Source organism: Panthera pardus, unplaced genomic scaffold (genome assembly GCF_024362965.1).
Source record: "Panthera pardus isolate Hobbes unplaced genomic scaffold, ASM2436296v1 HiC_scaffold_10, whole genome shotgun sequence".
Lineage (NCBI taxonomy): Eukaryota > Metazoa > Chordata > Mammalia > Carnivora > Felidae > Panthera > Panthera pardus.
In genome coordinates, this window is record NW_026526655.1 from 102,315,015 (window position 1) to 102,440,696 (window position 125,682).

The 125,682-nt window shown below is 49.5% G+C and overlaps 2 protein-coding genes across 3 annotated transcripts; one reads left to right on the forward strand and one right to left on the reverse strand.

Annotated features, from left to right (window-relative positions):
- Positions 1-29,947: 29,947 nt before the first annotated feature.
- TMEM37 (transmembrane protein 37) lies at positions 29,948-37,924 on the forward strand. Its single transcript, XM_019469350.2, has 2 exons — positions 29,948-30,293; positions 36,582-37,924. The coding sequence occupies exons 1-2, from the start codon at positions 30,273-30,275 to the stop codon at positions 37,152-37,154; spliced, it is 594 nt and encodes a 197-aa protein (XP_019324895.2). The 5' UTR covers positions 29,948-30,272; the 3' UTR covers positions 37,155-37,924.
- A 1,609-nt stretch (positions 37,925-39,533) lies between these two features.
- SCTR (secretin receptor) lies at positions 39,534-117,682 on the reverse strand. 2 transcript variants are annotated; one of them, XR_002085822.2, is made up of 14 exons: positions 117,384-117,682; positions 94,536-94,656; positions 77,212-77,319; positions 70,628-70,731; positions 63,428-63,525; positions 62,163-62,295; positions 59,839-59,992; positions 51,959-52,019; positions 51,573-51,642; positions 47,536-47,627; positions 45,990-46,116; positions 44,475-44,540; positions 41,073-41,114; positions 39,936-40,004 (listed from the first exon to the last, which is right to left on the reverse strand). XR_002085822.2 is itself a non-coding variant. In XM_019469352.2 (13 exons), exons 1-13 carry the CDS (start codon positions 117,441-117,443, stop codon positions 39,834-39,836), a joined length of 1,341 nt encoding a protein of 446 aa, XP_019324897.1. In that variant the 5' UTR covers positions 117,444-117,679; the 3' UTR covers positions 39,534-39,833. The 2 variants fall into 2 exon arrangements, 1 of the variants encoding a protein (XP_019324897.1); XM_019469352.2 differs by lacking the exon at positions 44,475-44,540 and having other exon boundaries at positions 39,534-40,004; positions 117,384-117,679.
- Positions 117,683-125,682: the final 8,000 nt, after the last annotated feature.

Below are 125,682 nucleotides of genomic sequence, written 5' to 3' on the forward strand. Positions count from 1 at the left end.
TCATGGTTTGTGTGTTCAAGCCCTGCGTTGGTCAGCTTGGAGCCTGCTTCAGATTCTGTGCCGCCCTCTCTGTCTGCCCCTCCCCTGCTCATGCTGTCTCTCTCTCAAAAAAAAAATAATAATAATAAACAAATAAATAAATATCAGTACCACAGGATCATCTTCTAATCATCACCCTTACACTTCTTCGTTTACCTTTATAGAAGAATTATGGTGGTGATTATTTTGACAGCTTCTAGGAATACAGCAAGAGGCCTTGAAAAATGAGGGGGAAGAGAGGGAAAAGGTAAGAAAAAGAGAAGAGGGGAAGGGAGGAGGGGGGAAAGCACCCTTGCTTTCTGAGGACTCATTTTAATTGAGCAGGATGACTAGAGGTTTCATCTCCCAGAACTCAAGGACTAACATGGAGGCAGCTAGTCTCTCCTTCTGGAGACTTATCTCATCCTTCATCTTGCAACACAGTCTCAGGTTCCTTTCTACTTTGTGACTTTGCATGACCCCCAACGCCACCCATCCTGGTCGCCTCTCACCTGCTCACGCTTCCTGTACTCACCCATCCCCACTTGCAAACATAGAGAACACATTGGACATCGTTTTATAAACAGAGACTTAAGAAATAAGAGATCCATACATCACACTCTCCCTACCACTGAAATACATTTAAAACACTGTCTTTTTGTATATACTTCATATACACTTTCCCACATATCACTATAGCCTCAGGTCTTTTTAGACGAGACTTGCTCTTATCAACTACAATTATTATTCAGCTTGACCCGCAAATTGTGATAAGTGGCCAATGGTTGCACACAGACCCTTTGTTCTGTTAGCACTTCCCGCTCCTCTGGCCCACCCCATATCCCTGTAACCTTCTGATGTTGGAGGCCAACGGCAGGGTAGGTCAGGCCCATCCCTGTCTTCTCCTCCCTGGACATGGAATCCATTACCTCCTCTCTTTCTTTTTTTTTTAATGTTTACTTATTTTTGAGAGAGAGACAGAGTGCCAGCGGGGGAGGGGCAGAGAGAGGGAGGGAGACACAATGTGAAGCAGGCTCCAGGCTCTGAGCTGTCAGCACACAGCCAGACACGGGACTCGAACTCATGAGCCGTGAGATCATGACCTGAGCCTAAGTTGAATGCTCAACGGACTGAGCCACCCAGGCGCCCCTGGAATCCGTTAACCTTCTAATGGAGTCCTGATTGCCTTTAGTGCAGAATTATATTAAAGTACAAAAGCTGGGTACATAGAAATGAAGCAAAATAATAATAATCTTCTGCTGTCATTTTTGAAGTTATAGACCTAGAAAAGAAGGGTCTTTCGAATGTGTGATTGCTCACATTCCAAATTAATGGGTTTTTGTGTGTGTGTGTGTGTTTTTAATCCTAAAAAGACAGCAATCTTGAAAACCTGACTTGATGGAGAGAAAAAAGGTTCTGATTTCCAAAAGCCTCCCTCCCATTACTTATCAACAGCAGAGTTTGGAGGGTGGAGAGTGGATCATTCATATAAACTACAGTGTAAAGAGAATGCAGATCTGGCCTAAGGAAGGGGTGATTTCACTCCCTGGGACAAAAAGGAGCCTCTAGGTAGGTCTAGGAGGGAGGGAGAAGGCAGCTGGCAAAAGAGAGCGAGAGGGCAGGAGGTGAGTCCTAAGGGAGTCTTCCTCTCTCCCTCCTGTGGCTGAATATGGAGAAGGGAGATCAAGTCCCCTAAGCGCAAAATACTGTGGTATTTGAGGGTGGGGGTGCTTCAAACAGGAGCCCCCCCCCCCCCGCCCCACTTCCAAGCACTCGGGCAGATCTTGGGAAGGCTTGAAGGCCTCTGCCAGGGAAAACAGTGTGCCCATGTTGAGGGCTGGGATGGGACAGCTCCAGGACCCAGAGGTGCTCGTGGTCCCAGAAGGATAACCCAGGCGCTGACTCCCTCTGCAAGGTGCAAAGGGAATCTGAGGAAGAGGCACATAGGCAGGACTTATAAGCCAGGCAACCAGGCCTCGAGGATAGCAGTGCCAGCAACCACGAGGTGAGGGCAAGTGAGCACAGGGCCACGGGAGTGCTGGGCTTGGGGCCGAAGACATCAGCAGGTCCTGAGTTCCTGGAGCCATCCATACACCAGTAAGGAATCCAGGCGTGCCCCAGACACAGCCCCAGGCCAGAGACCACCCTCAGCCTCTGGTCTCCCAGGAAGGAAGGATGGGAGGGAAGACTCCTTCAGAGAAGAGGCCTGATGAGAGTCTTAAATCTGAAAACTAAATATTTGCAAAAGCCTCTTTTAAACGAGGAGAAACCCAGTGCCTTTAATCTGCACGTTACCACCCCCAATGCTCAGTTCCCACCCTCAGTGGACTGGGGGCATGGCAGGGTAAGCCAGGACGAACATCTGCCTGGGCCAGTGCCTCGTCCCCCAGCGCCTTGTCTTCTGTGTAAGTCTTGCCTCCCTGCTGGACGGGCCGCGTAGGCTGCCGCGCTCCGCGAGCTGAGCTCCACGGGCCCCGCAGAGCCGGGGGGGGGGGGGGGCCGCAGGGCGCTTTGACCGTGGCTCGCGCTGTACTTTGGGCACCTGGCCTCTAGAGGGCGCGCCGACACCTCCACTGGCCAAGCCAGCCTCGCAGTTTTTCCAGCCTCATTGAAACCTGTGTTCCGGGTCCTCATTCTTACCAGCTTATCACAGCTTCACTGATACTTTGCGTCGGGCTCTACTTCTGCAGGCGGTGCTGCAGTTCGGAAGGGCTTTTTTCCTCTCTCAAACTTAAGTTATAATATGACGTGGTCACTAAATACTCGTGTTCCATCCCACCCTGGAGATTTTCGTAACCCTACACACCCACGCGCGCACACACACAAGCCTTTAAGAATGATTCTGGAAGGCCTGTGTGCCCACGCGGCCGTTCTCCAGGATGTCCTGGGACAACCTGGGACAGCCCCATTCATTTCTGAGCTCAGTCTGCCCCGACCCTCTCACCTGGTGAGTTACTGCCCCCGAGGATGGGAAGGGGAGCTGCCTTTATAGACACTCCCTGTCAAGTCTCCATTTTCTGCATTTTTTTCCCCCTCCCTCCCAACTCCAGAAATTACTTGGGATTTAATGCCGTCCAGGAGTATTTGCTTTTCAAAAGGAGAAATGGGGGAACAAAGCAATGCTTAACTCCAAGAGATGACTCACTCCTCGTGCAAGCACCAGAGAGCCGGGGAACCTGTGTCTGGGTGATGCCACCTCCCCGCGGCCCCTCCCAACCCAGGCCGCTGCCTTTCCCACCCGCACTGTCTGAGCGGTTCACCTGGGTGTTCAGGCAGATGGAAGAGCTGATCTCGAGAAGGTCCGCTAAACTTGGCAGCGTTTATCAGCTGTGTCCTGGGAAGGCTATTCTAAGCCCTTACACGGAGTAGATGCAATTATCCCCAGCTGACAGATTAAGCAAGCGGGATCCAGAAGGTTAAGTGAGTTAAGCGGCAGAGTGGCTGTGACCCAGGTGTCTGGCCCCAGATCCCTCCTCCGAATACGCCACCTCGCCTCCTCCAGGGCAAGAGATAGAAACGGGGACCCTCCAGTGCCTCCTGTCCCCACCTCAGTCTGTCCTGGGGGGCAGGGAGAGTCTGGGGAAGAGCCGCCCTGGAGCGGACTCCCCCACCACTGTGACTGGGAAGAGGGATTCGGGTGCCCCTGGCCAGGGATGGGCACGAGAGCCTAGGGAGGCCAGGTTTGTACCTTGTGAGGGACAGCTGCTGAGGCTCCTGGTCTCTTGGACGCGAAGGTTTCCAGAGGTCCTGCCACACGTGGGTAAATTAGACTCGTGCGTTTTTAAGAGTTCTCTGTCGCCAGAGAGCAGCACACGAGGACCCACTGCTCCACCTCTGTCTTTTCTTGCAAGTAATCTCACCTCAATCTGATCAAGGCTCCGGATCTAACTCTCTGCTGACGAGAAGCATGGGAGGTAGAGGAAGAACATGTAAAAGGACTCCAGAGGGTTGAAACCAGCAAAATCCAGATGTACAAGTTGCCATAGGGCAAAAACCCAGCTTTGTCCAAATAAACGCATGGTAGGGGAACATAGAGAGGCGGGGGGAATCCCTACAAGACAAATCAACCAAGTGCAATGCGCCCACTGTGTTTGGATCCTAATTTGAACAAAATCACTCTCTCTCTCTCTTTTAATGCTTATTTATTTTTGAGGGAGGGAGACAAAGCATAAGGTGGGGGGGGGGGGCGCGTAGAAAGACAGGGAGACACGGAATCCGAAGCAGGCTCCAGGCTATCAGCGCAGAGCCCAATGCGGGGTTCGAACTCACAAACTGTGAGATCATGATGGGAGCCGAAGTCAGACGCCTAACCGACTGAGCCACCCATGCGCCCCTTAATGTTTATTTTTGAGAGAGAGAGAGAAAGAGAGAGGGAGGGTGGGAGTAGAGGAGAGGCAGAGAGAGAGGGAGAGAGAATCCCAAGCAGGCTCTGCATAGTCAACACAGAGCCCAATGCAGGGCTTGAACTCAGGAACCGCGAGAGCACGACCTGAGCCAAAATCAAGAATCAGATGTTCAACTGACTGAGCTACCCGGGCACCCTAGGTTATGTTTTTCTTTCTTTCTTTTTTTTTTTTTTAAGAACTCTTAAATTTACATTTAATGATACACACAGAAGTATTTATATATGAAATATGATGTATTTGCTTAAAAAACGTTGGGGAAGGAGAGTAGGTAGTAACAGAGATAAAACAAGAGTGGCCATGAGTTACTAATTGTTGAAAGTAGGGGATAGGTACATGGGGTTTTATCTCTGCTTTTATGTAGACATTTTAAAAACTAGGCACATGAAGAATCAATTACCCGATTTGCAGCCCAGCCCCCGGGCTTGAATCTCCCCGTACGGAACCAGGCCTCTCCCACCATCAGGAGCCGTGTTTTCCCCAAATTTCTGCCGCTCTCAGGAAAGCCAGGGTGCTTCTACATCTCCTAAAGCCCTGGGCTGGCTCCCTGACTCCCTGAGAAGCCAGATTTCTAGAAGTAACCCAGCCATTCTTAACTACCCCGAACAGTGAGGATGCCTGAGCCCCGTGGAGGCCAAACCCGCACTGCGACCAGCTTCTAACAGTAAGCACCTGCTGAGTATCCCCTCACTCCTGACTCTGTGCTCATTTAACACAGCGGTTCAGCAGGTGAGCACATCGGGCTTGGAGGACAGAAATAGCTTGCATAGGGCACCCATGCATCCAGTTTTCTCAGGACTGCCCAGGTATTAGCACTGAAAGTCCTGTGTCCTAAAAATACAAAAACAAAAACAAAAACAAAAAACCTCCTCAGCCCCAGGCAAACCTGAACGGTTGGTCACCCTGAGTTTGCTCTTAAGGGGCCCAAGGTCTTTCCACCGCGAAACAAGGCTTTCCCAAGTTAATGAGTAGAATGTTCTCAACGTTAACTGCTTTCCCATACACATTTTTTTTTTTTTTTTTTTTTTTTTTTTTTTAGTGGCAACCGATTAAAACATAAATGTAGAAGGGGCGCCTGGCTGGCTCAGTCGGAAGAGTGTGCGACCCTTGATGTCGGGGTTGGGGGTTCGAGTCCCACACTGGGTGCAGAGATTACTTAAAAATAAAGTCTTCAAAACTAAACTAAGTGAACAAGTTAATATTAATGGAAAACTGAGCAAATAATGATGAATGTTAATTTGGCAGCCTATTTTTCTGTGTGAGCCTCATAGACTTGAGGCTCCTCCATTTTATATATATATATATATATATATATATATATATATATATATAGGGTACCAGATTTTCTACAGTTTGAGAACCGCTGCTGTACATTCTTCTGCCTCTTCCTGACCTGTCCTGAACCACCACCCAGGAGGAAGGAACAAATCAAACCAGCTTGGAGCTATAACCCCCCCGCGGCGGCAAGAGGCAAAGAGAGCAGGAGTGATAAGGTAGTGCTTTCCTAAGCACTGAAGGTTGCAAGAGTCTGGAGACACCCACAGTGCAGGGCAAAGGTCCCTCGTTCCTGACGCCTCCGGCTACACACGCCAATCCATACAGGGCCTCAAGGGAATTTCTGCTCGGCTTTTGAAATACAGACCCAAACCGAAGCACGGCCTGCAGGCTTTTGGAAGGAGTGTTTCTTCTCCACCCAGGTATATTATTCAGTTCTCTGTTCATTCACTCAACTCTGGGAGCATTTGCTGACTGCCACTGTGAGCCGCCCCCTGAGCCCAGATAGATCAGCTGCTTTTAGTACCCAGGCAGTAAGTGGAAGCTTCCTCCCTTCCCTTAGTGGTCCCCCCGCCCCTGCCCCCACAGCCTCCCTCCCAAAAGGTCCTCAACATCCAGTGACCAAGGGTAAAGACGAACCCAGTAAGGAACCTCTAGGGCCCTGCTCCACGATGCCCGCTCCGGGCAGCTGTCTCAGTTCTTGGACACAAGGTGCCAGGGGAGACGCAGGCATAGACCTCATGGTGCAGGACAGGGCTAGCCCATGACGGAGGCCACCCAGCCCAGACCCTGAGAGTCTAAGAGTCCCCCTGAATGCTCTGGGTCCGGCAGCCATCTGGGCTCTACGTGCACACGGGCAAGGTGAACTAACACTTATCAAAAAGGCTTATAGGGCAAGGCACGTGGGTGGCTCAGTGGGTTAAGCATCTGACTCTTGATTTTAGCTCAGGTCATGATCTCACAGTTTGTGACTTCGAGCTCTGGGGGAGCCTACTTGGGATTCTCTCTCTGCCCCTCCCCTGATCATGAGCTCTCTCTCTCTCTTAAAAAAAAAAATTGTTTATGGGGCGCCTGGGTGGCTCAGTTGGTTGGGCAGCTGACTTCGGCTCAGGTCATGATCTTGCGGTTTGTGAGTTCGAGCCCCACGTCGGGCTCTGTGCTGACAGCTCAGAGCCTGGAGCCTGTTTCAGATTCTGTGTCTCCCTCTCTCTGACCCTCCCCCATTCATGCTCTGTCTCTCCCTGTCTCAAAAATAAATAAACGTTTAAAAAAAAAATTGTTTAAAGGCTTATAGGGTGTGATCACCCCTTCCATGCCTCACAGAGTCCCTGCATCAGCTATGAGTGTTATTCCCATTTTTCCCATGAGGACACAGGAACACCAAGAATCTTGTCCAAGATTCCACAGCTAGGAATTGGTTTCTGTGAGGAGCAAGTGAGAGGACTCATTTTCAGAAATACCAAATAAAAGCTGTGCTGTCTAGTCAACAATAGGTTTACAACCTATTGGAAATATGTACAAACCCCTTCCCCCGACAATGGAGTCCCAAACCCTTAAGACACTTCACTTCTTGGTTCTTCTTCCCCTCTCCATTTCGCAGGCTTATTTTTCACAGGCTTTGCAATGAGCATGTGCCGAAGAACTGAGGTCTCTGCGTCGCCTCAAGGAAATGTACATTTGTTCCAACCAGACTACTTTTTGCCTTACATGGGCATAGGCGACTTCCTGGCAAGGCTGTGACCTGCGGAGTATCAGCCAATGAGGAATCAGGGGAGGGATTTCATGCTGGGAGATAAATTGTCTGCTGTAACCGCCCCAAGTGTTCCTGTCCATCAGACACCTGCTCTTGTAAGAACGTTGATTGAAGCCTTGCTTCACTGTGCTCCGAGTCTCTGAGTCCCTTTGATTGGGTCAGTGGGCTCATTTGGCAAATTCCAGTCCATCTGACACCACTACCCGGATGCCCCGTGGCTCTGGGCTGCAGCTGCAGGAAGCAGACACTGAGCCTTTGCCTCCGGGATATTCCTGGGAGCTGCTTCAACGTTGAGGAGTCTGGTGTAGAGGTGGAGAGCCTCCCTTTGGAGCCTAACCAAACTCCCTCAGGTCTCTTGCCCCTGGAATTTCTGTTTCCCCCTCTGCAAAATGAAGGGGTAGGAAAGATTTGGATTCCCCACCTGTCCAGTCCTGGCTCTGGCCCTGCTCTGCCCTTGTATCTGCTCCTACGCAAGCAGGACCGGGTGCAGAAGCTGCGAGCCCAGAGCCAATGGAAATGCAGAGCCCCTTGTACAAACACTGCTAAGAATTTCAAGATGGTGGCAGCCGAAAGTTGAATCAAGCAAGCAAGGGCCCTCCTGAGCATGGGGCCCTTCGTGACTGCAGGGGCCAGCTCTGGTCCAATGGAATCTGACAGAAGCTGGCTGCCTTGGTGAAGAGCAAGGTGTCACTTACTGAGTGCTCCCTATGCAGAGGCTCCTGTACCTCATGCTGTACGGGGCGCCCGGAAGACAGAAAGCTCTGCCTGTGGAGACAGGAGACACGGAGAATAGCCAAGTCAAGAGCCGTTCCTTACTCCGTGCTTGCTGGCGAGGAATCACAGTTGGCCTACACCAAACATGGGACTCTTTGTGGCCCTGTGTCCTCCTGGGGTTCATGGGAGAGCTTTTTCCTTCTCTGATTCTTACAATCCCTCTTTAAGCTGCTGTGGGTTTCTCTGGTGCCTTCCACTTTGTTCCACTTGTCAGCCCAAGGTGGCCTTTCCCTTCTCCAGACTGAGCCTGGACTTGAATGGACAACAGACCTTATGATCTAAAAGCGTTTGTGATATAGAATAGAGCAGGCTTGAAATCGGTGTTAGCGAAAATGCCACGCATTCCATAGCATCGTAGGGGGAACTTACTATGTGGATTACCTCATCTTCCTTCAGGGGATGGAGAGGGCCCCAAGTGACAGATGGTGCTTATCAGAAAACTCCTGACTGTCAGGTTAAGGTTTACATTTTTGGGAGAGGTTAAAACGGCATTTAGGTTAGGTATTGGCCAGATGTGGTGATGGCCTAAGTGATACCATTTGGACCTGTGGTTTTCTTCTTATCACTGGCCGTCTTTCCACTGCAGTTGAAAGATTCCAGTCCCCCAAAGGCACCATGTGACCTGGGGTGGGGTTGAGGGACCAGGAGTGACCCTTGACTAAGACAGCTAGGTCTCCACCACTCCAGTAGCCCCGGGGATGGGGGCCCACCTTTGCCTGGAAGGTGATACATGGCCATGGGAACACGGCAGATCTGGTTCCTGAACCTCAAGGATAAGACAAGGCTGGTCCTAGAAGGAGAAAAGAGTGGCCCTAAGATTTTGAAGATTAGGGGTCTTCAAGGGCCAGCAGACTAGTCAGCCACTGCAGAATCCCCTTCCCCACTTTCCCTAATCTCTCACCCTTTCCTGACAACCACCCTCTGATTCTCTTCGTTAATTGCACTTCCCTGATAGAGAAATGAACACTGTCTATGCAACACTTGTTTAGAAGTTGGAACCCAAGCCCTTAACCTGGGCTTAACTAGACCTAGAACCTCTCTCCCCAAAAGAACACACTAAAATGGACAACCAGTGCACATGGGTCTTTTTTTTTTTTTTAAGTTTATTTATTTTTGACACAGAGAGAGAGCGTGAGAGTGTGAGCTAGGGAGGGGCAGAGAGGGAGAGGGAGACACAGAATCCAAAGCAGCCTCCAGGCTCTGAGCTGTCAGCACAAAGCCCGACGTGGGGCTGGAACTCACGTACCATGAGATCATGATCTGGGCCGAAGTCGGACGCTTAACCACCTGAGCCACCCAGGCACCCCAAGGGTCTTGATCTGGCTAGAGGTCTTCACCTTTCAATGTGTGGAAGGTCGGGGAGCTTCCCATCCAAAGTAATTCTCTTACACCTCCTGGGTGTCCTACAATTCAACTCAATTCTGATGCTATCTACCCAGAGACAGCATCGGATTCCACAGCTTAAGGGCTCAGTCCCACAACACTGCCCTCCTCCCCTTTAGATGTCAGTTACAGCCAGGCTGTCACCTGGGCTTCTGACCGCTGGCTATAAATCAGAGATTCCCACCACCTCTTTCTTGGGTTCAATTCATTTGCTAGAGCCACTCACAGACCTCAGAGAGGCCGCTCACAGAACTCAGAGAGGCATTTTAGGTACCAGATTACCGCTTTATCATCAAAGGATGTAAGTCAGGAACAGATAGATGGAAGAGATATATGGGGTGAGGGGTGTAAAAAGGTGGGGGGTTCCATGGTCTCTCCAGCTGCACCACTGTCCCAGCACCAACCCAGAAGCTCTCTGATCCTGTTTTTGGGTTTTTATGAAGGCTTCATTACACAGGCACAATTGATTAAATTATTGGCCATTGGCCACTGGTTCAACCTCCAGCTCCTCTCCCCGCCTGGGATGCTGGGGTGGGGGCACTGAAAGTTCCAACCCTCCAGTCACAAGGTTGGTTCTCATGACATCCAGCCCCCATCCTTAGGTGCATTCACTCATTTATACAACAAGACACCTTTATCACCTCTCCCCACTTAGGAATTTCCAAGGGTTTCAGGACTCTGTGTCAGAATGGGGACAAAGATCAAATATACATTTCTTATTATAAATCATAATATTATAACAGGTTTCTTGTGATTTTTTTCAGAGGCTCTGATTTGCAAAAGAGGTAAAGAATGGATGCTCTGGAGTGACTCAGATCTTCCCACTCTTTAAAACCTCCCAAACTCTTGAGGAATGCCTGGGTGGCTCAGTCAGTTAAGCATCTGACTTCGGTGCAGGTCATGATCTCACGGTTCGTGAGTTCGAGCCCCACATCGGGCTCTATGCTGACAGCTTGTGAGCCTGGAGCCTGCTTTGGATTCTCCCCCTCTCTCTGCCCCTCCCCTGCTGTTGCTTTGTCTTTCTCTCTCTCTCAAAAATAAGCATTAAAAAAATTAAAAAAAAAAAAAAAAGAAATCTATCAGGGTGACTGGGTGAGTCGGTTAAGTGTCTGACTTTAGCTCAGGTCATGACCTCATGGTTTGTGAGTTCAAGCCCTGCGTCGAGCTCTGTGCTAACAGCTCATGAGCCTGGACCCTGCTTCGGATTCTGTGTCTCCCTCTCTCTCTGCCCCTCTCCCACTTGTGCTTTGTCTCTCTCTCTCTCTCAAAAATAAATAAACATTAAAAAAATTTTAAAAACAAAACAACAACAAAACTCCCAAACCCTTGCAAACTTTTTTCCTAGGCTGGAGGTTCTTTCAACGTATTTCTGGATTTTGAAGGAATGTTCAGGAAGCCATTTCAGGCCAGATGCTATAACCACCACAGCCTCACAGAAGACTTCTTGAAGATGGCTATAGAGAGCAAGATGGAGTCACTCACGTCAAGCAGTGACTCACGTCAAGCAGCTGCGTAAGCAGCCAAGGGCATTGCGGTTAAGACGAGACGGCAGCAAAATCAACACAGGCTGTTAACACCCACAACTGCCACAGCTGGTAACCAAGAAAGCCAGGAGAGCGTGGAAGAAAGGGATGAACGCTGGTAATCGCTAGAACCAGAGATCTGCAAAGGCCCGACACTGACTGAACTTTAAAAAGGAAGAACTTTTGCGGCCTCCTGTCAGAACCTCCAGACACTGACCCTTCCCCATCGGGCTGCATTTGAAAGGCGACTGCCACCGAAGGCTGTGCCCCGTGAATCTCCAAATGCAACAGCGGCCCACCGCGGCCTGAGGAAAATAAGGAGTGTGTGCGGATTGCTGAGCTATACCGCATCGGACCAGATCTGGGCCTCACCTCCACTGTGTGCTCACAGACTCACTGTGCGCTTGGGTCATTAACTTCTTACTCCTTATCGTACCTTGCTTGTTGTGTGACTTTGTCTTGCGCTTTGCTTTGTGTGACCCGTATGGAGCCAAGTGAAATGTGTGGTGCAATGCCATTGAGTTTGGAATCCTGAAACCTCTCTACAATCACGTTAACCTTGCTGAGTAATACAGCTGACGTTGTGAGTAAATACAGCTGACGTTGTGGACATAACACAACTCGTGTGTGCCCCTTCAGGGCTTGCTTGTGACAGTGGTATAGATTCGGTGTCGTGGGTGACTGAAGATGGAGTGTGCCTGGAAAGACAGACGGACGCCTCCAAGAATCTTAAAGGAAATAATTCATTCACCCCAGAAGAGCTCATACGGACACTGCCAAGTGGCTGGTCCCAAAATGTTCCGGTGACATAATGGGACACCGTAGTTTCAACGTTTTTTATTTATTTTTGGGACAGAGAGAGACAGAGCATGAACGGGGGAGGGGCAGAGAGAGAGGGAGACACAGAATCGGAAACAGGCTCCAGGCTCCGAGCCATCAGCCCAGAGCCTGACGCGGGGCTCGAACTCACGGACCGCGAGATCGTGACCTGGCTGAAGTCGGACGCTTAACCGACTGCGCCACCCAGGCGCCCCGACACCGTAGTTTCGACAAACGTTTGGTACAATGTTTTGACCTGAAAGTTCTTACCAAAGAATGGTGACTAGTTCCTGCCCCAAATCAGAGCACTGACATGGCGTCTGAGAGTTAGTAATCTCTCTGGGAAACGGATCTGTTTCTCTTGGAGTTTCACCCCATCTGGGCAGTTCCGTGGGTGGCTGGGGTGCCACGAATAAAAGCTCAAGAGTGACCCCGGGGCTGGCGTGAACACTGCTGAGATTTCCTCAAATCAGATCAATGGTAGTAAAATATACATCACGTGAAATTTACCATCGTAACCATTTTTAAGTATACAGTTCAATCGTGTTAAGTACATTCCCAGTGATCTACGATCATCACCACCGTCCATCTCTGGAACTTTTTCTTATTTTTATTAATCAAAAAAAATTTTTTTTAATGTTTATTTGTTTATTTTGAGAGAGAGAGAGTGTGAGCAGGAGAGGGCCAGAGGGAGACAGAGAGGGAGAGAGAATCCCAAGCAGACTCCATGCTGTCAGTGCAGAGCCCTATGCAGGGCTCAAGCTCATGAACCGTGAGATGACAACCTGAGCTGAAATCAAGAATCCAGCGCTTAACCGACTGAGTCAACCAGGCGACCCTGGAACTTTTGAATCTTGCAAAACAATACCCGTTAAACACTAACTCCTTATTCCCCCACTCTCCCCCACCAGGCCCTGGCAACCATAATTCTACTCTTTGATTCCATGAATTTTGCTATTTTTATGTTTATTTACTTTTCAGACAGAGCATGAGCAGGGGAGGGGCAGAGAGTGGGAGACACAGAATCCGAAGCAGGCTCCAGGCCCTGAGCTGTCAGCACAGAGCCTGTCGCGGGGCTCAAACTCATGAACAGCAAGATCGTGACCTGAGCCGGAGTCAGACGCTTCACCGACTGAGCCACCCCAGCGCCCCGTGAGTTTTTCTGTTTTAGATACCTCATGTAAGTGAATCATGCAGTATTTGTCTATGACTGACTTATTTCACGTAGCATGAAATCCTCAAGGTTCATCCATGCAGAGGCATGTGTCAGAATGCCCTTCCTTTTATTTAAAAAAAAATTTTTTTAATGTTTATTTATTTTTGAGACAGAGAGAGACAGAGCATGAACGGGGGAGGGTCAGAGAGAGAGGGAGACACAGAATCCGAAACAGGCTCCAGGCTCTGAGCAGTCAGCACAGCCCCGACGCGGGGCTCGAACTCACGGACCGCGAGATCGTGACCTGAGCCAAAGTCGGACGCTTAACCGACTGAGCCACCCAGGCGCCCCTGCCCTTCCTTTTAAAGGCTGAATAACATTCCATTGTGTGTATACACCACATGTTGTTTATCTGTTCATCTATTGACGGACACTTGGGTTGCTTCTACCTTTTCCTTATTGTGAATAAAGCTTCTGAACATGGGTGTGCACATATGTGTTTGAGACCCTGCTTTTTGTTGTTTGGGGTGCAAACCCAGAAGTGGGATTGCTAGATCACACGATAATTCTATTTTCAATTTTTTGAAGAACCACCACGCTGTTGGCCGTAGTGGCTGTGCCGTTTTGCATTCCCAGGAACAGTGCGCGAGGGCTGCAATTTCTCTCACCAACACTTGTTACTTTCTGCGTTTTTGACAGTAGCCATCCTATTGGCTGTGAGCTGCGGGTGGACAGCTTGTACATGTATCTTCCTTGCATGAGATACTCAGATTAATAATGCCATCCAGCCCCCTGCAGAACATCTATCTGTATCTGGGACCTGAACGGAGAATGGAAATAAATGCGAACAGTGAGGAGAGCCACTAAGTAGAGACTCAAAGGGCGACGCGTATCTTGGAACGTTCCAGCATGGACCAAGTGTGATCCCGTGGCAGACACTGCCTCTCACCCACCTAATATCCATCCCTCCTTTCCTTCTTACAAGAGGACATCAGTTTTGTATGGGAAAGTAGTGTGCCGGTCAAAAACTATAAATTCCTGTCTATTCACAGATAGAAATGGCCAGTTCTGGCTAAGGAAAAGCCAAGGTTGTTAGATGATGCATCTGAGAAAATCCTTTTAGAGGGGGCTGAGATGCACCTTTCGCTCTTGACTCTTCTCCTTCTGTATCAACCCTGGATGCCCAAACACCAGCTCTTTTGATATGTCAGAAAAAATTAGGTTTCTGATTGTTAAAAAACAAAAACAAAAAGATACACTATATTTCTACATTCCAGAACTTGCTACTGGGCCCACCAATGGGAGTTCCCATTTTAGTCCTGCCCTAGTGTGTCTGGCCCCAACAATCCTTGTTCCAAACCCTTCAGAGATCATTAGGAGAGAAAGAGAAGGAAGGAAGGAAGGAAGGAAGGAAGGAAGGAAGGAAGGAAGGAAGAAGGGAGGGAGGGAGGGAGGGTGGGAAAGAAGGAAGAGGGGAGGGGAAGGGAAGGGAAGGAGAAAGGAAGGGAGGGAGAGAAGAGGGGAGGAGAAGAGAGGAAGGAAGGATGGGAGGAAGGAAGGAAGGAAGGAAAGAAGGAAGGAAGGAAGGAAGGAAGGAAGGAAGGAAGGAAGGAAGAAGAAGGAAGGAGGAAGGAAGGAAGGAAGGAAGGAAGGAAGGAAGGAAGGAAGAAAATAGGAAATCTTTTGTTTTTGTTTTTTAACAAGGAAGGAAGGAAGGAAAGAAGAAGGAAGGAAGGAAGAAGGAAGGAAGGAAGGAAGAAAATAGGAAATCTTTTCCTGCAGAAGAATTTTGCCACCATCCCTAGAATACAGAAATGATGCAGGCCTTAAAATTTGCTCTCTCCTTTGGCCTTGCTGAATGGGGGACCCCAGCCCTAAGGGCAATGAAAGCCAAGCCTTTGCCCTTTGTGGGAAATCCTGCCCCTGTAGGTTCCCATATCACTGCAGCCAGCAGCTGTGTGAACGTGAGGAAGGAGGAGGTGTGCTCCTGCCATAGGGCCCCCAGCCACATCACTAGGTAAACTAAGGCTGGACTTGAGGCCCTCCCAGTTTAAAAACACAGGACCAGAAAGACTGGAAGGAAGGAAAGCATCTTTCCCAGCTCAGGAGAGAGTGAGAGAATGTGGCATTTTCGTTGAGGGGTGGACAAAAAGACATACATAAGAAGAAGGGTTTGACAAACAGGAATTCAACCAATCTAATGAGTAGTGTGTTCACTGACCCAGGGTACTCCCGGGAACACGTGGCTAGTTAGTTCAGCCATGTCCACAAGGAAGTTTGAAGATGGGAAAGCCTCCAAGGAACTCCCAACTTCCTCCTTTAGGGCCTTTCCCCCCACTTAAGTTTCAAATCCCACACCAAAGCCTGCATTTGATAAAGGCAGTGGTCAGCTCTCTCTGGATCTTAGAACTCATGTGAGGCTCCCGCCCACCCCCAGCGGGTTTCTCTGCACACCGGCCTTGTTCCTTATAGTGGTAGACAAGGCTTCTTATGTGGGAGGAGAGCCGAGCCCACAAAGAACCCAGGCTCCCAGCTGGAGAGAACCAGGAGAATGGGGACTTCCATAGCACACATATAATGCCCCAGGACTGTCCTGTTTGGGTTATGTGTCCACCCCTCAGGCACATCACTGTCACTGCCTTCAGTCACATGCCCACTGCCATGGCCAGGGAGCATGGGATTCTGAGATTGTGGCTCTTTTGGGATTGAGAGACATGGACGGTGGGCAAGAGTCATTCTCTGCCCCCCCACCACCACCACCCTCCGCAGAGAACTGTAACCAGAAGGGGTGTGTGTATGGGAGGCAGTTGGGTGCAAGGCTTTGGTGGGGGAATGAAACACTGATCCTTTGACTGTAATCTCAGGCAGAGGCCAGCAGAGGGAGGCGTTGTAATTTTCTGGGATTTGTGGGGTCCTCTGCCCACAGACTTGGGCAAATTTATGCCCTGCTGGGGCAATTCTGTCGGTGGTGTTAGGGAAGAGACCTTTTCATCTAGCCTTCAAGGTTCTAGTGGTCCAAGAATTAAACTGACATGAAACAGACTAATAGGAGAAAGTCAAATTTAAATGCGTACATGCTGAGACCCCACCTAAAAGCGAGATTCCAAGACGGTAAGGCAGAATGAGGCATGCATGGCTCCCTGAACTAAGGAGAAGTGGGTGGGGGTCTGGGACTTCAAAGAAAAGGAAGACAATTCACAAAATGTCTGGTAAACAAATGTTTGCGGGGCTTCTCTGGAACGAGACAGAGAGGAATTTTAACAAACAGACTTTGCTAAATCCCTCCCTCTCCGTCACCCCTAGTTCCTATCATCCTGTAGTTACCTTTGGTGATAACTGCCTTCCTGGAGCAGGCCCTCTACCTACATACTTTTAGGCAATTAAGGGAAAGGCCAAAATTTCTTCCTGTCTTCTGTGCTTTGATCATTTTCAGCTCAATGTAATTTGTAAGCCAAAATACCACATCCTGGGGCAACTCGTTCTGAACCCTCACAGTAGTGACCTGGGTGAGTGGCAGAAGAACCCAGCCCAGCCCCTCTGCCCAGGGGTGTGGGGTGGGCAGACCAAGAGCCACAGACCCACAATTCTCCTGCCTGCTCCAGTCTCCAATTACATTTTGCCCAGAGAGAGGCATTTCCTGGTTCTCTGCTCACCATCTTGGCAGCTGGGGATTCTGGAAAATCTCTAGAAAATAGCCGTGGTAAACTTAGGAGACTCTTCAAATAAACACGGGCCTTTTCAGGGCACCCAGGATGTGAGTAGTGAGCCCGGGTTGTGAGTCTCATGCTGAGGTTCAGAGCGCTGACCTCGCAGATAGGCCTAGATTTAAACCCCCACAATGCCATTACTGTCTGTGTGTGCCTGGGTCGGTTGCTTAACCTCTCTGTGCTTGTTTTCCATCTCCAAATGGATATAATAGTATTACCTGCCTTAAAAGGGCGATGGGAGAGAGATGGCTCACTCAGTTGAGCCACTGACTCTTGATTTAAGCTCAGGTGATGATCTCACGATTCATGAGATCGAGACCTGTGTTCAGCTGTGTGCTGACAACGCAGAGGATTCTCTCTCCCTCTCTCTCTCTCTGCCCCTCCCCCGCTCACGCATGCTTTCTATCAAAATAAGTAAATAAACTTAAAAAAAAAAAAGGTAATGTGAGGAATAAATCAAACAATATATTCGAGCATGCCTGGTGTGGCACCCGGACATAATAAGCACTCAGCAAATATTACTGATGAAGTTTGGGGGGGCTGGAGCCAAAGACCAAGAAAGAATTCTTGAAGATGCCCGTTGGTGCAAAAAGGTGATTTTGTTAAAGCGCGGGGACAGGGGGGACAGGGCCCAGGGGCAGAAAGAGCTATACTGCAAGTGTGGGGGGTAATAACCATTTTATGGAGTCATGGGAGAGAAGTCAAGAGGGAGTCTCCAAAGAGAGTTTCACATGCAAAGACTTACTGGAGGTCTAGCTGTTGTCAAGCTAAAGTTGTTTTTCCCTCTAGCAAAGTATTAACATTAAGACAGTGGGGAGTTCTTGAACTTTAGGCTATGATGGGGTTGCCTCTTTCTGGCAAACTGGTGGAGACTCTTATCAGTTTCACCATTTGTTTGTTTGTCCTCTCCTGGTTTGGGGGTAGCCGGGAGTGTCCAAGGAATATGGCACCCGTCCCACCTGGGGGTGGGGGGGCGCTAGCTTGTGCTTTGCCCCTCAGCCTGCCCCATTCTCCCTCGTCATTACCAAATTCTTGTGCCCCTAATAACACAAAGCACACATTGACACCTTATTTATCTGCCTGCACATATCATCTGGGAAGCTTTACGGAAGAACACCCATGCCTTGCCCCCCCAAAACACCGAATTGATTGGTCTGGGATGGAGAATGGTCTTGAGTGCCATTTTATTTTATTTTATTTTATTTTATTTTATTTTATTTATTTTATTTTATTTATTTTTTCTTGGGTGATTCTAGCATGCAGTTAGGGTTGACAATCCTAGTTTAGGGTCTCAGCCTAAAACTCTCTCTAGGTGCACTTTTCTACACTGCCACACAGTCTTCGAATTAGGGATCTGTCTCCCTAAACCAGTAGCTTCATGTTAAAAGTTTACTTCCTTGAAGGAAGTAAATTGGCCGTTTACTACTTAATGTTAATTAGTGCCTCACACCCAGTTGAGTTCCAGGTCAATGAGGGAAGGAAGTTGGGGAAAGCGAAGTTGGAGAATGTTGGGGAGGGTACCTGGGCTGGGTGTGCCCCAGCTGCAACTCTAGGATAGTGTTGTTAACTGGCCAGCCCAGACCATTAAATCTGAACTTCCGTCCATTGAGCAGCCAAGGTTGGGGAACCACTGGTGTAGGGGGGAGAAAGTCACCAGGAAGCAGACTCATAATAAGAAAGAAGATGGTCCAATATGGTTGGGGGACAATGACTTTTCCCCTACCCTCTTATGCTCTGTTATGGGGGCCTGTGAATTAAACAGACAGATGACAACTTAGCAAGAGAAAAGACAGGGCTTAATCATGTACAAACAGGAGTTCACACACACACACACACACACACACACACACTCACAAAATATGATTCAAAGAGATAGTTGGAATTTGAAGCTTATATACCACCTAAATAGAGGAGAGAGAGGGGAAGAAGGTACTTGCTGGAAAAAAACAACTGGCTTCTTAATAGGGGAAACAGGAGAGAAACGGCACTTGTGGGAAAACAAATGACTTTTTGGAAAGATAAACAGGCTCTCAGGAGAGCTGATGGGAGACAAGATGGTCTTGTGACAATGTCTGTTTTGGTAGGATATGGATTTTTAGTCTCTAGTGATAAGACTCCTTCCTCCCTGGTTGCTTCTGGGGAGGGGATTCGTGACAATTGAGTCAGAAGGATGGCAGAAGAAGCCACCCCGAAATAGGTCACGGTGGCCTAAGGATGGTTTTGAGCTGAAGGCAACTGAGAAAGAGCAGATACAAGAAAAGCTCTCCGCCCTCCCCCTGTTTCTCTAGAAGCAGAACTTAAGTTCACAAAGGTGTCCCTCCTCCCTTCTCTACAGGGATGAACAAAACTTGATCAACAGTAGACCCTTACCAGCCCAGAGGTGGCGCTGCAGCACAAGCTTACGGCCGAGCCCTGACCTTCCATTAATCTCCCCCTCGTGTACTTGCCACCCTAGAAACTCCGTCTCTTTCCTGTGTCTTGCCATTTTGGTGTCACTTATATGTGGAATCTAAAAAGGAAAAAAAAAAAAAAAAAAGACCAAACACACAAAACCAGACTGAAATACAGAGAACAAAGTGGTGGTTTGTTCACCCTCTGACGTGGAGCTTGAACTCATGAACCGTGAGATCATGACCTGAGCCAAAGTCATCACTTAACCAACTGAGCCACCCAGTGAGATCATGACCTGAGCCAAAGTCATCACTTAACCAACTGAGCCACCCAGGTGCCCCATAGGGTCAACAGTTTAGACCAGTGGTTACCAGGGGAAATGAATGAAATAGGAGATGGGGATTAAGAGGTGCCAACCTCCTCTTGTAAAATAACTAAGTCACGGAGCTCCTGGCTGGCTCAGTTGGTTAAGCCACAGACTTTGGCTCAGGTCATGATCTCGGCGATTTGTGGGTTCGAGCCCCGTGTTGGGCTCTGCTCTGGTCGTGTGGGGCCTGCCTGGGATTCTCTCTCTCTCCCTCTCTCTCTCTCTCTCTCATCCTCTCTCCCTGACCTGCCTCCACTCGTGGTGTCTCTCTCAAAATAAATAAACTTAAAAATAATGATAATATGTAATAATGTTGTGTGGTGACAGCTGGGGACTACACTTACCATGGTTATGACACATATGTGGAACCCCAGAGAATGTCTTCAAGTTGGAGTACCCAGGGTCATGGAAATACAGCTACTCAATATTTCACATTACAGCCCTCTCAGAAAAAAGGTTGAGCACACACCTCCAATGTTTATTGTTATTTATAATATACTACACTTATAAAATACTATGCATATTATAAAGTATATGTTTGTAATAGAAATTTTAAAGTGGATAAGTAAATCTATGATAAAACAAACAAAAACGTATAGCAACGTATAGAATTGTCAAATCTCGGGGCGCCTGGGGGGCTCAGTCGATTAAGCATCCGACTTCAGCTCAGGTCACCATCTCATGGTTTGCAGGTTCGAGCCCTGCATGGGGCTCTGTGCTGACAGCTCGGAGCCTGGAGCCTGCTTGAGATTCTGTGTCTCCTTCTCTCTCTCTGCCCCTCCCCCACTTGTGCTCTGTCTCTCAAAAATAAAGGTAAAAAATAAATAAATAAATAAATAAATAAATAAATAAATAGAATTGTCGAATCTCTAAGTTGTACCTCTGAAACTAATATAACATTGTATGTCAATTATACTTCAATAATAAATAAACATAATAAAATAAAATGAAAATCTATTGTTCTTTTACTAAAATGCTGCATCGCCAAGTTCTAACTTACCCCCCTTTGAGTTACTAATCACTGAGTGCTCCCCAGTGTATGTGGGGAATATTCATGCTTACAAACTTGTTTTCCTCTTGTTAATCTGTCTTTTGTCAGTCCAATGTACAGGGCACCAGACAATGAACCAAAGATGGGTAGAGGGAAAACAAGTTTTTCCTTCCCTTCAAGTTCTTTCGAGAAGCTCTGCATTTAGGTGGACAAAACGGTTCAGGGAAAAAAAACAAACACACAGAACAACCTATCTTGAAATATCTTCCGCTCCAAAAGGTTTTGATGTCCCAGTGGTGAATTCTGGATCCCTTCAAGTCTGAAACTCTTAACCTCTTTGAGACCTGAGCCTGTGTTCAGGGAAAAAGAGAATTTCTTCTTCCCCTCCTGTACCCCAGTCCTCCAAGATGGCAGCCTTGGGGCCATGATACAGCTCTAGTGGGCCAGGCATGTTCACCACATATAACCAACTTCCAGGAGAGGCACGCCCCAGTCAAAGCAAGAAACTTCCAGAGGAAAGCTTGAAAATCACAAGGGGAGAACGTTTGGAACATATTACCTCCATGGTTAGGAAAACCTTTTTATACCTACAAATAAATGTGTAAATGTGTAATATATACCTATCTCATGAATTCTACTCAATTTGGAAGTTGGAGTTGGGGGGCCTTCTGGGCCCCTACTACGTACTTGTCACCCCACCACCCCCACAGAGCACATCAACAGGTCCTCAGACAGATAAAAATTGAGAACAATGGTTCTTTGATAGGGTCAACAGTTAAAAAAATTTTTTTAATGTTTATTTATCTGAGAGAGAGAGACAGAGACAGAGAGACAGTGCAAGCAGAGAAGGGGCAGAGAGAGAGGGAGAAAGAGATTCCAAAGCAGGCTCCAGGCTCTGAGCTGTCAGCACAGAGCCTGACGTGGGGCTTGAACTCATGAGCCGTGAGATCATGACCTGAGCCAAAGTTGGTTGGTCACTTAACTGACTGAGCCACCCAGGCACCCCATAGGGTCAACAGTTTAGACCAGTGGTCACCAGTCATGGGAAGCAGACTGGAGGAGGCTTTTGCAAGGAATCTGGGAATCCACATGCAAACATGTACTTTGCTCAATCAAGAAACTATCATGAAGAACTCTGAACATTTTTTGAAGCTATGAGAGTGCCCTGTTTTATACCCATCAAAAGAGCAATTTTTTTTTTTAAAGAGATAGTTTATTGAATATACAACAAGGGACTGGCAGGCAGGACAGCAGAGGAGAGGCCGTCTGCCAAAACAGCAAATTTTAACAAAGAGGATAAAATCCAATGTTGACAAGGATGTGGGGAGACAGAAAGTCTGATGCAGCTGCTGGTGCTGGTAGGCGCCAAGGACTCCTTCTGAGGAGCGACGGGCACACTTAACAATTTCAAGTACATACGCAGATGCTTCATGCCCCAGTATCTTGGGAACAGGGCATGTGCATTTGCTAAGTTGTTTGAGAACATTCAGTTCTGTCAGAAAAATGGGAAGGATGAAACTCGGAAGGTGTTAAGTACAGACAGATAGGACAGAACAGATGGACCAAAAGATCATACTGCGAATATAGATAGAAAGGGGTTGAAGGAAGAGAAGATGGGAACTATTCCTGATATGTTACATTTTCATGGGGCGCAGTCTATTTATAATACGCTAGATCTACACAAGGCATCCAAGACACCTAACATTCTTGATCTTGATGCGGGCGGGCACCCATTCTGCCCCAGGGTCCCTCTGCCAGATAAAGCCCAGGGCTGTTCATCAGACCTCTGGTGAGTTACAGCTGGGTCAGGCCCACTGTCCCTTTGACTCTAATAGAGCAAGGCTGTGTGTTTGCCCCAGGGCACCTTCTCTCTGCTGGGCCCCTTACTCAAACCTCAATTCTAGCCCATATAATTCACATTCAATGAAAAGGCTAATGTCAGAGAGAGAGATGGAGACATAGGACATGTAAGCATTGGATACTCAGGAGCCAGGTAGCACATGCCCCGCCCCGCACCCTGTCCCAGGTATCCCATCCCATGTCTTATCTTCTCTCTGTGTGCTTTATATTGATTTAATCCTCCCTGTGAGTCAGGTATCCCAACTTGGTCTATGAGCCGTCCAAGATTTTGTAATCTTTGGATCAACGTGCTTGGTAGTGTACCTGGAAGTTTTCATAGCATGAAGGTAATTCTCCACACGACAGAACATGAATCAAGATATTCATCAGTGGTCAGCATGGGGTGGGGGCGCTGAAGTAACCCTACTGCTCATCAAAAAGATAAATACACCGGGGCAGGGGGGCCACCTGGGTGGCTCCGTCGGTTAAGCGTCCGACTTCGGCTCAGGTCATGATCTCACGGTTCGTGGGTTTGAGCCCCGCGTCGGGCTCTGTGCTGACAGCTCAGATCCCGGAGCCTGCTTCAGATCCTGGGTCTCCCTCTCTCTCTGCCCCTCCCCTACTCATGCCCTGTCTCTATCCCTCAGAAATAAATTTTAAAAAAAGATAAGCAAATACAATACAGTGGGGGAATAGAGCACTCTATAGCAGTAAGAAACAATGAGCTAGACCAGGAGCTTTCAGACTTTTCTTACTGGGACCCACAGGAAGAAATACTTCTCACGTTGTAATTCATGACTATCTATCTATCTATTTTTTTTAATAATTTTTTTTAATGTTTATTTATCTTTGAGACAGAGAGAGACAGAGCATGAATGGGGGAGGGTCAGAGAGAGAGAGGGAGACATAGAATCCGAGGCAGGCTCCAGGCTCCTAGCTGTCAGCACAGAGCCCAATGCAGGGCTTGAACTCATGAACCGCGAGATCATGACCTGAGCCAAAGTCAGATGCTTAACCGACTGAGCCACCCAGGCGCCCCTATATCTATTTTTGAACAACAACAAAAAAAAAAACCTCACGAAATAAGATTTACCTAATTATGTTTGAGCCACTCTGATATTTTCTGTTAAGTTCTGTTCATTTCTTATAAATGCTGGTGATGCCTCTGCCAAATCGTTTTCAGTAGCCACTCTTGGAACCTAACCTAGCATCTGGAAAACATTGAATTGGATCTATAGGTACATTAACAGGGATAGTCTTAAATCAGGTGGTTGGGTGGAAAAAAAAAAATAGGACCCTGAATAAGATTTACAGCCCAATGCCACTTAAGAGAGACAAAAGCACACGTGCACACACATGGATCTTCACATGGTTAAGGAAATATAGCAAATATATTAAAGCGGGTGCCAGAGGGGAAATGAAAAAAGAAAGGTAAATGCCAGAAGGATCTTGAATGCAAGGATTATGCCACCGGGCCATGCTTGGAGCAGAATGGTTGATTGTGCCCTAAACCAGGGTCCAAAAAAACAGAGACGGGGTGGAAAGATCCAGAGATATGTAAGAGCCAGAGAATGCCGCATTTAGAATTCTTTAAAAACAAAATTTTTTTTTAATGTTTACTTTTGAGAAAGAGAGAGACAGAGCGCGAGCGGAGGAGGGCAGAGAGAGGGAGACACAGGATTCGAAGCAGGCTCCACGCTGTCTGCACAGAGCTAGACACGGGGCTCGAACTCACAAACCGTGAGATCATGACCTGAGCCGGAGTCGGATGCCCAACCGACTGAGCCACCCAGGCACCCCTGCCATATTTAGAAATCCTGAAATGCATTAATAAAATCAGTTTGCAAGGGTCAGAGACAAAATATGATCCAGGGCACACTTGGAAGAAAGGAAGAAGGGTCCCTTCACCATCGATAAGGAGATGCCAGCTGAAAACAAGGCAGTGGGCTTGGAAGTTTGCAAAGAGATGAATCAGAGGCCTGGCTGGTCGGTATATACCCTGCCTTGCTGCCGTCCCTTTCTTGCCCACCGCATTTGCTGCCCAGGAGACCATATCTTATACCATGTGACCCTGTCCCCAGCCTTTGGTCACAGCTTTTCTGGACTGGGTTGACCCCTAGCCCCAGAGGAACGAGCACTCGGGCTGTCTGATTCCCTCTAAATGTTATTTATTCTTTGAGCCGGGGGAGGGCAGAGAGAGAGAGCACGGGAGAGATGTCTGATTCTCTTTCAACTGAGCAGACTGGCTCTCCTGGAAAAAGGGAATTCTGTGTCCGGGCCCTGAACGAGGGAGGGAGACATCACTGCCATAGGAGTGAGGGTTGTAGCAGGATGGTCATAAGTCTGGGCAGGAGAGACGGGGGTGGGTCTGGGGCAGGCCAGAGTTACAGGGAACAAAAACCAGGGCCAAGACAGAGAAGCCAGGGGTGTTGGGGTGGAAACATGCAGACTCGGAAGGCATGGCTGGGTTACTTTACCAGCACAACACAGAGCTGGGCTTACAAACGGAAACCCTACAAGGGCCAGGCAGGCAACACACAGGCGTGGACAGAGCCTGGAGTAAGATCGAGTGGGGCCCGTCGAGCACGGTCTGTCCGAAGAACATCTATCCACAGTGGCCATCGTTTCCATGTGGAAAAGGGACCCTCAGGGTTCCAAGCTGTCGTATTTCCTAGCAAAGCTAAAAATCAGGAATTTAGTGTCAAGTCTCCGATTTTTGTATTGACTTTTTTTTTTTTTTTTTTTTTTTTTTTTTTTTTTGCTTTTAATTAAAAACACTTTGTGGACAAAACATGTCCAAGGACGGAGGATGTAAGCGGCCAGCACATAGAAGCCACCGCCCTCCTTCTGGGGAGACAATCCTCCCTCATGAATTCCCTAGAGAATTTTGTCTCCTTTATCACTCCTCCCTCCCAGATCCTTTGACCCAGCGTGCCTTTCTTGTAAACATCAAATCTAATAAACTGGGGGAGAGTATTTCCTGGGCTTCCCCAGAGCTCAGGCAAAGCCGTGTCTACACCATTGAATTCCCCTTGTCATCAGTCTGTGCTCACCAACCGATTCCTGCTGCCTAATCTTGATTTGCGGGCACTTTGATGTCAGCGGGGTGCCCTGAATAGGGCAGAACACCACCTTTTTCAGGCAGGGATGGGCTGGCAGTCTGCTCTATGCAACCTCTCTGAGTGTGTTTCGTTAACAGGGGACTGTCCCCAAGAGACTGGGTGCCTCGGTGTGTGCCAACAAGTCCAAAGTCCAAGTCTGAAGAGAAGGTGCTAGAAGTCTCCCCAGCACAGGTATGAGGTCTGCCTGGAAATCTTTGGCTCCTGGTGCCCTGGAGGGCTCCGAGGGCTCCCATCTCAAGGAAGGACTTGCTTTGGAAAGCAGAGACCCCCACCCTCAGATGTCCCTGTACATCACTTCCCACGCCCTTCAAAAAGCATGTGCCTGTGTGTGTGTGTGTGTGTGTGTGTGTGTGTGTTTCCTGCTTCATTCATTCATTGCTTCAACCACAGCTAGTTCTCCCCACCTTCCCCAGCAGAAGCTGGTGCCATGGGGCTTGCTAAGCCTGCCTCAGGCCCTTTCTTCAGATGCAGGGTAAACATTACACCTGAGGCCTGCCTGGAAAGAAGGTGAGACAGAGGCAGACCCCCTGGCCCCCAGCCCCACTAGAATGCGGTAAACAAGGTCTGTGTTGCAATCCTCTGCCTGAGAGGAGGTCATAATGCAGGGCTGGAGTGCAGAGCAGAGGAAGCAAAGGGCAGGAGGACGCCTGGGTGGAGGGAGAGCCAGACTGGCCAGGAGGAGGGGGCTGGGAGAAGAGTAAGACCTGGTGGGTGAAGGCAGGGCAGCGGGAGGTGCAGAGGGGAGAGGGGAGGGGCAGCCCGGTGGTGCGGCTCTCTCTCCAAGGCCAGAAACCAGGCAAGAGTTGGAGAGGTCCGAAGTGCAGGGCACGGGGCAGGCAGGGTTAGTCATCAGCTTTCAAGCCACCCAGCGAACCGCAGAATCCCTGTCATTGCCTCTGGGTCTCCAGAGTGTCTGCCTGCCTTGCCCCTTAGACCTGGAGCCCCTGCCCCCCAACGCCAACCCCTCAGAGGAGAAAACTCCAGGGCAGGGATCTCCCTCTTCAGGCTGACACTCAGGGATTGAGCCCCTTCTCTGATCTGAGGTTCCCTGGGGTCGGGGACACGGGATGGAGGTGACCACAGGTTATCGGGCACTTGGATGCCGAGCGGTCTACAGGGCACTTTGCACACATTGTCTCATGTGACCCTCAGGACACCGAGATGGATACGTTTCCCCTTTGGGCAGCAAAGAGAGGCACACAGAGGGGAAGTGATTGGCCCAGGATGCATCTGAAGCCTGGTCACTCAGTCTGCAAGCTTTACGGACAGTCCCTATCCTTGGAACCAGGCATGCGGCCGTGAGAGACAGTCTCCACTTTCAGGGGGCTTCTGGTATTTTAGAGCGGAAGACAGGAAATCAAGCAGCGAAGAGAGAAGTTGAGCTAACGACTAAGAACATGAAAAGGTGATCTAGAGGGGCAAGCCTGTGGGGGCTGCTGCTCAGGCTGGGGAGTCAAGGGAGGCCCCTGCCCAGCAACCCCAGCTCCCCAGCGGGGGAGGACCTGCCACATGGAGAGAACAGTGAGCACAGAAGCCCTGAGACCAGACGGAGCTTCCTGCCCTGGGCCCACGCGGCAAGCAGGCCAGCCGAGCTGGACCTGAGCACCAAGGGGTGGGCACGGGGCAGATAACTCCAGCCTCGAGCATCGTGGGCTTTGGGAAAGGGGAAAGCCGCATGAAGGGACAGAGGAGGTGAGGGCAGAGGCAGGGAGGCCAGGCAGGAGGCCATTCCACAGGTATCCAGCTCAGAGATGATGAGGCCTATGGGCAGGAGGATGGATTGGACCCAAGGCGCGAGGGAGTATAGAGACAGAATTGAGGAGGCCAGGGAGGGAGCAGAAATGAGAGGGAAGCAGATTTTAACCCTACAACCCAAGCATTTTACCACTGACAGAAACTTTGTCTTTTTCTTCCTTGTCCCTCATTGGCTAGGACAGTGGTGGGTACATAGTAGGTATTCAATTCATTTATGTATTCAGTGAATATTTATTGAGCACCTACTATGTGCCTGGCTCTGTCCTAGGCACCAGGGATATACCAATGAAGATGGAAAAGTCCTTGGCCCCTCGGAGCTTACACTACAGAGGGAGAGGATACGTGTGTGCACGCAAGCGCATGTGTGATTAGTGATAAGAGAAGGAAAAGGGGAATAGAGGGGGCTGTTTTTGATGTGGTGGTCACGGTAGGCTTTCCTGACGAGGTGATCTCTGAGCCCAGACTTCAAAAGAGTGAGGTGGTGAGTCAGATGTGAGTATCTTGAGGAAGTATGTTTCAGACAGAAAGCAACAAGTCCAAAGGCCCAGAGGTGGGGGGGGTGCTTGTTGACTGACTAATAGATCTGTTACTTGCTGATTCATTAATCAGTACCTGTGTCTCCGCCTTGGAAGTCTCCGAGAACAATGCCTGGGTTTTTTCCCACCAAACAAGTGTGGTCAGAGGGGTGGAATGGGAGCCGATTCCTTCCTCTCTTTACGCCGTCCCTCTTTTCCCAGCACAGGCCAGGCCTAGAAGTCGGGAAGAGGGAGGAACAGGTATTGAATCTGTCACACCACCTAGAGGAAAGGCAGAGACAGTCAAGGAATAAGGCAGGTGGTGCTGTGCCAGAGGCCACCCACTCACCCCCATGCTGTTTCTGGTTTTAATTCCTGGGGGTCCCACCCTGTCACCCCACCCCTTGCCTCTGCCCCTGCCATGGCCCCCACGGCATGGGGAAACCCTTGCCCCTCTGGACGGACAGTCATCTGGTGAGTTATTTGCCTCTCTCTCCATCTCCCCAGGGGTAGAGTGGTACACGAAGGGAGTGCTGTGTACCCACTGAGTCCCAAGCCCTGGGCACCAAGGTACCACGGATTTTAGAATGCAAAGGACCAGCACAGACTCCATCCAGACTCCTGGCTGTGTCCAGGCCTTCTTAAGACCGTAAAATGACAGTTACTTCCTCCTTATTATTCCTAAGCCATTTCTGCTTCTCCAGCTGTCTTGCTGACAGGACATGTTGTTCTAAATTCCACTGATTCAAGACTTTCTATTCTTACCAAGAAAGCATAACAGACAATATATCCCCAAACATGCCTGACCACACATGGAATCGTAGAAGGCATTTGGAGGCGCACAATGGGGCTGGATCACCCAACCTAACAGTTCTTCCTGATTTTTATTCCAGGCACTCCCTTCCTGGTCATGTGAAATTCTTCAGGCCCCAGAAACCCAGAAGTTCCCTCCCACAGAGCATCCTAGGGCTCTGTAAAGGGACCCCAACAGGGCCAGGCCCTCCTTTCCTGGGTGAATCCCTCCTCTAGAGCCCAGGGCTGTGGAGGGAGGAGAACCTGGCAGTGAGGGACTCAAAAGGAACATCTAAGTGGGAGATTCAGACCACTGTAACTTTCCCTCTTTCTCACATGACTTTCTGGGTTTTCTTAGCATCTAGAAATTTTCAGGTCCAGGAGAAACGTAGTTATTTCAAATAGCCTTGGGTAAAGTCACCAGGAAGCTGCCTGCCTGCCTAATTGAGCCCAATCATTTCATTTATCCCTGATTCAGTTAAGGAGAAAGAGGATCTCGCTTTGCCTTAAGCAGAAGTCGCCCTCCTCACCAACACACAGCCCCCTAAAACTGCGGAGGGAAAGAAGGGTCTTAGTCTGGAATTTGTTGCCACTCCATTCCGGTGTGGGGACTTTATGGGCTGCCTCCTCTGGAACTCAGGCTCCGTCAAAAGTTGAGGAAGCAAGGGGCACCTGGGTGGCTCAGTTGGTTAAGCGATGGACTTCAGCTCAGATCATGATCTCATGGTTCCTGAGTTTGACAGGTTCCTGAGTTTGTGCTGACAGCTCAGAGCCTGGAGCCTGCTTCGGATTCTGTGTCTCCCTCTCTCTGCCCCTTACCCGCTCACACTCTGTCTCTCTCTCAAAAATTAAACATTAAAATTAAAGTCTCTCTCTCAAAAATAAATAAACATTAAAATTAAAAAAAAAAAAAAGTCGAGGAAGCACAATGCCTTGTTGTATTTGCCTTTTCAATGGTTCCTGAGGCCAGGAGGGAAGCAGGTTTGTATATCCCCCTCCGGGGAGGAGAACAGTGATGCAAGGATGGCTCCAGAAGGTCCCACTCCGTTTACACATACTGAGGGCCTCGCAAGACCCCGATCTTTCACAAATGTTTTACTTATTATCCCTGGCTCAGAGACGTTTAACAAGCAGCCCAAGGCCACACAGCGGGTGGTTGAAAGCAGCAGAGCCCGGGCGCTTGCCTAGTCTCTCTGGACCTTAGCGCCTCCTCCGGACGAGCTGGGGCTGGGGCGGACTCCTCCGGCGCCCGCCTGGCCCTCCCTCGAGGAATCAGAGTCCCAGATGTCGACGCCCCAGGTTCAGGAGCGGGGAAGTAACTCCCGCCCCGAAGTCAGCCGGGTCGGCCCTGCCCCGAGAGCCGGATGCTCCTCCCTCATTCTCAGGGGACCCCTGTCGGCTCGAGCAGGGTTCGCGCCCACAGGGTCCCGAGCCCTCCTCCTCGCCCCTGCCTGGGGGCTCCTCCGGGCCGCCCGCGCTGACTCAGCGTAAGCCGAGTCGCGGAGGGCGGTGGGGTCAGACGCGCCCGCCCCGGGCTCCCTGGCTCCGCTTTGATTGCCCCCTCCCTCTCCCCCGCCCTCCAGCCGCCCCGCTCCGCCCCCCCGGGAGGGGTGCCGGGCCCCGAGCTGGCGGCGCTGCGGAGCGGCCGGAGGGCGCGAGGAGGAGCGCGCGGCGGAGCACGGGCGCAGCATGACTGCCATCGCGGTGCAGGTAACCCCGGGAACCCGGCGGGGCGCTGGGCCGGCTGCCCCCCGACCCTTCCGGAGCGGTCCGGGGGTCTGCCCCACCGGGAGGTGGGAAGGGACTTTGCGCGGAACCCCGGATCCCCGCCTTGCGGGTCTTCTGTTGCAAGCTTGTGGGGTTCGGAGGCAGGTGGGCGGGAAGCAACCTGGGGGCGCTGCCCCCCCCCCCCCCCCCGACGCTGTTCCTGCAGCGCGGTCTCCTCTGGCCTCCGCTCGGCGCCCTGCTAGCACCCGAGGCCCCCAAGCCTCTTGCGGTGGATTTTTCTGCTTCTCTTTGGGGTCACCAGTAACTATGATTAGGCTTTCCAGAGGGGTCCTTTTTAAAAAGGAGAGGCGCGTCTGGGGCGGAGGATGGACACAGTCCACTTGCAGAGTGAGGCTTGTCTTACATAACATGAAGATGCGACTCCGGGGAAGCCAGAACTTTCTCGGGGGTGGGGGGCTAGAAAGACCATCTCTCCGCTTCTCCAAACGCATCTGGGGTGCTGGGGCGGGGACAGACTCACTGGGGCGCGCAGGCACTTAAGAGAGAAGGTTGTAGGGGCGCCTGGGTGGCTTAGTCAGTTAAGTGGGGGACTTCGGCTTAGGTCCAGATCTCGGGGTTAGGGAGTTTGAGCCCCTCACCGGGCTCTGTGCTGACATCTCCGAGCCTAGAGTCTGCTTGGGATTCTGTCTCCCTCTCTCTGCCCCTCCCCTGCTCGCACTCTGTCTCTATCGCAAAACTAAATAAAAACCAGTTTTAAAAATTAAAATAAAAGACAGAGAGAGAGAAGGTTGTGGCGAGGGGAGGGAGAGGGACTCGCATCCCCAAAGGTCTGACTTCTCACACTGGTGCAAGATGTTTTTGTTGGCCCAGAACCTACGCGTTCCTGCCCCCTGCCCTCTGGTGCGTTGCTGTCCAAAGGCAAGTCAGTGGCGCGACCGCTAGCTACCAGGCGAGCAAGCTGCTTCTCCGCGGAGGCATTTCCCCAACTCGCCTCCCCCAGAGTCTTCTGGCTGGAACCTTCTAATGATTAGAGAGGCTCAGTTGATTTTGCCTGCAAATGCCCAGACCGCCCCCCGCCCCCAGCTGTGACTCTGGTAGACGCTGTTCCGCCCAATTTATAGACAAAATAACTGAGGCCCAGAGGTGAAGTAACTTGCTCACGGTAGCCAGCCAAACGACATAGTCGAGATTCAAAACAGGACTTCTTGGCTGCAAATCGTACCTGCCCTTTCCACTTTTGACTAACAGGAGAAATCGTGGCCACCCCCCAAGCCCCCGGACACAGGCGTTTGGAGAAGGACGGCGGGTTGCATCGAGTCCCTTGTCTTTGTTTTCCTTCATAATCTTGAGTCTTGATGAGGGAGCATCTGGGACAGGCCCTGGGAAGAAGGGGACTGGCAGTGAGGACGGTGGGACCGGGTGTGGTCTCTCCCGAGAAGCCCCGTGAGGTGCAGCTGCAGATCCTTGTAAATCCTTGTAAACAAGGATTTAGAAGACATATCTGGAAGTGAGTGCTAAATTAAGAGGTGCAGAAGCTGCAAGCTGGATTAACTGGCAGGGGCGTTGTGTGCTGGGCCCAGAGGGGCCTGAAGTCTGGCAGCAGGTGGAGGGGACCTAGTAAGCAGAGGAAGAGGGGGAGGCCGGAGGAAGAGGGGGAGGCCGTGGGATAGGCCTTGGGAGGTGGATAGGCTGTGGGAGCTCGTGGGCGATGGCTCAAGCCCGGAGCCTCTGCCCCAAGGGTGGGGCGCTGTCCCAGCATGACTCTAGTCATTGCTGCCTAGTAGCCCCTTAAATCAGCCCCAGGGACTGTTGTAAGCATTTGAAGTGATAGCTCATTCCAGCCCCACCAGACAACCAGCGGAGGTAGATGATGTTATCTTCATTTATAGGGGAGGAAACCCAGAGAAAGAGGGGATAAATAACATGCCCGGGGACAGAGAGCTAAAAAGCAGGCCGGCGGGGGTCATGCAGGCCAGTGCAGGCCAGGCTGTGGCCCTAAGGACGGTGGCAGGCCAACTCTTTAGGAAACTGGTGAAGAAATTTCTGGTGAATAATGACAGGGGCCTGGCCTGGGCCTGCATAGAGTGGGCAGTGAGACTAGAGGCAAGTATGGAGGCGGGGGCTGGGGACGTGAACGATGAGTAGTGAGGGGGGGCAGGTGGGGTCCTGGGGGATTGCGGAAGGGAAGCCCTTAGCCTTGGACTCAGTGGCCCAGGAGCGTCAAGTGACCCTGTCCTACAGATCATAGAAATCATTGAGGGTTAGAGAGGGAAAAGAGAAACACTCACATTTTTTTTCCTCCGAGGAAAGGAGATTAAAGTTCCTTGCTCAAGGTCCCACAGCTGCAGGCGGGCCGGGCGGGGGCAAGACCCGACTGCCTTGGTTCCCTCTTGTCCACTGGCCCTGCACTGACCACACTGCTACGAGCTGCCTCTCCAGGAGAGCGTTTCAGGCCCTAGGTCACTGAAGGCCAGTGGAGCTGCCAACAGTGACCAGTGTGGTGCAGGGTGGTAAGGAATGAAGACTCCAATATATATTATTATTACTCATGTTATCAATAGTTCCCCAACACCTTTATATGCATGATGTCTTTTAATTCTTGGGAGTTTTCTTGGTGATCAGAGTTTCTTTGTTTTTTGTTTGTTTTTTAAAGTTTATTTGAGAGACAGCGTGAGCAGAGGAAGGACACAGAGAGAGAGTGAGAGCGAATCCCAAGCAGGCTCTGCACTGTCTGCCAGTCACAGAGCCGTCCTTGGGGCTCGACCCCACAAACTGTGAGATCACGACCTGAGCCGAAATGAAGAGTTGGTCACTTAACCCACTGAGCCACCCAGGCGCCCTGGCGATCAGAGAATTTAAAGGAGGCCCTGCTTTGAGGTGGGAGGGGGAAGAAATGAACTGACGTGAGCTGTCTTCTCTTTGATCCCAGTGTGATGGGCCGGGAGACTAAAGTCCAGTCTGTGCCCAAGGAAGGAGGGGCTGAGGGAGGGATGGGACATACCTGTTGTCTAGACAGCGTGATGTCTAGGGTCAAAAGGTTTTTGGTCCTGTGTTCTGTGACTTGATTGAGGCTTGCTTCCAGGGCTCTCCCATCCTAGGACCTTACCAGCCAACTTCTAGGGGCATTGTAACCCGGCCAGGTACCTTCATGGCTCTTGCTTTCCTGCAGCGGTCACCTACCCCATTTTGTAGATGAAAAACCCAACGGCCAAAGAGGTTAAGAAGCTGCCCAAGGACAAACACCTTTAATGGTTTGTAGACACAGAGGTTTCAAATTTTCCTTGGTTTGTTTCCTAGTAGTCAAGCTGTTTTTTTATGATGAAATCCAACACAGACTCCTGGACTACCAATGTGTCCAGGTGGTAAGAAGGACCTGTCGTGGGGGCGCCTGGGTGGCTCAGTCGGTTAGGTGTCCAACTTCAGCTCTGGTCACAATCTCGTGGTTCATGAGTTCGAGCCCCGCATTGGGCTCTGTGCTGACAGCTCAGAGCCTGGAGCCTGCTTCGGATTCTGTGTCTCTCTCTCTGTGCTCCTCCCCCGCCGCCCCCAACCCCTGCTCGTGCTCGTTCGCTCTCTCTCAAAAATTAAGAAAGAAAAAAAAAAAAAAAGAATGACCTGTTGTGGCTGAGTGAGGACAGGGCCCGAGCTGGCCAGCTCAGCTTCCCCTATTCCCCTCCTGCGGCACCTAGAACCCTGCATAGGAGGCAAGGGGAGTTGGGGCCCTGACCCCTGGGGCATCCCTCTACATTCTCTACTCCTTCCTCTCACTAGTAATACTGAGCCCCTAACCAAAGACCCTGTACCTGGAAGGCCCCAGTCGGTATTTATTGGCTGAATGCATCCTGCACATTATATGTTTGTCCAGGCAGCCGTAACAGGCTTTATTGTGATTTAGGTGAGAGATCTTGGGTAAGTCATCTGGCCTCTGGGTGACATAGTTTCCCTCTTTATGCCACCTCCCCACTCCGCCCCCCCCGCTCCCCCGCCCCCCCGCCCCCATGGGAGCTTCCTACTCTGCCAACCTCACAGGTTTGAGTAAAACAAGCTCCTGCTTACGCAGAAGTGCTGAAAGCAAATCAGGTCCTTATTCATGTATCCCTGGGGCAGAAAATTCACGGTGGCTCCCACTTAGGTGGGCAGGTCAGCAGGAGTCTCCCAGAGCGTTGCTTTGCTTCTTGTCCCTCCCTGAAAAGCATGACCCAGACTTGCCTCCATTTGCACATGTATAGGGTGCACCCCATAGTCCCTGTTCAGTTTCCCAGCAGTGACAGAGCCCCATGAGCTGTCTGCTTACCTCCCAAAGCGGGGTGTAACCTGCTTCCATAGGCACTGTCAAGAGGGTAATTTATGACGGGGCAGGAGATTCGTTTAAAGGGAGCTCCAGGGGGGCCCGGGTGGCTCAGTCGGTCAAGTATCCAACTCTTGATTTCAGCTGAGGTCATGATCTCGCGTTTCCTGCTCTGCACCAGCATGTGGAGCCTGCCTGGGATCCTCTCTCTCCCTCTCCCTCTGCCCCAACCCCCTCTCATGTTCTCTCTCTCTCTCAAGAAATAGGTAAATAAACTTTCAAAAAAGCGGGGGGCTGGGGCAGGAGTTTCAGATGGAAGCGACAGTGGTTGCAGGCCTACTGAATGCCCAGGACAAGCACTGTGCCAGGTACTGGGGACGCAGCAGTGCCTGCATGGGAGGCCCTGCCCTCTTGGTGAGCGGTGTCTGTGTGAGCTAGACAACATATAAGCACAAATCAAAAGGAAATGGATGACTGGTGGTCGGAACAGAGAAGAAAACAGGGTTCCTGACAGGAGGGAACCTGGTTTGGCTGGGGAGGCAGGACAGATCTCTGTGAGGAAGTGACATTTCCACTGAGACATGAAGAATGGAGAAAAGGAGACAGTCGGGGGAAGACTCTTGTAGGCAGAGGGACCAGTAGGTCTGAGGAAGAAAGTTCTGGGCTTGTCCTTGGGCCTAGAACGAGTGCGGCCGTGTCTGAGTGAGGGGGCCAGGAAGCGAGTGCTGGGAGGTGAAGCAGGAGGGGGAGGCAGGGCAGAAGGTGCAGGGCTTATGGTGTGTCTTAAGGAGCTTGATTCTTCAAAGTGTTTCTCTTTTTATTTTTTATTTTTTATTTTTTGCTTTCTGGGTTGAGGAGGGGACCCATGCCTGGGTGGTGTCCCAGGGCTGTGAGATAAGGGACACCTCACCGGACGCCTGGCCCAGCTTGCCAGAAGAGAGGGGTGGGTGCACTCTTCCACGGCTGCAACTAGAGGCTGAGGGAGAGCCTCCATGGCTCTCCCACGCCCAGAAGCTGCTAGACAGTTCAGTTGGCCAGCGCTGGGTGGGGTTCAGGTTCAGGCTGAGCAAGACTAAAGGGTAAGGTGCAAACATCGCTTTCGGTACTGAGGAAAACAAGGTAATAACACCTAGCCTGGAATGTGCAGAACCAGCTGGGTGGAGAGTAGGGTGAAACTGAAGTCTACTGGGAAATCCTGGGAGAGGGAAAACAGAGCCTTGTATTAAAAGGCTAAGTAAAGGGGCGCCTGGGTGGCTCAGTCAGCTAAGGGTCCGACTTCAGCTCAGGTCATGATCTTGCGGTCCGTGAGTTTGAGCCCCGTGTCGGGCTCTGTGCTGACAGCTCAGAGCCTGGAGCCTGTTTCGGATTCTGTGTCTCCCTCTCTCTCTGACCCACCCCGTTCATGCTCTATCTCTCTCTGTCTCAAAAATAAATAAACGTTAAAAAAAATTTAAAAAAATAAAAAAAATAAAAGGCTAAGTAAAAAAAAAAAAAAAAAAGAATACTAATACTCCAGTGCTTTTAACAACCTTCACAGTGCTTTAGGCAGGGTTCTTGCTTTGCATACAAAGAAACCCACAGGGCGCTGCAAGTTCAAGGTCACACTGGCCTGGTCTGACAAGTTTTCTGAATTCTGAACAGACTAGGATCTGCCACCTTGCTGGTCAGTAGAATTTGGATTTCTTCTTCATAAAGATCGTTAGAGAAAGAAAGGTCAGGGAACCCTTCGTGCCTGGTGAATAGCTGGACAGTCCGTGCTTCTGGGTCTTGAACAGAGGACAGGGAGCAGGTGGAGTGGGGGAAGGGCTCCCCAAGAAGGCGGGTCTGTGCTCCAAGTTAAGGAGGGGCTGGGAGGGAGGGAAGCTACTTGCAAATGTGGGCGTCCCAAGCTTCCCAGGGGACGGCAACAGAAAATAAGGCTATGGGAAGCCGGGAGCGTGGGCAAGGGTTTCCCCTGACATGCCATCCGTGGTGTCTTCTAGGCCCAGAGGCTGCTGGCCCAGCGGAGGCCCCAGCGGCCCTTCTTGGAATCCTTCATCCGGGTCCTCATCATTGTGTGCGCCGCCCTGGCCCTGGTCCTCTCCTCCGTCTCCATCTGCGATGGCCACTGGCTGCTGGCTGAGGACCGCCTCTTTGGGCTCTGGCACTTCTGCACTTCCTCCAACCAGACGGGGCCACGCTGCCTCAGAGACCTGAGTCAGGCCCACGTGCCCGGGCTGGACGTGGGCATGGTCCTGGCCCGCAGCGTGGGCGCCCTGGCTGTGGTGGTCGCCATTTTGGGCCTGGAGCTCCTCATGGTGTCCCAGGTGTGTGAAGACCTCCACTCACGGCGCAAGTGGGCTGTGGGCTGTGTCCTCCTCCTCGTCTCTTTCATCCTCTCGTCCGGGGGGCTCCTGAGTTTTGTGATCCTCCTCTGGAACCAGGTCACGCTCATTGGTTTCACCCTGATGTTCTGGTGCGAGTTCACGGCCTCCTTCCTCTTCTTTCTGAATGCCATCAGCGGCCTTCACGTCAACAGCATCACCCATCCCTGGAGCCAACCGAGGAAGTTTTAGGCCTCCCTCCTAAATCCGAGGACGTCAGGTTCTACAAGAAAGTGTGGTCAAGACGGGACTTTTTCAACACGTGACCTCTGATGGGGGTAGGGGTGGGACCGTGACCTTGAAACTGCTGCTGCTTAGTCCATAACATTTTGGTGGTTGGCCAGAACCAGCCCAGTGGCCTTTGCAGCTGGCCTGCAGAGGTCAGGAGCGTCCCTAGGGCCACCAGCTGCACAGCCTTAGCCAAGTTATTAGGATGTTGATTTTAGAAGTTAACACATTTTAAGACTCTTTTCTTGAATCCTTCTTCCCAGGATGGGACTAGATTAGGAAGCAGCTTGGGTGACTGGTGCCTGGGCTGGCTGCACAGCTAAGTGAAGTTCACCCTTGTTTTATTGACTATGTGCCAGGATAGGGGCAGGTGGGTCCCTGGGATCCCCTGGGGTTGCCCAGAGCAGATCATTCTTCCAGCTAAGCATATCCAGTCAGTGCCTAGGACTTTCTTCCACCAGCCCAAAGGACCTCTGTGCACCTTTCCTTGCTATAGCTTTGGTCATGTTATTGAGGATTCCCTCAATGTCTTGCACATAATAGGTTTTTAAACCATTTGACTTGATTTGAACCCTGCCTTTGCGGTGGGGGTGGGGGGGGGCATAATCCAAGAATAACCTCAGCCGCCAGCAGCCGGCCATCTCTGCTGTCTGTGGGAATCCTGCCTTAATTCTTCGAACCAGCTTCCCAGGATGGCCCACCAACCTTCCAATACACAGTCCTCCCTGAGGCGAGCATGTGTGCGTGTCTGTCTTTGGCAAGGGTCAGACGGCCTCAAGGTACCATTTTTGGCTCCCAGAGCACATATCTGGACCTGCTGGACTCCAGGGGGTAAAGGGGACTTGCCTACACTTGTAATGATTACCACCCGCCCTGGGGATGAGTGCAGGTGAAGGGGACCAGGAACCAGTGGAGACTTCCATCCTTGCTGGCAAATGTGCGTTTTTGTGCAGCCAATTGCCCCCTTCCCAGCTTCTTTTCTGCCCAGTAGCTTCAACCATTTCATTCCACACTAGCCCCTTCCCCCTCCACCTGGTCCATCCTGGCTGCTGGTCACTGTATGGGTTTTTGGTCTCTTGCCCCACCCTTATTACTGCAGGTGCCCTTTCTGGGTGCTTCTATCTATCCCTTGTGGCTTTTTTTTTTTTTTTTTAATTTTTTAAACTTGAAGTTTAAAAGCACAAGTGAGGAAGGGGTGGAGAGAAGGAGAGACAGAATGCTGAGCAGCTCTGCGTTGGCTCTCAGCACAGAGCCCGATGCGGGGCCCCAACTCCTGAACCGTAAGATCATGACCCAAGCCCAGATCAAGACGCTTAACCAACTGAGCCACCCAGGCACCCCCCTGTGGCTTTTTAAAAACTTCTATTTCCAAATGCATGTGGAGTCCATGGAGATCAAGAAAGATGTCATGGGCCAACCAGTTTTTCAGAGAGCAGAGCTCATCAACCTTACAGGCTGGGTTCTTGGCCCTGGAAAATAAGCACCTGGGCTTTCATTCCAGAAACCGTTCACAAGGTACAAAGGGGTGACTTCCTTGTCTCTGCAGTGGGGAGATGCAGGGGTGGGAGGCCAGGGCCCAGGAGGGGACAGCACTTGTCCAAGGTCACCCACCAGCAAGACGCCTTTTCCTTTATGTTGGGGCTTTCTGTCCGGAATGCTTTCCCCTGAACACTAATAGGCTGTGTTTTGTAAAAGGGTTCAAATAGTCCTGTTTAATCCTCACACGGCTGGTGGGAGAGGGAGTGCCAATAATTTTAGTTCCAGGAAACTAAAGTCCAAAGACAAAAAGGGGAGACAGATCCCCATGGGACAGGGAGACAGGCCCTTGCCCCCCTGCCTAGGAGTGAAGACAGACACAGCCTTGGAGCACAGGGATTTGAACCCAAAAGCCCTGGACTGAACTTGTGCCCCTGCTTGCCGAGTATCTTGGGCAAGTCACAGGACCTTCGTGAACCTGATTCTTTTTCGGCCCAATGGAATCCTGCCCCCTTCCTGGCTATTCTGCCCCTTGGGCTGCAGGTGACTGTGAAAGAGGAGGCACGGGAGGGTGCCTTGTACCCTGTTGGGTTAGTAAAAGGAAGCTGGGGGTCTTGGCGTCTCTCTTGGCTTCACTGACATGGTCAGGTTAATCCAGTTGTCTTGAGGCTCTAGGGTAAGAGCTACTGGACAGGTGAGTTGTAGTGAGGGGTAAGGAGGGTCCATCTAGGGCCAAGGGTCTTGACTGCCATGTTTCCTGGGCTTCGAGCTTATTCCTGCAGGAAGGGGTAGGGAAGGCCAGCCTCAGCATCCTTCACCTTGTGTCTCGAGGGCTAAAGGAGAGCGGGCAATTACATACCAGACCCATCCCAGCTACCATTTATTTCCCTGCCTTCTGGAACCCTTGAACTGCCCTTCACGTAACACAACAGACCCAAATCCCGGGCCCTCATCCTGCCCCACGGTGCCTGTGCTTTGATCAGTTCTGAGGAATTCTCACCACAGCCCCCTCCCCAATCTGAGGCCCAGAGGAGGGGAGTTCTTGGTCACAGGAGAAAAGCCTATGATGTCTGCTGAGAAGACCGATACGGACTGTCCTGCAGCAATGTCTAGCCTTCTCATGACCCATCTTGGTCTCTGTCCCGTGCGTGGCCCTGCTGCAGCCTCTCAGATGACACTGGCCCTGCAGGTGCCCCCGCTCTGCTCTGAGGTGCTGGCCTTGGTGCTGTGGGTGAGGCCGCTGGTGCCATTGCTGAAGGTGGAGTTGAGGGCCACGGGGCGCAGTAGAAACTCACGGACGTGCCACTGCCGCCACTTCTTCTGAACCTCCAGCTGCACCTGCCCCCAGAGACCACCATCAGTGGAGGAGAGAAGAACCGACCTTGTACCCACAGTCCCATTCACCGCCCCCACCCCGGGACCTCAGCATGGTCCCACAACTCGAACCTTCCCCTCTCCTGCAAACCCCTCAGATTGGCCATTTCCAGCCCCAACATCCAGTAGGGATTGAGGGCCCCTCTCTCCTGGACACTTTCACCTTCAATCTTGCCGCCTGGGTCCCAAGGAAGGGGCTTTGGGCTGTTTCACAAATTCCAGAACTCCAGAATTAATCAGGTCATCACCTGGGACAAACTGGACTCCTTCCCATGAAGCCTCCCTAGCTCACAACTTAATCTGGGGGCCCGGGAGTTGCTCTTTGGAAATGTCCTCCAGGGTGCCCAGCTGTAGCAGCCCAAACCTTTGAAGCCAGGTTTCATGCTTGAGTTTTGGAAAACAGGTTATTCCCATTCAAGTGTGGCAAACCAGTTTGATGGTCGACAGTTCTAGAAAGGCCTTACTTGTGTGAAGGACTATATTCAACTAGTGGTTGGGCTGCTTCTGTGTGTGTCCTCCCCCAACTGCTCTGCGCAGGAGCAGAGACTTCATAGTAAGTGTCTGGCACTCCAGGAGTCAACACTCATTTGGAGGGTCCTTGAGGATGGATTTGCTGTTACTGCCTCTGCGCCATTTTACAGATGGGAACACTGAGGCCCATTGAAGGGCAGTGGGCAGTGAGCAGGGTCACTCACCAGGCAAAGCAGCAGAGCAGTCAGGAGCCCGGGTTCTTGTTGGGGTGCCCATACTTCCCTCTTTCCTGGACTTGCTCTAGGGTAAGAACCTCCTGGAGAGAGCTTGTTAAACATTTTCAGGCTCCAGCCCAGACCTACAGAATCCCCCTTGTGCTGAACTGAGGGTCGTGCGCAGTAAATGTGTGAACTAGGCTTCTGGGTGCTTCGATGTTCCCATGAAGTGAGCTCAGGAGACCCAGCCCGCACCCCACCTCTCCCCACCACCTTTTTCGGGGAGCTCCTGAACAGGGATCCAGTGGCTAGGAAGCTCCTCTCTCCAGGCCAGCTGAGAACTCACCTCCCCATTGAGGAAGCAGTACAGGACGGCCACCACCAGGCCCTGCGGGGGGGGGGGGGGAGGGGGGGCAAGGCAGCAGGGGTCAGTGCAGGTACTCCTGTACCCAGCCTCCCTTCAGCTTCCCGCCCCCCACCCCCCCCCCCCCCCCCCCCCCCCCCCCCCCCCGCCCCAACATCCTTGAATTGCTAGCCCCAGGCTCACTTCTCCCCAGGAAGTGTCCCAGAGCCTTCTCACACCTCTCACCTCAGGGGGAATTAGGGCTATGTCCTCTGAGCCCCCTACTGTACCCCTGGCTCTGCTGGCATCATCCAGCATAGACTCAGCTCCTTGGGGCAAGAGCAGGACCCCTTTTGTCTGTGAGCCCAGTGTCCAGCATCGGGCATTGGACACCTGTGGTTCCAGCAACCACAGAGTAGAAGCTGCTAACTTGGGCCCGTGGGGACCAGGCCAGTCCCCTGAATTAGTAAGGCGGGCCATCTGGGAGAAGCAGAGACTGGTGGCGCCCAAAGCGCACTGTCCCTCAGGTAGGGGGAGGGGCCGGCCCCTGGGAGACCCTGGGCCTGGTGCGGGCTCATTTTCAAGATCAGCTGGAAATCCGGAGGCGGTCCACCACGGCCAGCTCTTCACACTGAAACACGAATGCGTGAATGTGAAATCAGCAAAGCCCGCGTGCTGGTGCTGGCCTGCCAAAAGTGGGGTGTGTGTGACCTCCCCGTATATATCTCCTTGGTTAGGGGCCTCGGGGCTGTATGCACTCTATGTTCCCTGGTGCGATGGAGGTCTGTGCCTGTCAGGACCCTTCCTCACTAGTATCTGCAGCTTCTGTTTTCCCAGTGGTCCTGGCATGGAGCTCGGCCAGGGACTCCAGTCTTGAGATGCAGGGTTTGAGGCCAAGAGGCCTGCTGGGGACCATAAGCCAAGGGCAGGGTCTCTGCTCACCTCCTCAGGGACCCCTCAGGTCAGCCTGCCCTTCCTTCTGCCCTGCAGCTTCCCTGGCTGGTGGGCACCCTTCCCCTCAGAGGTCTGCGTGCCATAGCGCTGACCTCAGGGGGGCTCCCCTCCCCTTCCCGGTCCCATCCAGACCTGCCTTTACCTACTTACCACATTGGAAAGGACCCCAGAGGATGATGAACCAGCCCAGCTATGGTGGACTTAATACATACAATGGCTCAGGGCTGTTGGCGTTTTAACAGTGACAAAACTCAAGGATTTGCTTTAGAGTATCAGGCGTCCGGGACTGCTACGTAGAACGGAGACCATTTGGGGGAAGTGGACGGCAAGAACGCCTACTCAAGGCTGCAGTCTCCAACTTCTGTAGCACGTTAGGATCGCCTGGGAGCTTTTGCCTAGGTTACCCCAAATCCGAATGCCTGAGGACGGATGATCTCAGACTGGGGCACCTGGGAGGCTCAGTCAAGTGGCTGATTCTTGATTTCATCTCAGGTCATGATCACACGGTGAAATCAAGTCCCGTATTGGGCTCTGTGCTGGACATGGAGCCTATTTGAAAATCTGTCTCCGAAAATCTGTCTCCTTTCTCTGCCCCTCCTCCACCCCTCTGTCTCAAAAAAAAAAAAAAAAAAAAAAAATCCCAGGTGGTTCTCCAGCTTTCTCACCTGGGAGCCTCTGTCAGCAGATGGAAAAGTCAGGCTTTAAGGTGAGACAACTAGATGTGGAGTTGTCTGACCTACATAACCATGGGGTTCTGGGCTCTAGGGGCTTCATTGAATCCTTGCCAAAGCCCTAGGGGGGAGGGGGAGGACCCCGATTTTACAGGTGAGGGAACTGGGTCACAGGGGTTTAGGCAGGACTGGCCCCGTGCTTGGCCCAGCGCCGGTGGTCAGGCTGCTGGCTGTGGATGGCGCCCACCTCATGGGGCCCGGGGGTGCCTGGGCCTCCAAGATCCGGAGACACATTTTCACAGTTCAGGTGAGGGCCGGAGCCCCAGGTGAGGGAAAGTGAGTTGTGCCCCAGGTACATATAGGGCAGGCCTCCTACAGCCAGCGAGTTTAAGAAATTCCACAGTTTTTGGGGCGCCTGGGTGGCTCAGTCGGTTGAGCGTCCGGCTTCGGCTCAGGTCATGATCTCGCGGTCCGTGAGTTCGAGCCCCGCGTCGGGCTCTGTGCTGACAGCTCAGAGCCTGGAGCCTGCTTCAGATTCTGTCTCCCTCTCTCTGACCCTCCCCCGTTCATGCTCTGTCTCTCTCTGTCTCAGAAATAAACATTAAAAAAATTTTTTTTTAATTAAAAAAAAAAAAAGAAATTCCACAGTTTTTATACAATCATTAAAAATGAAGTCTTTGAAGAATTTTAGTGACGTGGAGACAACAGGAAGATAGAGAATTACAACACACAAGATAGGACACCACACATTAAAAAAAAAAAAAAAGGAAACCACACATAGCATGACCTCAATTATATAAGCTGTGCGTACATAAGTGTCTTCCTGGATAGAAAAGAGACTTTAAAGAAAAGAAAAAAAAAAGGCGTAGAAGTAAACCCACCATCATTTTTAGCAGATTATTTCTGGGGCCATGAGATTATGGATGATTTTTTTTTTCTTTTTTAATGGTTCCTTATTTTCCAAATTTTCTACAACAACTCTTACGTGTACAATCAGAAAAAGCCAGAAGTATATGACAGGGTGCCTGGGTGACTCAGTTGGTTAAGTGTCCGACTCTTGATTTCAGCTCAGGTCACGATCTCACGGTTCGTGAGATCGAGCCCCGCGTGGGGCTCAGTGCTGACAGCACAGAGCCTGCTTGGGATTCTCTCTCTCAAAATAAACATTAAAATAAAAGTATATGCCATTGATAATGTATTGTGGTTCTGTGTGTGTTCGTTCAGCCCCTGTCTTTTAGAGATTCGGACTAGAATATTCACATTTGAATAAAACAGTCTTTGATTTGATTAAAATGAGGGGGGACATGGTGGAGGAAGCAGCTGGGGACAGACATGAAACATACCCGCCTTGAGTGGGCAATGACTACATGGGGCTCATTATCTACTATTGTCTTTAATATATGGAAGAAATTTTCTATAATATAGAATTTTTAAAATATATACATTATATAAAATATACACGGGTAATAGATAATCAAGTGATATATGTTTGTGTGTGAGCAAAGTTTAAAAAAACCTTAACGATCCATTTTCTTTGTAAACATAGAATGTTTCTATGAGAACATTCTGAAAGTGCTTTTGGGTTTTCTCTTGACAAGCCATTTCCTTAGAGAGAAACCAAATGGCCCAGCCCCAGCCACAAGCCCCAACTCCAGGGGACAGGAAGTTCCCTTTCTGTGCAGGGAGGCAGACACGGGTATCTGTGCTCTCAGTGAGGTCACTACCCACTTCTGGAAGCCAGGTCAAGGCCTTCCACCCATGTGGACCCGGAATCCCCCACCTGCTGAATGGGCCATTGTGAGCCCAGCCTTCCCACACATTACAAGAGCAGGTGGACACGGAAACTCTGGATGAAGAAACGAAGAATGTGGATTACATAAGAGGCTGGGTTCTCTGGAGCCTGGGGCACCGGCAGGGAGCTCTGGGCAGAGGGGACAGCCCTGGGGTAGGGTCTGAAGGCAGGGTGTGGAGAAGATCTGACTCTACTCAATGACGTGTGCCCAGTGATGTGTCCTCCCCGGAACCTGAAAGTGACAGAAGAGTGACCCCGGCCTCACCCACCCTGAACTGAACTCAGGCAACAAGGGAGACTCTGAGCCCCGTCCTGAGACCAAAGCCTCCCCAGTGAGGAGGACTTTGCAGGATAATCAATCTTGTTGCGAACAGGCTGGCTTCTTTAGGAAAATCCACTGGGAGAAATTTCTCTCAGGCCCTGAAGCCTATAATCTCTAGCCTTTTCCTGGGAATTTGCTTGTTTCCATTGCGGATATTATAAATCTTAGAACAGACTGTGTTTCTGTTCTTGCTCTGGCTACTGGAAATCTCTAAGTTCTCCCACCTTCCTAGCACTCTCCTGAATTTGCTTCTCTGTATGAACTCAATTTTGGTTTTTATTTTTATTTTTTTCACTGATCCTTGGCTACCTTTTTTTTTCTTTTCTTTTTTTGTCCTCTGTATGGTTTTCCTGAAAGCTACATCATATTATTTTTGGAAGGAGACAGCTATGAGTAAACAAAGTAACACTGTGACGTTTGGGATTCATGTTAAGAGTCCTTCTGTCTAAACACGTTTACTGTTTTGTTTTGTTTTTAAGCCTCACAACATCTCGAATGAATAGGTAGGTGCTTTCTTCCCTCACTTTCTTTCTTCCCTTTTTTTTTTAGGTTGGGTATTATTCTCAGTAACTTGTGTATGCATGCAAGTTTCAAAGAGTCAAATGATTGCTGTCACAAAACAACAGCAGCCTCCTAACACCCCTGCCCCCATTTCCTGTTCCTCAGAGGCAACTACTTGGAATTCTTTTCACTGGTTCTGAAGAATATGCTGATGATGCTACTTCTGGATTTTTCGGTTTGGGGCATTTTTTATGGACTTCCCAGTATGAAGACGAAGATATTATTCTCTTTCAGATGCCCTCTCCCTCATTCCCACAATGTTCCTCTTCCTGCCCTGCTTTTTGATGGCTCAGCCATAGCCCTCAGCACTAAGGCTATTTTGACTACATATAAACTGTGGAGAGGTGTGCAATGCAGTATGTGGGGTTATTTTTCCCTTTCGTCTTCCCTGGAGTCAGTCTCTCTCCTTAGTTTTACCTCCCACCATCTGACTGGTGGGGAACTTGAGTCCCACAGCACAGTGAGGTCCTGCCCAGCTTCTCTTGGATGTCAGACAAAGCAGGCACCCCCAAACCCCCTGCTGGACCCTTCTGGGAAGACCTGGCTTGCCGCCTCTGTGGTCTCCACTTCTCTTTAAGGAAAGAGAGAACTCCCGAAAGTCACAGTCCCGCGAAACTTACCTGGAACGAGCCAAGGGCCAATTCAAAGAACAGCTGGACCTCCATGGCATCTTCTGGGGAGAAGGCGAAGATGATGTAGTGGACTCCGAAGAGGGGGATCAGCAGGAGGGTAGACTTGGCCAGGCGCCTACAGACACAGACCCAGACCCGCTGCGGTGTCCTGCCCCCTTCCCCTAGGGCACAGCTCCACACACCCAACCTGCCTGACTGCAGGAGGCCAGCGGAGGGCCCCCCCCCCCCCAACCTTTGTGGTTTGACTTTTCATTCTAGAGAATTTCTAACTCCCACATACCCACCACCCATGGCCAGTCCCCAAAATACCTGATTACGCACCCCTATCGGCAAATAACATTTGGACACAAACGCACCCAAACAACTTTATTATTTATAAGTTATGTGCATGTGTTATTTAACATATTATTCACAAAGCCAGGATTCTTTTTTTTTTTTTTTTTTGATAATAAATACCTATAAGGAGATGTGCTTTTTTTTTCTTCCCAGATTAGGGTTGCTAAATTTAGCAAATAAAAAATACAGGATGCCCAGTTCAATTTGAATTTCAGGTAAACAAAGGATCATATTTTTTTGAGTAAGTAACTAAAACACCATTTGTTGTTTATCCAAAATTCACACTGAACTGGGCATCCTGTGTTCTGTCTTGCAGCTTTATCCTGAATCCCCCGCTCCAGCTTACTCTGGACACCACTGCTCTAAAAATGTCCTGGAGAATCTGTCACCAAGTAATCCAACTCACTGCTGGATTCTCAAAGCTCAGAACCGCTGGACACTGATTTGTCTTTAACCGTTCTGTGCTGAATTACATCTCCCCAGCCCCAATTCATAAATTGAAGCCCTAACTGCAGGACCTCAGAAATACCTATCTCTGCTTGCAGACAGGACCTAAAAAGAGGTGATTAAGTTAAAAGGAGGTTGTTAGGATGGGACCTTAGTCCAATCAACTGGCGTCCTTTTAAGAAGAGGAAGAGACACCTTTGAGCACAGACAAAAGGACCCAGGGAGATGGCAGCCATCTACAAGGCAGAGGAAACCAGTCCTGCCGGCACCTTGACCTTGGGTTTCCAGCCTCCAGAACTGCGAGTAAGTTTCTCTTCTTTAAGCCATCCAGTGTGTGGTTATGTTATGATAGACCTAGCAAACTAGTACAGCATCTCCCTTCAACATCTTAAAGGTTTCAGAGTATTTCTGGATCACATATCTTGAAAATCTGATGAAGGCCATTCTCCCTTGAACAATACACAGACCTATATCGATGTCCCTGAAGCTGGGTCCCCGAAACCCATCAGGAGACTCCCTGGCGTTGCCCCAAGCACAAATCTCTGCTTCCTGGGATCCTGAAAGATTTCTTATCTTCCCACCACTGGGGCAGCCTTCTCAGGCTGCACAAAGGACCCATCCCACCCCTCCTCACCCCGCCCCCATTCCTATTTACATTTGTAACCTCCCAGGAACTAGGTCCAGTTGGGTAAACAATAGGTGCTCAGGAAATACGTGCTGACTGAGCAAGCTGTCTTTGCCTTCCACTTACTTATAATGGTTCGCTTCATTTCCTCTTGTCTCTTGGGTTCTCAGTTTTCTCATCAGGATTCTTAGGATGTTTATAAAAAGGATGAAATTAATCTGTAAAACACAAGACAGAGGTGGGGCTGAAGGTGATCGCCACCCCTCCAGGCCCCTGACCCCTGGACCTGAGGGCAGAGAAGGCACTGCAGGCCACACCCGAGATTGCACCACTGTGCCTCCCCTCACCTGCCCCACAGTCCTGGTGGAGCAAACCTATGGGAGGGGATGACTGACCCGGCACCCGCTCCTACCCCCTGGCTGCTGGAGCTCTGAGGTCTGCTCAGTTGCCATCAGGGATTATTCACACTGGGGGTGCATTGAAACCCCTGGGGACCTTGTTAAAAAGCAGGTTTCAGGTGACCTGAAAGTCTATATTTCCATCAAGCTCCAGATGATGTCAAAGCTGGTCCTTGACTACACTTTGAGTAGCACGGCTTTCTTCCAGCAGAAGTTTTGTTGTCGTCATTTTAATGTTTATTTTGAGAGAGAGAGAGAGAGAGAGAGAGAGAGAGAGAGAGAGAGAAAGCTCAAACAGGGAGGGGCAGAGAGACGGGGCGAGAGAGAATCCCAAGCAGGTTCTGCACTGCCAGTGCAGAGCCCGATGTGGGGCTCGAACTTACGAGCCCTGAGATCATGACCTCAGCCAAAACCAACAGGCAGATGCTTAACAACTGAGCCACCCAGGTGCCCCACCAGCAGAGGTTCTTAAGGTTTAGGGTATTGACTGGGGGGTGGGGGTGGGGTCCCAAGGCTATAGGTCAGTAAATCTGGGGTGGGGCCCAAGAATTTGCACTTTTAACAAGCTTCCAGGTGATGGTGAAGCTGCCGGCCTGGGGACCATACTTTGAGAACCACTGCCTCAGAGCCTTAAAGCCTCACTTTGCAGTTCAGTCACCAACTCCAGGAAGCCACCCTTGATCACCTCTCTTTTCCTGATATATTGCAGTGAGGGATCATGTCACTGTGTAAGCACCTGAAATGTTTGAAAGAGGACAAATGCATACGTCTGTCAAACTTGTGTGTGTCCACGTATCTGCCAGTCCCAATCCCAACTTCCTAAAGGACAGGAATGTAGTCTGTTTATTTCTTTTGGTGTTGCCTTCCCGGAGCCCAGTGCCAGAATGTTATAAAGATGCCCACACGGTGGTACCTCTCCTCCTCTCTCACCCACCTACGGGCTCCAGCACCATTTACAGAAGCAGGGATCAGTGGGCTCGGCCAGCCGGGCACCCTCATTGTTCACACAAACAGCCTGGGGCCTGGGAATGCTGGCCACAAGACAAGGATTAGGGGCCTGTCAGGACTCCTAGCCCAGCTGCTTCTTCAGGAACATGCTTCTCAGCTTGTTTGTTTATGCCTCTTGCTCAGAGCTGGCTATGCATGGTGTATATGAATAAAAGCTTTTTTTTTCCATTTATTTTTTGTCTTAGAGTTGGATTCAATTTAATAGGGAGCACTGGAAGGCAAAAAAAAAAAAAAAAAAAAAAAAAAATTCTCTAAGGTCCCAAGAATGAGTCCCAAATAGTGAAATTCCAGGCCCTGTGACCAACTGGTTGGGAGGTTTTTATTTTGTTTTGTTTTGTTTTTTTAAGTTCTTACTTAAGTAATCTTTGCACCCAATGTGGGGCTCAAACTCATGACCCTGAGATCAAGAGTCATAGCTCTTCCTTTTTTCTTTTTTTTTTTTAAGATAAAACCTTTTATATTTTTCTTTCTTTATTTTTTATGTTGATTTATTTTTGAAAGAGAGAGAGACAGAGACTGAGCATGAGTGGGGAGGGCCAGAGACAGAGAGGGAGACACAGAATCCAAAGCAGGCTCCAGGCTCTGAGCTGTTAGCACAGAGCCCGACATGGAGCTCGAACCCACAAACTGTGAGATCACGACCTGAGCCGAAGTCAGACACCTAACTGACTGAGCCACTCAGGTGCCCCATTCACATGCTCTTCCAATCGAGCCATCCAGGTGCCCTTGTTGGGAGATACGTTGCATCAGGAGTATCCACCAAACATTCAATCACTAGATAGACCCAGTCCCATGAAATCTGCCAGGACACTGGGGCCCACTGTCCCTCCGCTGGGGCTCTCCTGGGCTGGGCTGTCAGATTCCCAGAATTATAGCAAGGAAACTGCCCTAACTAAATGAGGAAATGCCCTCCTGTGGGAATATCATGCAGTCATAGCACATTGGTTCATTAGATAATTTCAAAGGACATGGGACACCTCACATCTCTTGCTAAGTGAAAAACCAAACTAGAATACAAAACTATATTAAGCATTTTGAAAAAAGTATGTTTTTCCTCAAAGAAAAAGGAAAGAAAAGCACATGTGTATCCATTGTGTGTATCTAGGTGCTAAAAGTATGTGTGATTTTATTCCCTTTTGAAAAACAGACTTTGTATCTTCCAACTTTTCTTTTTACATGAAGTCTATTATTTAGAAAAAGGGGGCGGGCACACCTATGTGGCTCAGTCATGATTTTGGCTCAGGTCATGATCTCCCAGTCGTGGGATCAAGCCCCGTGTAGGGCTCTGTGCTGACAGCATGGAGCCTGCTTGAGATTCATTCTCTCCCCCTTTCTCTCTCTGCCCCTTCCCCGCTCACGCATGTGCACTCACTTTGTCTCAAAATAAATAAACAAACTTTTAAAAAATGCTCAAAAGGGGCACCTGCTTGGCTCAGTCAGTTGCACCTACAAGTTTAGCTCAAGTCAGGATCTCATGATTTGTGAGTTCGAGCCCCGCATTGGGCTCACTGCTGTCAGCCTGTCGGCACAGAGCCCTCTTTGGATCCTCTGTTCCCCTCTCTCTGCCCCTCCCCCCACCTCCAAAAAAATTTTTTTAATGTTAAAAAAGAAAAAAGGAGGGAGGTCATGGGATGGCAGGATGGCTCCCTTCCCCCAACTGCCCCTAGAAGGTCACCAGCCAGCCAGTGGAAGAGGAGGGGCTGTTGCCTTGTGCAGCACCCCTGCCCCGCCCCAGAGAGCCCATGAAGGGCACTTCCTGTCAACTGGTCCTGTACCTGTACCCCCCCTGAACCCTGCGCCTGGCTGAGGGGCTGATTCCATCCAGGAGACAACCCGAGGGTGTCCCCCGTCCTCTGTCCCCCTATTTCATATCCACACCCACAGGCTCAGCTCCAGGGCTCCCAACCCTGACTGCAGAGTAGAAGCACCTGAGAACTTAAACCAGAGATTGGTGTCCGGGCCCCTCCCCAGAACAACGAGAGCAGAATCTCTGGCCCTCAGTATTTTTTTTTTTTTTAATGTTTATTGATTTACTTTGAGAAAGAGATGGGGAGAGGGACAGAGACAGAGTGGGAGAGACAATCCCAAGCAGGCTTCGCCTGTCAGCGCAGAGCCTGATGCAGGGCTCCAACTCACAAACCGTGATATCATGAGCTGAGCTGAAATCGAGTCGGACGCTCATCGACTGAGGAACCCGGGCGCTCTGGCCATCAATATTGTTAAACAGCTCCCAGGTGATTCTGAAGGGCATCCCAGTTGAGACCCTCTGGGTTCCCTGTCCCTAAGTCACTCTTGTATCTCCTCCCCGCCCCTCCCAACAGCACCCTGAGGGCCCAAGACCATGCCTCACTCAGCTTTCCTCAGCTCCCTGCCTATGATCCCAGCTCAATGATTCTTCCCAGTAACAAGGGGATGCCTAGAAAACAGATCAGGGCAGGACCCAAAGGATCTGAAGGTGGGGGGGGTTTCATCACAGAGCCAGCCAGGTTAGGGCAAGGAGCTCAGCTAATCACATTTCAGTGGCTACTCACAGACCAAAGGGAGTTATGTAACCTCCTAACTGCCCCTCCCACTTCCATCCGCCATTCTTCAGGGGGCGGAGCTTCTAAACCCTCCTGCGGGCCGCCAACCTCTGGAAGTTCTGTGGTTGATCCCTCCCCGCACCAGGAGGGAGCCCTGTCTCTTGGCCTTTTGTCCAGGCCAGTCACTGTTTCCCTCTCTCCCACTGGAGCCCAGCTCAGGAAGATGGCCACTCACCAGGATGGAGAGGATCACAGGCCCTCGAATGACCCACCAGATGGACGCGTTGGCATTGATGTCCCAGCACCTGTGGACAGCCAGGCTCCGTTAGGCGTGGAGAACTGAGCTGACCTGGAAAGGCTAGTCCTCTGAGGAGCCCTTCGTATGAATGGCCCATGCTGGTGACCCTGAGCACTGCGGCTGTGTGCCCAGTGCTATCAGAACCGACTCTCCCCTCTGACTCAGAGCACGTCTGAGGCTGACGATGCCTCCAGAGAACTCGCCTGTGGCCCCCAGTTTGAAAAACAGGCCTCTCCTAGATAGCTCCCAACAAGTGTCCATCCTCTTCGAAGAGCTGGATGATATAAAATACTCTCCTGTTACCTCTCCTTCAAGCAGCTTACCCAACGTCTTCCAGAAAGTGCCTGCTGATGGCCCACGAAGCAACAAAAACAGCTGGGGAACCTGAAGAATAAAAGCAAAGGGAGGGACGGGAGAGAGGGGACTCAGTTTTCAACACCCGCACAGGGACAGGACAGTTCCCCCAGCCCAGTAGTGAACAGGTGCATGGAACCCCCTAGGAAATCCTGTGCAAATGGTAGCCTCCTGCTTCAAGGGTGGCAGGGACGCCCTGGGTATCAGATGGATCCTGAAGGCCACGAGGGGCTCCGGGGCTCCTGGGAGCCCGGGCCAGACTCAGGAGGGCCTCTGCCGGGAAGAGAAGCCTGAAGTGATGGTCTACACCTGTCCTGTCCTTGCAGCGGCCACTCGCCACATGTCGCGAGTGAGTACATGATACGTGGCTGGTCCCGGGGGAGATGTGCTGTAAGTGCAGGACACCGGATTTTGAAGATTTGTAGGAATAAAAAAATGTGAAGTGTGTTAACTTTTATGTTAATTGTATGTTGAAATGATAGTATTTTTACACTGGGCTAAATGAAATATATTATTAAGATTAATTTCACCTGTTTCTTTTTACTGGGTTTACTGTGGCTACTGGAAATTTGCATTTATTTTTTTAAGTCTATTTTGAGAGAGAGAGAGTGGAGGAGGGGCAGAGAGAGAGGGATAGAGACAGAATCCCAAGCAGGGAAGCCCGATGCAGGGCTTGAACTCCCAACCCGCAAGATCATGACCTGAACCCAGACGGACACTTAACCAACAGAGCCACCCAGGTACCCCTAGAAAATGTTCGGTTATATATGTGGCCCATTCTATTTCTTTTTAAGTTCATTTATTTTGAAGGAGAATGAGGCAGAGGGGCAGAGAGAGAATCCCAAGCGGGCTGTGTGACTCAAGGCTCGATCCCACAAACTGTGAGATCGTGACCTGAGCTGAGATCAGAAGTCAGATGATTAACCAACTGAGCCACCCAGGCGCCCTGGCTCCTTCTATTTCTAATGGACATGCTTGTCTGCACTTGAATGGCAAGAGCCACGTCCCCAGGCTGCCCCGCTTCCAGACCTCCAGCAGCCAGGTTTATACCCTAGCTCCAGCCCTCCACACACACCTCTACCCCAGGGCGGAGATCAAAGGAGTTTTCTCTGGAGGAATCAAACAGCCTCAGACAAAGGGCCTACAGATGGTGATGCTGGGGACCCCCCCAACACAGCGGCCACTTCCAGGCCAGTCTCCCTGAGAGACATACCATGTACATACCCCCCCACCCCCACCCCCATTCCACACACAGGGCCTTCAGTCAGCTCTGAAGTGACTCATTCTTTTTTTTTGTTTTTTTTTTTAGTGTTTTTTTAAGTGTTTATTTTTATTTTTGAAAGAGACAGAAGGCGAGCAGGGGAGGGCACAGAGAGAGGGAGACACAGAATCTGAAGCAGGCTCCAGGCTCTGAGCTGTCAGCACAGAGTCCAACATGGGGCTGGAACCCACGAACTGCAAGATCATGACCTGAGCCAAAGCTGGATGCTTCACTGACTGAACCACCCAGGCATCCCATTCTTTTTTTTTTAAGTTTGTTTGTTTGTTTATTTGTTTATTTATCTATCTATCTGTTTATCTATTTAGAGAGAATGCAAGCAGGGGAGGGGCTGAGAGAGAGGGACACAGAGAATCCCAAGCAGGTTCTGCACTGTCAGCACAGAGCCCCGCTGGGGGCTCAAACTCATGAACGGTAAGATCACGACCTGAGATCACGACATGAGACGCTTACCCAACTAAACCACTCAGGTGTCCCTGAAGTGACTCATTCTTAAACACGAACAGTCAAGGTCACCAACATCTGAGGAAAGCTGATTACATCAAAGGCAAGGACCAAAACAATCAGAGAGAAGGAACTCAGAGGAAACAGACCATGCAGGCTGCTGGAGGAAATTGAACAAACAACTCTAGGGAATATCATCAGAGAGATAAGAGGAAAGATCACCTCTGCAGGACCCAAACAGGATGCTGAAAACTGGGAGCATTCCAAGAACAAGGAAGAGGGCTTAGAAATTGAATACATGATAACCGAGATTTAAAAAACCCACAGATGGGTTGGAAGATAAAGACCAAGAATCGCCCAGAAAGCAGAACACAAAAGGAATGTAATGAAAAGCAGGAGGAAAGAAATGAGAAACTCAGGGGTCCGTTTCAGGATGTGTGCCATCTGATTAAAAGTTTCAGAAAGAGAGGATAAAAACCAAAGGGAAAGAAATCAAATAGGTGATGTTCCTGAACATTGTCCAGGAAATGAAGGATGTGAGTTTGCAGATGAAAGGACCACTGGATGTCAGCAAAAAGGATGAAGGCAGTTCTCGTGGGGACACATCCCGACGGCATTTCAAAACACGGGGGGCAGAGAGAGGCTTCTGTAGCTTACAAAGAGTAAAAATGCTCAGGAAACAGAATAATATGGCACATTCTATACTCAGCTGCCCAAATAGAAGGCCTCCAAAATTCTGGGGGGAAATGATTTTTCAACCTAATTTCTATGCCTGGGAAAACCACAAGTTAGGTGTGAACGTTGAAAAAGATATTTTCAGATATGCAATGCAAAAACGTACTTTCCACACACTCTTTGTTAGACAGGTACCGGAACATGTGCCCCAACACAACTAGGGAGCAAACCAAGGGGAGGAGACAAGAAATAAAGGAATAGTATTTGCAGAGGAAAATGAAGGAAATTCTCAGCATGAGAGTGAGGGAACTAAGCAAGTCTAAAGAACCACCAGCCCAAATAGAGCAGGAGGGCAGAGGCTCTAAGAAGAACACCAGTGGGTCTATTGGGTTGAATAGCATCCTCCCCAAATTCATAACTACCCAGAACTTTGTAGGGTGACCTTTTTTGGAAATAAGGTCCTCGTAGGTGTAATCAATTAAGAAGAGGCCATACATGGGGCACCTGGGTGGCTCCATCGGTTAAGCATCCGACTGCAGCTCAGGTCATGATCTTGTGGTCTGTGAGTTCGAGCCCCGGGTTGGGCTCTGTGCTGACAGCTCAGAGACTGGAGCCCGCTTTGGATTCTGTGTCCCCTGTCTGTCTGCTCTTCCCTTGTTCATGCTCTGTCTCACTCTGTCTCTCATAAATAAATAAATGTTTAAAAAAATTTTTTTAAAAAAGAAGAGGCCATATGTATAAGGATGCCAGTTGTACCGGGCCCCTAATATAATATGACTGGCATCCTTACAAGGAGGCCATGAGAGACACAGAGAGAGAGGACACATCGAGGGAAAAAGGCCACGTAAAGATGGAGGCAGAAACTGCAATGATGCAGCCACCAGCCAAAAAACCACCAAGGACTACCAGCAACAACCAGAAGCCAGAAGAGAGGCACGGAGCATTTCAGAAGGAATCAGCCCTGGGGCGCCTGGGTGGCTCGGTCGGTTGAGTGTCCGACTTCAGCTCAGGTCATGATCTCACAGACAGTGAGTTCGAGCCCCGCGTCGGGCTCTGGGCTGATGGCTCAGAGCCTGGAGCCTGCTTCTGATTCTGTGTGTCCCTCTCTGTCTGCCCCTCCCCCGTTCATGCTCTGTCTCTCTCTGTCTCAAAAATAAACGTAAAAAAAAAAAAAAAAATTAAAAAAAAAAAGAAGGAATCAGCCCTGCCAGAACCTTGATTTTGAACTTCCGGCCCCCAGAACTGCGAGAGAATAAATGTCTATTGTTTCAAGCCACCAAGTTTGTGGTAATTCGTTAGGCAACCCCTGGGAAACGAATTCAGCAGGAAGAAACCAAACAAATAGGAACTAATAGATTTCCTGTTGGCATTGGTTGATTTGGAAAATAGCATTAGAGGGTTTTCCGGTTCTGGTGGAGAATTTAGGGGAATTAATGACAGCAACCCAAAACAAATAAATCAATTAAAAGTGACTCCATGAAGGGGCGCCTGGGTGGCTCAGTCGGTTAAACGTCTGACTCTTGGTTTTGGCTTAGGTAATAATCTCGTGTTTAGTGAGTTCGAGTCCCATGTGGGGCCTGCACTGGCAATGCAGAGTCTGCTGGGGATTCTCTCCCTCTCTCTCTTTGTCCCTCCCCTGCTCATGCGCTCTCTCTCTCTCTCTCTCTCTCTCTGTCAAAAATAAATAAACTTAAAAAAAAAAGTGGCTCCATGAAAAACAAAAGGTTAGACATTGGAGGTAAAATCATTGTACATCACTTGGCTCAAGAGTAAACAACACTTACACAGACATAATGATATATACATTGACTAGAACTTAACCAAAAACTAAAAAACTAATGGTAGGATGGAGAACTTTATATCCTTACCTTCCATCATAAGGAGGCAACCGGTAACGCCTCAGATGGACAAATCAGGAAACAGCAGAATCTTGTTCAGAAACATGAGAGTGAACATTAGAAGGACCAGCTAAGGAATCTTGAGGGTGTTACCTCTGCGGAGCAGAAGTGGGGGCAGAAGACTGCTTTTTTTTCACCCTATTTAATTCCTTAAACCAAGTATGTGCATGACTTTAATAAAAATAACACTAAAAAAAAATCCCCTGCCTTTGGGTGCCTGGGTGGCCCAGTCTGTTGAGCCCCTGACTTCAGCTCAGACCATGATCTTGCAGATTGTGGGTGCGAGCCCCACGTCAGGCTCTGTGTTGTCGGCGTGGAATCTGCTTCAGATCCTCTGTCTCCCTCTCTCTCTGTCCCTTCCCCATTTGCACTCTCTCTCTCTCGAAAACAAATAAACATTTAAAAAAAATTCCTGCCTCAATTTTGAATGCTTTTGGCAAAAACATGGGTTCTGAAAGCCTTCCTGTTCATTGTCTTCCATCTTTGACAGAGTTGGTGGAAAGCGGGAGAACCGATAATGCCTTGATTTAGGGTTCGTAGTGTGGTCCCCAGACTAGCAGCATCAGAGTCATTCGGGGACTCGTTAGAAATCCAGAGTCTCTGGCTACACGCAAGGCCAACTGGCTCAGAGGCACAGAACGTGGGGTCCAGCCAGCTGGGTTTGACACACCCTCCATGTGACTCTTGATATTGGCTCCACTTGGAGAACCACCAGCTCAGTGAGTGGGAGCTTCGTTCGTCCCCATAAAAGCCAGAGGTATGGCCCTTTTCCAGGCACAGACTGACACCCCAGCCACCTTGCGAAAAGTAAAAGTGTCGGCCAAGTCAAAAACTCCAATAGCGTTCACTCCTTCTGATTCAGTGATCCTAATTCTAGGATTCCGTATTACACATGGAAATAAGCTTTGCCCATAAAAGTATTCATCACTGTGTTACCTATGACGGTGGAAAATCAGAAACAACCTAAATGCCCACATGATAGGTATTGGGTTAAATACACCCATAGACTAGTTAAAAATGGTTATCGGCAGAGGCGGAAGGATACAGAGCATGCTTACATGTTAGTGGAAAGAAGCAGGGTTCAAAATTCTCCATACTGCATGAGCACAACAATGTGGGGGGGAAAAACGGAGGAGGAAACATAGTCTGGAAAGGAAACCCTTCCAAAGTGTTCAATAGATGGGACCGAGGTTAAGTTTTTTTCTACTTATTTTTTTTTTCTTTGCAAAGTCTTACAGTGAGCGCGTGTGTACTCATTTAAGCAACCTATCTCTGGGGAGACAAGTTGGCGGACAAATTGAGAAGGGGCCACTGCTTTCGCAAGAGAAAGCCTTCTCCCAGTTGGAGAACTTTAGACCTTCGTGAGCCCCTTCACGGTCTCCTTAGGGCTGTGCTGGCAGAGAGGCGGGGAGGGGAGGAACCCCTGATTTATGTGCTGTTCCACCCCCAGGGTCTGGCATATTGTAGATGCTCAGTAAATATTTGAGGAAGAAAGGAGGGCTTTCTAAAAACTTGTGATGGAGATGTGACAATGCAATTTTATCTCCCCACCAGACTGTGACTCCTTTGAATGATGGTACTTTCGTCTACGGCCATACCACACTGAACACGCCTGATCTTATCTGAATGATGGGACTTTTTTGGTTTGGGTTTTGTAATCTCTAGAAGCCCCTCTGAACACAAAGAAGTGCTCAAAGAAAGCTGAATAAATTATGATCCTGATATTATAGATAATGAAAATGCCCATGTTCATATGGCAAAGTCATGGCAGATCTGGGCGTCAAGGTCAGTGAACTAGGTTTTGAACCGGGTGCTTTTTGGGGGGCAGTCAACTGCATAAAGCAATTCCCTGGTCCCCCAGCACTCTGGGACGACTGGCCTATGCAGAAATCCAAAGATCTGCAGAGTCCTCCCTACAGCTCCCGCTGGCCAAAGGTCATGTGCTAATTAGGCTGCCAAAGTCTACAGGAGGGCTCAGCGAGCTCTAGCTCAGATGACTTCCCTGATGTGAGGAGATAGGGTCTCTGCCTGTAAGGATTTAGACAGGCAGAAAAGACAGCATTCCTGGCAGGGGCACTTCTTAATTAAAGGCACCAAGAAGAAAACAAATGAAATTAATGGCTGGTACACATGACTATCCTTGTAAGCATGTGAGGCACTCAGAAGAATCTGGCTATCTTTCCAGAACCCAGTGGGTAACTTACATATGTTTATCAAATGAACAGTTGATGGATGGTTGAGTGGATGGATGGATGGATGGATGGATGGATGGATGAATGGATGGATGGACGGACAGATAGATGGACGGACAGATGGATAGATGTCCATCAATGGCAGAATAGGAGTTAAGGGGCTCTGGAAACAGACAGGCTTTGGTTTGAATCCTGGGTTTGCCCTTGTCTGCAGTGTGAGCTGAGGATATTACCTCATGTCCTTGAGCCAGGTTTCTTTGAGAAGCTTCTGGAAGTTATGCCAATAAAATAATGCATGTAAAGTACCGCGCTCATAGTAAGTGCTCAAGAAATGGGAGTTATCATCTGCATTGGTCAGAAAGGGAAGGGGGAAGAGATTCGATGGAGGCTGAGTTGGCTGTCTTACTACTATGTCGTCTCCTTCCTACAAAGGAATCCTGAATTTCCTTTGGGAAGCCATGTGGTTTGAGTAGCTTAAGCCAATCAGTGTATTCCTCAGGTCAGGGAATGTGTATGAGACAAAGTGGTCCAATCAGGGTGAACCTCAGAGTATTTGCTGCGAATGCTGGGACACGGCCTTTTGCTCTCCTTAGAGGTAACAAGGAAGCTGGTAGCCCAGAAGCTGCTGGCAGTTACACTGGGAGCACCAGCCTAATGACAAAGCTGATGTTCCGGAAGGCAAAGTGGAAAGACACGAAGAAATGTTGTTGAGCTGCTGGATCCAGCCTCACCTGAAGTTGGTGACCCCTGGACTTTCAGACAGATAAGCCAATTAATTTCTTTTATGTTTAAAGCTGATCTAAGCCAGATTTTCTATAATCAAAAGTACCCTGATATAGAAAGGAAGCAAGAATGAAAATATATGAATAAATGTCTAAGGAAGATGAAACAAGGGTGGGGGGTATCACATTGTAAGAGACTTTGGATGGCAGAAATTGGGGCTAAATTTTAGCTGTTAATTCCCACTTGACATACAAACAAACCAAAGCCAGGGGGTTAAACAAGAAGCAACTTGCTGAGGGGTGCCTGAGTGGCTCAGTTGGTTAAACATCCGACTCTTGGTTTCGGCTCAGGTCATGATCTCATGGTTCATGGGTTCGAGTCCCGCATAAGGCTCTATGCTGACAGTGCGGAGCCTGCTTGGGATTCTCTCTCTCCCTCTCTCTCTGCCCCTCCCTTGCTCTCTCTCTCTCTCTCAAAAATAAACATTAAAAAAAAAAAAAAGCAGCAGCAGCAACTTGCCTAAGATGACACAAGTTAGCTAACTTAACGAAGTGTAGGGCTGGAACTCAAAACCAAATCCTCTGACTCGGTGCCCTTTCCCACATACACACAGCCATTATACCTACGGAGAAACATACCCCATCCGAGGGCAACAAATCCCTGGAGGCACTTCTTTTCTGAGAAGAAGGAGATGACGAGGAGCGTGTGAAGGTAGAGGCCTTCCACCAGCAGCCAGGCATAGTTGGCCATGATGCAGTATTGGAAGAAAGCCATGACCAGCTTACAGCCCACCTGGACAGAGAGAGGCAGGTGAGCCCCAGGCTGGGTAACCATGGGCTTCCCTCTGGTGGCCACCCCCAAAGGAAGTGACACGGTATGCCGCAGACCGAGTCCCTGAGGTTCATGGCCATCCCCTGTGGCCTTCCATTATCGGAAGACCAGGCCCACAGAGTTCTCTAGAGGGTGGAACTCAACATGCCAGCAAGCTCCGTCAAAAAGGTTAATGGGCCATCACAGAAGCAGGAACTACATTCAAATTCTGGAACTGGCTGCCAGTTGTAAACCTGTGTCAGACATCGCCCGACTCCCAAGTTCCTCATTTGCAGATGAGGAAAGAAGCCTGGAGAAGGAAAGGGATTTCTGAGCAAAGGGTTAACAAAATGCTTTCCATGCTGTTTCCCCAGAAACGGCTGAAGGGATGTACCAATTATGTTAGCAGGCAACACTGACGGTGACAATGGCCCTTGACTGGCACTCTGCATCTGTTCTGGAGACCTCTAAATACCGGATGGGGGCACCAGGGCTGGCCTTGCTTGATTCAGTGACATTACAGGCTTGTCTCTTGCCAGGATCACTGGAAGCTATGCCTGGGGGGATGTGGAGCACGGGGCTTCGGCGCCAGCAAGGAAACCATTCCCACACTACAAGGGTCCCTTTCCTTTCACTGAGCTGTCCCCTGGGGAGAGGACAGCTCCTGGAATGGCCTGAGGGCTGCTGCATGGACTGCTTTGAGGTCACATCCACAGAGGAGAGGCACCTGGTACTGTCCTGCTGGCCAGCTGTGGTTCCTCCCTTACGGCCACCCACAGACTCTGATTCTCAGAGGTTCCCATGCTTGGCTCGTGAGTCTAATGTTTAGTAGAACCCTAGAAGTTTCCTTGCAGGGCATTGCTGGACTTCCCCAGTGCTGGTCAGTGAGAGGGCAGGGTCTGAATTTAAGTCTTCTGACTCCCCCACTGGTTACTCTTACTTCAGCCTGCCAATCTCCCTAAGGGATAGGGCCCTCCTGCAGGGACGGCTCAGTTTGAGTCAGAATACACACACACACACACACACACACACACACACACACACACACACAACTACAAACAGTACAAACTTAACAGATCTGTTAAGGAATTACAGATGTGAGTGGTGGGAAGTGACAGGCAGGTTGACTGAACCAATCTCAATCTCCAATCCCTTTCTCTCTTGTTTGCCTCTGCTGTGGAGACTATGATGGTAAAAAAAAAAAAACAAAAAAACAAAAAAACAAAAACCTGAATCTCCCAGCCTCCTTTGCAGTTAGGTGTGGTCACATGACATGGTTCTAGCCAACGAGATGTAGATGGGTGTCTTGGGGTGGGGATTCCTTCCCACCATAAAAAGGCAAAGCTGCCCAAAGACAAAAAAAAAGTTTCATCTTGACTCTTTTTTTTTTGTGCCTGGAACATGGATGTGAAGCCTGGGGTTGTGGCAGCCGTATTGTAAACATGCAGTGTAAAGTATGGAATCAAACATGGCAGAGCAGAAAGAGGGAAAATGACTGGGCCCACCATGGCATCATGGAGACACTGTGCCACCTCTAGATTGCCCATCTGTGGACTGCTTATGTGGGAAAAAACTCCTGTCTGTTTAAGCCACTGATGTGCAGTTTTCTGTTATATGCAGCAAAAGAGAGTCTCAACTGATACACAGAGAGATATTGCTAAGAAATAAGGCTCTCTAAGCACTCAGAAGGAGAAAAGTGTTAGACTTAGCAAAACAATTGTTGTACTGCAGACCTGTGTGTGCAGACATACAGGCATACGCTCATACTTTTCTTTCTGCCACCAACCTCAACCCTCTTTAAACTTGACCATCTCTCTACAGTTAGGACTCTGCAGATGAAGGGAAAAGACAAGCCTTGCTATATATCTAATTGCCACAGTGGCTAATCCACTCCTGGATGCTGGGAGTTGAAGGGCAGCCCCCAGGGGCTTCCTGACAAACTGCTCTCATACATGACCCAGACCTTGCATGGGGAGACATGGGACTCTCCCCAAACCTCCTGGCCCAGCTCCAGTACTGGGCCCTCTACGAAGCATTGGGTGCAGCCTTGCAGGGACCTTCGGGAAGGGCAAAGTGGCTACCACCCTCTCCAAAGTCAGGCTGGGGAGAGCAGGCCGGCCTGGCCACACCCCAGGGCACGCAGGCATGTTACCCTGTGGGCATCACAGTGAGCGACATCGTCCGAAGAGAAGAGGACCGCGTCCTTGATGAAGTTGGACAGGGCACGCAGGATGAAGGACACAAACAGGTGCATGTGGATGTAGTTGCGGGTGCAGTGGAGCCTCCTGGAGGGAGAGAATGCAGGGCCATAGGGGCCAGAACCACAAGGGCTGTACAACCTCGAGCAAGCCTTTTCACCTTCCAGAGACTTTGTTTCCTCCTCTGCTGGAGGGGTCAGCGTCCGTTGCTTGCTCCTCGTCTTCTGGTACGAGAACCACGCTCTCTTATGGGGAACCCACTGCAGCTCTGGGTGGGGGCGACTCCACCCTCCCACCCTGTTGACAGACTTGACCAATCACAGTACTCCACCCCTGGCTCAGGTTGGGCATGTGATCCAAGCCCAGCCTATGAGAACAACCCCCGCCCCCCATTCCCCCCAGGACTTTTCATTGCATCTAATGGAGAAGAGGCTCTCTTTGTCCTGGTGTTACCTAGCTGGTGGAAGGTGCCCCTGCAGAGAGCCTGCCTGAGGATGTGGCCAACGCAGACTGGAGAAAGGGAGGGAGACACGTCTAGTTCTGCTGATACCTTTGACCACCTCGAGCTGGCCATTCCTAAAGCCAGAGACCCCTGAACTTGTCAGTTATGTGTGCCAGGTCACCTTTGCTTTCTTAAACTGTTTTTTTTGTTTATCTTTTTTAATGTTTATTTATTTTTGAGACAGGGAGAGACAGAGCATGAATGGGGGAGGGTCAGAGAGAGAGGGAGACACAGAATCCGAAACAGGCTCTAGGCTCTGAGCGGTCAGCACAGAACCCGACGCGGGGCTCAAACTCGCGGACCGCGAGATCGTGACCTGACCCGAAGTCGAATGCTTAACCGACTGAGCCACCCAGGCGCCCCTTCTTAAACGTTTTAGGGTGGATTTCTGTTTCTTGTACCCAAGACTCTGGCTAACATACTTGTAAAATGGGGCTGATAATACCCACCTTAGAGCATTATGTGAAAATCAGAAACAGTACATGTAAAGCAACTGTGCGTTACGTTCTTAGCTATATATACCGAGTCAATGTTGAATGCATAAAAGAATGAGCGAGGTCTCAGAAACATCAATGTTTTGCCACAGGTAACATTTAGATCAAGGGCTAACAAAGTGGCCCACCCAGACCTTCCTTTCTCTGGCCCGAGCAACTGAAAAAGACCCAAAATCTGTGTCTGCGGAAGGCTGGGGAGACAGAGCTGGCAGTGTGTTCTCACCGGAAAGCACAGAGGACGCTGAGGGCAACCAGGAGCATCACCAGGGAGGAGCTATAGCCCACGGTGTACATGACCTTCAGCTTCAGCAGGTACTCGTGCTGCAGAGAGAGGCATGCATCAGTCCCAGCCTGAGTGCACCTGCTCAAGCTGCTTGAACCGTTCAGCTCTTAATGCTGTGCTGATCCGACTCCACGGACATCAGTTCACAGACTCGGAACACCTTGGCTTCGGTAAAGATCTTGGGGATCATCGGATGCCAACTGAAACTTCTACCCCCTGTATAGGACCCCTTACCCCCACCCCGAATTCAAGCCTTTGCTGGAATACCTCCAAGGATTCAGGGCTCACTGCCTTTTGAGGAACTCGTCTGGTATACAACAGGGCAGAATATTAGATAGTTTTTTCTCATGTGAGACTAAAACCTATTTTAAATTGCAGCTATTGGTCCCAATTCTGCTTCTGGAGCCACTTAAAATAAACTGAATTTGTTATGTACCTAAGACCTGTCATTAATTTTTTAATTGTTTTTAAAAGGGTTTATTTATCTTTGAGAGACAGAGCGTGAGGTGGAGAGGGATAGAGACAGAGACAGAGAGAGAGAGGGAGAGAGGGAGACACAGAATCCAAAGTGGGGCTCCAGGCTCTGAGCGGTCAGCACAAAGCCCCACACTGGGCTCGAACCCATGAACCATGAGATCATGCCCTGAGCCCAAGTCGGAAGCTTAACTGACTGAGCCACCCAGGCGCCCCTCTGTCATTATTTTTTTTAAATAAACTTTTCACTTTAGAATAGTTTTGGACTTATAGAAGAGTTGAAAAGATCTTAGAGAGGTCTGTCATTTCTTAATACAGCTTTTCTACCCTCTCATCTCTCACACGTATTTTCAGCCTTATATTTTTCCTGTGTCTTCAGTATCTTTCCACAGTCCTTTATCCTTCTGCTCAATTAATATGCGCCAGTTTGTCAATGCCCTTCCTAAATAAGACACCCAGAACGGACAGCTGGAAAGATCTAGTGTATTCTCTGACCAGGAAGGAGTAGAGCGGGACCATCACCTCCCCAGACCCATACACTGCACTTACACTAACACAGCCAAGCAGGCGTTTACTTAACGTGGCCAACAGCCCCTTCACATTACTGACTCATCTTTGATTCAGAAAGATCTCAATGGAGGGGCGCCTGGGTGGCTCAAGTTGGTTGAGTGTCTGATTCTTGATTTCCGCTCAGTCCATGATCTCATGGTTCATAGGATCGAGTCCCCGTGCTGTCAGCACAGAGCCTGCTTGGGATTTTCTCTCTCCCTCTCTGTCGCGCGCTCTCTCTCTCTCTCTCTCTCTGCCCTTCTCCCGCTCATGTGCACACACACGCTTTCTTACTCCCTCTCTCTCTTTCAAAATAAATAAATAAACTTAAACAACACAACAACAACAGAAAAGAAAGATCTCAATGGAATGGAAGAATGTGACACATAAAGATCAATTTAAGACCTACATCTTTTAGGTTCAAAAAAATAAATTGTACGACAATGTGAAAAAGAATCAAAAAAATTTAAACCAACGCTGTACTGTATATTGCCAATCAAATTAACAAATACTTAATGGTAATAATATTGTATGCCGGTGAGGGTGTACAGGGAGCAAAAATTGCTTCAATCTCTCTGGAAAGCAGCATGTATCGAGAACCTTTGACATATGCATTCTTTTTGACCTCCCTTCTACCACTAGGGATTAATTCTAAGAAGTAAGCACAAATGGAAAAGCACATTTATGTATCAAGATGTTTATCACAGAACGATTTGTGATGAAAAGGACTCAAATGTCCAACAATAAAACAATTAACTAAATTATTTCAAATCAAATTATTTTAATGTGATGCCACCATTGAAATGCAGCTCACCAAGGGTTTTAAACGAGGTCAGAATGTGCTAAGAGTGTAATGTTAAGTGAAAAGGCAGAGTACAAATTTTACATGTACAGTGTGATTCCTGCTATATGTTTAAAAAAAAGTGTTAGGTTGCATTACATGAAATTGCCCTTTTTTATAGATCAAATGATTGAATACTGGCCATTTCATGTGATTCGATCTCAAACATGCACGGAAAAAAGATTGTAAAAAGATTGAAAAAAGATGTAAAAAGATGTTAGAGGTTAATAATGGTTAACTTTGGATGATAAGTTTGTGGCTAGAGTGGTTATTTTTATTTGTATTTTTTCTACTTTTTTCATTTTTCTCCAGTGGGTAAGTACTATGGTATAATCAGAAGAAAAGGGTAATTAATTTAAAAAAAAAAAAAAAAAAACAGGCACAAGAATAGTATTGGGGAAATCTTGCTGACAGCTGTTCATATGAAAATGACCTTGAGGTTCAAATGGCCCAAGCTCTGTGGTGTTAAGAAATGTACCGTAGGGAAAGAACACAGGCTTCAGAGCCAAGAGACAAGGTTTCCAAACCCACGACTGTCACTCACCAGCTGTGTGACCTTGGGCAAATTACTTAACTTCTCTGAGCCTCAGATTCCTCATCTGTAAAATGGGGATAATATCTACCTTGCAGGCTCATTGGAAGAACAAATAAAGTATCAGGTAGAATATCTAGACAATGCCTGGCACTTAGAAGACACTCGGGGCATGTTCATTTTTCCCCACCTCCACCCTCCACCCCCATCATCCACCCTTCAACATGAGTCACCAGGCCAAGATTATGGTATGAACTATGAGGTATAAGATAGCTGCTAAAAAAATTAGGCCTCTTCTCAGTTACAGTAATGAAGTGCTGTGGGGACAGCGGACAAAGTTGGAACGTTTGGAGTGCTTCGTCCAGTTCTGGGCATCATGCTATTTTATGAGGCACATTAATAAACTGGAACATTTCTGGAGAAGGGAAGAAGGCATGGAAAACCCTGGGTACATTATGCCTTGAGGAAACTAACAAATAAACTTAGGGAAGAGAAAGATTAGAATGATTGACAGGTAGAAGCGTAAGACCCAATCGGTGAGCTCCAGTGGGACGAAGTTACCAAGAAGAAATCTGACTCAAAGTGCCCGAAAGTTTTCTGAAAGCAAGAGGTGGCCTTCGATGGGATGGCTGTCATGTGACGTTGAGCTTCCCCACTAATGTGACGGTGGTCCCAGAAGCCAGGAGCCACCTCCCAGGGTGGTAAGGCTGCATTAGATCCATAGTGCCTAGACTTTGGGATATTAAAGAGCAGTCAGATGTCAAGAAATTAGAGGCCCCAGCTGTCAGCCAATAATCTTGCCACGGGCAGGATGAGCCGCATGCTAGAGGGCATGAGCCTCACTCCTGAGGACACCTGGTTTTGCAGCTCTCAGTTCAGAAACAGATTTGGGCCCGTCTGTGGCAGCGTGAGGCATGGGGTGACAAGTATGGGGCGTTCAGGCTGATTACTCTGCACTGTCCTGTGGCTGGGTTCATTATTGCCGGGGGACCCTCAGGATACCAGCCAACTCTACTCATTCCTGTGTTATGTCTTTAAGTTCGGACCCAGAAAAAGCCCTGCTCCTAGGGGGCTTGATACGACCTGAGTGCCCCAGCCCTCGATAATCTATAACGGTGCACCAGTCCTCACAGGGCATCGGGTCCAGAAGCCCTGGATCAAGTTGCCTGTCTCTGCTGCGTTTCTTGACTAGGCCACTTTCCTTCTAAATCCTTTAGAGCAGGGGTCAGCAGGCTTTTTCTGTAAAGGGACAGATAATAAACGTTTTAGACTTTGGGAGCCATTTGGTCTCTTGCAACTACTTAACTCTGCCCTTGTAGTGCAAATGGGCGTAGCTATGTTTCAATAAAACTTTATTTTTATTGAAAGTGGCAGGCAGGTGGTGGGCTGGATTTGGCTCAAGAGCTATAGTTTGCCCAACTCTGCTCCAGGTAAGCAAACCTGGTCTTTCTGCTAATCTGAGTCCGCTATTGACTCTTGTTAATGAATAGAGTATTATGTGCCAAGTAAGGAAATTAAAAAAAAAGACAACCAACAAATGTATATTTCCATCCTCCTTTGATTAAAAGAAAAAAGACATTTCAACAATAAGAAATAGGATGATTCAAACCTCAGAATAAAAGGCAAAGTGTGTGGACCAACATCTAGGCACCAGGAAATCATGCTGGTCTGGAAACCCTTCCGATCTTGGGAGTTTTAATTTTTTTTTTGTTTTATTTATTTTTTTAACATTTATTTATTTTTGAGACAGAGAGAGACAGAGCATGAACGGGGGAGGGGCAGAGAGAGAGGGAGACACAGAATCTGAAGCAGGCTCCGGGCTCTGAGCTGTCAGCACAGAGCCCGACGCGGGGCTCGAACTCACAGACTGCGAGATCATGACCTGAGCCAAAGTCGGCCGCCCAACCGACTGAGCCACCCAGGTGCCCCGGGAGTTTTAATTTTTTTAATTTTTTAATTTTTTTATGTGAGCTGAAGCCAAGGTAAGTCTCCTTTCCACTATTTTTGGCCAATTAATATTCTGAGTTAAGTCCAAACTTTGCATTTACCTTTGTTAACTCTTAGTTCCTTGTTTGGAGATGTTACAGTTTCAACCCTGGATGGATATCATGGTTAAGGCCCTGGGTTTTGTTCTTTCCCAGCTGATTAGTCTAAGCCAACAGAGTCTCAAATGTGGTTTCAGTAGACATAACTCACAAAAACAAGAGGTCCCTGGGGTCTCAACAATTCTTAAGAGTATAAAAGGATCCCAAGGCCAAAAGGTTTGAGAACCACTGGCCTAGGCCTATCCTGTATTCCACCCCCTTGCCAGGGACGGTCGAGGGGTGGGCAGGCTCAAGTCACTGGGCCACTGAGATGTGAGGACAGCTTGCTGGGGTTTGGCAAAGAAGCTTTCTTGGGGCGCCTGGGTGGCTCAGTCAGTTAAGCGTCTGACTTCTGCTCAGGTCATGATCTCATGGTTCGTAAGTTCGAGCCCTGCATCAGGCCATCTGCTGTCACGCCAAAGCCTGCTTCGGATCTTCTGTCCCCCTCTGTCTCCGCCTCTCCCCCACTTGTGCACTCTCTCTGTCTCTCTCAAAAATAAATAAATAAACTTTAAACAAAATTAAAAAAAAGAAGAAGAAGAAGAAGAAGCTTTCTTGCTCTCAGGAAGGAGCCATAGGAACTTGGGCTATCCCTTCTCCTGGACAAGCAGGCACAGGGGAGTCTGTGGCTATAGTCACCAATGGCAGTCATCTTACATCGAGGGAGGTGCCAGCCTGGGGAAGGAGCCATCAGGATAGCAGGGAGAGAAATGGAGAGAGCCCGGTCCTTGGACAGCTTCTTAGTGCCACTTTATAAGAGCCATGGAGGCTGTTCTCTGCAGCCCAGTTCCATGAGCCACATTCGTTTATTAGGCAAGTTGGAAATTTCTTTCTTGCAGCCCAAAGCATTCCTTTGAACTTCCATGCTGCCGCTCGTCATAAGAATGTTCCCTCTTAATTCTATGGATCTTACCAACGTGATACACATAAACTTCCTGTCCTCATGTAAGTCAGTGATGGAAATGGTAACCTGCAGGGATCAGAGCCCATCCACCACCCCCCCCAAGACCATCTGTACCCACTGATCAATCTTTGTTGGGTCTCGTTATTAAATTATCCCACTCTGGCCAGATCTGAAGACTTCACATGTCTCCCCCAACTGGATAACAAGTTCTTCCCTTGGAGGGAAGAAACTTGAGCCTCCAACTTGGTCCCCCAATCAGTGTCTTTCATACAGAGGACTGACTGACTAGAGAGAGGAGTCTTAGAAAAACTTCAGAAGTGGGCACGGTCTGTCTTCCAACCTCATCCTTTCTCTCTTCACTCTGCCCCTGGCCCCCCACGCTTCTCTAACGTGACCCCAGCCCATCCTCCAAGGGACAAACGTGCTTGCCCATCCGTATTCCCACTGGGGAGTTTAACCCATGGAAACTGCAAAAGCGCATCTCCTAGGGGAGGCATGCACCATTCCAGGGAGGCAGCAGAAGCTAGAGGAAGGAGCACAGGTTCTTTTTGGAACTGATTCGGTTTCACTCCTGCCTCCACTATTGTCTGAGTATGTTCCTTAACCCCTCTGAGCCTCAACGTCCTCATCTGCAAAATGGAGAAAATAATGAACTTACAATGGATCCTTCTGAGGACTTAGTGTGATTGTATGTCAGGAAGCCGGCACATAGTAGGTGTTCAGTACAACGATAAACATTCATTGGGCACCTAGTAGGCACCAGGCATTGTGCTGGGCACCGGGGGCCTGCAAATGAATAAGATTCTGATATGTCCCTGCCATATTCCCACATCTAGACCCCTCCTTGGCTCACAGTAGGTGCTTAATAAATGTTAAGTGAATTAATGCCTCTGAAGAGCTCGCATTTTGGTGAGAGAAATGGATGCACGTGGCACATGCAGACGATTCCATGTAACGTAGTAGGTAACAGTGGAGCCAACTCAGCATATCAAGAGGGCCCTCCCTGGGGGTGGGGGTGGGGAGAAAGGGCTTTCTGGAGTTGATGGGCGGGAGTGAAGTCTTGGAGGATGTGTATGAATCAGGCAGGAAAAGTGAGGACAGAAGGGCTCTCTGAGACTCACGGACACTTTCCGGGAGGCCTCTGCAGCCCCCGAGGAAGCTCCGCCCACAGCTCGGCCCCCTCTCTCAAACCAGACCTGCCCTGCAGCAGCTGGGCTCTCTTCTTCCTGTCAGAGCCCGAGACTCCTGAGAGCGAGCATTCACTGAACACCTCCTATGACCAGGCACCCTTCTCAGCACCTCCCTGGATGACCTCATTTGGTTCTCTTGGCCAGTCTGTGAGGTCAGAACCATTATTAGCCCCATTTCCCTGATGGCGAAAGTGAGGCACAGAGAAGTTAAGTCCCCCCCACCCCCACCAAGGTCACCGTCAGGGTTAGACTCACCAGCCTGGCTCCAGGCACTTAGCCACCACGTTGGCGCTCTTTTGGTTTCCTGACTAAATCACCCTCAGTCTCGTGGCTGCGTGGGGTGGTTCACACTGTGCCACAGTCTCCATGAACACCGTCTCCAGACTGACAGACTAGGGCAGTGAGGCAGGCCCAACGAACCCCGGCTGATGAGTGGGAGGGGGTGGGTGGCAGGAGCAGCTCCCGGTCCCCTGGCCGTGGCCCTGGGCTGGCTCCACTCTGTCCTCTCCCAGGGGCTTCTCACCCTGCAGGCCCCCAGCCCGAGAATGAGGGGCGCCCAGGCTTACCCGCTTCTCGTTGGATGAGTCGTTCACATTAACCCCACAGGCCAGGTCAGGCCTAGGGAAGGCTTCTGACCAGCCGTCCTCTGTGCAGTTTCGAAACACGGAGCCTGTGGGAGCCAAGCATCCTGCAGGTGAGCAGTGGGGACGGGAGGCAGACGGCCTGGTGTCTTGGGCCCCCTCTGCCACACCTTAGGGGCAGCCAGGCCCTGCCCTGTCACTCAGCCCCAGCTGATCCTTGAAGAAGACGTAAGAGTCAGGAAGGAGAGGTGGTGGGAAAGGAATGTAGGGAGGTGGCCTCAGAAAGGGCGAAGACACAGATGTGTGTGTACGTGTGAGAGAGACGGGCAGACCGGCTGATCCCTGATGCCTCGATCTACAAACCATCCCAGCTCTGAACACGTACCCCGTCCAGCCTCCAAGCACTGCTGCCTTCCTCTCGGGGCCCTCACTGCCTCACCCGCCCACCCGTCCCTCTGTGGCAGGCCCAGGGTTTCACAGACAGGGAGACCTTATCACACAGGTCACAGTCCCCCACGGCCCCAGTGACTCTCCTCCACCAGACCCCAGGCCCCTGCAGAACTTCCGGTCACAGCTCCCCTGCCCAGCTTGCTGCCCCCAGGCCCAGCCTCACTCCAGGGCTCTCTTAGGCCCCGTGGCCGTCCCCTCCCACCGCACCCCTCACCTCCCCTTCCGGCTCTGATCTCAGCTCCAACATCCCTCAGCGTTCCAGGAGGGACCTCCCCTCCCCATCCTCGACCCCCACTGGCTGAGGAGACACTGCTGGCTTTTGGAGGGTTTCTCCCAAACAGGGGGCTGTTCGCCCACCCCTGGGTGTTCACGGGAGATAAATAATAAGTCCTCGTGCTTTGAACTGGTAGGACACCAGTTCTCTTTCAAGGGATTGTCATGTCCCATAGGACTCGAGGGGCCAGTGTAGTGCTCGAGGACAGCAGTCCCAAGCGATGATACACCCCCCAACCAAAAAGCCACTGATCTCACTCCCTAATGATTGCGTATTTGCTCAATTACAAAGTCCTGTGCTCTACTATAGTAATACTACACGTGATGATGACTGTGTGCCAGGCACTGTCCTAAGCTTGTGACAGGTAGCAGCTCATTTAACCCTAATGAGACTATGAACCAGGCAGTTACTTTTATAATAAAATATATCATAACATGTAAATACTGTGCCCATTTTACAGTTGGGGAAACTGAGGCACGCAGTGGTTAAATAAGGTGCTTAAGATCACAGCAGAGGAAGTGAGGGAAGTGGGATTTGAACCCTGAGTCTCAGACCCTGACTCTTTTTTTTTTTTTTCCAGTTTATTTTGAGAGAGCCAGAGACAGTGCAAGTGGGGAAGGGGCAGAGAGAGAGGGAGACAGAGAATCCCAAGCAGGCTCTACGCTGCCAGCGCGGGGTCCGATGCAGGGCTCGAACCCACGAAACCGTGAGATCATGACCTGGACTGAGACCAAGAGTTGCATGCTTAAACCGACTGAGCCATCCGGGCGCCCTTACTCTTAGCCACACACTGTGTGCCGATCCCCTTTCCTTCTCCTGCGTATCCTGATCCCGGGTCCCGCCACCATCTAAAGGCTGGATCCCCCAAGAATCTGGCATGGTTGGCAGGGACCCGGCCACTCCCGGAGTGAACTTTTCTCAGGCTCCGGGTGCTGCTCCCACACCGAGGAAGTTCTGTTTCACATTTAACTTCACGTCCTGCTCTCCCCACACCTGCAAACCACCAGAGCGGCACCGAGGGAAACCTTCCAGATAGCTGCTCCTCACGGGAGGGAATGCCTTCTTGGTCCTCCAGCAACCAGGACGAGGCCAGCTCCGCATTTCTCTGCATCACTGCAGTCCTCCTGCAGAGCTCACTGTGCTTCCCTGCCTCGCCCAGCAGATGATGAGCTCCCGAGGGCTCCCAGTGCCGGCCCAGAGCCCCTGCTCATCCAGCGGTGGCTGGCTGCCTAGACAAGCAGCTGAGTGGAGAAGAAGCAGCCCCGGGCTAAGCTCCTCTGTGAGAGAACAGGGGGGTCTGCCCACAAGGAGCTTGTAGAGCAGGAGCCCGAAGACTGGGGAAGGGAAGCTGCCAGTCCAAGAAGGAGCTCCAGGAGGAGTTTCCCTCCATGGACTGACTAGCCCAGCTGCATCCTCTACTCTGGATGCCCAGGAGAGCCGAGTGCTGGTCCCTGGGTCCGGCTGCAGTGGGTGTGACAGGAGGCTGGTCACAGCCCTGGAGATAGGAGCCCTCACACGCCACCTACTCTAATGGGTACCCTCTGGAGGGGCCTTAACCACCCCAGTTGGGCCTCCCGTGCTCCTCTCCGACAGGCCTCAGGGTGTGGACCACTGGCTCACAGGGTTCAGGGTCAAATGGGTTCCACTGAGCTGGAGAAATATGGCTGGCATTTCTAGAACCAGTCACTATGCTAATTTACAGATTCCGATCTAATCCTCACAGCACCCAGCGAGGAAGGCGCTTCCTTTACAGATACAAAAACCAAGGCCCGGAATTGGGCCACAGGGCCCAGCCAGGACGTGACTCTTCACTGTGCCTCCCTCCCGCCTGGGCACTCTCCCTGCAGTCCCAGGGACAGCTTCCGGCGCCAGGAGACCACGCCCTCTGGACTCTGGGCATGCCCAGCCTATGAAGGAAGGCTCACGAGACCTGGAGCACAGGTTTCGAGCTAGCCAGATCTGAGTCTGAAACCCAGCATCGCCTCTTGGTCATCTTGGGGTCACCTGGGTGCATGACTTCTCTGTGCCCTGCGGAGTAACCACCCCCTCTGCAGGACGGGGCAGGAAGCACGACAGCATATCAGAATTGCCCAGGCTGAGTACCCGCAAACACCGAGGCATGGCTCCCTTTTCCTTTTGGCCTTTCGCAAACAGACCAGGAGCGGTGGGGCTTGGAATCTCGGGATTTAGTAGGGGCTGGAAGATTTCTAGTTAAGTCAAGGAAGCTACAGGTTGTCAGACAGGAGAGAATGATGGTCAGATTTAGGCTGGTGGGATGGGAAGTTGAACTACGAGAACACCCACTCCCTGGAGCCCAGAACAGGTTATCTGACAGCGTGTGCCTAGAGGCTGGGCCGGGCTGCCTGTGTTGAGCCCTTCTCACCGACCCAAGGGGATTCCCAAGACAGATGCTGAATGTGACCCAGGCCAGGCGCCCAGCGTGGCTCACAAGGCAGTTCCCTTTACTGACGGGGCTCTTGGCAGAAACGCAGAGACAAGGGTTAGCCTCTCTCTGGAGTCCCTTCAACCCCACCCACTTCCCCTGGGTTTAATTCCTAATAGATAAGATCAGTGATTCCCATTTCAGACCAATGTGTACCTCCAGGGCCCCTGAGGGTACGGTCAGGATTTTTGTGCATATACATATGTGCAGTTTGGGGAAAAGCCAGTCCAAAGTTTCATCCAATCCTCAAAAGGCTCCAGGACCCTAATCAGGTTAGGAACCTCTACTGCTTTAAGGCTCCAGTCCCAAGATAGAAGAGAAAGGCCAAGGTCTGACCCTGCCCGGGAAGTGTGTTTTTTAATGAGGCACTCTGGAAGACCAGTGTCCTATTAAGAATCAAAGGAATGCATCCTGGAGGGAACACTCTAGACCTTGGCACACACAGAAAAATATCTGGGGGCAGAGTCCAGCCTGCCATTTCTCCAGTCACACGGACAACCATCCTGTCTGGGCCCAGGTGGTGGGTGCCCTGAGAAAGAATTACTTTATTATTATTATTATTTTCTTCCGTCAGAAGGAAGGGTTGGACCAAAATACCAGACTGTCCTCATCAGGTGCTCCTTTCTGGGTTGGGTGGGTGAGCCCTGGAATCCTGTAGGACACCCCTAAGGGGAGCCTTTCCTCCTGAGAGAAGACCGGGGTGCTAGGATCTATGAGGAGTGAGGGTGGAGGTAGAAGATGGTTCTTGGTGACTGACTCAGGCTGGCCTGGTCCTGACCTGTGCTCCTGGACTGGCCGATGCCCTGGGCCTGGGGCTGGGTATGCCCTGGGCCTGGGGCTGGGTATGCCCCGCGGTAGGGAGGTGGGGGAGGGGAGATGACATTGCCTCCCAACGTGTGGGTAACGCTTGGGGTGCAGGGTCCCTGTGGACAGGCGGACGGGTGGGTCCCGCAGCCCCACGGCGACACCATGTGTCATCAAGAGGAAACTGCAACAGAGGTAGGCGTAGGACCCCAGCTTCCTCCCCCACAGCGTGCAGACCTGAACTGCACTCCTGGGTGAACTCTGGTAGGTCTCCAGCAATGAAAGGGCTGGGGAGCCTGAAAGAGGAGTGAGAGGGCTACTAGTTAATGAGGCAGGCAGGGTTTCTAGCAATTGACTGGGGAGGATTTGGCCATGAGCACGGATCTGCCTGGCGCTCTGCGGAAAAGCAGGACCGGTGGTGTTGGGGGAGGCAGAGGCAACGCGGCTCTGGGAAGGCTGTGAAGGGAAGGCTGGGAAAGGAGGAGAACTTCTAGTCCCTCCAACAGGAGAACTTGGTCAGTGAGGGAAGAGCACTGGACAGGGAGTCCAGGATCTGGTCCTAGCCTTACACCTGACCAGCGTTTACTCCAGGGCAGCCATGTGTGGATTAACCTCATGGGTCTCTCTAGAGTTCTGTGGATCCCAGACACAGATGTGGAGGGGTCAAGCTGTTGGTAAGTTTGCTAGCATGTGTGTGCAGGTGGGGGGACTTGGGGGATGGGCGGGAGGGCAAGAAGAGAGAAGAGAGGGAGAGAAAAGATAAAGGAAGGTATTTAAAGTTCATTTCCAAGCACGGCCTTAGGGACCTGTCTTGTTTATTCTCCCCATTTCACAGGCGAGAAAAATGAGGCCGAGAATGAGTAGCCTGGGCTCTGAGGCAGAGACTGACACCTGGCGGGACCACACTTTCCCACGTCTCTTGCAGTTAGATGTCACCACATGACTTAGCTCTGGCAGAGGCAATGTGGGCAGAAGCGGGGTCACGTTCAGGCCTGCTGCTAATCAGAACCACCCGTTTTGGGGGTTCCTGGGTGGCTCAGCCGGTTAAACGTCCGACTTCGGCTCAGGTCACGATCTTGCGGTTTGTGATTTCGAGCCCCGCGTCGGGCTCTGTGCTGACGGCTCAGAGCCTGGAGCCTGCTTCGGATTCTGTGTCTCCCTCTCTCTCTGCCCCTCCCCCGCTCGTGCTCTCTCTCTTTCTCTCTCTGTCTCTCAAAAATGAATAAATGTCAAAAAAAAAATATTTTTAGAAGCACCCGTTTTGGACTTTAGGCGGGGATGGCACTGTGTGAACGAAGGCTTTGAAATTTGGGAGATCTGTCTGTGTCTGCAGCTGGCATCCAAGCAGTAAGCGGAGAGGGGGACTCAAACCTGGTCCCCCTACACTTCTTGTATGTTGGGTACCAATGAGGCTGAGAGGGACAGCCAGCTACCACAGTGTGCTCCCCAAATTTGTGTGTGTGTGTGTGTGTGTGTGTGCATGTGCGTGCATGCACACACGTGTGCACACATGTGTACTAGAGAATTATAGACTGAGGAATTCACACTCCTCTCCCACACCACCCAGTCTTGGTTTCCATCCCTAGCTTTGGGATGCTGGTGGGTTTTTGTGTGAAATCATCTTTGTTGGTTCCTTCTTGTTAAGGGCCTCATTGGCTAGCTTTTCTTGCTGCAAACCGGTGAAGGGAGAAGGGCAGCAGGGCTGGGTCAGGCTTTAGACTTTAAATGACCTCATTGAGGCCAGGGGCCAAAGGCCATGAAGCGACCTTGCCTCCACCCAGCATCACCCCCACCACAGGGCCAGAGTCCCACCTTGACCATGCCCTTGAGGACAGGGCATAGTTTTGAAGTCCGAGAAATCTGGGTTTGAATCCTAGTTTCGCTGTCTTCTAGCTGTGAACCTTAAGCAAACTGCTGAGCCCTATTTGTCCCTGTTATCTCCACTCTACTGGGTCACATGGAGGAGAAAGGTCTGTGACTTGTAGGGGTGCTGTAATGATTGCATGAGCCCATGTGTTTAAAAATGCCTGGCATGTAGGGGAGCTTCAGCTAATGTTAGTCCCTGAATATCCCCTGTCTGAAACAGTCTACCTACTTCTCTGCCTCAAATTAAGAAAATCCTTGCAAACTGCAATTTTCCTCACCAAGAGATCACCCAGGAGGCCAGGGGCTTTCAGGGAGGGTGTGGTTTATCAGCAGGGCCTGACAGAATAGACACATAGGAAGTAAATTTCTGGAAAGTCAGGTTGTGCCAGGGTGGGACCCAGGTCCAGGAACCAGAACAAGGGGTCTGGTTGCTTAGGGGACAGAAACGTCAAAGGGAGTGGGGGAGCCCATAAATGCAGGTGTGGGACAGAGAGAAGCAAACCCAGTCTCCTTCGTCACTTCCTGATACAATGCTTCCTGGCCCCCTTCCTTGGGACCCCACAAGTGGAACCTGCCCTACACCCCCAGCAAGGCCTCCGATTCCCAACAAAGACCACCTGTCACCATTCCAGTCACTGCTTGTCCCTAGAGTTTCTGTGGCCTCCGGGCCAAGGCCCTACCCAGAGGGCCACCCACTGTCTCGCAGCCAAGACCTTCTGGCTGAGAGCTTACCGTTTCTGCCTGTGAGCATCCGGAGGAATTGTGGGCACCCCACTTCCACAGTCTGTCCCAGGGCAGAGGAGGGCCAGCAGCTCATGTTGTCCCACAGCCCCTCGCAACCTGTGAAGAGAAACAGTAGCATTAGTCAGGGATGGAGCGGGGGCCAAGGGCCTTCTCCACCACCTTGTCACCGTCCCCAACTCCCCTGCCTGCCAGGAGTTCCCATCAGGTCCTGACCCCTTGACATCAGGAACCAATGGTATGTAATGTGCTTTTATTTTATTTTTTTAATGTTTACTTATTTTTGAGAAAGAAAGAGAGACAGAGTGCAAGCAGGGGAGGGGCAGAGAGAGAGGGAGGCACAGAATCTGAAGCAGGCTCCAGGCTCTGAGCTGTCAGCACAGAGCCCAATGCGGGGCTCAAACTCACAAGCTGCAAGATCATGACCTGAGCCAAAGTCGGACACTTAACCGACTGAGCGACCCAGGCACCCCTAACATGCTTTTAATCTTTAATCTTTGACTCTGCTGTAAGTGCTCATGTTGAAGGCATGAAGGCAGGAAGGAACACCCATTATCTTACATAAGCCTCCTAAGGGTTGGTGTGGATTTCTCTAGAGTGGAAGACGAAATACCTCTTGGCCTCAGTTTGCATTAAAGGACTCGACAGCTACGGGCCTCCATCCTGGCTGCACAGTAGAACCGTCTGCAGAGTTTTAAAAACATACAGATGGGGCCCTACACCCAGGGATCCTGATTTCATCGGTATTGGGAGGGGGCCAGGCATAATACTGTGTTAAAACCAGCTCCCGTACCGTTCCCTGGCGTGCATCCCTTGGAAGCAGGCTTTTATCTGGGCACTGACTTCTAAATTCCATGTTAATGTCCTGGCCTTCCGGTCCTCTGCCTACCAGCTCTGGTTTGGTGCTAGTGGGAGGCAGTCACCGCATGCTTCACACACAGGAAGCACCCACAGCGTGCTCCAAGGCACCTGCCCTGTCCTGGTTTTATAAATGAAGCAATAAGCAGTGAAAAGAAGAAGGTTCCTGGAGTCACACAGCCCAGAAATGCAGGTGCCGGGAAGTGGCTGTTCCAGCCACACTGCTCGGTGCCACCTCACAGGCTCTGCCCACCTGCTCTGTCTCCTCGGGCACCAACCCCAGCTTCCTAGTGGAAGCCAGGCTCATGGAGCCAGGCTAGGGAAGCTGGAGAGAGGTCAGGAGTCGGGGGAGGCAGGGTGTGAGGCTGGGACAGGAGGGAAAGAGGGAGGATGCGCGGAGAGCTGGGCTGAGGGCAGATGGGGCTCTTCTCTTGCAGGAGGGCCAGCCCCCAGAGGGATTAGAGGGAGAGAGGAAGTGGGAGCCCTGCCCCCAGGAGGCCAGGCCTGAGGTCAGGATGCCTGGCTAGGGGCTCTGGAGGCAGAGAAGCCCCTGAAGTGACAGACAGCTGTGGCCCTGGGCAAGGGAGCTGGTGCAGAATGAGAGAGCGTGTGGACACAGAGGCAGGGCTCGGACGGGGCTTGTGCAGGACAGTGGAAGTATGTGGAGACTGAGGACCAGGGTCTGTGTCATTCAAGGAATGTGGGAGATGAGCAGCCCCTTGGATGCCCCTGAACCTTCACCCCGACTCTCACAGCCAGCCCTGAAAGAGCCACTGGAGCTTTCCATCTGAGCCCCCCACCCAAAGCACCCAAGCAGGGTTCTACGGCCATCTAGGCAGCTAGTTGTCCAGATTCCAGCTGTGGGCCCTGCTCGCCCCTCCCCTCCTCGCTCCCACCCCCACCCCATGACTCTGGCCTCCCCAGATGCCCCTGGGACGGCAACACGGTGCTGGGAAGGCCCATAACAGATGTCCCACTGTGTCTGTCTACTCTGACTTTTTCTGGCATCTGGAGTCTGGGGGGTGAGGCTGACCCAGAACTCTCCGCAGCAGCAGGATGCCTCATTTATAATGAGCCACATCTCTTGTAGTGGAAGCAGTTGGTGCACTTCCCAGCTGTGGAAAAATTCAGGGGCCTCTTTCCTCACTTTGGGAGAAATGGATTCAGGGCTGGAGCCGGCCAGGTCAGCCAGAGCATCGGCCCACACCTCCTGCCCATGAGGCTGGACAACCCATGTGCAGCTGGCCAGACAGATGGGGAGGGAGCCAGGTCATCTGGCAGGCGTCCTGCCCCGGGTCATGCTGCCCAGGGCCCACAGGGACACTGCCCTGGTGCTGGCAGAAGGCGGCGGGGGAGTGACTGGTGGTAAGGTGGGAGCCGGCTCCCCTGAGGGTGCCTGGGGTCCCCCTGACAGCTGGGTCACTGTCACACCCTTCATATCAACCCTGCAGAGCGAAAAGGCTGGGGAAGGGGCCAGCCAGGCTGGCACCGGGCACATTTCAGACATCGTGCACCCCGTGGGGATTGGGTAACGTCGCTGCCCCACAGCAGGGGTGATAGAGACGTGGGACGCAAGCTCCAAGAGGCAAAGGGACATGTGTGGGGGAACAGAGCTGGCACTGGTGGAGCTCGGATCCCACCCTCCCGGCTGACCCTCGGTGGCAGCAGACCTGATGCTACTTTCCCGTGGCATTGCTCGTGTCTGGAGCACTGTGACACAGCTGTGACACGGCCACGCTCTCTCCCAGCTTCAGCCTCGCCGTCTGGGGACAGACCCAGTGCTCCCAGTGCAGGAAGCACATCCTCGCTGGCACGCTCTTTTAGCGGGTACATGGTTGGATGCTTTTCATTTCCATAGCTCCACATTTTTTTTTTTAGAAAGAATTTAACATGTATTAAAAAGTGATTTTACAGCTATTATTATTTAGGATGGGGCTATGTTAAAAAATAACAGTCAATTGAAAGAAAAGGGAGGCCTCGCACACTGTTGGCAGGAATGTAAACTGGTACGGCCACCATTGGAAAACAGTATGGAGGTTCCTCAAAAAATAAAAGCAGGATACCATTGATCTAGCAATCCCACTTCTGGGTATACAGCCAAAGGGAATGAAATCAGGATCCCAAAGAGTTATCTGACCCATGTTTCACTAGTCATGTTTCACTATTTACAATAGCCACTGTGTGGAAACAACCTAGGTGTCCATCACATGATGAATGGATAAGGAAAATTACAGTGAGATGTTATTCAGCCTTAAAAAAGAAAGAAATCAGGGGCGCCTGGGTGGCTCAGTCGGTCAGGCGGCCGACGTCGGCTCAGGTCACGATCTCGCGGTCCGTGAGTTCGAGCCCCGTGTCGGGCTCTGGGCTGACAGCTCAGAGCCTGGAACCTGCTTCAGATTCTGTGTCTCCCTCTCTCTCTGGCCCTCCCCCGTTTGCGCTCTGGCTCTGTCTTTCAAAAATAAATAAATGTTAAAAAAAAAAAGTTTTTTTTAAAAATAAGAAAAAAAAAAAAGACATCCATGTTGTGACAACATGGATGAATTTGGAGGACACTATGCTGAATAAACTAAGCCAGACACAGATGGATACATGCCGCGGGACCTCCCTCATGTGGAGTCTGCACGATTCGAGCTCACAGAAGCAGAAAATAGAATGGTCATCGGGGGCTGAGGTTGGAAAAACGGGGAGAGGTTAGTCAAAGGGCACAAAGCCTCATATGAAGGATGAGTAAGTCTAAGATCTAATGTACAGCATGCTGGGAAAAAAAAAGTCAATCGATTTAAAGAGAAAAGATGGGGGCGCCTGGGTGGCTCGGTCAGTTAAGCGTCCGACTTCGGCTCAGGTCATGATCTCACGTTCCATGAGTTCGAGTCCCGCGTCGGGCTCTGTGCTGATGGCTCAGAGCCTGGAGCCTGCTTCCGATTCTGTGTCTCCCTCTCTCTCTGCCCCTCCCCTGTTCATGCTCTGTCTCTCTCTGTCTCAAAAATAAATAAACGTCAAAAAAAAAAAAAAAAAAAGAGAAAAGATGAAGGAAACCAGTACAGGTTGTGCATGGCTGCAGCTGGGCTCGAGGGACTGTGGCCAGGCGAGCAGGGTGGTTCTGTGTGGCCTCCTGACTGCTGGCAGGGACCTCCCTTGCTTGCACTGTTCCAGGGTGTGGGTGGAGGGCCTCACACCCCACTTCCCACCAGGCTCCTGCTCTGAGGTGGCGGGGGGGAGGCCTGCACAGGTGGAGCATGGATGGGAGGGAGGGAGGGTGTCTTGGCACTAGGTTCCTTCTGGAGTTCTGGTGGGGAAGGGACAAAGCCTGGGTAGTTTTAAATCTTGAGCCCCAGCTCAGCTCGCTTGCTGAGTCCGAGGTAAGGGGCCGTCCAATGAGATAAAAAAGATTGGTGGAGCTTGGTAAATGGGGGCTCATGTTACTGAGCCAGTAGGCAAGGCTCACTGCCTCTGGAAAGGCAGGGCTCAAATGCACACAAATTAGCTGCCGCCTGGGCCAGCAGGGCCCCGGGCAGGTGACGGCCGAACCTCGCAGCCCTCCACCATCTCTGATTGGTCACTGTCACCACTGACTGTCCGGCTGGAGGGATGGGATAGAAGGTTGGGGAAGCTCAAGTGGGGAGACAAGAAAAAACAATGTTGGGCCACAAGTGCCATCTGGGGGAGCAGGGGGCGCCTGCTGAGCCATGGCCCCAGAGGACAGCACAGGATCCTGAGTTGAAGTGGTGTTGTGGTGGAGACAGAGCTAGCTTTGGACCCAAATCTACCTTGGGCACGCCAGTTACCTCTGCAGGCCTCAGTTTCCTCATCTATAAAATGGGCATAGTAACATACCCGGGGATTTTGGTGTGGATTAAATGATTTGTGTGCAGGAGAATATTTTCTGATCTATTCATCTCCATTCTGGTTTTTCTCCCTGCCTTTTTTGGTCCCTCCTCCTCAGACTACTGGTTCACATTCTCAGAGGTGGTCAGGAAAACATAATCTTCCTAGCTTGGGGTTTCAGAGGCCCTGGGGTATAGGGGGAGGGGAGCAGGAGGAGGTGGACAAGAATTCTGGTATAAACAAAATGCTTGGGAGAAAACAGAAAAGGAGCGAGACTTCCCTCAGATTTGGGAGGTAAGGAGGGCAAGCGATGAGCAGGACAGATAAGGTTCCAGAAAGAGGCAGGGGTACCCCGTTGCCCACCAGGCCTGGATGGTGGGATAGCCCACAGGATAAATGGCTGTGGGGACATGTCTAGAGCAGGACCACAGACAGCCTCGCGGCACCCATGCCTCCCCACGAAACACAGAGGTCTGTCGGCCACCACTCCGTAGAGCTCAAGACCACACGGGCTCCCCCAGGTACCCCAGCACCGTGTGAATCTCTGATACCCTGGGCAAGTTGAGGAAGATCCAGAAAATATCAAGGCTGAGGTTTCTCCACCCCAGGAGAATGGAGTCAGAATTAAACTTACGAAACTGAGGAAATTCTATTTTGCCCACTGGAGCTGACGGACAGAGATTGGTCTCCTTTACTCTTGTGAAGCCCCCGGCACCGCGCCAGGCCCAGAGCTCCCTCTGTCCTGCCATCCTGGTCCCGCCGTCCTCCCCCACCCCCTGCCCCCATAGGAGAGTGGCCCCAGAGGCAGGTCTGGCGATGGGGAAGGGGCTGGAATACAGGCCCAGGTGACTGGAGAGGGCAGGACAGCCTGTGGCATGTCTAAACCCCCACCCGGCCCGGTGCCTGGAATACAGCCCGGCCCTCTGCGAACTGCCCGTCTGCCCTGAGTCCCACCAGACAGGAGCATCAATCTTCCAGTCCTTGATTTATTTATAAATGAGCTCAGATGGCCTGACGATAACCTGGGAGCCTTTCGGGAGCCACGTGTCCGGTTGTGGGGCCACGGGGCCAGGATCAAGCCAGGCCGCCCGGGGCCATGCTGACTCGGGCAGTGGGTCTGCCGTCCCTCCACGCCCCGCCCCCGGCTGCTCTCTGTGCAGGTTAATGGAGGTCAAAATGGAACCCAAGGTCCCCCTCACCTTGACCTTCTGGTCGTCCCCTGGCTTCTGCTTGTGCAGTGTTAACTCTCTCCGCCTACAGCTGCCATATTCATCTCCCAGGTGCCTCCAGACCCCATTTCCCACCATTCACCCTCTCTCCTCCCCAAGAGCTCTTGTTCAGGGGCTCCTGCAGCTGCCTGTTCCCTGGCTTCCTGCTGTCCCCTTTTGCCTTTCTTAGCTACCCTGGCCTCATCCCTAGGCCATCCAAGGGGCAACTCGGTGAGGTTTCCCTGGCTTTGCTAACGAGCTGATCTATAGTACTTAGGTCATGAAAGGTGTTGCCCTCCTGGTGATGGCTGGACCACACACAGAAGTGGTCAGGATGGGGTCAGAGGGACTGAAGTCCCAGGTGGCAAGGGCGTTTCAAAGCACGGCACAGGAGGAGCAGCTAGACAGTCGGGGGGAGGGGGCAGTGGTTCTCTTTAAACCACGAAGCACAAACTGTTCCACGGGATAAACTGTGTTGGGAGTAGTGAGTTTCCCACCACTAAAAGTATTCAAGCAGACAGAGGCACGAAATTAGCCAACGGGGATATGCTTCAGACGTTGCATGGAGGCTGCACTTCAGCTTCAAGCCTGAAGCCGAAGGCTGATTTCCTGGAGCAGGCTGGCGCCTCCCCCTCCAGGAGGCCAGCTGGAGACAGCTTCTGAGCACTGTATGCTGAGCCCTTTCCCTCCCAGGCACTATGCAAACTGTACCCTGCCTCACAAAATCCCCCTCCCCTGGCTGAAAGCTCTTCATTTCAAGCCACTTCTCACACTAATTAAGGATTAATTGGCATCAACAGTCTGTGTTTTTTGTTTCTAATTTCTAGTTTTTTTAAATGTCTATTTGTTTTTGAGAGAGAGGGCACAAGTGAAGGGCAGGCAGAGAGAGGGGACAGAGGATCCAAAACAGGCTCCGTGCCAACAGCATCAAGCCTGATGCAGGGCTGGAACCCACAAACCGGGAAATTATGACCTGAGTTCAGCCAACTGAGCCACCCAGGAGACCCTCTTTTTTTTTTTAAAGTTTAGTCATTTATTGTTTTTGAGAGAGAGAGAGCCTGTGCCCACAAGGTGGAGAGGGGCAGAGAAAGAAGGAGAAAGGGAAAATCCCAAGCAGGCTTTGCACTGTCAGGCAGAGCCTGCTGCGGGGCTCGAACTCACGAACCACGAGATCATGACCTGAGCCAAAGTTAGACGCTTAACTGCTTAACCGTGTGAGCCACCCAGGCACCCCCACTGATTTCTAAATCCCTTCTTGGGAGGGTGAGGACATTACTCATTCACAGCTCAGTCCGGAATGCAAACTAGAAAATCTTCAGGATTTAGAGTCAAAGATTTGGGCTGAGAGTCCTGTTTCAGATCTGGGTGATCCCGAGCCTCTCAGACCCTCAATTTCCTCATCTGTAAAATGGGGTCAATAATGGTGCTTACAGTACAGGTTAAAAATTTTTTAAAAATAATAATAATAAAAATAAAAAGACTGAAATGTTACACGAACATATGCTTGTTTCTGAAAAATGAGCCAAGATCATTGTGCCAAGGAAAGAATGGGGGGAGGTGAGCTGTGGGCAGGGTGGGTGTTTGGCTGTGGAAAACCATCAGGAGCCAGGAATGTTTGTGAGAGAAAATTGCATTAAAAGCCAGCATGTGTAAGACACTGATACATGCTATAGTGTGAATGAACTTGGAAGAAGGCAGACACAAAAGGTCACATACTGTATGATTCCATTTAGAAATCCAGGGTCAGCAAATCCATAGAGACAGAAAGCAGATTGGTGGTTGCCAGGGGCAGGGGAGGGGGGCAGTGAGGACTGATTACTTACAGGTCATGAGGTGTTAGTTGGGGGTGATGAAAACATTTTGGAACTAGAGGGGGGCTGGCTGCACAGCTCTGTGAATGTACCGAATGCCATGGAATTGTTCACTGTATGATGGTTAAGTTCTTCTGTGAATTTCACCTCATTGCCCCCTTACCCCCAGCGGCCCCTCCCACCCCACCCCTTGAAAAGAAGTCAGCCTGTTCCCTCCTGCCCATGTTCTTCAGGATTGGGCAACCAGCTAGCAGAGGCAAGCTGGGAAAAAGGAAATGACCCACTCTGAAGGCGAGGACACTAAGGCCCAGAGAGGATTAGTGTCTTGCTCAAGGTCACCCAGCCCCTAAGTGACAGAGGAATGCACATGCCCAGGTCTTTCTGATTGCCAAGCCCACACCTTTCCTGCCACCACACTGACTCTCTGGAACATTCTTCCCTGTGAAGAGCCAAAGCTCTTCCACCAGCCAACTCTGAGGAGGTATCAGCTTCTGTAAACAGAGCAATAAATAGCCCAGTAGAGCAGTCCATGCAGCTATTAGGGTGACCCTGAAACGTTCCCACAAAATGCTGGGAAGGCCTTGGCCACCTAACCCGGAATAGCTGAAGAGTTAATTTTTTATTTGTGATAAGTGTGCCGGGCTCACTGACAACTCCGTGAGTGGCATTTCCTACGACTCGTCTGGCGATCAAACATTAACCTCCTCCCCAGGGAGGACTGGGCAGCTTAACCATTAACCCTGTGCCCCCAACAGAGAGTCCACCAGCCCCTCCTGCTTCGGGCGCCAAGGGACGGAGGTCCCGTGGGCCTGTGGGCCTGGGTGGCCTGGTGGGGACGTGGACAGTCTTCAGAGCAGGACTGGGCCAGCGTGTAGGCCCTGTGCCTGCGTGTTTCTGACACGGACACCCACGCCCGACGGCTCGCCCCCCCTTTGCTGTTTCTGTCTTCCTCTCCCTCCGTCTTTGAGGGAGTTCTTCCCCCTTGGCCACACATTTGTTCCAAACGGAGATGAGTGACCCCGCGTTCTCAGTCTCTCAGCAGAGCAGACCTGAAGACTTTCCCGCAGGCCAAGTGCTCAGACATCCTCGGCCTCGAGGGCTCTTAAACCAGGCTTGCAAAGCCACAGATTCCTTAGACTGGAGGTGATGGCAGTGGTGGGGAGGGGGCTAGGGGGAGGATCCTGGCCACCTTCTCACTCACCGGCCAGGCCTTGCCAAACAGTCTCAAATACTGCAAATCCAATGCAGCCTTTTTCTCACATGAGGCGAGTGAGGTCCAGACAAGGTGTGTTCAGGGCCTCACCCACGTCTCCCCAGGGAGTTAGAGGTGGAACAAGGGCAGGAGTCCCTATTGAGCTTTCTCAGACCTGGATACTCAATGAGGACCCCACGAGAGCCTTCGGGTGGAAAGATGACCAGATCTGCTCCAGACAAGTCAGCCCAGAACCTGAGTGAGGGCACCCTTACAACCTCCCCAAGCACTGGGAGCGTGAGGCCGGCGTCCACAGAGTGACTGGGTGGGGAACCTCCTGGGGCGAGGCTGAGCACACGGGGACAGAGGGCCCGGTGGAGGCTGCCCATCCATGGCAGAGGCCAGCCTGTCCGCACGGAGCAACCGGGCCAGGAAAGAAGCTCCCCGCGACAACGAGATCCCTGCCTTCGCGTCCTGCCAACAGGGCCATGAGGTCATAAGATTATATCCCCATTTGCAAATGGGCAAGTTGAGGGGTGCCTGGGTGGCTCAGTCGGTTCAGCGTCTGACTCTTGGTTTCGGCTCAGGTGGTGATCTCAGGGTTCGTGAGCAGGAGGCCCGAGTTAGGCTCTGTGCCCACGGCCTGGAGCCTGCTTGGGATTTTCTCTCCCTCCCTCTCTCTCTGCCCCTCCCCCACTGGCACTGTGTCTCTGTCTCTCTCAAAATAAATAAATAAACTTTAAAAAAAAATTTTTTTTTAACATTTATTTATTTTTGAGACAGAGACAGAGCATGAACAGGGGAGGGTCAGAGAGAGAGGGAGACACAGAATCTGAAATAGGCTCCAGGCTCTGAGCTGTCAGCCCAGAGCCCGACGCGGGGCTCGAACCCACGGACCGCGAGATCATGACCTGAGCCGAAGTCAGACGCTTAACCGACTGAGCCACCCAGGTGCCCCCCCAAAATTTTTTTTAATAAAAAATAAATAACATGGGTAAGTTGAGGGGCGCCTGGGTGGCTCAGTCGGTTCAGCACCTGACTCTTGGTTTTGGCTCAGGTCGCGATCCCACAGTTTGTGTGTTCAAGCCCTGCATCAGGTGACACGAGCCCTGCTTCGGGTGAGTCCCCCTTCTTTCTCTCTCCCTTTCTCTCTTTCCCTCTCTGCCCCTTGTGCAATTCTCTCTCCCTCTCTCTCTGCCCCTCGCTCACTTGCACCCTCACTCTCTCTCTAAAAAAAATTAATATTTTATTTCTTTTATAAAAATAAAAGAAAATGGGCATGTTGAGGAGTGGAGGGATGAACCCCCCCCCTTGCCCAAGATCACAGAGAGGAAGCAGCAGCACTGACACCTTGGCTGGCTCCATCTGTCCCCCAGCCTGGTGCTCACGCCTCCCCCCCCCCGCCCCCCGCCCCGTGCTAAGCCCACCACCGACCACCTCCTCCCGCTGTTACAGGAGCAGATCTGCACTTGCGGTGTGGAAGCCGACAGGAACACTGGGACACCCAGAATGTCAAGCAGGGGGCCCAGCCAGTGGGGTGGGTCACTCAGGGCCTCAGTGGGGCTGGCAGAGCAGCGGATTGCTTCTTATAGGAGGCCCTAGGAGGACAAAGGGCTCAACCTCTCTGCTGCCAGGCCAGGCTCCAGAGAGCACCCCTGCATGAGCAGCATGGGCTACACTGCTCACCTCAGCTAGTGTGTGACAATCTGGGCAAGGTGAGGGCCATCCACGTCCCCTGTGGGGTCCTTAGAACTCCAAAGGCTCTGTGTCATCTCCCACTATTTCCTCCGGGCCAGCTCTTTTGTTTTCTCCTCTCTCATTGCTCTCAGCCAAGTATCTGCACTCACTCATTCACTCAGTAAGTCAGTCCACAAACACACAATGAGTACCCGATCTGTGCAAGCCCTGTGCCACGCACCAGGGAAAGGGCAAGGTGCCGCATGGGAGAGGAGCAGAGGGTCCTGCAGGACTCAGGGTGGCAGCAGAAATTGTTCCTGGAAGAGTCTGAAAAGCAGAGTGGTTGGCCGAGTGAAGAAGAGGGAATGGTGGTGTAGCAGAGGGATCAGCATGTGCAAAGGCCTGGAGGCACAGAGAAACCCACATAGTCACATAGTCATGAAGTTGCAAGCAATTTGGTTGAGCCAAGAGGACATGTTTGGAGTGGAGGCCGGGACAAGGGCCAAGTCAGGAGCTGGACCTTATCCTGGGATGAAGAGCAGTAGGACTTTTTAAACACATCAGATGCTGACTTTTAAAATAAGTGTCCCTTACTTGTCAGCATGAGCTGAAGCTCACCATATCTGTCCCAAAGGCCTAGCATCTCTAGGCTGTATGTCTCAGAGCTGAATGAAAAGCCCATGCCCTGTCATTGGAATTTTAGGCATTCACACTGGGGACACGCAAGCAGACCTTGTTTCCTGCTGTTCCAAACAGTTTCTAGGGTAGCAGGAGGGTTTGGGAAATCAGGAGACTCAGGCTCAGTGGTGCCCCCCAGTGAGCAGCGCAAGACCATAGTCTGCCTCCCCACAAGCAGCTTTCATAGCCAGCAGAGAGGATAGAAAGGCCGGAACTATGGGAGAGGGTCATCCTGACCCTGTCCCTCAGGCAGAGAGTGGGCGAATCGGTTAAAGCACATTGCAACATCCAGACCGCTTGGCCTCCGCTGCCCACGACTCCTTGAATCTTCCTCCTGCCTTTGGCTGCCCCTGACGATGCACACTGGCAATCTTGAGGTCCACTCCTGGGCACCTCTTCTCCTCTCTCACACCCTCACCTCGCACAACCTCAGCTCCTTTGTCACCTGTGCAGAGGGGTTCCCCAGCCCTGGCCCCTCCTCCGAAGTCTCAGCTCTGCACAGCTGACACTCACCTCCTGATCTTTGTCTCTACTGCCCAGAATCCCTGGTCTTCCTTTGCCCCATCTTCCCGCTGCTCAGAAGGAACATTTGGGGGTTATCCTGGACATGCACTGTCCCACCTTGCCCCTGAGCAAAGTCACCTCCACATCCCGTCTGGGTTACCATCTACACTGGTCTTACATGCGGCTGCTCCTTTCCACCTCCACCTCCCTCGGGAGAAGACCCTGCTCTCGGGAGAAGACCTTGCTCTCATATCTATCTCCTTGGTCTACCTCTCCTGCACACAATAACCTCATTGTCTTTCTTCCCTTTTTTTTAAATTTATTTATTTATTTTGAGAGAGAGTGTGTGTGTGAGTTGGGGAGGGGCTGAGAGAGGGCGAAAGAGAAAACCCTAAGCAGACTCCGCGCTGTCAGTGTGGAGCCCAGCGTGGGTCTTGAACCCACCAACGGTGAGATCGTGTCCTGAGCCGAAGTCAGAGGCTTAACCGACTCAGCCACCCAGACGCCCCCCCAACCTCACTTTCAAATGCTAGCCCCTGGATCCCTTTGCCTGAAGGCTTTCTCCAGTTGCTGGAGCCCACTTTTCCCCCAAGGACAGCAGGCAAAGGGAAATGCGGGGGAATCCATGCACCCTCCCCAGAAACAGCCCAGGTTCTGACTGATGGGGCGTTGGTGGATAAATATCCCAGATCCTCTGCCACTTTGAGGTGTGTATTCTGTGCTGGCTCCTAAAATGCCCCCAAGGGGACTCCAAGTGATAAAGCTGCCAACCCCGCCCCAGCATGAACTGCCAGTTATCACCATTGAAAGGCGTTCTGATTCCCTGTCCTGTTTGCAAGGCACTACACCCCTTCCTTACTCTGTCCACCCCGTCCCTCAGTACCCAGTGGTAGCAAAGAGCGCCGACTTGAACCCCTTAGGAAAAGATGGGAAACTGTCTTCAGGTGAGCCGTGCATACAAAGTACCTGTTAAAATTCTAGCCGTTCTGGGGCGCCTGAGTGGCTCAGTCAGTGAAGCATCCGACTCTTACTTTCTGCTCAGGTCATGATCTCACGGTTCATGAGATCCAGCCCCATGTTGGGCTCCGCATGGACAGCACAGAGCCTGCTTGAGATCCTCTCCCTCTCCCCCTCTCTCTCTCTCTGCCCTCCCCCAAGAGAAGGCACGCGCACATGCAGGCGCTCACTCTCTCTCTCTCTCTCTCTAAATAAATAAATGAATAAATAAATAAACATTAAAAAAAAAAAAGGACAAAGGTGGACATCATATACAAAAATGAACTCAAAAAGGACCAAGGACCTAAATGTAAGAGCTAAAACTATAAACAAATCTTAGGATAAAACATATGGGAAAAGCTTCCTGAGATTAAATTTAGCAATCATTTGTTGGATATGACATCAAAAACATAGGCAACAAAAGTAAAAACTAGATGCAGCGAACTATATCAAACGTAAAAACTTCTGTGCATCAAAGGACGCAAACAACAGAATGAAAAGGCATCCTACACGACGGGAGAGATTATTTACAAATCATATATCCGATAAGGGGGTAAGATCCAGAATATATAAAGAACTCCTATAATTCCCTGGCAAAAAACAACAACAACCGTATTTTTAAATGGGCAAAGGACTGAAATAAACATTTCTTCAAAGAATATACACAAAAGGCCAACCAGCACATAAAAAGATGCTCAACATCACTAATTGTTAGGGAAATGCGGATCAAAACCACAATGAGATATCACCTCACATCCATTAGGATGGCTATCATCAAAAAACAGCCAAGTAACGGGGCGCCTGGGTGGCTCAGTCAGTTAAGCATCCAACTTCAGCTCAGGTTATGATCTCACGGTCCGTGGGTTCAAGCCCTGCATCAGGCTCTGTGTTAACAGCTCAGAGCCTGGAGCCTGCTTCTGTGTCTCCCTCTCTCTCTGCCCCTCCCCTGCTCACATTCTGTCTCTCTCTCAAAAATAAATAAACATTAAAAAAAATTACTAAAAAAAACCCAAAACAACCAAGTAACAAGTGTTGGTGAAGATGTGGAGAAATTGGAACTCCTGTGTGCTGCTGGTAAGAATGTGAAACAGTATGGCTACTATGGAAAAACACGGTATATGGGACCCAGGAACAATGAAAAATAGAATTACCACACAATCCTGCAATTTCACTTGTGGGTATACACCCAAAAGAATGGAAGGCAGAAACTTGAAGAGAGAGATACGTGCACACTCATGTTCAGAGTAGCATTATTCACCACAGATAAAAGATGGAAGCAAGTCCGGTGTCCTTTCAGGAATGAATGGATTCCCTAAACGTGGAAATTCTGCTATAGGCTACAACCTTGATGAATCTTGAGGACATGATGCTAAGTGCAATAAACCAATTGCCAGAAGACAAACGCTGTATGATTCCACTTACGTGCGGTACCTAGAGTAGTCAAATTCATAGAAACAGAAAGTAGAATGGGGGCCGTCAGGGGCTGAGGGAAGGGAGAGGAAGGAAGTTGTTGTTCTAATGAGTATAGAGTTTCAGTTTTGCGGGATGAACCGTTTTGGAGACTGGATGCCCAACACGGTGAATGTACTCAACACCACCCCAACTGTACCTTTAGAAATGGTACAGATGGTAAATTTCATGTTACGTGTTTTCCACTAAAGTTTAGATGTTTTATTTTTTTTATTATTATTTTTTTTAACGTTTATTTATTTTTGAGACAGAGAGAGACACAGCATGAACGGGGGAGGGGCAGAGAGAGAGGGAGACACAGAATCTGAAGCAGGCTCCAGGCTCTGAGCCATCAGCCCAGAGCCCAACGCGGGGCTCAAACCCGCGGACCGCGAGATCGTGACCTGAGCTGACGTTGGACGCTTAACCGACTGAGCCACCCAGGCGCCCCAAGTTTAGATGTTTTAAATTTAAAACTGATTACGACAGTAAATCTTATGTTATATGTATTTTACCACAATTAAAAAGAAAAAGATAACAAAGAAACACTGACAACACCAAAAGCTGGCAAGGATGTGGAGCAACAGGAACTCTCCTTCATTGCTCGCAGAACGCAGAACCACACTGCCACTTTGGAAGATGGTTCGGCAGTTTCTCACAAAACTGAACGTACTCTTACCACATGAGCCAGCAATCAAGCTCTTCGGTATTTATCCAAACGAGTTGAGAACTTGTGTCCACACCCAGCAGCTTTATTTACAACTATCGAAATGCGGAAGTGACCAAGATGTCCTCCAGTAAGTGAATGGGTAAACTGTGCTACATCCAGACAATGGAATATTACTCTACTTTAAGAAGAAACGTGCAGGGCGCCTGGGTGGCTCAGTCGGTTAAGCGGCCGACTTCAGCTCAGGTCACGATCTCGCGGTCCGTGAGTTCGAGCCCCGTGTCGGGCTCTGGGCTGATGGCTCAGAGCCTGGAGCCTGCTTCAGATTCTGTGTCTCCCTCTCTCTCTGCCCCTCCCCCATTCATGCTCTGTCTCTGTCTGTCTCAAAAATAAATAAATGTTAAAAAAAAAATTAAAAAAAAAAAAGAAGAAACATGCTATCAAGACATGAAAAGAAGCGGAGAAAAACTTAAATGCATACGGCTAAATGAAGGAAGCCAATCTGAAAAGGCTACATACTACTGTAGGATTCCACCTGTACAATGTTCTAGAAAAGGCAAAAGTATGGAGACAATAAAAAGATCAGTGATTGCTAAGGGTTAGGGGAGAGAAAGGGACGGATAGGTGGAGCACAGAGCATTTTTAGGGCACAGAAAATACTATAATGGTGGACACATGTCATACATTTGTCAAGACCCACAGAATGTACACCAAGAGTGAATCCTCATGTGAACTATGGGCTTTGGGTGATAATGTCGTGTCAATGCAGGTTCAACGATTATAACAAGTGTATCACTCTGGTACAGGATGTTAATGGGGGAAGAGGTTGTGTGTTTGAGTGGGGAGCAGAGAGTGTATGGGAACTCTGCACTTTCTTTTCAATTTTGCAGTGAATTGCTCTAAAAAATAAAGTACATTTGAAAATTCATACAACCCTCGGAGTGCCTGGATGGCTCAGTCGCTTAAGTGTCTGACGCTTGATTTCGCCTCAGGTCATGATCTCGTAGTTCGTGAGTTCAAGCCCCACATTGGGCTCCACTCCGACAGTGTGGAGCCTGCTTTGGATCCTCTCTCTCCTTCTCTCTCTGCCCCTCTCCTGCTGGCACTCTCTCTCCCTCAAAATAAATAAACTTAAAAAAATAAATAAATTAAAAATTCATATAACATAAAATTAACCATTATCCATTCTAAAGTGGTACAATTCAGTGGTGTTTAACTCATTCATAGTATCATGCAACCATCACCTCTATCTAGATCTAAGATATTTTCACCACCACCAAAAGGGAACTGCTCAGCAGTTACTCCCCATTCTCCCTCCCCTTGGCCCCAGGCAACTACTAATCTAATTTCTGCCTGTATGGATTGCCCGATCTGGACATTTCATATAAATGGAATCATACAATCCATGGTCTTCTGTAACTGGCTTTCTTCACTTAACTTGTTTTCAAGATGCATCCATGCTGTAGCATGTATCAACCCATCATTTCTTTTTAAGACTCAATAATGTTCCATTGTGTGTATACACCACATTTTTTTCTCCATTCATCAGTCCATGGACGCTTGGATTGTTTCTGCCTCTTGGCCATTGAGACTAGTTGTGCTATGAATATGCACGTACAAGTCTGTTTGTTTGAAGACCTATAATGGATTCTTTTCTTTTTTTTTTTTTTTTTAATTTTTTTTTCAATGTTTTTTATTTATTTTTGGGACAGAGAGAGACAGAGCATGAACGGGGGAGGGGCAGAGAGAGGGAGACACAGAATCGGAAACAGGCTCCAGGCTCCGAGCCATCAGCCCACAGCCCGACGCGGGGCTCGAACTCACGGACCGCGAGATCGTGACCTGGGCTGAAGTCAGACGCTTAACCGACTGAGCCACCCAGGCGCCCCAACATTAATAATATTTAAGAATCACTAGTATTTAACATACTTTATCTCATTTATCATCATAATCCAAAGTAGACATTATCACCTCCATTGTATAGATCAAGAAACCAAGGCTCAGAAGGTTAAATAACTTGTCCATGGTTGCACAGCCAGCGAGTGTGAGCCAACTTTGGACCCCAGGTTTTTCTGACCCCTCTCTGCCTCTCTGACTACCACACACAACAAACTTGTCAGAGGAGGCGAAAGAATGGGTAAGAGGCACACTTCCTTGACTTGTAATTCTCACCAAACTCTTCCCTTGGTGAAGTCATGATGCAGAAGTTGGTGGAATGAAAACACAGGCCGTATCCACAAGCCCAGAGAAACGGTGAGTGGTGTTGATGTGGCTTCTTGGGTGTGAGTCAACCGCTCACCAGGATCACTCCCGACCCTTCCCCCCAGCTGATTGTCTGAATGAATACAGCCAGTCCCGTCCCCTGTGTCCCCAAGCTGGCCCCGCCTCCCGTACCGCAGTGGGTTTGGCCACAATGCATGTCCAAGAGTGGACTAAAGTAGGCCACATACCTGGGGCCGGCTGCTCCACACCCGGGTCTCCCGGCTTCTCTTTGGAGAGTTCCTGCAGGCACTGGTCCCGTTCCTCCCGAAGCACCTGGAGCACATCACACAGTCGGGGGAGGGCGCCCACCTGCAAGTCCAAAACCAAGAATGCACATCCGTGCCACTAACTCCACTGTACCACAAAGAGACTTTCTGTGAGCACGAGTGGGGCTAGACAGTGAGGATTCAAACTGAGGAGGGCAAAATCCAGCAGGGAGCTCTTCACGGTGAGGTAGAGGCAGCCACTCCTGGGAGAGAATTCAGGCCACTGAATTCTGGGACGGCCAGGATGCTCGAACCATCTGTAGCTTGTCCCCTGCAAATCTTGCCCTTGAGTTTACAAGGACACCCGAGCCCGGTGAGTTCCTTACTTTCTGGGCACCTGACTATTAGTCTGCAGGACTTCGTTTATTCCAACAGTATTCATTTCTCAGGCTTGGCAAGTTAAGTTTTGATTCAAGGGTCTTTGAAACCTACATTCAACCATCTCCCTGTTCCCCAGACGAGAGCATATATCCACCCCAGGCAAACACTGACGGAGGGATGTGTTGGACAAGAAGGACTGGCACACAGTCCTGGCTTCCTAGCTCTTCCTAGAGTAGATTTCCAGAGCATGGCTCCATTCTTCCATTTGTGCCTGACACTTGATAAATATGTGAGTGAGGGAAGGAAGGAAGGAAGGAAGGAAGGAAGGAAGGAAGGAAGGAACAACTCAAAACACCAATGAATTGAACCCTTATTTTACTTTTTACAGAGTAGGGAATTTTTTTTATAAATTTTTTAAAGTTTGTTTGTTTCTTTTGAGAGACAGAGCGGAGGAGGGGCAGAGAGAGAGGGAGAGAGAGAATCCCAGGCAGACTCCATGTGGTCAGCACAGAGCCCGATGTGGGGCTCGAACTCATGAACCGTGAGATCATGACCTGAGCCAAAACGAAGAGTCGGACGCTTAACCGACTGAGCCACCCAGGCACCCCTACAGAGTATGGAATTTTAATATTAGAGTCTTTTCGCATACATTAACTTACTTAAGCATCAAAATAACCCCATAAAGAGACACAGAAAAGGAAACTGAGGCCCATAGTAGTTAGGGCATGTGACCAAGGTCCTATACCCAAGGTTCCGAATTTCAGAAACCGGCCTTCCAAGAGGTCAAGGACCAAGTCTTAAACCCTCTTGTCACCCCTGCACTAAATGCTTTGTGGATGGAAATGTCAACATAATGGAACAGGGGGAGAAGTCCCCGGTGACAAGGCCATGCTCCAAAATGGCCCAAATAAACAAAAGCTCTGGGCCAGAGAAGGGCACCTAAGGTAGCACTGTATTCAAACGATTCCAAACGCAAACATAAATAATCTGACGATCTCTCTGTTAATTTGGGTCTTCCACATCTCATGACCCTTCACTAATGCAGTCAGAAAGCACCTATCAGCTGTCAGCAGCTGCTCTCTTCCAGCTACTCCCTGACGATACGTGACTGGATCCGTGATCCCCATGAAACACACACATCACCCCCCCTGGCACGGAGCCCACAGTCAGCCACAACAGAGCTGTTGCAGGACCATCTGTGTCTGCCCAGCACTAAAATCATATTATGTGGGGCACCTGGGTGGCTCAGTCACTTGAGTGTCCGAGACTTAGTTTCGGCTCGGGTCATGATCTCACAGGTTGCGAGTCTGAGCCGTGCATCGGGCTCTGTGCTGACAGCACAGAGACTGCTTGGGATTCCCTCTCTCTCTCTCTCTCTCTCTCTCTCTCTCTGCCCCTCCCCTGCGCGCGCGCTCTCTCTCTCAAAATAAATACACTTAAAATTCATTCCTTCCCCGTTCATCACCCCTAAGTTTCCATCTCATTCCTGACCATACAACACATGACTTCATCACCTTGCTTGTGATGACTTATATTTAGACACTTATGTTAAAACATTCCCTAAGAATATAGTCACTGTCAGGAGAACTGGCACGCAGCCCCGCATACTCGTGCCCTTGTCTCCCTGTGGCGTTCTCTCCGGGTCCTCGCGGAAGCCCATCATCACCACCACCCTCTGGCTTTTCGGCGGAGGCGGTAGATGAGCTTGAGTGGAAAAATCCACCTGCAGGTTGGCAGGCTGCCATTAGTTCGCCAAAGGTCTCAAGTAGGCACACAGTCTGTTCGGTGCCACTTTGAAGCTAACATTACTCTTAAAAGGTGAGGCTGCAGGAGGGAGTGTGAACGGGTACAATCTTTTAAGTGTATATATGTAAGCATATCATAAGTGTCACAAAAATGTCCAGACCCTTTGGCCGACTGACTTTACTTCTGAGAATCCACCCCGTACGTGGCAAAAGCTTTATATAGAAGGATTCTGCGACAGCTTTAAGTATAACGGAAAACAAAGGGATGGGCTTCTGGAAGATGTAGCACATGTACGTTTTTCCTATTGCTCCCGCGAAGTACAAGAAACCCTGGACGTTATATACAAAAGAAGCATTAGAAGATTCTGGAAGGTGGAGAGAAGGCAAAGTGGCTAAAGACCTCATGACCCAAGGAAGTGGTGAGTTCTGTCAGGTTTCTTTTCACCCCATATACCCCATTCCTGGAGCTGAAGAAGTCAGCAATAAGGAAATGCAGCCGGATGCAGAGGAAAAAGCCCCAACAAAAGCCTGCTCGCTCTAGCCAAGGGCCAGGAAAGAGGAAGTCTAGCAAGACAGAAAATGTATAAGCGATAACTGCCCACTCCAGCCAAACACCACAGAAAAGCCTGTGGTCAGCTGGAGAGCCAGGACCTCCACCTTCCCCAGCCTGTGACGCAGGGCCCCAGTCTCCCTGCCAGGCCGGTGTCTCAGACGGCCAAGCAAGGAGCTGGCGCGTTCATCCCTGCTGTGCGGTAACACAGTCCCCCCAGCCCGTGATGCCAGCGGAGACTGGACTCTCCCCCCAGCCCAGAAGGAAGGAGGTCCCCTTCATCTCCCCACCGGGATGGTGTCCCAGGTGCTGCAGGAGAACTGCCCACCCAGAATCCTATACTCGGCAAAAGAGACCTCCAGGAATGAAAGGGAAGTCAAGACATTCTCAGGGAAGGAAAACTCAAAGAACACATTGTCGGCATCCTCCCCTAAAAGAGTGGCTAAAGGAAGGTTCTCTAAACACAAGGAGGCCTGGCAGACACTCGGCATTTTCACCATCACCAGTGTGACGGGAGCCCCCACTGTAGTGTTATGAGACCATGTGGGGAGCTCATAGTCCCACCCCTCACTCATCAGTAAGGGGGACCCTTCCTCCTCTGTCAGTGTCAAATCAGGCAGAGTGGGGAAGCTGGACTTCTATTTGCACCTGGAAGAAATGAGGGAGCATCCACCCCCTTCCTCATCAGAAAAAGCCCACAAAGAGGTTTAAGTAAGACCCAGAGCCCTACGGCATAGAAAATGCCCCACTTTCTTCTTCTTTTTTTTTTTAATCTTTTTAAGGTTCATTTATTTTGAGAGAGAGAGCACAAGCAGGGGAGGGGCAGAGAGAGAAGGAGAGAGAGAATCCTAAGCAGGCTCCGCACTGTCAGCACAGAGCCTGATGTGGGGCTTGATCCCACGAACCACGAGATCACAGCCTGAGACAAAAATCAAGAGTCCGACGCTCCACGAACTGAGCCATCCAGGTGCCCCCGAAATGTCCCGCTTTCAATCAAAGATCACTCATCACGTTAAGGTTGACACCAAACTGAATGAAAAATGATCAACAGATGCCAACACTAGGGGCACCTGAGTGGCTCAGTCGGTTAAGCGTCCGACTTGGGCTCAGAACACGATCTCATGGTTCATGAGTTTGAGCTCTGAGTCAGGCTCTTCACTGATGGCTTGGGGCCTGGAGCCTGCTTCAGATGCTCTGTGTCCCTCTCTCTCTTTGCCCTTCCCCAGCTTGGGCACTCTCTCTCTCTCTCTCTCTCTCTTTCTCTCTCAAAAATAAATAAATAATAATAAAAAAAATAGATGCCAACACTGAGGTGACAGGGACCTGCGATGATTTGACAAAGGTTGTAAAGCAGCCATCATAAAAATGCTTCCGTGAGCAATTACAGGCACACTTGGAACAACTGTAGAAATATAGACCTCGGCAAAAAGAGGAAAGTTTCAGCAAAGAAATGAAAGATATAAAGCAATCAAATGTAGAAGTTAGAACTGAAAGAGACCATAACTGAAGTAGAAAAGCTCAGTGGGAGGGCTCAACAGAGAGAAAAATTAAACTGAAAATAAAAAGGCACAGACTTTGGAGGGCCTGACTGGCTCAGTCAGTGGAGCATGCGACTCTTGACCCTGAGGTCATGAGTTCAAGCCGCACATTGGGCATGGAGCCTACTTATGAAAATAAAAAGTGAAATTGAAACGGTAAAATAATCCTTAAAAAATAAATTACTTTCTGTTAAAGTTTATTTATATATTTTGAGAGAGAGAAAGAGCGAGCTGGGGAGGGGCAGAGAGAGGGGGTAGAGGATCCGAAGAGGGCTCCATGCTGATAACAGACAGCCCCATGCGGGGCTTGAACTCACGAACCCATGAGATCATGACCCGAGCTGAAGTCGGATGCTTAATCGACTGAGCCACCCAAATGCCCCTAAAAAATAAATTAAAAAATAAAAACAAAACAAAGCATGAACAGACTTCCAGGGTTACATGTGACAACAAAAGCACAATCCATAGAAGGAAAATCGGGTAAAGTGGACTTCATAAAAATTTAAAAGGAGCACCTGGGTGGCTTGGTCAGTGAAGCGTCTGACACTTGGTTTTGGCTCAGGTCATGATCTCACGGTTTGTGAGTTCGAGCCCCGTATGAGGCTCTGTGCTGACAGTGCGGAGCCTGCTTGGGATTCCCTCTCTCTCTCTCTCTCTCTCTCTCTCTCTCTCTCTCTCTCTCTCTCCCCTCCTCCTGCTTGCAAGTGCATGGGTTCTCTTTGTCTCTCTCAAAATAAATAAATAAACTTAAAAAATTTTAAAGCCTTTTACTTCATGTTAAGCAGATGAAAAGACAAACTACAGACTGGGAGAAAATATTTGCATTCACATATTCAAGAAAGGACTAATACCTAGAATGCATAAAGACCCTTCAAATCTCAACAGTAAACAAACAATATCATTACAACATAGGCAAAAGACACGAGGAGACGTTTCACAGAAGATATACAGATGCCAAATGAGCACATGAAATGGTTTCCAAAATTATTAGCTATTAAGTGAACACAAATTGAAACCACAATGTGTTATCACTATACTCTATCAGAATGGTTAAAATACAAAAACTAGTAACCACAAATGCTGGTGAGGTCGTGGAGAAACTAGGTCACTCATACGTTGCTGGTGGGAATGTAAGATGGTGTAGCCATTCTGGGAAACAGGTTGGCAGTGTTTTACATAAGCTAAACATGCAGCTTTTACGTGATCCAGCAATTTATCTCAGGGAAATGAAAATTTACATTCATGCAAGAACAAATACGCGAATCTTTATAGAGGTTTTTATCCAATGGGTGAATGATTACACAGATCACTGCACATCTATACTACGGAATTCCACTCAGCAATAAAGAGGAATAAACTAAGGCTGCCTGGGTGGCTCAGTCAGTTAAGCATCCAACTCTTGATTTCAGCTCGGGTTATGATCTCGCTGTTCATGGGTTCGAGCCCCACATCTGGCTCTGCGAAGACAGTGCAGAGGAGACTGCTTGAGATTCTGTCTCCTGTCTCCCTCTTTCTCTGCCCCTCTCCTGTGTGCTCTCTCTCTCTCTCTCTCTCTCAAAAACAAATAAATAAATAAACATTTAAAAAAATAAAAAGGAGATGAATCTTCAGAGAAGTATGCGGAGTGAAAAAAGCCAATCCCAAAAGGTTACATACCATATGATTCTATTTGTATGAACTCTTGACATGACAAAATTATAGAAAGAGAGAGCAAATTAGTGGTCAGGAATTAACGAAGGGACGGGAGTGGGAAGGAAGTGGCTGTGACTGTAACAGAGCACCATGAAAGATTCTTGGGGTAACAAAAATATTCTGTACCTTGACTGCATCAATGTAATGTTGTACTATCTATAGTTTTGAAAGATTTTATCAATGGGAGAAACTGACAAAAGGCTATGCGGGGGATCTTTCCGCATTATTTCTTACAGTCTACAATTCTCTCAGAGGCAAAAGTTTACATTGTAGGGGCCCCTGGGTGGCTCAGTCGGTTAAGCATCTAACTCCTCGTTTTGGCTCAGGTCATGATCTCAAGGTTTGTGGGATCAAGCCCCACATCGGGGCTCTGTGCTGACAGGACAGAGCCTGCTCAGGATTCTCTCTCTCTCTCTCTCTCTCTCCCCGCCCCCCTCTCTCTCAAAATAAATACACTTTTAAAAATATGTAAATATATAGAGGAAGGTAGATACTTAATTCCGTGGCTCTGTTCCCATTCCTACCTCCAGTTGCAACCTCTCTGGCAGAGACTGATCTTTGTCTCTTTAATAATTACTCTTCCTCTGCTGCAATCAGAATTTAACTGGGCATATGGTTGCCCATCTGGAGACTAGAGTTTCCAGCTTCCCTGCAACTAAAGTGCACCCACATGACTAGGTTCTAGCAATGGAGTAGAGCAAAAGACACGTGTGCAAGCGCAATCTCGTGCCCATAAAAGGAAAGGGACATGCTTCCCCCTTTCATGCGTGGATACGGTGATGAGCCATATTCAATCGTGGGGATGAGGGCAATGCTTCAGGCTTGACTATGTTGCCAGATTCAGAGGACAAAACCCATGGGGGACTGCACTTGTGAATTTCCACACTTCACAGCATCCTTTCGGTGTTAACGTTGACAACGTAACTCGTAACAGACTTAGGAGATTTACTGCCAAGGACAGGGAAAGAGGCATATCGTAGTCAGAATTATCAGTCCCAATTCCGTATAGGAGTTTATACATATGAGCTCAAGGTGGGTGGAGTATACTTCCTTCCTTGGGCCTAGCCATGTGACTGGTCACTGGTATATTAGATAGATCTGATAGGAAGAGAGGCTCAAAATATGTTTGCACAGCTGTGCTTGCTCTCTTGCATTTCTGCCACCTGGGGTATCTTGCAGGTCGTGCAGCAGACCTGTACCCAACCCAGGGACTGGAGCCAAGCCAGCTGAGCCCAGCCTGGATCAATCAAACCCTAGTTGACTTGCGAACACCATGAGAGAAATAAAGCCTTATTGCTGAATATCCCTGAGCTTTTTTTGTGACTGTTATGCCTGACACACGGTAGGAAAGAGATTCTGAGGCAGCACCAAGGTGCATGATTTAGGGAGTTGAAGTTTCTACCAAATGGGTGGCGATTTGCACTGTGGGGTTAAAGAAAGGAGTACTCCCACAGAGTGGACTCTTGAGAGCAATGGAGCAAGGTTAGAAATGACAGAACACCTATCCTGGGAACATCTCTCCAAGAAAAGTTCAACTTCCTTGGCAGTTTTACCCTGGACTATAGAAAGAATAATAATCACGGGGCACCCGGGTGGCTCAGCCAGTTGAGCGTTTGACTTCGGCTCAGGTCATGATCTCGCAGTTGGTGAGTTCGAGCCCCCCCGCATCGGGCTCTGTGCTGACCGCTCAGAGCCTGGAGCCTGCTTCGGATTCTATGTCTCCCTCTCTCTCTGTTCCTCCCCTGCTCATGCTCTGTCTCTGTCTCTCAAAAATGAATAAAGTTAAAAAAAATTTTTTTAAGAATAATAATCAGAGGACAGTTTAGCTTTATATATATATATATATATATATATATTTTTTTTTTTTTTTTTTTTTTTTTTTTTAAGGTAAGCTTCATGCCCATTGCAGAGCCCAACGTGGGGCTTGAACTCACAACCCTGAGATCAAGACTTTGTTTAATGGGGGATGTTTAATGGGGGAACCTGGGTGGCTCAGTTGGTTAAGAGTTTGACTTTGGCTCAGGTCATGATCTCATGCTTCATGAGTTCCAGCCCCGTGTTGAGATCTCTGTCAGCACAGAGCCTGCTTCAGATCCTCTGTCCCCTTCTCTCTGCCCTTACCCTGCTCTCTCTCTCTCTCTCTCTCTCTCAAAAATAAACATTAAATATATTTTTTTAAAAAAGACCTGAACACTTAACCGACTGACCCTTTTTTTAAATTGTAGTGATATATACATAGCATGAAATTTACTACTTTAACCATGTTTAAGTGTACAAGTCAGTGGCATTAAGTACATTTATAATGTACTTTACAATGGTGTGCAACCATCATCACTATCCATTTCCAGAATTTTTTTCAGCATTGCAACAGAAACTCCATACCCATTGAACAGTAACTACCCACTTCCCTCCTTCCCTAGCCTCTGGTGACTTCTAGTCTACTTTCTGACTCTACAAATTTGCCTATTGTAGGTATTTCATGTAAGTAGAATCATATATTTGTTCTTTCATACCTGGCTTATTTCACTTAGTATGTTTTCAAGGCTCATCCACATTGTAGAATCTATTGGAATTTCATTCCATTTTAGCTGAATGATATTCCATTGTGTATAGACACTACATTTTGTTCTTCCATTCATCTGTTGATGGATGGTGTTTGGGTTGCTACGACCACTTAGCTATTATAAATAATGCTGCTATGAACATGGGTGTGCAAATATCTCTTTGAATCACTGCTTTTGATTCTTTTGAGTGTATCCCCAGAGACAGAATTGCTGAATCATATGGTAATTCTATGTTTACTTTTTTAGGAGCCACCAAATGGTTTCCATAGTAGCTGCACCATTTTGCATTCCCACAGCAAAGCACAGGGGTTCCATTTTCTCCCTATCCTCATCAACCCTTGTTTTGTTTTGTTTTTTATCCACTGTATTTTTTTTTTTTTTGAAGTAAGCTCTACCCCCAATGTGGGGCTCGAACGCAGGACCCTGAGATCAAGAGTTGCATGCTCTACTGACTGAGTCGGCCAGGCGCCCCTATTTGTGTTTTGTTTTCATAACAGTCACCCTGATGGGTGTGAAGTGGCTCATTCCACAGTTCTTTCACCCTCGATCCTTCCAATAAAACTTAATAAGCCAAAATAATTTTGGGTTGTGGTGGCATGCCCGCTAAAGACAGCAAAAGCATTCTGCTGAAAGGACTAAGCCCATGGCCCCCGATGGTGACAAGTAGAGAAGAAAAGGGGCCCTTCGGGTATCTGGGAGTGGCTGAGAAGAGTGTGTTCAATGGAGGAACCAGCTGGTAGAGGCATCAGAGGGAGAATAAATGGGACACAAGCCCCCTGACCATCTAAATTAACCCAGAAAAGCTGGGGGGGGGGGGGGGGGGGCGGAAAATTAGTAGCCATTAGTAGCTGAAAATTAGTATATTTATTCATATATTTCTGTATACTTATTAAATATAATTTTACTCAAAATTCACAGGAGAAACAGCAAATGAAGACTAGAGAATTGCTAAAACTTTCCTCAAAACCAGAACTATTAGTCCTTAAAAAGTACCCTTAAACAGTTGTAAAAAAATTGAGTTTGTGTTTGTACATGCTTTTTTTTTCCTCTTTTACTTGTACTAGTGCCAAAGAAATTATCATGAAAAACAGCAGTTCCCTTCTCTAACCTTTACCTGCTTTCCGGAGGCAATCATTTTCAACTCTTTTTAGCTGTTTATTTTCCTTTTTATCTCCATATTTTTTCAAGATTTTATTTTTAAGTAATCTCTACACCCAACGTGGGGCTCAAACCCATAACCCCGAGACCATGCTCCATGAACAGAGACAGCCAGGCGCCCCTCCATATTTTAAAATTATGTTCTTATACTACTAGTTCTTGGTTTGTTAATCTGAGACATTATCCAAAACTCTGTTATGGAAGACAAAGATGTAGATGTTTTTAAATCTCCTTACATATACTTCTTTCCCCCATATATTACATATACTTCTGCTGATTTAATTTTTAGTGAAATGAATGGTGTGTATTTATAACGTTTTCTTTTGACTCTGAAGTATCGTCCACTGCTGAGTCTAGCCATGTAAAATGATTATGTCTCTTCTCGTACATTTTGTTTTTCCTGAGGTCAATTATTACCTTGTTTTTTCATTTGATTAGCGTTCTCTGTACATATGGCTCATTTTTTTAAGTCCTCCAACAGCTCCGTGGGACATCTATCAACGGTTGTACTTGTCTTACCTCCAGAGACTTCTCTGCCGGTCCTCGTTCCTCTTGTGTCAACCTGGGCCTCATGCCTGGCTGTGGCTTGGGGTACCCTCCCCCCAACTTTTCTGGCTAGACTTTGATTTCGTAGATTCCCCATCTTTTTCCTTGCTTCACTTCCTCGTTTTGCAGAAGTTGCCGCCTAAGAAAGTGTAAGTAGGAGATAAACTTTGAAATCTTTGCAGGAGTGAAGAAGCTTTTATTAGTTTGATTAATTATCAAATGAATAATTTGGGCAGAGAATTCTAGGTTGAAAATAAATTTCGTTCCAGATCTTGAAGGCATTTCTCCTTCTCTCTTCCTGTATTGACAAGATACCCAACTGTGCTCCCAAACCTTTTGTATGTGACTTTTCTCTTCTCTGTAGAAATATTTCAGATTTTTCTGTTTTTAGTCGCTTTTAAATTCCTTGAGGAAATGGTCCTTTTTTAATTCATTGGTTAAGAGACTCAGGGGCCATTTCTATCTGAAGATTTGTGTTCTTTGTGTTGGAATTTTTTAAATGTTATGTGGTTTATTTTATTATTTCCTCCCTTCATCTTCTCTATTCTGTCTTCCTAGAACTCATATTATTTGAATAATGGGCAACGTGGATGGACCCTCTAATCTTTTCACCTTTCTTGACTCTTCTACCGTTGTGTCATATGCTTTTTTTTTTTTAATTTGAGAGAGGGAGAGAAAGAGAGCATGAGTGGGGGAGAGGGACAGAGAGAGAGAAAGAGAGAGAGAATCTTAAGCAGACTCCACACTCAGCACAGAGCCTGACTCAGGGCTTCATCTCACAACCCTGGGATCATGACCTGAGCAGAAATCAAGAGTTGGCCGCTCAGCCGACTGAGGCACCCAGGCACCCTGATGTGCTGTTGAGTTTCCTAATAAATGTTTTGTCCTCATCATACAATTACTTTCCAGGCAGCCTTTCCTACTCTCTGGTGATTCCATTTCTCCAGCACCCTCTTTCCCACACTCCCTCTTCTTGAAATTGGTATCCTTGTTAAGAACTGTATATCAGGATATTAATTGTAGTCACGTGATCTTTTCCTCCTCTCTGCATGGACGACATTTTCTCTAAGTTCCTTTCTCCTGTTTGTTTGCTTTCACACTGGAGGCCTTCCTCAATGCCATATCTACATACATACATATGTATCTGTGTGTGTGTGTGTGTGTGTGTGTGTGTGTGTGTGTGTGTACCTACATATATATATGTAGGTACATATATATGTGTGTGCAATTGAAGTATGGTTGACATATACTATTACATTAGTTTCAGGTGCACAATATAATGATTCCACAAGCCTGTACCTTATTGCTATGGTCGCCACAAGTGTAGATACTCTCTGTCCCCATACCACACTGTCACAATACCATTGGCTATATTCCCTGTGCTGCAATCAATGCCACAGTTACACTTGAGGCCCTAAAGAGGTCCTTGGAACCACTGTGGGCCTGAACTGTTTGTGGCCTTTGGTATAAAAATAATAATAATAATAATCAGGCTGAGAGGGTCCCCCCAGTCAGGATTTATGTTTCTCCTCCACGCTTGGAGACTTTCCAGGGCGATGCAGGCCGATCAGTTTGTCATCAATCCCCCTCCACCCGGTGCAGGGATGTAGATTGTTATTTTTCCCAGACTGCTACCATTGTTTCATTCCTGAAGATTTCTTGAAATCTCTGCTTCATTGTTGTCTTATATTGTTCTCTTTGACTTTGTGGGCTTATACCTTTGTGATTCCTTTACTATCATTTTAAGGATGCTCCCAAGTGAAGAGCAGATAAACACTTGCGGATAATCTGCCATTTTAAACTGGATGTCCTCATGTAACATTGTGATATAACAGAAATATACATTTGGTGTTCATCCTTGGCTCCTGGCAGAGTGCTCCTAAAACGCTTGTAGTTTCCGGAGCAGTAGGGTGAGAGAAGCATTTTTTGTTATAATATTTGGTCTGACTCTTCTAATACAAGAGCTTCCAAGACCCTGCAAATCTCCGAAGTGATGAGTGACTTTGTAAATGCTGATGAGATGATCGGTGGCTGGGGGGGGGGGGGGGGTGCGCAGATAACTTCAGCAGAGATAACCACTTCAGGTGGTTAGAGACTGGCACTTCCGGCTGCCCTTCTGGCCACAGGAGATGAAAGACAGGGTAGAGATTGAGTTAATCACCAATGGCCAGTGATTTCAACAATCATGCCTATGATTCCTCTGTAGGGGCGCCTGGGTGGCTCAGTCGATTAAACATCTGACTTCAGTTCAGGTCATGATCTGGCAGTTTGTGAGTTCGAACCCTGCGTGGGGCTCTCTCCTGACCATGAGGAGCCTGCTTTGGATCCTCTGTCTCCCTCTCTCTCTGCCCCTCCCCTGCTTGCTCTCTCTCTCTCTCTCTCTCTCTCAAGAATAAATAAATGAACTTTTTTTTTTAAGCCTGTAAATACCCTATATAACAGGGTTTGGAGCTTCCTGGTGGGTGAATACATGAAGATGCTGGGAGCTCCACGTGTCCCTTCCTTGCTTTCTGCATTTCTTCCACTTGGCTGTCCCTGTATTGTACCTTTTATAATAAACCAGTAATGGTAAGTAAAGTGCTTTCCTGAGTCCTGGGAGCCCTTCTAGCAAATGATCGATTCCAAGGAGGAGGTCACGGGAGCGCCCAAAGTACAGCTGGTTGGTCAGAAGTGCACTTGGCCCAGGCTTGGGACTGGCGTCTGAAGTAGAAACCATCTTGTGGACTGTCCTCAACCTGTAGGGTCTGTGCTAATTCCAGGTGCTTAGAGTCAGAACTGAATTGAATTTTAGAACACCCAGCTGGTATCTGGAGAGTTGGGGAATTGATTGTCAATGTGAGGGGAAAAAAAAACCATATATTTAGTGTCATCAGTGAAATGTTTTGAGCAGAAAATACCAAAATAGTTGGTGCCAAGAATGGGATGCTGTTTGGTAGTAAAAACAGCACTTCAGGGGGCGCCTGGGTGGCTCAGTCGGTTGAGCAGCCAACTTCGGCTCAGGTCATGATCTCACAGTCCGTGAGTTCGAGCCCCGCGTCGGGCTCTGTGCTGACAGCTCAGAGCCTGGAGCCTGTTTCGGATTCTGTGTCTCCCTCTCTCTCTGACCCTCCCCCGTTCATGCTTTGTCTCTCTCTGTCTCAAAAATAAATAAACGTTAAAAAAAAAATTTTTAAAAAAACCCAGCACCTCAGGGGGCGCCTGGGTGGCTTGGTCCATTAAGCCTCCCACTTGGGCTTAGTTCATGATCTCAAGGTTTTTGGGTTTGAGCCCTGCATCAGGCTCACTGCTGTCAGCACAGAGCCTACTTCGGATCCTCTGTCCCCTTCTCTCCCTGCCCATCCCCTGCTCATGCTCTCTCTCAAAAATAAATAAACACTTTTAAAAAACCAAATAGCACCTCAGAACTAAGCACCTTTAAAAATATGTATTCCCCATAAATTCAGTAAGAGATTATCAGAAAAAAAAATTACCAAATTGTACTTTTTTAAATTTTTATTATTTTTTAAATGTATTTATTTATTTTGAGAGAGAGAGAGAGAGAGAGAGAGAATCCCAAGCAGGCTCCATGCTGTGGTGAAGGGGAGGGTAGGAGAGGGCTCAGTCCCAGGAATGGTGAGATCCTGACCTAAACCCAGACAAGATTAGGAGGGGAGGCTTAATCTACTGGGCCACCCAGCCACCCCTTTGTTATTTTAATTAACCAAACAGAAACACACATTACATTACTTTCCTCTTCAGTTTCAGACTTTGAGTTCAGCCCATCTTTACATCTGGAGTTTTAAAAATATTGGCGTAATCATGTCAAAACTTTGCCTTTTTAAATATTTAGACTGCAAAATGTTTCATATACCTTTGTCTTTTCCTAGAATTTTAAGTCAACTTTCTTTTTTCTTGTTGATCACAAAATCCATAAGCCTTCACCTTGTCAATTACATAGCATAGTTGCACTCCAAGGTTCTGAATAGAGCAGCTCTGTGGAATATTGTCTATGAACCTCTTTGGAACTGACTTCAAGGAGTCCTTAGACTTTCCGGACTAAATCCTCTCTTTTTCAGAACTGTGGAACTGATCTGCCCATTGCTGTCCTTTGTAAACTCCACTTTTTTGTATCCCATATTTTATTTTACTTTATTTTATTTTATTTTTAATTAAAAAAATTTTTTTACAGGAAGCCATCAAAATCCTCGAAGAGGAAGCAGGCAAAAACATCTTTGATCTTGGCCACAGCAACTTCTTACTCAACATGTCTCCAGAGGCAAGGGAAACAAAAGCAAAAGTGAACTATTGGGAGCTCATCAAAATAAAAAGCTTCTGCACAGCAAAGGAAACAATCAGCAAAACTAAAAGGCAACCGACAGAATGGGACAAGATATTTGCAAATGACATACCAGATAAAGGGTTAGTATCCAATATCTATAAAGAACTTATCAAACTCAACACCCAAAAAATAAACAATCCAGTGACTAAACGGGCAAAAGACATGAATAGACACTTCTCCAAAGAAGACATCCAGATGGCCAACTGACACATGAAAAAATGTTCAACATCACTCATTATCAGGGAAATACACATCAAAACCACAATGAGATACCACCTTACACCTGTCAGAATGGCTCACATTAACGACTCAGGCAACAACAGATATTGGCGAGAATGCAGAAAGAGAGGCTCTCTTTTGCATTGCTGGTGGGAATGCAAACTGGTACAGCCACTCTGGAAAACAGTGTAGAGGTTCCTCAAAAAACTAAAAATAGAACTACCCAGGACCCAGCAATTGCACTACTAGGCATTTATCCAAGGGATACATGTGTGTTGTTTCGAAGGGGCACATGCACCCCAATGTTTATAGCAGCACTATCGACAATAGCCAAAGTATTGAAAGAGTCCAAATGTCCATCGATGGATGAATGGATAAAGAACATATGGTATATATATATATATATATATATATATATATATATATATAATGGAATATTAGTCAACAATCAAAAAGAATGAAATCTTGCCATTTGCAACGACGTGTATGGAACTGGAGGGTATTATGTTAAGTGAAATTAGTCAGAGAAAGACAAATATCCTATGACTTCATTCATATGGGGACTTTATGACACAGCACAGATGAACATAATGGAAGGGAAGCAAAAATAATATAAAAACAGGGAGGGGGACAAAACATAAAAGATTCTTAAATATAGAGAATAAACAGAGGGTTACTGGAGGGATTGTGGGAGGAGTTACTGGATGGGCTAAATGGGTAAGGGGCAGTAAGGAATCTACTTCTGAAATCATTGTTGCACTATATGCTAATTTGCATGTAAGTTTAAAAAATAAAATTTAAAAAATTTTTAACATTTATTTGTTTTTTTGAGAGACAGAGAAAGACAGAGAGTGAGCGGGAGAGGGGCAGAGAGAGAGGGAGACACAGAATCGGAAGCAGGCTCCAGGCTCTGAGCTGTCAGCACAGAACCTGACATGGGGCTTGAACTCACGAACCTCAAGATCATGACCTGAGCTGAAGTCAGATGCTTAACCGACGAAGCCACCCAGGTGCCCCTATTTTTAATTTTTTAAAACTAGCCTCCCAATGTGGGGCTTGAACTAACGACCTTGAGATCAAAGGCCACATGTGCTACCAACTGAGCCAGCCAGGCTCCCCTGTATCTCATATTTTAGATCCAGTTTCGGCTTCGTTGGGTATAACCTACGGTAATTTCTTTTTAGAAAGTCACTTGCATTGTAAACGTTCTAAGACTATGTACCTAGTAATGTCTCTATACAAGTATCACTCTTTGAATGTCACTTAGTAGTTAATCATGGCTGGCCCACTACAGTATATAAGTTCATACCTGTGGCTTGATGATTGTGAAGAGTTTCCACTGTCCGTTTCTTAGGGGGATTTGCTCCGATGGTAGACATATTTTGAGGTGTCTGCTCAACCTATTAGCCAACAACTCCTCCCTGGGAAGATCTCTTCATCCTGAGATATGCTGTGAGGTCCCATCTCAATGATCAGACTATTAGAGGAAATTTAACCCAGTTTGGGACAATGCACTTTCCTCTCTTGGATATTTGGTATAGGGAGGGGGATCAAGGTCAACCTCTCCCACTCCTAAAGCATGTAATCTTGAAAATTATGGGGCAACCATATTCTATCCTTCAGAAAGCGAGAGCAAAATCCAGTCTGCAGAGAGAGAGAATAACTAAGCAAAATAAGGGAGGAAAGATATCAAGCGAGAGTTCTGTTAGTTTAACTCTGGACTCTTGAATCTGAAAAGGTAAAATGTGGGAGGAGATAAACTAAAACTCTGTAGAATTCTGAAGAAGGTGAAGAAACTCAGCATCACTCTGCGTACACACTTTACGATACAGTTACTTGCCTGCCAACTTGAGACTGGAAAGAATTTTTTTCAATTTTTTCAAGTAAAAGGAGATACAATACTAGTCGAGTTTATACAATGAGAACTAAGAAGAGGAAACTTATTATCGTACAACCAGTTCAAAATGCAAAATTTCATCAAATATTCACTGGGCACCTACTTTATGGACAGCAATTGATTCATCACTGGAGACGCAAAGGTGAATGGGACACAGTTCCTGCTCTTGAAGTTCATGGTCCAAGAGGGTCCAGAGAGGCCGACAGCTAAAGGACACAGTGAAGGCAGCGGCCAGATCATAGGGGACCAAAAGTGGCAGCAAGGGGCCCAGGATGGGAACCAGGAGCCTGTGAAGAGCAGAAGGGCGAGTGGAGAGGAGGGAGGTTCCCACACCAGAGGCCTCTGAGAGGCCAGGGTCCCATGCCCACTTTGCCCAGGACACTTGGGTGTATGCCTGCTGTCTCATCATTATTTACAACTTTCCTTCTCTCTCCTAAATCATGCGGTCACCCTAGGTAGGACCAGGGCCGAAAAGCGTGTAGTGAAGACAGCAAAATGAAGGCCACACAAAATGAAGAGACTGATGTCAGTTGGGGGGGGGGGGGGGGCGGTGATGGACGAGCAGGCTACAGTGGGCTGAGAAATCAGTGGAAGGGGAGGCATCATGAATGCTTCTTCCAAGTAACTGGCCATCAGGGGGCAGAAGTGGACCTGTGGCTAGAAGGCCCAGAGTGCAGAGGGAGGGCTCTTTACCAGGTGGACAGACCATGGCAAGTTGACCAGCTGATGGGGACAGCCAGGTAAGAGGAAGACGGTAAAGACTGGGCACAGTGACTTCACTGTGTAATCTCAGGATGGATTGGGGTCCCCATGGATTGGGGTGGGAGGATTGGGAGCACAGGGGCAGGGACTGGCCACACAGGCAGCAGGAGAGCCTCTTTTCCACTCGGATGGTGCTATGGACCGAATGTGTCCCCCCCAAATTCATATGTTGAAACCCCATCCCTCATTGTGGCTATATTTGTAGATAGAGCCTATAGGGAGGTAATTAAGGTTAAGGTCATAACAGTGAAACCCTGATCTGATAGGATTAGTGTCCTTACAAGAAGAGAAACCAGAGATCTCACTCTGTCTCTCTGTACCCACTCAGATGAGGACAGAGCAGGAAGAGAGGTCTCACCAGAACCCAGCCCTACCAGCCCTTCATCTGGGACATCCAGCTCCAGAACCATGAGAAAATAAATTTCTGTTGGTTGAGCCACCCAATCTGTGGTAATTTGTTATGGCAGCCCAAGATGACTGAGACAGATGGGAGGGAAGGGGACGGGGCAGGGGTGGGGAGCGGCAGACAATTTAGTCACGTCTATGAGGGCAAGGTGTTGGTCAGAGTAAGTTCATTCTCTGACTTTCAGGAAATAGGAAGCAAGCCTGTCCATTGAACATGAAAGAGGTTGGTAACGTCAGGAACATGAGATGACCCATGGACATCATGGAGAGCCCACAGGGGAGGGACTGATGTTGGACATGTGGGGATTCTGGAGAAGATTGGAAACCTTGGAAACCCTGGCAGTATGGTGGGTTGGGACTGCAGGACATGGCCAAGCAGGAGTGTCCCTTCCCCAAATGCCCTCTGGAATTGGTCAGACACAGAATGCTGAGGCTGGGCCCCAGGTATTATTATTTTCTGGAGTCCACATGAATGCTCAGCAGCCCTCTGTTTATAATGTAAGCAAGTCGATAGGATCTGAGTGTTGTGGGTTTTACCTCGGGCTGCAGGCTGTCCCAACGCCCCAGTGAAGGTCAGCGGTGAGGAACCTCAGCTTGCTAAGGGCAGGGAAGCAAGGAGCAAATCAGGGACATTGGGGGTCCCACTGTGGCGGGGAACTCTCACTCTGGTTACGAAGTCTGATCTTTCAGCGAGGGGTGCCAGGAAGAGAGCTGAGCCCTCCCATGGCATGAAGGAAGTCATAGGCCAGAGATTTGGGGGACAGGGTGGAGGGAGGTGGGCTCCATGGGAATGCAGAAAGGTGATGTCAAAGCTAAGAGAAGCAGCCTCCTAGGGGTGCCTGGATGGCTCAGCTATGCGGCTGACTTTTGGTTTTGACTCAGGTCATGATCTCTAGGTTTAAGCTCAGCCTCGGGCTCGCGCTGGCACTGGGGGGCCTGCTTGGGATTCTCTCTCTTTCTCTGCTCCTCCCCTTCTTATACGCAATCTCTTGAAGGAACCCCCCTAACCAGTTTGAGAAGTGTACCTCCTGTTTGATTGATTTTGTGACCCCAAGCTCATCTCTACCCGCCTCAATAAAATGCTGTGTGTAATTCAATATTTGTTTTATGTTTTATAACACGAAAAGATAAAACTGAAATTAATGTCATTTATAGGCTTGGGAGAGAATTTTATGACAGCCCCTTGGGCACCAGAAACCAGTGCAGGCCTCTTTCTGGGACCAGATGCCTGTGCTGGTTAGGAATCCCTGGGCTGGGTCTTCACATCACGTCTGGCTAGGCGACCCTGACAAATGGCTTCACCTCTTTCTGAGCCTCTGTTTCTGCCTCTGCACAATGAAGGTTATGATCGTTTTTGTTTTTTTTTTTTAAGTTTATTTGGAGAGAGAGAGAGAGAACAAGCAAGAGCATGAACAGGAGAAGGGCAGGGAGAGAGAGAAAATCCCAAGCAGGCTCCATAGGGTCAGCACAGAGCCAGATGTGGGGCTCTGATGCACGAACCATGAGATCATGACCTGAGCTGGACACAAGAGTCCAACGATCAACCGACCAAGACACCCGGGGGCCCCAAAGGCTCCAATTGTTGATGTGGGAATGACATTGGATCGTGCTGGCGAGGACTTGGCCGAGTATCCGGTGTGAAGTACGTGCTCAAAAAAGGCAAACCGTTATCACCATCGTCATTCACGTTAATTTTAGAGTAAAGATTTCAAAAGAAATCCATAAATATTTCCCCAGAAAATGAGAAAGTGATTTTTCAGGTACATAGAAAATCCCAGGGACCCTCCTCTGAGGAGTTATCAATAGCCAGACCCCTCAGGGGACCCTTGCAGGCCTTCCTACAAGTCTGCTCCCCGGCTTGCCACAGAGCTTGTCAGCCTGTGGATGCAGGAACACCGTGTGCCAAGACTTCTGTTTCTGAGCCATCAACGGAGACGGGATGGAGACAGGAGGGAAAGTGGGAGGGAGGCTGGAGAAGATCAAGTCCAGTCTCGGTGCAAGTCTTGTCGGGAAGTGGGTTTTCATCAGGTACACTTGTTCTGTCTTCGGCCCACGTTCCCTGTCACCAAACCCACTGCCCCGAATCCAACACGCGATGAACACCTGTTGGTAGTTCCGCTAACGCGTTTCCCCGGAAACAGGACAACCTTCAAGGCAGTGGTTCTCGACCGCAGGCAGTTCTGCCCTCTCAGCCTCCCAGGGGACACTGGGCAGTGTCTGGAAAGATTTTTCTGTTGGCACAACTTGGAGATGCTCCTGGCTTCTAGTGGGTAAAGGCCAGGGATGGTGCTAGATAGCATACGAGGCACAGGCCAGCCCCCCACAACAAAGAATTGGGGGGCTCCCCTCTCTCCATCATGTCTCCATTATTCCCACCCTTTCGCTTCCTCCATGCTGAGGGAGGGCATAGCCCCCTTCCTGGCACCCCTCGCCGAAAACTCAGCTTTAGTATCCGGGATTAGGGGTGTCAAGAAACCTCACTTGATTTTAACTCACTAAGGTTATCAAGTTGGCAGCTTGCCAGATGCCACGGATTAAAAAACCGGACCTTGAAGGGCTATTTTTTATTTGCTTGACACGCTTATGCACAATTTTCTAAGCAACAATTGTCCTCAGGGTGTCATTGTTTCTTACTCGCTGCTAATAGGAAAGCGCCACAGCTTACGACACTCCTTTTGGGTATCACTGTTTCATTCTTTCACTCCTTCATTCATTCACCCATTCACTCAACCAACACAGACTCATTGGGCTCCTCCTTACACTGGGGTGGCTCTACGGACAGAGAGTGAATAGAAAGAAATCTCAGGGTGTGTTTATTGGGGAGGAGGAGGACAGATGCTCTAGTAAATAATGACAATATCATTCTGGGTAAAAGCCCTCATGAGATACACGGGGCCTGGGATAGCAAAGGGGAGTGTGGCCCACATGTCCTATGGAGGTCTCAGAACACTGGCCCCTTCAACCATCATCACTTTCTGGTTTCTATTTGCAAGGGATCCCCCTGACACCTCCCTGTATGGCAAGGTGAGGGACTGGGGTGGGGAGTGACAATCAACAATTTGGCCTATTAATGCCCATTAGGAAGAGGCCTATGATCTCCCTCAAGGGGGAGGGGCAAATGAATAAAAAAAATTGTTTGAATGCCCTTAAATGTCTAAATCAAATGTCTGACCACTCAGAGTAAAAAAAAAAACAGAAGGTAAGCAGGGTTTCAAAGCCTGGGAAATACTCCAACCAAAGTAGGTCAGCTCCATTCTTATTTATTAAAGGAGTTCTTGCCAAGAAGTATGAGACCTCAGGTCTGGATAAGCCCAGAAAACACCCGGAGGACCAAGACTTGCACACAGGAAACCATCTTATAATACAAGGCGGTACATGAGTGTATGAAAAGGACATTTAAGACGACATAAGGGAGAGGGCCCTGGATGAGTGAGAATCAAGAGATCTGGGTTCTAGTCCCAGCTCCACCACTAACTTGCAGATTTGGGGCAGGTCTCTTTTCTCTGTGGGTCTCAGTTTGCTCATCTGTACCATAAGGGAATTGGACCAGAGCATAAGGAAGCAGCCTTCCAAGGCACACTGAAGACTCATTTCCCCCACTGCTTATTCTTGACATACCCTAGGGTTCCCTTTGAGATGAAAAAGTTAACCCTCGGTCCTGAAGCCCAGACACCTGTTGATTTCTTCTGACAACCTCAGGGTTACTGCAAATACTTAAGAAGGAGGTGGGAAAGGTCACAAGGAGGAAGCTGTTGCCTCTCCCATCCCTGGGCTCTTTATAACAACATACCTAGAGGCTTTGAATTGTCCCCAGTGTCCCAGGTGGCATTTCCTCAAACTGGGAATTCAGATTAATGAGTGGGTACTGTTGTTCTAGCATATTCCAGTACCAGCACTGCCACTGATGAGAAGAGGCTCCGCGGTTACACGGGAGATGGGAACGAAAGTCCCAAATTCCACCCTTCCAAACTTACTGCTGCTGGAATGTCACGGAGCTGCCAGAAAGATGGGGGCATCTCCTGAGCATCAACACTCCCATCAGCTTTGGAAGCAAAGGTTTTTCTTACAGTCAAACAGGAGAGGACTACCGAAGGCAAGGTCGTTGGATACCAGGAAGGACTTGCCCAGGACACAGACTGGAGACTCAGAATTGGGTCCCCAAGCACTTTTCCTGGGGAGTTTCTTGGCACAGAGGCCTTGAGGGCCAGTTGGTAATGCTGGGAGGAAGAAGTGGTTCTGGAATCTACACCCCTTCCCTATTCCTTCCATCCAGCCTGTCTGAATACGGCCACTCTCTCATTCGCAAATCCCAGTGGGAGAGACCCCGGATTCCCAGGAGTTTCTGTGGGAAAGGAAAACAAGCCACCCACTCTGCCTTTCTCTTTTCTTTTCCAGCTCCTCCCTGGACCGGGTTTGCGGAGACTGCTACTCCCAGAACTCTCCAGACGTGCAGACTTTAGGGAGCCAAATCCCACAGGAGAGGGAGGGAGCTGTGAATGCTCCCACCACAGAGCCGGAAGCTCCAGCCAGAGCTTTTTGAGGTTTTTCCCTTCTGCAGTCCTGTGTGCGTGTGCGTGCATGCGTGTGTGTGTGTGTGTGTGTGTGTGTGTGTGTGTGTGTGTAAATGTCAAGGCTTTGGGGCAGACGGATGTGGGTTCCAATCGCCTTTTCCTGGGGCAAGATTTTTGGCCTCCGAGAGCCTCGGTTCCCTAGACCCTAAAGCGAGGGTGACAATATCAGCCGATTGTAAGGTTCCAATGAACTATGGATGGAGGGTGCCCAGAATACATTAGGCGCCGCCAGGGCGCCTCCAGTTTCCGTCGAAGTGCAGCCTGGAGGAAGGGGTGGCTTGGGGGGCCGAGGGGGTTTATCTTACAGCTGCCTTGGCCCGACTCACTTGCTGTTTTTATCCTGGGAGAGAAGGCTATAGAGAGAGGAGCTGACAGGGATGATCCTTGCTGGGGACAGGGTGTTAGAGTTCCCACTCCATCGAGGAAGATCTGCGCCCCTCCACGCCCGCCACGCAGGGTATCCGCGGAGAGGCACGGTACTCACGGTGTGCGCAGCGCAGGCGAACAGCAGCAGCAACGGCAACAGCAGCGGGCGGGGACGCATGGTGCCCCGCGCTCTCCCCGTGGGCGCCTCGACGGCCGCGCACCTGTGCGCACCCCCGGCCCGGGGGCTCAACGCCCTCCGCAGGGTCCCGCGCCCCGGCCTGCAGCCGCGGCCGGAGGAGCCATGGCAGGGCCACCTAAGCCGCGGCGAGCCCCGGGACTGCTTCTCCTCGGAAGAGGTGGCAGCGCGCTAAGCCGCCCAGCCCATTGATAAGGACGCTGCGCCGCCCGCCCGCGCTCCTCCACCCGGCCGCGACTGGCAGGGAGCCGGCGCGCGGGCCTGCTGGGGAGGAGGCGGGAGGGGGAGGGGGGGGGCTGCAGGGGAGGAGGCGGGGGGGGGGGGGGCGGAGGTTACAGAGGAGGAGGCGGGGGGGGGGGGGGCTTCAGGGGAGGAGGCGGGGGTGGGGGCTGCAGCCGGCTCCCGCAAGCTCAGCCCGGGGCGGGGGCGGAGGAGACCGGGAGAGGGCATGCTGGCTTAGCCTTCCACGCTGCAGCACCCCCGAGTCCGGAAAGAGCATTCTCGAAGTTCTCGAAGTTCTGGGGCAGCCCTGCCGCAACCTTGCTGCCACCTCGTTGAGTCTCAGGGCTAACGAGACCCACCTTAGGGGACGAAGAAGGTTGTGCCTGTGCTCTGTGGGTATAGCACAGCGGGTGCTCCGTGAATGCCTTTGCATCTACTTGGGTGGGTCAGCTACTTGGCACTTTATTTCTGATTTTCACTTTGTGTTTCTTCATTCATTATTAAAGTTGTGCACGCTCCTTGTAGGACATTACACGCCCGTGGGCGCCGTCACCCAGGGGAAGTTTGGGTGACCAGGTGAGACCCAGGGGGACCCTGTGGCACACCCAGGAATTCTGGTGGCTGTGCTGAAGAGAACCGCCTGGTGGCTTCCTGGTGTCCCTGAGAAGCTATTTAAGCACGGGGCAGGTCTTCTCAGTAGCCTGCTCAACCCTGAGTCTGAGTGCCCAGAGGGCCTGGAGGCTGGCTTTTAGCCTCTCAGTACAAGGCACCCTCAAATGGCTCGTCTAGATTCAAGTTTTTCTTTCTCTGCTCTGGTGCCCACTCCCTTCCTCTTGGCTCTCCTATCTTACCCTTTCTCCCAGCACTTTAAGTACACATCAGCTCCTTGAATTCCCCCCCACCCCTTTAGAGATATTATGCCCATTTGACAGAGAAGGGCATTGAGGATGCAGAAGACAGTGCTGTTGCCAGGTACATGCGACTCAGCAGTTCAGATGGAAAAGCCTGGGTCTGCATACACTTCCATAACTAACCCTGATTTTCTGTGACTGACCTCTGGTTGGATTGCTAACCTGCTCGCTCTTAAAACAACACATTCTAGCCCTTAGCAGCCTTCCCTACCCAAAGAAGCTATTGATAAAGGTACAGTTGGTAAATCACAGCAGAAATAAAAGGGGAAAAAATGTTTTCAGCTCTCAGCTCCATACTAAATGCCCTGTATGTATCCGCCTAAAGTATACATGAACATGAGCTCATTTTTAAGAACTTTGGCCCCAGAAATACTCACCCAAAGACTCAATGAAATATATGCAGGGATGTTTCTGGAAGCACTGTCACAGGACCAGAGAACAGGACATAATGTATGTGGAAGAGGAACACTTAGCCCCACCTTGATATTTCCTTCCTCCAGGAGTGCAGCCATGAGTATAACCCTCCTGACCTTCTCTACCTGCTCAGTAACGCCCTCCCCCTAACACAGACACACACACACACACACACACACACACACACACACACACACCGGTGGGGGAGCTCTATGTGATTCACACATTTAGGATAAGGACTGGCATGAGGTTCTGCACCTCCCCCCTCCCTCCCTTGCCTTTGACAGGTCCCCCACCTGCAAAGAGCCTATCACTGGATTGCTGTAGCCAGGCTGTCATTGCAGGTCAACTCTGCCCTTGTGAGCCAGTATCACCAGTGACAGGGCGGTGGTCTATGTAATTCTGCAGTTCGGTGCTAGAAAACCCTCTTGCCTGTAAGTATAAACCACATTATCCAAGATTGACTTTATTACCCATGAAAGTGATATTTGGCCTCATCTGTCTTACGTTTTTTTTAAAAAGTTTATTTATTTATTTTGAGAGAGAGAAAGCACAAGCTGGGTAGAGGGGCAGAGAGAGAAAGGGAAAATCCCAAGCAGGCTCCACACTGTCAGCACAGAGCCCGACGCGGGGCTCAAACTCACAAACCTGCAAGCTGAAATCAAAGAGTCCAACGCTTAACCTAAGCCTGAGCCACTCAGGAGCCCCTGGCCTCATCTGTCTTAACCTTAATTCTTAAATGGTTCAAGATTCAGGCTAGAAAGAATGTTGCTTCCTGGGGCCCTGAAACCCCAACACCCTAAATGTGCATCCGAAAGAAGATGCTGTAAGGACTTGCCATTCTTACTGATTAGACTTCCATGTTGCTTGAACATCTTCTGTAAACCGCTGTATGTATTGCTTTTTTGATGGAAAAAATTTTTCAAGAAAACAATACACAAAAATGTAATCTGTGCCGTATACAGATTGCCAGTAACAAAGCAGAGCAACATTTGTTCTGGGCAATTTAATAAATTTCTGGCCCGCGGCAAGCTATTCTTCCTTAAATGGGAGGCAGCCTCTCTGAGCATTGAGAAAAGGGTCTCAAGTGCTTGGTGAGAAGCCCATTTACAAGCCACGGTTAGTGGTTTTGCAAAACACGTCTGAGAAAACAACTCCATGATAGGAGTGGAGGGAAGAGGTAGCAAAAGAACAACGTATTTAGTACCTGCCAGGAGCTGGAGAACCTTTTAGGAACTTGGGATAGGTCATGTAGCCAGTCCTTCCCGCCTGTATGAGGGATATTTACTTTCCTTGATTGGTTGATGACACTCGAGGCTTAGGCACTCACCTCCAACAACACAGCTAACAAGGGACAGGGGGGCAAGGTTTAAACCCAGGACTGAGCGCAAAGCCTCTGCCCTTTGCTCTTTGCCCTTTGCACTGGACTAGAGTTCCTCTCAATCGTGAAGATGACTTCCTGGGGCACCCGGGTGGCTCAGTTGGTTGAGCGGTTGAGCATCGCGTAGGACATGGTTTGTGAGTTCCAACCCCACATGGGACTCGTTGCTGTCATGCCTGTCAACACAGAGCCTGCTTCAGACCCTCTGCCCCCTCTCTCTGCCCCTCCCCCCTTGCGCTCTCCCCAAAATAAAAAAAGTATTTTAAAGTTTTTTTTTTAATGTTTATTTATTTTTTTAGAGAGATAGGGAGAGAGGGAGCATGAGAGGCAGAGGGGCAGAGAGAGAAGGAGACACAGAATCCAAAGCAGGCTCCAGGCTCTGAGCTGTCAGCACAGAGCCCAACGCGGGGCTCGAACTCACAGAGTGCAAGATCATGACCTGAGCCGAAGTCAGAGGCTTAACTGACTGAGCCACCCAGGCGCCCCAAAATTAAAAATATATATATATTTTTTTTTTATTTAAAAAAAATTTTTTTACCGTTGTTTATTTATTTTTGAGACAGAGAAAGACAGAGCATGAACAGGGGAGGGGCAGAGAAAGAGGGAGACACAGAATCGGAAGCAGGCTCCAGGCTCCGAGCCATCAGCTCAGAGCCCGACGCGGGGCCCCGAACTCACAGACCGCGAGATCATGACCTGAGCCGAAGTCGGACACTTAACCGACTGAGCCACCCAGGCACCCCTAAAAAAATATTTTTAAAAAGATGACTTCCTTACCGTGCTTTTGCATGTATCATCTTGTTTGACCCTCAAAACCCCATGGGGCAGGCAGGCCCAGCAGGAGGTCTGGCAGGAAAGGGAGAACCCTTGGCTCAAATAGTTTCACTGACGAAAAGTCAGCTGAATTTAACGAAAGGACCATTAAAGGAGCAGAGGTGTGGGCAAGTTTAAGGGCACCGATGAGGGACAACAAGGTTCCAGGGACCAACAACAGTGGGCCAAAAGAATGGCAAAGACTCTCTCCTTGAGGAAACTTGATCTCAGCTCCTCAGGGCCCTTTTCTTGACTAGGACTTGACCTTGGTGCCCTCTGTCTCTGGCCTGCCCAGCCCAGTCTTAGCAAGTCTGGCCGTCTTCAGCTTAGTGAGAATCCTTCCAACTCTTGATGGCTGACCAAACTTGATATCTAATCAAGTCCCTCATTCCCACCTCTGATGTCTCAATCCCGACCTGCCTTCAGCAAGAATCCTGTTAAATTCTGTTAGCAACAATCCCCACCCCCACCTTGGTATCTCCTCTTAGGGATCTTCCATCCACTGCCCCCTCACTGTGCTCCTTGGCCATAAGTCCCCACTTGTTCTTGCTTTATTCCAAGTTGGGCTCCGTCTCTCTCCCTTCTTGCAATACCACTATTGTAAGTCTTGAATGAATTCTTCCTTACCATTTTAATAACTGTCAGATAACATTTTCTATAACAAGGGGCAAGGAGAGAAAACAGTGTCCCCGAAGCTGGCAAGAGCTGTTCTAGACTCACCCATAGGGTGAGCAATGCATAGAGCAATGCAGCCACTGTCAAAACCGTGGCCCTGGCAAAGGGGTCAGGAGGTCAGATAAATGCCCTGACCCCTCCTCTCCCCTCCCCTGATCTTCTGGAGATGTTTTCCATTGGTTGAACACAACCCAATGCCAGAGACAAGGCGGACAGACGGGAGAAAGAAACTATTCACATAGTTTACCTGCTGGATGGAAAACGTAGAAAATGGGTTTGGGAGGGATGAGGCAAAAGGAGAAAAATCCCGATGAGGGAACAAAGGAAAGCTGAGAGTAAAACACAAGTTAACACCCCCACCCCCACAAACTCCCTCCAAGGGGGGTATGTGCGACATTCCTCAGGCGCTCCTGGCTGCCCAAGAACAAAGGAAAGTGAAAAACAAGTGGTTAACTGATAGAGATCACGGGCTTGCAGGACATGACTCTCCACCAGTTTGCAATTGTCTTAATGATTTACAACAACAAAAAAGCAATCTCCAGAAACCTATAGACTCAATTTCCTGGAGCCGTACCATCACCCTCCCCTCCACAGGATAGAACATCTTATATAATCAGTCACTCCTCACAACCCAAGTACAGCTCTTTCTGTCCACGAGTCCCGTCCCCATGCTTTGCTTTAATGAAACCACCTTTTTGGGGGCGCCTGGGTGGCTCAGTCGGTTGAGTGTCCGACTTTGGCTGAGGTCACGATCTCATGGTCTGTGAGTTTGAGCCCCACGTCGGGTTCTGTGCTGACTCGCAGCTCGGAGCCTGGAGCCTGCTTCGAATTCTGTGTCTCCCTCTCCCTTTGCCCCTCCCCGCTCATGCTTTCTCTCTCTCTCTCTTTCAAAAATAAACAAACATAAAAAAAATAATAAAACCACCTTTTTGAACCAAAAATGTCTCAATTCCTTCTTGGCCATCGGCTCCAAACCCCAACACTTCAAACCGCATCAACCCTACTAGGAAATATCATTATACCCATTTAACAGATGAAGAAACTGAGATATGATGAGACTGTAGCTCAAGATCACACATTTGGGAGGTAGGCTTGCTGGTACTGAAACTCTGGATTTTTTTTCTTCACACAGAGTGGTCTCAGCGACAGGCAGCTTCAGGTAGCGGCTCGGGATCCCAAAGGTGTGCATCCCAAGAAAGAGCAGGCCGAAACTGTGTTGTAATTGATGAGCAAGCCCTGGAAATCACACAGTGCTACTGCTGTGGCTTTCTATGGTCCGTGTTACCAATTTTCATAATTGTTAACTGAGGAAAGGAACAAATGAGCCCCACCTTTCTGCTGGGACCAGCTGGTTGTCCCAGTGGGATCCCCAGGAGCCTGGAAAGCACAGCTCCTGGCTGAGTTGGCCAACACCTTTGCTGAACAAACTCAGATAAACCCGTGGCAAGACAAGCCAATAACTCCAGAGACTAGGGCTTGGAAAGAGAAAGGAAAATAAGTTTATTTTGGGTGCCAGCAGCAGGGGGAGGTGGCAAGCTTAAGCCTTAACAACCAACCTCTTAGCCCGAAAGATGGATACTAGAGTTTTACAGAGAGAGAGATGGGGGCATGTGTGTGAGAGATGGGGGTCAGTATGTGCTCAGCACAGGATCACAGGAAGGGAAGGGAATATGTGGAGTGGTCTTCTAGGCATTCGGTTGCTCTAGACTGGTGGTTGGAATGTTCCAGTTATTGCAAAATGTCTTTGTCAAAGCCTCAAGAAAGTGTGATAAGGAATAAGCACAATGGGTTTTAGTTAGAGCTGAGTTAAGGGGTCTTGTCTATTTCTGGTTATAACCGTTGCGGTCTAGTTGAGCAAGAGGGCTCACTCCTGACATCCAGACAACCACAAAAGCGTGCCCAGGTTCAAGGGAAGACAGCACAGACTCAACCTCTTTATGGAGGAATGAGAAGATTCTGGAAGAGTGTGTGAGACCATAAATACCATTATGGGGACTGTGGGGAAATACCACGCTATAAACCCTTTAAACTTCATTACAGCCCCCATGAGAGGGGTCCTCTCTTTGATTCTGATGACTTTCTATATCTCGATTCTAACCCTTTTCTCCTAGTACTCCTGCAGGTAGAGTGGGGCATACACACGTAAGTCATGATCACCCCAAACACTGGAGGTTCATGTTCTCATAACAGTAATTAGAGGTTACCCTGGGGCGCCTGATTGGCTCAGCCGGGTAAGTGTCCGACTTCGGCTCAGGTCATAATCTCACGGTCCCTGAGTTCGAGCCCTGTGTCAAGTTCTGCACTGACAGTTCAGAGCTTGGAGCCTGCTTCCGATTCTGTGTCTCCTTCTCTCTCTGCCCCTCCCCCGCTCGCGCTCTGTCTCTCTCAAAAATAAATAAACATTAAAAAAAATTAAAAAATAATAATAAAGAAGTTACCCTGGGGATGGAAGGTCCTGCATTTGGTTCTAGGGTAACTAACTTGTTCTCCATTGATTTCATACAGATATTCTTATCACCCCAGTGAGGCAGAATGTAAGGGTAAAAACTGAAGGGCACAGAAATATGTGTGAGGATTTTTTTTTTAATGTTTATTTACTTATTTTTGAGAAAGAAAGAAAGAGAGAGAGAGGCAGAGAATCCCAAGCAAGCTCCACACTGTCAGTGCACAGCCCAGCGCTGGGCTTGACCTCAGGAACCACATGCTTCAATGACTGAGCCACCCAGGCATCTCAGTCTCAGGGTTATTTTGAGCCAAAAGCAATTGACAACTAGCAGCTACAGGAAAAGTCTTTACCCCACCTCCCACTACCTAATAATAAAGTATAAACATGCTTTTTTAATAAAGGAAATTTACATTTGTAAAGGAAATTTACATTTGTAAGAAAGTCTCCAGGCCAGGAAAAGAGCTATCCCCAAGACAACTCTTATCACCTAAAAGACTCTTATCCACATAAGAAGACAAACCTTATTTACCATGCATTTGCTCCCCTCCCCTTCTCATAACTCGCCCCCCCACCAGCCCAGAAGTCCCCAACCCCCTTTTCCTTTGTTTAGCCTAAAATGGTATATACACTTCAATCATCTGGCCACCTTCCTGAATCTCATTTCCTTGTGAAACTCCAGCTCATCTGCTTTTGCCGCTGTTACGCTGTCTTTTATCAGATTGATTTGCAAGCTTCAGCCATTGAACCTGGGAAGGTAGGGGGTAAAAGATTTTTCCCTCCCCTACAATACAATCCTCCAAAAATTAAATTTAGAAACTTCCCTGGAGCCCCAAGCGGAAGAGATCTTTTCTCCTCTCCCATATCTTAGCATTTCCTTTAGAAACCTTGTAATTAGAAATCTCCATCTCTTCGAGATTTATGTAAATCTTTTTAAAAGTGAAATAAGCCTATTGCCAGTTTTGCATCCCAGAAATGCCTTTCTTGAAGGCCGTGGATACATCTCCGTGAAATGTGGACATCAAGGCATGATGGTGCCCCGGCTGTCACCATGGAGGTTGGCTCAGGCATTTGGCTCCAAGCTGTAATTTCCTGTTTGTCAAAAAAATATGAGAAGTTTTATTTTTCCTTTGGATAAAGACAATTAACTTGCGTGTAATGAATTGTATCTGCCTGGGCTCCATACAAAGGTTAGATTTCTTATTTGTCTTTGGCATCTGTTTTGGGGATTCTCAGCGACGTGCATCACAGTCTGGTCTAATGCTTAACAATAAAACTGATTGGGCCGCCTGGGTGGCTCAGTGGGTTGAGCGTCCGACTTCGGCTCAGGTCATGATCTTGCCGCTTGTGAGTTCGAGCCTC

Coding starts and splice junctions, on each gene's coding strand:
- TMEM37 (XM_019469350.2), top strand. CDS start 30,273: ATGACTGCCATCGCGGTGCAG. Junction 30,294..36,581: donor TGACTGCCATCGCGGTGCAG/GTAACCCCGGGA, acceptor GGTGTCTTCTAG/GCCCAGAGGCTGCTGGCCCA.
- SCTR (XM_019469352.2), bottom strand. CDS start 117,443: ATGCGTCCCCGCCCGCTGCTGTTGCCGTTGCTGCTGCTGTTCGCCTGC. Junction 62,296..63,427: donor AGCGTCCTCTGTGCTTTCCG/GTGAGAACACAC, acceptor CTCTCCCTCCAG/GAGGCTCCACTGCACCCGCA. Junction 59,993..62,162: donor CTCACTGTGATGCCCACAGG/GTAACATGCCTG, acceptor CTCTCTGTCCAG/GTGGGCTGTAAGCTGGTCAT.